The sequence below is a fragment of the Giraffa tippelskirchi genome, chromosome 12 (assembly GCF_054371585.1).
Source record: "Giraffa tippelskirchi isolate mGirTip1 chromosome 12, T2T-mGirTip1v1.2.pri, whole genome shotgun sequence".
NCBI lineage: Eukaryota > Metazoa > Chordata > Mammalia > Artiodactyla > Giraffidae > Giraffa > Giraffa tippelskirchi.
In genome coordinates, this window is record NC_137286.1 from 21,701,970 (window position 1) to 21,846,148 (window position 144,179).

The 144,179-nt window shown below is 42.7% G+C and overlaps 2 protein-coding genes, 2 long non-coding RNA genes and 2 pseudogenes across 4 annotated transcripts; 4 read left to right on the plus strand and 2 right to left on the minus strand.

The window, feature by feature from the left end:
• Window positions 1-5,469: 5,469 nt before the first annotated feature.
• Window positions 5,470-6,121, minus strand: LOC145529180 (PITH domain-containing protein 1 pseudogene; annotated as a pseudogene).
• A 13,327-nt stretch (window positions 6,122-19,448) lies between these two features.
• LOC145530498 (uncharacterized) lies at window positions 19,449-42,543 on the minus strand. Its single transcript, XR_014071841.1, has 7 exons — window positions 42,367-42,543; window positions 40,931-41,046; window positions 38,168-38,328; window positions 25,287-25,469; window positions 23,356-23,487; window positions 19,822-19,888; window positions 19,449-19,636 (listed from the first exon to the last, which is right to left on the minus strand). It is a non-coding gene; the product is annotated as an uncharacterized LOC145530498 (long non-coding RNA).
• Window positions 42,544-50,848: 8,305 nt separating this feature from the next.
• On the plus strand, window positions 50,849-54,060 carry NKX2-8 (NK2 homeobox 8). The gene is made up of 3 exons (XM_081549866.1): window positions 50,849-51,992; window positions 52,283-52,543; window positions 53,225-54,060. The coding sequence occupies exons 1-3, from the start codon at window positions 51,872-51,874 to the stop codon at window positions 53,779-53,781; spliced, it is 939 nt and encodes a 312-aa protein (XP_081405992.1). The 5' UTR covers window positions 50,849-51,871; the 3' UTR covers window positions 53,782-54,060.
• Window positions 54,061-65,592: 11,532 nt separating this feature from the next.
• On the plus strand, window positions 65,593-91,448 carry LOC145528824 (uncharacterized). Its single transcript, XR_014070723.1, has 3 exons — window positions 65,593-65,872; window positions 86,723-87,822; window positions 88,627-91,448. It is a non-coding gene; the product is annotated as an uncharacterized LOC145528824 (long non-coding RNA).
• A 3,581-nt stretch (window positions 91,449-95,029) lies between these two features.
• On the plus strand, window positions 95,030-95,804 carry LOC145528587 (phosphorylase b kinase regulatory subunit beta pseudogene; annotated as a pseudogene).
• A 17,418-nt stretch (window positions 95,805-113,222) lies between these two features.
• Window positions 113,223-116,996, plus strand: NKX2-1 (NK2 homeobox 1). Its single transcript, XM_081547770.1, has 3 exons — window positions 113,223-113,398; window positions 114,090-114,475; window positions 115,407-116,996. The coding sequence occupies exons 1-3, from the start codon at window positions 113,322-113,324 to the stop codon at window positions 116,135-116,137; spliced, it is 1,194 nt and encodes a 397-aa protein (XP_081403896.1). The 5' UTR covers window positions 113,223-113,321; the 3' UTR covers window positions 116,138-116,996.
• The last annotated feature ends 27,183 nt before the right edge of the window (window positions 116,997-144,179 follow it).

Below are 144,179 nucleotides of genomic sequence, written 5' to 3' on the forward strand. Positions count from 1 at the left end.
ATCCAAAGACTGTGATTATAAGTTATACCTATTGGTGTTATAAAAAACTGTCCCTGGGTTTTTAGCATTGACTAGCTTTTGTTAATTTTAGAGGGAGCCAAGCCAGGCTTTAAGAGCAGAAAGTCTGAAACAACGTACATAAGATTAAAGAATAGCAATGGAATAATAATGATGATAAGCCCCAGGATTTCTTTAGTACATATCATGTGCCAGGTTCAGTGCTGGTCTTTACGTGTGTGTGTGTATGCTGTGCCCAATTGTGTCCGACTCTTTGTGACCGATGGACTGTAGCCTGCCAGGATCCTCTGTCCGTGAGATTTTCCAGGCAAGAATATTGGAATGGGTTGCCATTTCCTCCTCCAGGGGATCTCCAACCCAGGGATTGAACCTGCATCTCCTGCTGCATTGGTAAGCGGAGCCCCCTGGGAAGCCCCTTTATATGTATAATTATTTTCATTTAATCCCACTCCAAACCCAGTGGCATGAATTCTGTTATTACCCCTCCATCCCTAGATGAGGAAATGGAGCTTCAGGGAAGTTTCTTGCCCAGAGTCACACAACTGGTATAAGGTAGAACCACAACTCAAACCCAGGGGGTTACAGGAGAATGTGGAGAAAATACACTGTGTGTATGTTTAAGGCTCACTCTCCTCAACAAATTACAGTATAACTCAGCTCTCCCCAGGATATGTATTTGGTTTATGTCCATGGTGCAGGTGTGTAACTACATCAGTGCTTGCTTTTGTAGGAAGATGGTTGATACAATTATGCGTACTTTCCAACTTATTCAAAAAGATGTACCAGAGTTATGTCCAGAGGCATATAACCATTACATCACTGCCTGTACCCCTGTGGGCCCTGAAATAACAAGGCTGGATTAAAACTTCCAAGGATCCTTGTTTTCTGGCATTCAAGCCCTGTGGATTTCCTTCCCCTTGTGTGTGAGATGGATCTGTTTCTAATACATAGGATACAGCACAATTGATGGGCCATCACTACTGAGATTGGATCACAAAGACCAGCTCTCTTGCTGGTTGGCTCTGAAGGAAGCCCGCTGCCATGCTGTGTAAGAGGCCCTAAGGAGGGACCCACTTGGCTAGCGAGTGCTGTTTCTGGCCAACAGCCAGGAAATTCAGCTTGGAAGTAGATCCTCTCCCAGTTAAGCTTTGAGAAGGCTCCAGCCCCAGCTTGACATCTTGACCGCAGCCTTGTGAGACCTGAAATCGGAGGCACCCAGCTAAGCTGCTCCCAGATTCCTGACAATTAGAAACTCAGATAGTAACTGTTTGTTGCTTTAGATCACTGAGTTTTGGAGTAGCTTGCTACATGGATAACCATGTATGCTTACTACAGGTGAAGGGAGGACAGTAAGCCTGCCTCTTGTGAGTAGCCTCTGAGAGAACTAATCGAGAACCTTGGTCCAAGGAATGGGGCACAGAATGTTTCCTTCAGGCCATTTCTTGTCACTGGAACACCAGCCCAGCTGGAGCCAGGACGTGGCTTCAGGAGCAGTCTGCTCTCTCTTTGGCTCCGCTTTCTTCCAGCCTGCTTATTATATCAGGACTGCTTGTACTGATTAGCCCAGGGGAAAGTGAAATTGAACTAAATTTGTAGCCCTTGAATAAAGAACCAGGTCTAAGGCAGAGGAACTCACTCGGCAAACAGAAGCTTAACAGGCCCTCATCCTGCCCTCGGGTGGCTCAGGGCCCCTCACACACAGGGGTGAATCATCCTTGGAGAAGGCCCACAGCCATGTGACCCTTCATGATGTGGAGGCAGTGCAAACCAACGGTCTGCCAACCAAAGGACAGCCCAAAGAATCAGATTCTTTATTCAGTCTCTCGAGGTAGCATCCAAGTGGGGAGTTCATTCTTTTCTTTTTAAAGGATTCAAATAATTTTATCTTATTCGAAATTCACAACTCCAAGACATTTAAAAAAATATTATTGGGTCCCATTTTATAGGCAACCTATGCTTATCGAGATGATTAGCCCAAGATTTCACAGGTTTTCTTTTTTTAATTTATTGAAGTAGAGTTGATTTACAATGTGTATTAGTTTCTGGCGATTCAGAAACTAATGCACATTTTATATATATATAAAATAGTTTGGAGGAACAAGATGGTGGAGGAGTAGGTGGACGTGGGGTACATCTCTCTCCACCGATACATTAGGAATACACCTTCAAACACAGAACTGCCTGCAAAACACCAGCTGAGAGCAGACAGGAGTCCCTGACCAGTGCAAAAGAATATGTAGGACCAGGGAAAACTCAGTAGGATGAAGAACTAGGGGGAAAAACAGGAGTGTTAGTAGAACTGGACCTGCCCTCGGCAGATGGGGGAACTGAAGCAGGGGTCTGATCCCCACATCAGGGCAATTGTCTGAGTCAGAGAGAAATCTTTAAGGCTGAGAGTGAAACAGCTGATCTGTGATGGCCTAAATGGAATGAGAATCGGACAGTCCTTGCCACAGCTGTACATACCCTAGACAGGGACACAGGTCTCCTGGAAGGTGCAGCAGCTGGAAGCTGGTGTTTAGGGATTGTGGAGCAATCTCAGGGCGAGGGCTGCTGTTGACTGTGGAGAGACGGATTGAGGGGACGTGAGGGAGGGGATCATGGTGGGAAATGCCGGTGGAGGAAAGCCAGGCAGCCAAGGACTGCTAAGTCACACGTAGTAGGTGGAACCATCACCATAGCCTCTCTCCCCCCACATACCAGCAGCTGAACAGTAGAGACACTGGCCCATCAAACGCTTGATGCACTGAACTACAGAGTAGAACCCCACCCAGAGTGCTCTTTTAAGTTACTGATGCACCGAACTACAGAGTAGGACCCCTCCCAGGGTGCCCCTTGAAGTGACTGACATGCCGATCTACAGTGTAGGACCCCAGCCAGGGGGGCCCGTCTATATGCCTGATGCACTGAACAACAGAGAAGGACCCCAGGCAAGGGAGCCCTCTAAGTGCCTGAACGGGTGGAGCTATGGAGAAAGACTGGCCAAAGAGGCCTTCTGATCGCCAGCTACAAGAGCCTCAAAAAAAGACTCTGATAGGGCCATAACTCCTGCGGTGGAGGCTGTCTGTGTCCCTGCACACTTTGTGCCGCCAGGGTCCCTGCAAGCCAAGCAGCAGTGCCACCTTCACGCTCAACTCTCACTGGGGCAGAGCTGCCACAGGCAAAAATAGTCTTGGATCTACGTGTGCAGGATCACTTCAGTCGTGTCTGACTCTTTGTGACCCTGTAGACTGTGGCATGCCAGGCTTCTCTGTCAGGGAGCGGGGTTCTCCAGGCAAGAATACAGGAGCGTATTGGCCAATACTGGTTGCTATACCCTTCTAGAGCACTATATTTCCTGCTGCCCTAGACGCCAACTCCCCTGAGTACCTGGTGCTGCCAGAACCCCTGCGACCCAAGCAGCTGCACCACCTCCACACCTGGCCCTCACAGGGGCAAACCCAAGTCCTCCAGGGCAGCCTCAGGAGCAAACCCCAGTGGACAAACCACATGCAGAGGTGGAAATAAAACCACAAGTGAAACCCAGGGGCAGTGTGGCTAAGGAAGAAGACCCACAACCTTCCCACCAGATACACAAGCTGCAGATTAAATCCACACGATCAACTAGGCAGACTCTGTGTCTATGGAATATATAAAAGGTCACTGAGAGCCCCCACAAAGAAAATGCACTAGTTCTGATAGCTGTGGACATTGGAGGCAAGAACACACACGAGCAGGACCAGATTAGAATCTGAGTTGCCCCCACAGCAGATCCAGAGATCAGCACAGTGTTGGAGGGCATCCTAGGGTGAGGTGGACTGTGACTCCCAGCAAGGGAAAGGACTCTGACAGCTGTGACTCAAGAAAAACATTTATTATTCTTATGGTTTGATTTGTTCTGTAGATTCTTTTGAATTTTTTTCTTTTCTTGTCCTTTTTTCCCCCTCTCTGTCATAGTTGTCAATTTTATTGGCACTATGAAATCTGATTAAGCTTTTGAGCTTTTGTTTTTTCTTCTCAGTCACATTTTTTATTGTTCTTATAAATCTCTGCCTCTCCATTGGGCTTTTGCAGTTCTTCAGAGTTTTCCTTTTTTTTTTTTTTTTTATTTTCTCTTGTTTTAATTTTTAATTTTTTTAAACCTATTATTATTTTTTATACATTTATTCCTTTGTTTTCTTTTCCTACTGTTCTTTTCCTCATCCATTTAGTCTTTAATGTATATAAATCTTCTTTATCTACCTCTGTTTGACTTTGCATATCTATTCTTTCTTTCTTTTCTTTCCTTTCCTCTCAACATATTTGTTAGTTTTATTTTCATAGCTTTATTCCCCAATTGGCACCTTGCTTTAGTTTTGTTTTCCAGTTTGTGCTTTAGTTAGTTTTGTTCTTAACTGGTAGATATAATTTTTGGTTTCCTTTGTTAGCCAGGTCAATCTGTTGTACTTTATTTTTGTTGGACTGTTTTTATTTTGCTTATGGGTGTATATGTATATGTGTATATTAAGTCACACTTTTTATTGTTGCTATAAACTTCTGCCTCTACGTTGGGCTTTTTCAGTTCTGTGGAGTTTTCCTTTTTTCTTTCTTCTTCCTTCTTTTTCTTTTCTCTTTTTTATAATTTTAATTTTTTTTTTAAGTCTGGCAAGGATTTATTAGGAAGCTTATTAGTCACAGTGAATAAAAAGCCATGAACAGAAGAACTGAGGTCTCCAAATTCTGCCATTGGGCTTACAACACTAGTTAGAAGCTGATAAACATTAAGGATGTCCCAAAGAGAAGCACATCCAAGTCCCAATCTTACCCCGACCAGGATACCCACAAACACAGAAACAATGGCCAAGCTCTCCTCAGACTGCTTACCTGGGCAATAGGGGAAAAAGACCCTCTCAAGCTATAAACCAACATCAGGAGATTCCTGCTCTTCAGGCTCTAACATGGGACACTGGTGCATGACAGACAACTCCAAGCTGGGCAACTCGACAAGAACGTTGAAAGATGACAAGGAGGAGGAGCAAGCGGGGACAAGTGTTTCTAGCTGGAGACCCTCCTGACGGTTAACACAAACACAATGCTGAGGCTTCAGAAAGTTTACTGCAGCCCAGGAATAGTTTCCATTTTAAAAAACAAGTCACACAATAATCCTGCCGCAAAGCAACAAGACACCGGGAATCCCATGGCCACATAAACCGGGAAGGCAGGCATTATCCACGGCTGCCAGATACCGACCAGCCCAAGACCCAATTTCTGTAGGGCCCCAGAGAACCACGATGGTCCCTTGGCACCGACACAACCCTTCTGGGGGGTGTGGTATCTTCCATAGGCCAGGTTTCTGCAGCAAGCCCCAAAGACAAAGCTTGAAAGAGGCTGTGGCAGTCAACTCTCTTTGGAGCCCCATCTCTCTTTGTCCTTCCCAGCAGGATGTCATACTTCATCACCAACACACACCTCTGTGGGAGTCTTGGCCAGCCCTTAGGAAATAAAGTGTGTCTATGGGGTAACCTGATGGTCTCTGTGGTCGGCTGGGTTGGCTGATGCTTCATAATTGCAGATGGTCACCTCATGTCGGTGAAGCTCAGTACATTCTCCTCTCAGGCCAATATAAAAGACCTTTGTGGTATCGGCTCCACAGTTTTTTGAAATATGAATTGAGAGAGGATAGACATTTGGAAAATGAGACATTTTTGTAGTACACTCTAATTCCCTTGTAAGATCTGGGTTCAGACTAAAGGTCTGATCTAGCTCCCTGTCTGTATCATCAAAGGGCATCTGTGGAATGTTCTTGTACAGTATCATCTCAGAGGGGGGTGAGTCATCATCTTCTCCCATTATAATGATGCTTTTGAGCTTGACATTGCCTGTAAATGGAATATTAAACAGAAGCTATTCATCTGCATCATTGTCAACAAACTTGGAGCCGTCTGCCTGCTCCTCCCACAGCTTGAGGATGAGGAGGCCGCTGCCCTTGCAGCTCTCATTGAGTCACTGCAGCCGCTCCAGGTCGATGCTCAGGTACAGGCCACAGGCTAGGCTGCGCTGCTCTGGCGGCTCCTCCCATTGTCAGCGCCTCCCGTTTGGCGACATGGCAGCACACAGCCCCGCCGTGGCTGTGGCCATGCGACATGGCGACGCCACCGCCCACGTGTCCACTTGGCCCTGCTGCAGCCACTGCCGTTCCTCACCACTCGCTTTTTGCTCTGGCCTAATTTTAATTTTTTAAGCCTATTATATTTTTTTCTACATTTATTCCTTTGTTTGCCTTTCCTACTATTCTTTTCCCCTTGCAGTTAATCTTTAATGTATATAAATCTTCTTCGTCTACCACTGTTTAACTTAGCATATCTATACTTTCTTTCTTTCCATTCCTTTCAACATATGTGTTAGTTTTGTTTTCATTGCTTTATTCTCCACTTGGCACCTTGCTTTAGTTTTGTTTCCCAGTTTGTGCTTTAGTTAGTTTTGTTCTTAACTGGTAAATATAATTTTTGATTTCCTTTGTTCGCCAGATCAATCTATTGTACTTTATTTTTGTTGAACTGTTTTCACTTTGCTCATGGGTGTATATGTGTATATTCCATTATTTTAATTATTATTTGCTTGATTTTGTAGCTGTCATTTGTCTGAGGTTCATCTTTGGTTTATTGTTTTGGGGTATGTTTTAATCTCACTTAATGCCGTAACAAACCACTTGTGAAATCTTCATTCCTGGAAAGAGGTCAAGCCCTGAGCCTTTGGAGTGGGAGCACTGACTCCAAGACCCTAGACTACCAGAGAACTAACCCTAGAGAGTATCAAATAGTGAGAACTCACACAAAGGAAACCACTTGAATACAAGGCCCGACATCACCCAACCACCAGTAGCACCCTGTGCAGGACGCCTCGTCTAAACAAAAAACAAAACAAAAATACAAACCCAATAACCAGCAGACAGGATTACCACCTCACTCAGCCTTGCCCATCAGAGGAAAAACGAACAAATAAACAAACAACAACAACAATAAAAACCTCAGCACAAATCTCACCCTATCCGAAGCTTAAACAAACCACTGGACCAACCTTAGGAGGACAGAAACCAAAAGGAAGAAAGAATTCAACCTTGAAGGCTGGGAAAAGGAGACCTCAAACACAATAAGTTTAAAAAGAATAGTGAAAATACAGAGAAATACTATACAAATGAAGGAACAAACCAGAAACACAGAAGTCAAAATAAATGAAGAGGAAATAGGCAAACTACCTGAAAAATAATTCAGAATAATGATAGTAAAGATGATCAAAAACCTTGAAAACAAAATGGAGAAGATGCAAGAATCAATTAACAGAGACCTAGAAGAATTAAAGAATAAATATGCAGAGGCAAACAACACAATTACTGAAATTAAAAATACTCTAGACAGAATCAATAGCAGAATATCTGAAGAAGAAGAATGAATCCGTGAGCTGGAAGATAAAATGGTGGAAATAACTTCTGAAGAGCAGAATAAAGTAAAAAGATGAAAAGAACTGAGGATAGTTTCAGAGACCTCTGGGACAATATCAAATGCACCAACATTCGAATTATAGGGGTCCCAAAGAAGAAGAGAAAAAGAAAGGGTATGAGAAAATTTTTGAAGAGATTATAGTTGAAAATATATTCATGAGTGAAAATATATTCCATGAGTTGAAAATATATTCCATGTTTTCCCCAACATGGAAAAGGAAATGGTCAATCAAGTCCAAGAGGCACAAAGAGTCCCATACAGGATAAACCCAGGGAGAAACACACCAAGACACATACTAATCAAACTAACAAAGACTAAACACAAAGAATATTAAAAGCAGCAAGGGAGAAGTAACAAGTAACATACAAGGGAAACCCCACATGCTTAACAACTGATCTTTCAGCAGAAACTCTGCAGGCCAGAAGGAAATGGCAGGATATATTTAAAGTACTGAAAGGGAAAAATCTACAACCAAGATTACTGTACCCAGCAAGGATCTCATTCACAAAAGCTTCTCAGACAAGCAAAAGTTAAGAGAATTCAGTACCACCAAACCAACTTTACAACAAATGTTAAAGGGACTTATATAGTCAAGAAGTACAAGAGAAGAAAAAAGATCTACAAAATCAACCCCAAATAATTAAGAAAATGGCAATAGGAACATATATATCAATAATTACTTTAAATGTAAATGGACTAAATGCTCCAAGGAAAAGACACAGACTGGCTGAATGGATACAAAAACAAGACCCATATGTATGCAGTCCACAAGAAACCTGCTTCAGACCTAAAGACACATATAGACTGAAAGTGAGAGGATGGAAAAATATAGTCCATGCAAATGGCAAGCAAAAGAAAGCTGGAGTAGCAACCATCTTATCAGACAAAATAGATCTTAAAATAAAGAAGACTATAAGAGATAAGGAAGGACACTATATAATGATCAAGGGATCAATTCAAGAGGAAGACATAACAATTGTAAATACCTATGCACCCAACATAGGAGCACCTCAATACGTAAGACAAACACTAACAGACATAAAAGGAGAAATTGACAGTAACGCAATAATAGTAGGAGACTTGAACATCCCACTCACACCAATGGACAGATCATCAAAACAGAAAACTAATAAGGAAACACAATTCTTAAATGATACATTAGATGAAATGGATCTCATTGATATCTTCAGGACATTCCATCCAAATGCAGAAGAATACACCTTCTTCTCAAGTGCACATGGAACATTCTCCAGGATAGACCACATCTTGGGTCAAAAATCAAGCCTCAGTAAATTTAAGAAAATTGAAATCATATCAAGCATCTTCTCCGACCACAACACTATAAGACTAGACATCAATTACAAGAAAAAAAACTGTAAGAAACACAAACACATGGAGATTAAACAACATGTTTATAAATAACTAACAAGTTACTGAAGAAATCAAAAGGGAAATCAAAAAATTTCTAGAAACAAATGACAGTGAAAGCACGACATCTCAATACCTATGGGATGCAGCAAAAGCCGTTCTAAGAGGGAAGTTTGTAGCAATACAATCCTGTCTCAAGAAACAAGAAAAACATCGAATAGACAACCTAACTTTCCACCTAAAACAACTGGAAAAAAGAAGAACAAAAAAACCTCAAAGTTAGTAGAAGGAAATAAATCATAAAGACCCAAGCAGAAATAAATGAAAAAGATATGAAAGAAACAATAGTAAAGATTAATAAAACTAAAAGCTGATTCTTTGAGAAGATAAACAAAATTGACAAACATTTAGCCAGACTCATCAAGAAAAAAAGAGAAGAATCAAATCAATAAAATTAGAAACGAAAAAGGAGAGGTTACAACAGACAATGCAGAAATACAAAGGATTATAAGAGACTATTATGAACAATTATAAGGCAATAAAATGGATAACCTGGAAGAAATGGACAGATTCTTAGAAAAGTTCAATCTTCCAAGACTGAACCAGGAAGAAATAGAAATTATGAACTACCCAATTACAAGCACTGAAATTGAAGCTGTGATCAAAAATCTCCCAAAAAACAAAAGCTCAGGACCAAATGGCTTCACAGGAGAATTCTGTCAAACATTTAGAGAAGAGCTAATGCCTATCCTTCTGAAACTCTTTCCAAAAATTGCAGAGGAAGGAACACTTCCAAACTCATTCTACGAGGCCACCATCAGCCTGATACCAAAGCCAGACAAAGACAACACAAAAAAAGAAAACTACAGACCAATATCACTGATGAACATAGATGCAAAAATCCTCAACAATATGTTAGCAAACAGAATTCAGCAACACATCAAAAAGCTCATACACCTTGATCAAGTTGGGTTTATTCCAGGGATGCAAGGATTCTTCAGTATACGGAAATCAATCAATGTGATACACCATATTAACAAATTGAAAGATAAAAGCCATATGATCATCTCAATAGATGCAGAAAAAGCCTTCAACGAGTTTCAGCACCCATTTATGATTAAAACTCTTCAAAAAATGGGTATGGAAGGAACCTACCTCAACATAGTAAAGGCCATATATGATAAGCCTACAGCAAACATTATTCTCAACGGTGAAAAACTGAAAGCATTCCCCCTAAGATCAGGAACAAGACAAAGGTGTTCACTTTCACCAATATTTTTCAACATAGTTCTGGAAGTCCTAGCTGCAGCAATCAGAGAAGAAAAAGAAATAAAAGGAATCCACATCGGAAAACAAGAAATAAAGCTCTCATTGTTTGCAGATGACATGATACTGTACATATAAAAGCCTAAAGACAGTATAGAAAATTACTAGAGCTATTCAGTGAATTTATCAAAGTTGCAGGATACAAAATCAATACACAGAAATCACTTGCATTTCTATATACTAACAGTGAAAATTCAGAATGAGAAGTTAAGAAATCAATCCCATTCACCAAAAAGAATTGCAACAAAAAGAATTAAATGCAACAAATGAATTTAACAAATTTAATGCAACAAAAAGAATTCAATATCTAGGAATAAACTTACCTAAGGAGACAAAAGAACTGTACAAAGAAAATTATAAGACACTGATGAAAGAAATCAAAGATGACATAAACAGATGGAGAGATATTCCATGTTCCTGGGTAGGAAGAATCAATATTGTGAAAATGACTGTACTACCAAATGCAATCTAAAATTCAATGCTACCCCTATCAAATCACCAATGGCATTTTTCACAGAACTAGAACAAAAAATTTCACAATTCATATGGAAACTCAAAAGACCCCGAATACCCAAAGCTGTCTTGAGAAAGAAGAATGGAGCTGGAGGAATCCACCTTCCTGACTTCAGATTATACTACAAAGCTACAGTCATCAAGACAGTATGGTACTGGCACAAAAACAGAAACATAGACCAATGGAACAAGATAGAAAGCCCAGAAATAAACCCATGCACCTATGGGTACCTTATTTTTGACAAAGGAGGCAAGAATATACAATGGGACAAAGACAGCCTCTTCAATAAAGGTACTGGGAAAACTGGACAGCTACATGTCCAGAATGAAATTAGAACACTTTCTAACACCATACACAAAGATAAACTCAAAATGAATTAAATACTGAAATGTAAGACCAGAAACTACAAAACTCTTAGAGGAAAACATAGGCAGAACACTCAATGACATAAATCAAAGCAAGATCCTCTATGACCCACCTCCTAGAGTAACAGAAATAAAAACAAAAGTAAACAAGTGGGACTTGATTAAACTTAAAAGCTTTTGCACAGCAAAGGAAACTATAAGCAAGGTGAAAAGACAACCCTTAGAATGGGAGAAAATAATAGCAAATGAAACAACTGACAAAGGATTAATTTCCAAAATACACAAGCAGCTCATGCAACTCAATACCAGAAAAACAAACAACCCAATCAGAAAGTGGGAAAAAGACCTAAACAGACATTTCTCCTAAGAATACATACAGATGGCTAACAAACACATGAAAAGATGCTCAACCTCACTCATTATTAGAGAAATGCAAATCAAAACTACAATGAGATATCACCTCACACCAGTCAGAATGGCCATCATCATAAAGTCTACAGACCATAAATGCTGGAGAGGGTGTGGAGAAAAGGGAACACTCTTACACTGTTGGTGGGAATGTAAATTGATACAGCCACTATGGAAGATGGTATGGAGATTCTTTAAAAACTAGGAATAAAACCACCACATGACCCAGCAATCCCACTCCTAGGAATATACTTTGAGAAAACCAAAGTGGAAAAAGACACATGTATCCCATTGTTCACTGCAACACTATTTACAACAGCTAGAACATGGAAGCAACCTAGGTGTCCATCGACAGATGACTGGATCAAGAAGTTATGGTACATATACACAGTGGAATATTACTCAGCCATAAAAAGGAACACATTTGAGTCAATCCTAATGAGGTGAATGAACCTAGAACCTATTATACAGAGTGAAGTAAGTCAGAAAGAGAAAGATAAATATCGTATTCTAATGCTGCTGCTGCTGCTGCTAAGTCGTGTCAGTTGTGTCCGACTCTGTGCGACCCCATAGATGGCAGCCCACCAGGCTCCGCCGTCCCTGGGATTCTCCAGGCAACAATACTGGAGTGGGTTGCCATTTCCTTCTCCAGTGCACGAAAGGGAAAAGTGAAAGCGAAGTCGCTCAGTCGTGTCCGACTCTTAGCGACGCCATGGACTGTAGCCTACCAGGCTCCTCCGTCCGTGGGATTTTCCAGGCAAGAGGACTGGAGTGGGGTGCCATTGCCTTCTCCGGTATTCTAATGCATATATATGGAATCTAGAAAAATGTTACTGAAGAATTTATTTACAGGGCAGCAATAGATAAACAGACATAGAGAGTAGACTTATGGACACGGGGAGAGGGGAGGAGAGGATGAGATGTATGGAAAGAGTAACATGGAAACTTACATTACCATATGTAAAATAGATATCCAATGGGAATTTGCTATACGGCTCAGGGAACTCAAACAGGGGCTCTGTATCAACCTAGGGGATGGGATGGGGAGGGAGATGGGAGGGAGGTTCAAAAGAGAAGGGATATACGTATACCTATGGCTTATTCATGTTGAGGTTTGACAGAAAACAACAAAATTCTGTAAAGCAATTATCTTTCAATAAAAAAATAATTTATTTTTTTAAAAGAAGGTAAACTTCCAAACTCATTCTATGAGGCCACCATCACCCTAATACCAAAACCAGACAAAGATGCCACAAAAAATGAAAACTACAGGCCAATATCACTGATGAACATAGACACAAAAATCCTTAACAAAATCCTAGCAAACAGAATGAAACAACAGATTAAAAAGATCATGCATCATGACAAAGTAGGCTTTATCCCAGGAATGCAAGGATTCTTCAATATCCACAAATCAATCAATGTAATACACCACATTAACAAATTGAAAAATAAAAGTCATATGATTATTTCAACAGATGCAGAGAAAGCCTTTGACAAAATTCAACATCCATTTATGATAAAAACCCTTCAAAAATCAGGAATAGAAGGAACATACCTCAACATAATAAAAGCTATATATGACAAACCCACAGCAAGCATTATCCATCCTAAATGGCAAAAAATTGAAAGCATTTCCCCTCAAATCAGGAACAAGACAAGGGTGCTCACTCTCACCACTACTATTCAACATAGTTTTAGAAGTTTTGGCCACAGCAATCAGAGCAGAAAAAGAAATAAAAGGAATCCAGATTGGAAAAGAAGTAAAACTCGCACTGTTTGCAGATGACATGATCCTCTACATAGAAAACCCTAAAGACTCCATCAGAAAATTCTAGAGCTAATCAATGAATATAGTAAAGTTGCAGGATATAAAATCAACACACAGAAATCCCTGGCATTCCTATACACTAACAATGAGAAAACAGAAAGAGAAATTAAGGAAACAATTCCATTCACCATTGAAATGAAAAGAATAAAATACTTAGGAATATATCTACCTAAAAAACAAAAGACCTATATATAGAAAACTATAAGGCACTGATGAAAGAAATCAAAGAGGACACAAATAGATGGAGAAATATACCGTGTTCATGGATTGGAAGAATCAATATAGTGAAAATGAGTATACTGCCCAAAGCAATCTATAGATTCAATGCAATCCCTATCAAGCTACCAACGGTATTTTTCAGAGAACTAGAACAAATAATTTCACAATTTGTATGGAAATACAAAAAAACCTCGAATAGCCAAAGCAATCTTGAGAAAGAAGAATGGAACTGGAGGAATCAACCTGCCTGACTTCAGGCTCTACTACAAAGCCACAGTCATCAAGACAGTATGGTACTGGCACAAAGACAGAAATATAGATCAATGGAACAAAATAGAAAGCCCAGAGATAAATCCACACACTAATGGACACCTTATCTTTGACAAAGAAGACAAGAATATACAATGGAGAAAAGACAGTCTCTTTAACAAGTGGTGCTGGGAAAACTTGTCAACCACTTGTAAAAGAATGAAACTTGAACAGTTTCTAACACCATACACAAAAATAAACTCAAAATGGATTAAAGATATAAACGTAAGACCAGAAACTATAAAACTCCTAGAGGAAAACATAGGCAAAACACTCTCTGACATAAACCACAGCAGGATCCTCTATGACCCACCTCCAATATTCTGATATTGGAAATAAAAGCAAAAAATAAACAAATGGGACCTAATTAAAATTAAAAGCTTCTTTGCAACAAAGGAAACTATAAGCAAGGTGAAAAGACAGCCTTCAGAATGGGAGAAAATAATAGCAAACGAAGCAACGGACAAAGAATTAATCTCAAAAATATACAAGCAACTCCTGCAGCTCAATTCCAGAAAAATAAACGACCCAATCAAAAAGTGAACCAAAGAACTAAACAGATGTTTCTCCGAAGAAGACATACAGATGGCTAACAAACATATGAAAAGATGCTCAACATCACTCATTATCAGAGAAATGCAAATCAAAACCGCAATGAGGTACCATTTCACGCCTGTTAAAATGGCTGCTATCCAAAAGTCTACAAGCAATAAATGCTAGAGATGGTTTGGAGAAAAGGGAACCCTATTACACTGTTGGTCGGAATGCAAACTAGTACAGCCACTATGGAGAACAGTGTGGAGATTCCTCAAAAAACTGGAAATAGAACTGCCATATGACCCAGCAATCCCACTGCTGGGCATACACACCGAGGAAACCAGTATTGAAAGAAACATGTGTACCCCAATGTTCATCGCAGCACTGTTTATAATAGCCAGGACATGGAATCAACCTAGATGCCCATCAGCAGATGAATGGATAAGGAAGCTGTGGTACATACACACAATGGAATATTACTCAGCCATTAAAAAGAATACATTCGAATCAGTTCTAATGAGGTGGATGAAACTGGAGCCTATTATGCAGAGTGAAGTAAGCCAGAAAGAAAAACACCAATACAGTATACTAACACATATATATGGAATTTAGCAAATCGGTAAAGATGACCCTGTATGCGAGACAGCAAAAGGGACACAGATGTGTAGAACTGTATTTTGGACTCTATGGGAGAGGGCGAGGGTGGGATGATATGGGAGAATGACATTGAACCATGTACATTATCATATGTGAAACGAATCGCCAGTCCAGGTTTGATGCATGATACAGGGTGCTCGGGGCTGGTGCACCGGGATGACCCAGAGGGATGGGGTGGGGAGGGAGGTGGGAGGGGGATTCTGGGAGGGGAACACATGTACACCCATGGTGGATTCATGTCAATGTATGGCAAAACCAATACAATATTGTAAAGTAAAAAAATATATAAATAAATTTTAAAAAATAATTTAAAAAATAGTTTGCATCTGCTCATCCCAAATTCCCAATCCATCTCTCTCTGTTGGCAACTACGGGTATATTCTCTATGCCTATGAGTCTGTTTCTGTTTTGTAGATAAGTTCATTTGTACCACATTTTAAATTCCACATATGTGATATCACATGGTATTTGTCTCTTTCTGTCTGACTTACTTCATTTAGTATGATAATCTCTAGGTCCATGTTGCTGCAAATGGCATCTGTTGATGGGCATTAAGGTTGTTTTCATGTTTTGACTATTGTAAATAGTCCTGCTATGAACATAGGACTGCATGTATCTTTTCAAATTATAATTTTCTTTATATGTATGTGTATATATATATATATATATATATATATATATATATATATATATATAAGTCCAGGAGTTGGACTGCTAGATCATATGTCAATTCAAGTTTTAGTTTTTTGAGGAACCTCCATACTGTTTTCCACAGTGGCTGCAGGAGTCCATTCTTAATGCACAGCAAAACATCTTCAGAATCACCTCTCTCAGTTTCAGCCACTCTCAAATTCCTCCTCACTACTGGCAGCTGCTCCTCCTCATTCCCTCTCAACTCCCAATTTAGGACTTTTTTTTTTGTTTTTACGTTTTTTAAAAACTTTAAAAAAAAAAACCAGAATATTTTCTTTTTTTTTTTTTTTTAATTAATTTATTTATTTACTTTTGGCTGCACTGGGTCTTCACTGCTGCTTCCAAGCTTTCTCTAGTTGTGGCCCGTGGGATCTACTCTCTAGTTGTGGGGTGCAGGCTTCTCATTGTGGTGGCTTCTCTTGTTACAGAGCACAGGCTCTAGAGTGCATGGGCTCAGTAGTTGCAGCTCCCAGGCTCCAGAGTACAGACTCAGTAGTTGTGGCACAGGGGCTCAGCTGCCTCATGGCATGTGAGATCTTCCAGGACCAGGGATTGAACCCGTGTCCCCTGCATTGGCCGTGGGTTCACCACTGGACCACCAAGGGAGGTCCTTAGGACTTTTTAAAACCAGCTTTTTACCATGCCCCTCCCCTTCATTCTTGTTTCTTTCTGATGGACATCTTCTTATCCACAATTCACATGCTGGCAGGTGGGTACGGCCACACGGCCTGTGGATTGTTCTGTTTGGCTCCTACAACAATCCAGATTTGGTTTAATTTGAGAAATGGTTAGATCTGACCACAAGGGGGCTCCCTTCTGGCCTGGCAGAGTGGAGTCCTGCATCTCACCTGCTTTTGCTTCACAGGCCCCAACTCTCTGCTGCTTCTCCTCCACAGGCCTTGCCCACTACACCCCTGCCCTGCTCTGCCAGCATTTCGCTCTGTGCCTCCTGCTCCAGCTTCACACCCAGCTCCCCATGCTGACTCCGAGATGGAAGAGAAAGGAATGTGCCCAGTGGACAAGCCAGGATTTTCTTTAGGGGGCAGAGTGCAGGAAGGGAAAGAGGCAGAGAATATACACAGGATAAAAAAGCTTGTCCCTGTTACATGTAAAATTGCAAACTCTGATAAATGCCATGAAGGAAAAGAACATAGATTCTTGCTCAGTTCCTGCCAACACCGAGACGATGATTGCAAAGCCTGTGTCCTTAACCCCTGAAGCGGCACGGCCTCTGTGGAAGGAGTCCTGTGGGCCTGGGCTGAAGGACACATGGGGTCTGCTGCACCCGTGTCAGCACTGCTCCAGTGACACGGGGAACCTGGCGAGGGCAGCCCCTCAGCATTCGCTCTGTGGAGTGTCGTGGCTCTGCTCTGTTTTAAGAAGGAAACCAGGAATGAGCTGATGGGTTTGCTCTGGCAGCAAGATGCAGAGCTCGCTTAGGAAAGGAAGACCAAGGTTTATTATGATTGGGTGAAGCCCTTAATTGCCACTTTGGATGAAACTTACTTTTAAAAATTCATATTCTGTAGCCAAAGGGCCTCTCCTCTTACAGAAGTACTGCGGCTAATTAATGGCTGGGCATCTTGTAAGAGGCGGCTATTTACTTTATTTTTAGTAAAAGCTTCTTGGAATTTTCCTGACTTCTGCCTCCTTCCAGTGCCCTTGGCTGCCAGAAGATGTTAACAGGCCTGAGTAGGGCTGAACTTTGCTCACGGCCAGTGAGCCTTTTCCAGGGATTCTTCTCTTTGGGGGAGGGAATGAGCATGGCTCTGGCTCCTCTCTGGCTGCCCTCACCTGGTGGCCCAGCTGCTGAGGCAAGAGCCAGAACCGAGTGGGAGGCCCCTGGTTCCCCTCCGGAGATGGTGGGCTTTTCCCTCCCCGGCTTAGATGCCAAGAAGGGTGTGGAGAAGTCCATCAGCCCAGTGACGAGGGGCTGAGAAGATAGGCAAGGCTCTGAGGTATACAGAGATCACTGGCTGTCGCGCCGCTGTCCATCCGGGTTCACTCCTTACCCGCCTCTTCCAGCTCAGGACCCGACAAGGCTCACCTGTGTGGACCAACCACAGCTCCGCTGCTCCCTGGCTTTCTGCCTTCCTTGGGGTTTGGCCGGTGTGGAACATCAGTGGGAGACGGACGTGGGTGTGTCATCCCCTGGCCCCGTGCCATGGGGCTACAGCTCTCGTCAGGAGAGCCTCTTCACACAGCTTGCTCCGTTCAGATTCCGGAAGCCAGGTTCACCTCTTCCCTTCAGAGCAGGGGTAGTAATGGAGCCCCACCATGGCTAGCCCTTTGCTGCCCACACCTTGGCAAAGAGTTTGCTTATTCAGCCCTCTATTTTCCTCCTTTGAGTGTGCCCTCTTTTTCCTGCAAGAACATGGACTGATAACCAGATCTTCCAGAATTTCCTTTCCTGGGGAGCAGGGAGAGAGTCAGCCAGGACTAGGGCCTAAACTGCTGTGTGCAGACAAGGCCTTGTGCAGGCCTGTGATTTTGCCTCCTTCCCCTTCAGCCTTTCTCTCGTGATGCAGAGGGAGCCCCTGGAGGACTTGGGCCTCGTGGGAAAAAGGCTGAAGGGAAAGGAGGGCAAAATCACAGGCCTGCGCAAGGCCTTTTCTTCTTCCATCCTCTTGGATGGCTCTCTGTCACTTGTCTAGCTTCTGGCAAACTCGGAGACAATAGCAAAAACATATGGATTCTCAAAGAACTGGCCTGTGTGTTTAATCCATGTTCAGATGTAGGTTTATTCCAGGCCTGAAGGGTTTGGGCTCACTGGAAGGTTTTGGATTTCAAGGCAGAAGGCTCTGGAGGGTAACATGAGTAGATGGAACCACACCTAGCAAGGGGAAGGCTTTTGCTCCGGCATTGCACACCCTTGCTTGCTTGAAGGGGTAGATTTTGGTGTCCTTTCCCTCTGATAAGTAGCCATTGCCATGTGAGGCTGTCACTCATGGGCCTTATGTCAGTTTCTTCCGAGATGTAAAACACTCTTTCCTATTTTTCTCTCACATACTATGCTGTGCTCAGTCGCTTAGTCATGTCCAACTCTTTGCGACCCCATGGACTGTATGTAGCCCACCAGGCTCCTCTGTCCGTGGGCATTTCTCCAGGCAAGAATACTGGGGTGGGTGCCACGCCCTCCCTCCTCCAGGGAATCTTCCCAACCCAGGTATTGAACCCAGGTCTCCTGCATTGTAGGCAGATTCTTTACTGTCTGAGCCACCATAATCCTTGGAAAGAAGCACAGGGACACATATATACATGACATTTTAAGAGCCTTTGAACCTTTCTGTGTGTAGTAAATCCTTGCCTTCTTAGTTCAATAAAGACAACTTTAAAGTAAGATGTTATAGGAATGAACTTTTTGGCCAACCCAATACTTCAAAGTATCATGTACAAAGGCCCTAAGGTGAGGCTAGAGGGTCAGGGGTAAAATAAATAGAAACAGATGTGTTTAAAATTACTGGTTTCCTCTTCCAGAAAATAGAAGAGGAATAAATATTTTCCAACCCATTTTATTAAGTCAGTATTACCCTGATCTCTGAACTAGACAAGAACATTACAAGAAAACTACTGAACCAAAACTCTCATAAACATACATGTAAAATCCTTAACAAAATACTGGTAAATCAAATTCAGTAATATATAAAAATAATAAATCAGGACTGTCAATGAAGGGAGATTTATCAAAGAAGTACAAGATTACTTCAACATCTGAAAATCAGTCGATGTAATTCACCATATCAGTAAGCTCAAAAAGAAAAATCATGTTATTATCTGAAGCAATGCAGGGGGGAAAAAGCATTTTTGATGAAGTCCAAAATCTATTCATAATGGAAACTTGCAATGGAGGGAAATATACAGGTGGCACAGTGGTAAAGAATCCACCTGCCAATGCAGGAGACGTCGGTTCAATCCCTGGGTCAAGAAGATTCCCCTGGAGAAGAAAATGGCAACCCACTTCACTGTTCTTGCTGGGATAATCCCATGGACAAGAGCAGCCTGGCGGGTTACAGTTCATGGGGTCGCAAAGGGTCAGACATGACTGATCAACTGATCACATCCAAACCTGAAATAGGGAATCAACAAAAGGACTTAGTGGTGAAATTCTGAATGTTTTACCTCCAAGGCTGGGAACGGAGTGGAATGTCTGCTCTCATCACTTCTAGTCAAGGTTGTCCTGGTGGTTCTAGCCAGCAGTAAGGGAAGAAAAATAAATAAGAGAGTCATATATCTTGGAAAGGAAAAAGGAAAACTATCTTTATTAGCAAATAACATAATTATCTACATAAAAAATCCCAAGAAATCATAACAATTACTGAACTGCTATGTGAATTTAGTGAGTTGAGACAACACAAAGTCAATATAAAAGGTGAATTATATTTCTCCGTATTATCAAGGAGCAATTGGAAATTGAAGCAAAAAAATACAATTTCTGATACCATGAAAATGAAATGCTCAAAGATAAATTTAACAAACTATTTATAATACCTGTACATTGCTGAGAAAAATCAGAGAAGATCTGTAGAAATAGATCTATACACTGTGCTTTTGGATTGGAATTCCCAATATTGTTTAAGATATCAGTTCTTCCTCAAATTGATCAACAGATTGAACAAGTCCCAGTGAAAATTCTAGGACGCTGCTCTCTTTTAGAAATTGAAAAGAGGATTCTAAAATTTATATGGAAATGCAAAAAACCTAGCATAGCCAAAATAATTTTGAAAAAGAGGAACAAAGATGTGGTGTTCATAATATCTGATTTTAAGACTTAATATAAAATTATGGTAATAAAGGCAGTATGGTATTGGTATAAAAAGGGACATGTATATCAATACAACATTAGAAATATTTGGTTGGCCAAAAGTTCATTCAGGATTTTCTGTAAGATATGATGGGAAAGCCAGAGTGAATTTTTTTGCCAACCGGTAGAGCCACACACGTATGCATGCCAAGTCACTCAGTCGTGTCCGACTCTCTGCAACCCCATGGACTGTAACCTGCCAGGCTCCTCTGTTCATGAGATTCTCCAGGCAAGAATGCTGGAGTGAGTTGCCATGCTCCCCTCCAGGGGATCTTCCCTACCCAGGGATCAAACCTGCGTCTCTTACATATCCTGCGTTGGCAGGTGGGTTCTTTACCACTGGCACCACCTGGGAAGCCCAGAGTATAGTCAACTGAATTTTGACAAAGGTACTAAGGTAATTGGGTGAAAAAAAAGGACTTTTTAGAAAATTGTGCTGGTCAGTTGGAAAAATTGGACATCCACATGTAAAAACCACAAATTTCAACCCTTACCTTGCAGCATGTATAAAAGTCAACTTGAAAAGCATCATCCCACAGAGTGGACGGACTGACACAGAGAAGAGAGTAGGGGCCTCAGGGCATTCCCAGTCCTGGATCTGTCACTTACTAATCTTAGCTTTGAGCAAATACTTTAAATCTCCTGAGTTTTGGTTTCCTTTGCTGTAAAATAGGGACATAATACCTGCCTTGAGAGGTGTCTGTAAATATTAAATGGGACCTATATTAACATGTCAAGAATCCAGCATGGAGAATTTCTCAACCAACAGTTGTTGTTATCATCATCATTATTAATTATTGTTGTTGTTCAGTCACTCAGTTGTGTCTGACTCTTTGTGACTCCACGGACTGCAACACACCAGGCTTCCCTGTCCTTCACCATCTCCCAGAGCTTGCTCAAACTCATATCCATTGAGTCAGTGATGCCATCCAACTATCTTGTTCTCTGTCTTCCCCTTCTCCTCCTGCCTTCAATCTTTCCCAGCATCAGGGTCTTTTCTAATGAGTCAGTTCTTCACATCAGGTGGCCAAAGTATTGAAGCTTCAGCTTTAGCATCAATCCTTCCAGTGAATATTCTGGGTTGATTTCCTTTAGGTTTGACTGGTTTGATCTCCTTGCTGTCCAAAGGACTCTCAAGAGTCTTCTCCAGCAACACAGTTCAAAAACATCAATTCTTCAGTGCTCAGCCTTCTTTATGGTCCAGATCTCACATCCATGCATGACTACTGGAAAAACCATAGCTTTGACTAGACAGACCTTTGTTGGCAAAGTAATGTCTTTGTTTTTTAATATGCTGTATAGATTTGTCATATCTTTTCTTCCAGGGAGCAAGCATCTTCTAATTTCATGGCAAAGTCATCATCCACAGTGATTTTGGAGCCCAAGAAAATAAAATCTTTCACTGTTTCCATTGTTTCCCCATCTATAAGTCATGAAGTGAAGGGACCAGATGCCATGATCTTAGTTTTTTGAATGCTGAGTTTTAAGCCAGCTCTTTCACTCTCCTCTTTCACTTTCATCAAGAAGCTCTTTAGTTCCTCTTTGCTTTCTGCCATAAGAGTGGTATCATCTGAATATCTGAGGTTATTGATATTTCTCCCAACAGTCTTGAATTCCAGCTTGTGATTCATCCAGGCTGTCATTTAGCATGATGTACTCTGCACGTAAATTAAATAGGGTGACAATATACAGCCTTGACACATTCCTTTCCCAGTTTTGAACCAGTCTGTTGTTCCATGTTCGGTTCTAACTGTTGCTTCTTGATCTTTACACAGGTTTCTCAGGAGGTAGGTAAGGTGATATGCTATTCCCATCTCTTGAAGAATTTTCCACAGTTTGTTGTGATCCACACAGTCAAAGGCTTTAGCGTAGTCAAGGAAGCAGAAGTAGATGTTTCTCTGGAATTCTCTTGCTTTTTCTGTGATCCAACGGACGTTGGCTATTTGATCTTTGTTTCCTCTGCCTTTTCTAAATCCAGCTTGTATGTCTGGATGTTCTCAGTTCATGTACTGTTGAAGCCTAGCTGGGAGAATTTTGAGCATGCTAGCATGAGAAATGAGCACAATTGTATGGTAGTTTGAACATTCTTTGGCATTGCCCTTCCTTGGGATTGGAATGAAAAGTGACCTATTCCAGTCCTGTGGCCACTGCTGTTTTCCAAATTTGCTGGCATATTGAGTGCAGCACTTTCACAGCATCGTTTTTTAGGATTTGAAATAACTCAGCTGGAATTCTATCACCTCTACTAGCTTTGTTTGTAGTGATACTTCCTAAGGCCCATTTGACTTCACACTCCAGAATGTCTGGCTCTAAGTGAGTGATCACACCATCATGATTATCTGAGTAATGAAGATCTTTTTGTATAGCTCTTCTGTGTATTCTTGCCACTTCTTCTTAATATCTTCTGCTCTGTTAGGTCCATACCATTTCTGTCCTTTATTATGCCTATCATTGCATGAAATGTTTCCTTAGTATCTCTAATTTTCTTGAAAAGATCTCTAAGCTTTCCCATCCTATTGTTTTCCTCTATTTCTTTGGGTTGATCACTGAGGAAGACTTTCTTATCTCTCCTTGCTATTCTTTGGAACTCTGCTTTCAGATGGGTATATCTTTCCTTTTCTCTTTTGCCTTTAGCTTCTCATCTTTTCTCAGCTATTTGTACGGCCTTATCAGACAACCATTTTGCCTTGTTGCATTTCTTTTTCTTGGGGATGGTCTTGATCACTGCCTCCTGTACAATGTCACAAACCTCTGTCCATAATTCTTTAGGCACTCTGTCTATCAGATCTAATGCCTTGAATCTATTTGTCACTTCCACTGTATAATCATAAGGGATTTGATTTAGGTCATACCTGAATGGCCTAGTAGTTTTCCTTACTTTCTTCAATTTAAGTTTGAATTTTGCAATAAGGAGTTCATGATCTGAGCCACAGTCTGCTCCTGGTCTTGTTTTTGCTGACTGTATAGAGCTTCTCCATCTTCGGCTGCAAAAAATATAATCAATCTGATTTTGGTATTGACCATCTGGTGATGTCCTTGTGTAGCCTAATTATTTAATTAGACTTGATTAGAAGTGCTCTAAAAACTCAGAATATGTGGTTAGGCAAGGAAGAGGTCAACCTGAAGTTATATGGCTATTTTACTTTATTTACTTTATTAACCAAGCAATGTTCTATGATGGCTTTAAGGTAAATTATATATAAACAAAAGGGTAAAAATAATCAAAGGAGCCTATGACAAGGAAGTGGACAGAAAATTGTAATATTAATACCAAGAAATGCATATTCTGAAGATCTTGATAGTTGCTATGGATGAGTCACACAATTTGGCTTTGATAATTCAATATAAAGAGGAAGATATGCTGAGTTTCAAGATTCATTCCTTCCACCAGCTATAAACAAGCTAGGTGGTGAGGAAAATGTGTATCCTAAGATCTTGGTATGTTGCTAGAGATGAGTCACTAACTTGGCTTTGAAATTTTTAATAATTCAATGTAAAAAGGAAGATATGCTTAGCTTCAAGGTTCAGACTTTCCACTAGCTACCAACAAGCTAGGTCATGAGGAGAAATACATATTTTCCTTACACCCCAGAGACCTCAAACAGAGAAAGCACAGTCATGGAGTGGATGGTTTCCCAACCACAACCCCCGTAACCTCAGAAGTGAGTTTCTTATAAAATCCCTCAGTGTTGGCCAAATCACAGATCTACACCTCTGTAAAAAGCATGAGACTCACATGGTTTGAAGTAATCCTAAGGTAAAAATTTTAAATATCTAAAGGAATGTTTGTGTGGCTTTTCAAGCCAGCCCTTCTAAATAGCTCTTGAAACTTTTGGTAAGTGTTGGTGAGCAGAGAGTTCAAAATTATAATTTCTGGCAAGAATTTCAAAGGTGAATATTTTGCTAATTAAAAGAAAAGACAGTCAAGGGCTAAGAGTAAAGATCCTTTGAAAATTAAAGAGTCTAACTGAAATCCACCTCTGCAGAACAGTGGGGTAAGGGACAAACTACGGACAGGGTAGAAAATACTCCCAAGAAGCAGTCCCAAGGCCTACTCTGGCACACGGGGGGACAGGCAATTGAGATCCAAAGTTCTAAGCTATAGTGTGAGGCTATAATGATTTTAGTCTGGAAAAATTTCAAAGCAGATGTTAGCAATCACCCACCATGGGCACTGAAAAAAAATCTCAGTAAAATACACATAGCATTTCTAATTTTAAGCAGTGTAGGTTCTGGTCAAACACTTCAAGATGAATTAGTTGCAAATCAGATTCTCTGATAGTAAGATGATTTGACCAGCGGTAGAGAATTGTTGGATATAAGCCACACGAAACACAGAGCACATCTGCCAAGGATAATGAATTTGGTTTGGAGAAGTTGATCTTTCTTTCTGGTAACATTTAGATAGCAGGGTTAAAATATTTTTTTTGAGACTACTTCTAGTACATGCTAGAAAAGTCTCTGGAAGGGAGCTGGACTGGGCCAGTCAAGAGGGGCTCAGCCCAAAAAGGCTACCTGGAGGGGTGAGGAGACCCCAACAGAGATGCACAGTGAAACTGGGAGCCGGAAGGAAAGTTGTTGGGCGACTTCACCTGGAGGAGGTATCACCCAAGTCAAGATTTCCAGTGATGATCCAGAATCAAGAAGCACCAGGCAAGAGAAGCAAATAGCCTTTGGAAACTCCATAGCCAGGCGGTACTAATGTCCTATTACCACTGTATCAGTTGTTGTGGATGCTCTTAGATCCCTCTTTAAGGACCAAGACGCTCATTCCCCAGCTCACCATTGAGTCCTTCTCCCGAAGTTGCTCTTGGCAGGTTTTGTCCTCTCCTTGAAGCAGCCTGAGCTCTCTTCCTTTATGAGCAATGCTGGACCCTCTGGTATACCTGAAGACCATCCCAGCTTCACAGCCCGCTGTGGGAATGGTTGAGACCTCTGTGCAACCACATTTCTGTTTACCTTCTCCCTTTACATATGGACACAAAATTTCGTGTAGAGTTTTTCTTTTTTTGATTGTTTGGAACTTATTATCTTAAAAATGGTACATTTGTTTACAAAAATTAAAAACACAACACCTTAGAGTCACAGTAACAGGAGAAACAAAATTACACAATTAAATAAAAACAACTCACAAAAAAACACAGCACAACTCACAACAGCACAGGCTAAAGCAAACACGAGGCTTCACGGGAGGAAGGCCGGGGCAGACAAGTGGGATGTTCCTGGCACAGCTTTGGCCTCTGTACCATGCCTGAGGACCCACTTGCTGCCTGCCCCCCGCCTTCTACCCCAAGCTTAACAGCCCAGGAAAAGTGGGATGAGAAACCCTTTAATTCACTGGTCAGGCCTTCAAGGCCATGCTGAGGACCCTTTCAGGAGAGGCTAAAGGAGTCCACTGTCCTACAGACAGACACCAAGAGTCAGCAGGAGGCTGTGGTGATGGACCCTGGGAGCCAGATACACACCTGAAAGCAAAGCGTTCCTTGGGAGTCCCTGAGCGAGAGCCCTGCGGCCCAGGTTTCTGGGGCTGGGAGTGTGCACAGCCCCCTTTCTAAGACCCTTGCAGCGCCTCCACCAGAGTGCCTGGCTGCTCTGCTTCCTTATGTAGAGTTTTGAAGGGGCCTTTGACGCCCTGAAGGTGAACTGAAGGTTAAGAACCTGTCTTACAAGGTAGAAAGATAACTAAGATCCCTGATACAATGACCCTAACTAATTCTATCAGCAAGTGGGAATTGCTGGTAGAGCAGAAGTTACAGAAATCTTGGGAGATGACCATGCTTTTTTATACATGTATGTATAATAGAGATAAAATTCACATAGCATAAAATTAGCCGTAAGCCATTTCAGAGTTTGCAGTTCTGTGGCATTTAGTATATTCATGATACTGTGAAACTATCTAGTTACAGGAAACTTTTATTACTTCAAAGTAAGTCCTGTATCCATTAAGCAGTCCCTCCCTAGTTCTTCTTCCTCAGGCCCTGGCAACCACTGGGCTGCTTACTGTCTTTGTAGATAGAGATATTCTGAATATTTCCTATAAATGGAATCATACAATATGTGATCTTTTGGTCACATATTTTGGTCTGGCTTCTTTCACATATCATGATGTTTTCAAGATTCGTATACATTGTATCATGTATCAGTACTTCATTCCTTTCTGTGTCTGAATACTGTTCCACTCTATGGATTTTCCACATTTGTTTATCCATTCATCAGCTGATGGACATTGGCATTGTTTATGGTTTTTGTGACTATTACACGAATAGAATTGTTGGACTACTTGGTTAACTCTCTGTTTAACTTGTTGGCAAACTGCTAAACTGTTTTCCACCACAGCTGCACCATTTTCAATTCCTATCACCAACGAGTGAGAGTTCCAATTCCTCCATATCTTTGCCAAGACTTGTTATTTTCTGCTTTTCACTCTGGCCAACCTGTGGGTATGAAGTGCTATTTAGCTGGGTTTTGATTTGAATTTTCTTAATGACTAATGATATCGAGCATCTTTTCACATGCTTGTGGGCTACCTGTATATTTGGAGAAAATGTCTAATCAAGTCATCTGCCCATTTTGAAATTGGATTGTTTGCCTTTTTGCTGTGGAGCAGTAGGAATTCTTTATATGCTCTGGATACCAGACCCTTATCAGATATATGGTTTGCAAATATTTTCTCTGATTCTGTGGGTTGTCTTTTCACTCTCTTGACAGTGTCCTTTAATGAGCAACATTTTGTCAAAGTCCAACTTATCTTTTTTTTTCACTTGTACTTTGGTGTCATATCTCCCTTTGTGGTTCAGCTGGTTACCAGCAATGTGGGAGACCTGGGTTTAATCCCTGGGTTGGGAAAATTCCCTGGAGAATGGAAAGGCTACCCACTCCAGTATTCTGTCCTGGAGGATTCCATGGACTGTACAGTCCATGGGGTCACGAAGAGTCGGACACGACTGAATGACTTTGACTTTCACTTGGTGTCATGTCTAATAAACATTGCTAAATCCAAGGTCATGAAGATTTACCATTACAGTTTCTTCTAAGATATGCAATGGCAGGGCTAGAAAAGTTGATGTCCCAAACAAAGCAAGTCTTGCAAAAAGTACTAAAGATAGCTAAAAGGGAAATTAATGTTGAGAGTAAGGAAATTAGTCTTAGAGCAAGAAAGAGTAAGGGTGATTGGCCAAATATTGGGTTGACCAAAATGTTCATTCAGGGTTTTCTGTAATATGTTACAAAAAATTCTGAGTAAACCTTTTGACCAACTAAATATATAGCTTGTTGTTGTCATATTTATGAAGATCAGTGAGAAATATGAACTCCTGATTGTTTCCATCTCCCTCATCAAGGAAAATGATGTTCAGACTGAAAAGACTGAATTTTCAGTAGCACAGGGGCGTGTATCGGCAGGAGAGCCTGGATATGCTGAAATAACAAACAATGCCAAAAAGACCACAGAGGTTCAATCCTCACTTAGGGGAAGTCCTTTACAGGTTCAATCAGTTTTCTAGGCAGCTGGCCTCCATGTGTTGGACTCTGGTGACTTTGACCTGTGCTTCTGCCCAGGAGATGAAGGGCACAGGGCTTCTCTGAAATGTCTCCACATGGGAGTGGTGACAGTCTCCACTTCCTCTCACATTGCCTTGGCGGTAGCAAGTCACAGGTTCCCTCGCTTTGAGGGGGTGGGAAGGGACAGTCCTCCTGAGCGTGGAAGGAGAGGAGCTTAGACATATCAGTGAGCACCAGCAATGCCCATCATAAGGTGTCTCTACCTCCTTTCTCAGTTCTGCTACAAACCTACATTTCCTGAAACTTGCAACAAGTTTTAGGTCATGTACAATTAAGATATAGTAAACAGAGGGTTCTCATTTGACCCTGAAACTCTTCTGGAGTTGCTGTGGTTTGATTATTCCTCCACTTGGTCCCCCCCCATCAGTGTCATGGTCTGTGTGGGTAGAACAAAAGGACCACGCCAGGGCAAAGGGGGCAGGTCTTGGGTGGGGGCAGGGAGGGACTCTGGGAGCTTAAAAACAGAACACATGGCCAGCAACAGAGAACAGGTTCTTTCTCACAGACTTGGTTATTTACTATTCTCCGTTCTCTGAGAATTTAAGAATGCTGTGCCTTGGCTAAACAATGGAAATCACTATGTTTCTAGGTTGTCCCAGTAACTGCTTTACGGGTAACTAAAAAAGTCAGATTTATGGGCAGTCCTTTAAGAGTTATAATAAATACTAATAATCTCTTAAGATTAACCACTGGGATATCCTTTATGGGTGTGAACAGTGAAGAACATTTTGCAGCTCTGCAAATCTCTCCCCAGTGCACCATCCACTTCTTGATACAGTAGTGCCCAAAAAGTTTTGTGGCGTCCCTACTGTGCCTGACTTCACACCCTGCAGAGGTCTGGACCCTGGAGTGGATTAGACTTTGAACAAGGCTGTAAATCAAGTGAGGAGGGATCCTGGGTCTCCTCTGCAACAGTAACCCTGAAAGGGCCATTGCATAACCTTTAGGAATCCTAGAACTGGCTTCATGGGTCTTTGAGTTTATAACAAGTCACTATCAACACTTGGATTTCCAGCATAAATTTTGAAATACGTCACTCCTGTTTTATCAAGAGTGGCAGTCCCACTCAGGGTAAAAAATATCAACTGAACTGGAACGTTCTTGCCTTTAATGGAGATTTTGCCAGCGTTAAGATACAACTGGTAAGAGGCATTCTCTCCACTTTTCTCTAAGCTGCAGCCCACCAACTAGCAGATTGTGTGCATCAAAGATTGGCTGTAGTTCTGAAAAGAATCAGAACTGAATTATAATTCCAAAACAAGACTGAAAATGGGGCTCCTCTGCTGACCTGGCTGGAGAACATCCACTTAGCGGCCCCGTGTTTCCTCGGCACTTTCATAGCAGCATTCTCGTGTTGTCAGCTCAGTAGCGGTCTTGCTGCACAGGTTTCTTGGAAATGACACAAGAAAAGAGCCTGGGATTCTTTTTATAAGCATTGACTGCAGAAATTAGAACTGATAATCCTCCCTGGTGCCACTGCACAACTTACTCAGAGGAAACACATCTATGGAATGGAGAGTCCTTTAGAAAGATTGGCCCTTCTAAATAAATTATGTGGGCTTAACTTCCAACAGCCAAAATCTATAAACAGGAAGAGTTGGGAAAGAATTCTGGAATAAATTGTTGAATTGAACTGAATCGTTTCAGAAGACTATGAAACAAGAATGGAAAGAATGAATAAATATATTGTCCCAAAAGACACAAAAAACTGCAGGGATCTGGCAGGCTCTAAATCTCAAGCAGGCTGGGCCTTCATTTGGTGGGACTTTTGCAGTAAATTCATGCAGATTTCAGGTAGAGCTCTAGAGGGCAGCAGAGATATGGTTTCCTTGATGAAAAAGGTCACTTTCAAAAATGCAAGGTACTAACATTTTTTGCATATGGTGCCAATTTTTGTTTTTGACTGATGTGTGTGTTCAGTCACATCCAACTCTTTGCGACCCCATGGACTGTAGCCCACCAGGCTCCTCTGTCCATGGAATTTTCCAGGCAAGAATACTGGAGTGGGTTGCCATTTCATACTCCAGGGGGTCTTCCCAGCCCAGGGATGGAATCCATATCTCTTGTGTCTCCTGCATTGGCAGACGGGTTCTTTATCACTGTGCCACCTGGGAATCCCCTTTTGACTGATGTCTGTGTTCAAATAGAGTCTAAACTATTATAGAAATATGGAAATTTAGGCCTTAGAAGGCTTGCAATATTGTCAGGTTAGTTCAGTCCTCTTATTTTATATAAGAGGACCTTGGCCCCCCAAGGGGTTAAGTGATTTTCCGCGGGTCATCTAATGATAGCAGCAGTTAGGACTGTCCACCCCCCCACCCACACCCCCCGCCAACACACACACACACACAAACTCACAAACATGTTCTCTCTTACATTTAATCAAGGTTCTAGAAAGTATTTTTCCATTCTGAGATCATTTGGAGGCTTGAGTTCAAACACACATTCATGTCCTATTAAAAAAGGACTGATGGACATTCCAAAGTCTGAAGCTGGTGCTTTTTAAGTGCTGTAATTAATTCATCTTAGATTTTTCCCAAGAGCCAGATCAATTCAAATTTCCCCTGCCCATACTTCCAGGCTTTGGACTCTAGGTGGCAACATAGGACCTTTGGTTTGCTTTCCAGGAGCAGCAGCAATCTAGATAAATTCTTCGAGGAAGAAACCTGATTATCGTGGCTCTTCTTGACCCCGGCAGACTAATGGCATTTTCTCTTGGCTGTGCTGATGATCAGGGCTCGGATGCTCTCTTCGTAGATGCTAAAATTATTTTCACTATGATCCTCTGAAGTGACTTATTTAACAGGTCAGACTCCATTATGTCATCTGTTTGGCAGGGTCATATCTAGTGATTAGAGCATTTTTATTGATTTTTAAACTTCATAACATTCAGGCGACTGCTGCCCCTCTTCACCAAACAGCCCCTGCCCCTTCCCCATTTTCCTCGGCCCAGTCATAGCTACCCCTCCTCTCACCCTGGTGCCTACCCAACAGTTTAACTCAGTGGAATCATCTTTAAATGGGCATAAGGGACTGTCTTGAAAGAACAAAGTTTCAGAGAATGGCCTGAGTTGGGAATAAAGGGAGTGGCACTTCATGTATTTGTTCTCTGGATCTATAACATCCCTAGAGTAGGTTTTCTTGAGAAATGGTCTCAGAACAACATGGGATGGTTGGGAAAATGCAGAATTGCTGGGCCACACTCCAGACCTGCTGTGTCACAGTCTCTGGGGATGGCTCCTGGAACCTGTCTGTTAGCTCCTAAATAGACTGTACAGTGGACCACAGCGGCAAAGAAGCTGCAGTTTGGGGGTGCGGAGTGGGGTGGGGGAGCTTTCTGAACAGCTGGTGGAGCCATTTCCATCTCTTTTGCTGCCTCTGGTTTATTGGCCTGGTACCAGATTTTTACTGCTGAAGAAGCCTTCAAGTTCAGGAATAAAGGTAGACCCCCATTTCCCAGTATCTGCTCATCCCTTCTTTTCCCCTAATTGTAACCTGACTCCATAACACCTAAGGACACATAACCAGAAAGGTGAAGTGGGATGGCAAGAACATGAACTTCGGAGCCACAGACAACCAGGATTGAATCTTGGCTCAATTGTCAGATGATTTCCCCTGCAAGGGCTTCAGTTTCATCAGTTAACGCAGTCACAACCATTTGGAAACAGCCAACTGTTAAGGTTTAAGGAATATTTTCTTCCAGTATTTTTTCTCATTTTCTTCCCTCACTTTAAGTTTTAAAAATATTTTAAATTTCATGATAAATAAATTATTATTACAGATACTCAAATGATACAGATGAGATTAAAGTCCCCTTTAACCTTCCCAACCCAAAAGCCTAGCTGAATAGGATTATGCTCTGCATCGTTTCAAAACATGCTTTCATGATGTGATGTCAGATTTTAGGAGTCTTTCCATGTTAGCTAATTTAGATCCGTTTAGTCCTTTTGAACTGCTGCAGGGCACAGTCTTCTCTCTAGTACTGGAGTGTCTTAAAAAATTGTACACATAACTTTGCATACTAATTTCTCCATTTCACATATGTGGTAAATATTTTTCTGTCTCATTATACATTCTTCAGAAAACATGATTTTAATTATTTCATAGTAAAGTGTTAGTCACTCAGTTGTTTCCAACTCTTTGTGATCCCATGAACTGTAACCTGTCAGGCTCCTCTGTCTATGGAGTTCTCCATGGCAAGAACACTGGAGTGGGTTGCCATTTCCTGCTCCAGGAGATCTTCCTGACCCAGGGACTGAACCTGGGTCTCCCACATTGCAGGCAGACTCTTTATTGTCTGAGCCACCAGGGAAGCTCTGTACATTTAATTTTGCATACTACTTTTTCCATTTCACATATGTGGTAAATATTTTTCCATCTTATTGTACATTCTTCAGAAAACATGATTTTAATCATTTCATAGCATTCCAGCATTAAACATACTAAAATTAATAATTATCCAATTATTGGATATTTGGGTTGTGTTCAGTTGTTTTTGGGTTTTTTTTGGCTGCACTGTGTCACATGTGGGATCTAGTTCTCCAAGCAGAGATAGAACCCATCCCCCCTGCATTGAAAGTGCGGTCTTAACTGCTGGACCCCCAGGGAAATCCCATTTTTAATTTTTGATCAATTGTTCCTTTTTAAAGATAATCTCAGTGGCTCCTTACACTCATCATTCCCACTGCTCCCATACTTAGTGATTGTTTTTTGGTCATAGCTGAATAGTTGAGGTCCTTAAAAAGGGGATGATGGGATCAAGGTCATTTTGTAGTTTCTGCACTCACCTTAGGAACAAATTGCTCTATGAGTGAGGATGGATGTTAAATTTTAACTTCTTAAATTTCTGTTGAAACTCCACTCTCCTCAGCCAAATAACTGAAGCAAAATGAAGGTATCTTTCCAGAACTGTTTACTTTGAGCAGGTGAGCATTTTCACAATTAGAAGGGAAGCTTGCAATCAGTTTCTTTAACGGAAAAGGCTTTCTTATAGAATTAATCCATGCATGGCTCAGAGGAAGCAAGACTCTCTGAAACTGACTAGATTAAAGGGGCTCCTTAAAATCAGAAATACTTGGCCCATTCATCTCTGCTGGGTGATTGACAGAGGTCTTCAAACCATCATCCTTCATGGGAGGTACTTGGCACAGGCTCCATATGATTTTAGAGCTTCTGGATTACAATCAATTAAATCCATAAATAGAAATGAACTGCCATCATTATCCCCCAAATAATACCCCAACATCTTCATCTGGCCCACTCCAGTGTCAGGCAGGAGTTATAGACAGGCTTGCTGCCCCGGAAGGGGCAGAGATACATGCAAATACTGAGAGTAATGATCATGAGAAGAAGATGCACCGGGTTTTAAGTGAAACTTGAACTTGAATATCTGTTTTGCCCTTTGAAAAATACAGGAGGAGCAGAAGACAGCCTCTACCCTTGAGGACATGTTAGTTAAATATTACTGTACTACAACATCAAAAGCACTAAACTAGAAGGCTTTATAGGCTCAACAAAATGCAACAGTGACTAATGGCTGCTGCTGCTAAGTCGCTTCAGTCGTGTCCGACTCTGTGCGACCCCATAGACGGCAGCCCACCAGTCTCCCCCGTCCCTGGGATTCTCCAGGCAAGAACACTGGAGTGGGTTGCCATTTCCTTCTCCAATGCATGAAAGTGAAAATTGAAAGTGAAGTCGCTCAGTCATGTCCAACTCCCTGCGATCCCATGGACCACAGCCCACCAGGCTTCCCCGTCCATGGGATTTTCCAGGCAAGAGTACTTGAGTGGGGTGCCATTGCCTTCTCCAGACTAATGGCATTGCAGATTAAAATAACATTAGAAGGAAATGAATAGCATTAGTGTTTGCAACATGCACAGCTCATGTGAATATTCCAAGTATTCAGTGTTTCTCATAGAATTTCAATGTTCTTTGACTCAGAAGAGCTTAGATAATTTGGGGCACAATTTAGGTTGTGGGATTTCCATTATTTAACATCTGCGGTCTTTAGGAGTATGATTAGAGCCTTGGTTCTCTAGGCTGACAGGAGACTGGCCCTCTCTTTTATGTTTCTCCGTCTCTGTCTCTTCCCCTACAGCCCTTGACAGACTCACCTGGTCCAAGGAAAAAGAAAACCGGGACTTCGGACGCTCAGGATTTATATAGCACCATTACTCTTGGCTTCTGTGATTCTCTAACACCCTCCATGGTGCTGGAAACAGGACTTGTCAGCTCCATTTTACTGAGAGAAAGTGAGGCAGGAAAGGGTAAATGGCTCACTGGCCACCCAGCAAGACCACAGCAAAGCCAGGATTAGGACACAGGCCTTTTGAATTCCACAGTAGTGCCCCTTTCTCTTTACCCTTCTTTTACATTTTGGGCCAAATGCTTGCTTTCTTTCTGGTTAAAAGCATCTCTTTCACTAGTTTTTAACCACAAGTCAAAAAACCTACCCTTTGGCCATCTCCTGGGTGGAACTTTGTTTTCAGTCATTCACTTCTAACTGCACGGGGTGGTAAGACACTGGGTCCCCCGGGGAATTTGTGCTGGGGACCTGAGGGTGAAAGGTCATCCCCTTCGGCAGCCCCTGTTCTTCCTTTGGCGAGTTGTCAGGCAGCCTCTCAACCATTGATCAATCAACCCCAACGGCAGACTGACTATTGCAGCTCTCACTGACTCTGTCAAAATGGGAATCTTCCTCCTCAACCCATCTGGCCTCTCCCGGCACCTCGGTGACTTTCCCACCATTCTTCCTCTTTCGGGTTTTCCTCCTTTTTCACTCCCTGGTCCTTACAGTTACACTGACTCAATCTCAGGAATTAGTCACCAGCTTTTTGCTGACCATGGATTCGCACTCAGCACCTCGTCTAGTGCAGTCACATCACCCCAATATGTGGATGTTTGTGCATATGAGATAAACAGTGGATCAATCAATGGAAAAAGGCCATAGGCTTTTTAGAGCTAGGAGGGGATATAGAAGTCATCTGATTTAACCAACATTTTTACAGATAAAGAAACTTAGAAAAAGGTTAAATGACTCTCCTAGGTTATGTAATTACTGACGCAAACACTATTAACCAGATCTTCTGATATCCAAATTTCTTTTTCCTCCCATGAAACCATCGTTCTTCTACTTATTATAGCTCCTTTTTAACGATATTTGTCTAATTCTAATCATTTTTTACATTTTAGAGATAATGGCCTATTTTTCATTTAATTAAGACATTAAGTATCATCTCTCACATAGTAAAAACATGCCATATCTCATACAGTATTTTAAAAAACATAATTTTACCCCCCAAACATTAAAGTAATACATGCTCAATGTGTAAAACTTGGGAAATAAAGAAAGGATACCTATGGAACAAATTTTTAAAAAGTACCTAATTTTACCAATTGGAGATAAATCATTACTAATGTGTTAGTATATTTCTTTCTAGTTTCATATACTTCTTACACTGTTGAAATCATGTTGTATGTAGAGTTTCATATTCTAAGATGTTTTGTTTGTTTACTTGTTTGACAGATCATAAGACTTTAATGTGTCATTACAAATTCTTTGTGTAGATGATATAAAAAGCTGCATGTAGTCTATTTTTGATGATAATACAGTGCTCTTAAACATGGGACATCTAGGTGGCATCCCAACTTTCTATATTTAAGGCAGTGTTGCAATATATTGGTATGCATACATGTTTCTATATATATTTCTGATCTTTCCTTGGAAAAAAATTTCTAAAAGTGGGTCAAAACCTATTGACATTTTTAAGGCCCGTGATATATTTTATCCAATTGCTTTTCAGGTATGTGATGCCAACTGACACACCTACAAACAGGCTTCATGGTACTTTTTAGGGTATTTTTCCAAAAACATATCTCATTTTATTAGCAATTCAGTCTTGACAGGTCCACAGTCTAAAGTAGTTGCTGCCAGACATCAGCTATAAATTAAAATTGCCAACCAGACTCCCAGCCCCATCTGTGACTGTGTTTCTTTTGATTGTTGGGTCAGCGGCATCCCTACCCTGCACTGCAAAGAGAAGTTGGCAGCTTTCTGACTACATACACGTTACTGTGTTAAATGTATCCGAAAGCCTACTGAGTGACAGATGGTAGGCCATGTGCGTGTGCTCGAGAGCAGAGGTGAAAGACAGGGTTTGTGGCCTCGGGTAGTTCTAGTTGTGCAGGGGGAGACAGTCATGGAAGCCAGCAGGGAGAACAGAGTTTTAGATACTGCTGCTATAAAGGATGTCTGCACCAGCTGTGTACAGCCCAGCCCAAGCGCACAGAACTCAGCCTCTGCAGGCACAGGCAACATTTAAGAAGATACAGCACTTAGACTGTACCTTCAAGGGCAAAGAGGTGCCAGATGGGAGACCTGGGGTGTCAACAGTCTGCCCAGTGGGAATGTCCTGAGGCAGACTACTCACGGTAGAATCACCTTCAGAGACTGGTGACCTTGGGACAGTTATTTAACTTCTTTATACCTCAGATTCCTCATCTGTAAAAATTCCACAATATAAACTACTTCATGGGGCTGTGAAGGACAACTGAAATAGCATAGGTAGAAAACTTCTTGGTGCATCGTCAGAGCCTCTGGAGATGGCATCCCATCACCACGGTCATAATTCTGGGGGAAGCACGGAGTCGCGATGAGGAGGACATGGTGGGAGATGTGGGGTTGGCAGAAGAAGGGTCAGTGCACAAAGGCCTTTCTAATGTTTTGAATAGGACAGTTTTTACCCCAACAGCTGTAATTCCCTTGTAGCTGTTTGGAGTTGACTATCTAGAAGCAGGACACTGAATGGATAATCTCCTTGGGTTCCTTCCAGCTCTGAGATGTGATTCCCACCCAAGACCAAATGAATTCAGTCTCAGGTCTGGGCACACCATCTCAAATAACACAACCCTCTCCACTTAGCTTACCAATAACCAAAGGAAGATACCTTTCCTGCCTTCTGGGGCTTTTAATGATTAACATCTACCCAGTGGGAACAATTATTTTAATAATATTGAACTATTTAGTTAGAGAATAAATTCCTGAGAGTGGAGAGTGTGTAAAAAAGATCCAGCCAATTTTTTTTCCCCCCTGAAAAAGATCTTAGGGACTTTCACCCACTTTGTGGCTTGGTTTCACTGGAGGGAAATGTGAAACAAGATAGACTAATTTTGTCCAGAGAACAGAGCCTCTCTGCTCACTTTCCCTCTTTTCTCTTGCAGCTTAAATTTAAGCAGCAGGGCGACAGCCACCGTCTGGCTGCTTGCCCCATTGGCAGCCCTGTCTCCCCAGTTGGGTTCATCTCGGATTACCTGGTTGGTCCATGAAGTCAGCCCAGGTACTGTTCCCTGCCCACTTCATTCCTGTCTGTCCCGCCAGTTCACGCTCCTTAGCTGTGCCAGCTTCTATGAGGGCAAATGTGTCTCCAGAGATAGTACACTGTTTTCTCCTTGGACAGACAGGCTGGGAGCTGGGAGAAAGGCAATAACCATGCCTCCCAGTTTGCACAGTTGTCCCAGCATAATTATCATAGTGCCTCTTTTCTTTCTCTCAGAAGTGTTGTGTTTGGATAATAAATTACGTGCAAATTCTATGGTCACATATATATCAGACATTCAGTCCCTCAAGGTCAGGGACTAGGTCATTTGTTATTATTAAATCTCACAGCCGAGGAGAGGCAGCTGATCGTCTTCTAAACTCTCCGTAGTTTAACCTTGGATGACTGTCCTACCCTCTTAAAGGCCCTGGGATCTGAACCTCGGTTTTTAAATGATCTGTACAATTGGACATAATATTACTTACTTTCTAGAACTGCAAACAGATAAAAGGAAACAGTGATTTTATGTTTTAGAAATTTTAAAACATTATGCAATGTCATTTTCTAGAACTTAACACAGCTTTTGTCACATAGTAAGCATTCCATAAATGCTTGTTAGTTGAATGAATAGAATGAATAAACTTGTAATAAATTAGCAACCCTCGGTGGGGAGAGGATCAATTCTACTTAAATTGTAATGCTATACTTAGCAATCAAAACTGATTTACAGCCCTACCCTGAAGCTGATCTATAGATACAATAGCAAAATAAATGTGTCCCGTAGGCTTACTGTGAGGACTCATTGTTCAGTTGCTAAGTCATGTCCAGTTCTTTGTGACCCCATGGACTGCAACATGCCAGGCTTCCCTGTCCTTCACTATCTCTTGGAGTTTGCTCAAACTTATGTCCATTGAGTCGGTGATGCCATACAACCATCTCATCCTCTGTTGACTAGAAAGGAAATAAATAATTAAAAAATATTAGGGATGGTGGTAAGCGAGACCAAAGCATAACTGAAGGTGACCGAAGGAGTCAGGTCCCTATAAACTGGCCCTCTCTGACACTTCAGGACTCACCAGTAACTAGAGAGGGGCATCTGCTGCTGCTGCTGCTAAGTCGCTTCAGTCGTGTCGGACTCGTAGCGACACCATGGAATGCAGCCTACCAGGCTCCTCCATCCATGAGATTTTCCAGGCAAGAGTACTGGAGTGGGTTGCCATTGCCTTCTCCGTACTATACCTGGCTTTCTGGTAAAGGTGATAACCTTTACACAGTACTGAGCCAGGCTGGTGATTCAAAGTGGATTTCTTGATTCTTGCTTAACTTAGGGGCAGTTAGGACCCAAAGGAAATTCACTGCTTATGCCAGTGTGGAAATTCCTCTGCCTGGGTGCACTTTTATGACCTGACTTTTTCTCCACTAATGTGAACTGATCTTTTTTTCTGATTGGAAATAATCTAACTAATTCTGATTATCTAATTCAAATTTTTGGTCTTGCTCACGGAAGTCTGTAACCTACTCCTGTGCATGTACTTGGACTTCAGGGCTTGTTTTCTCACATCTGAACCACTGTTGTGCCCTGATTTCTCTTGCTTTGATTTTCTCAGGGGGCCAATCAATAAAGGTCTTTTAAGAGGTGATCTGTTCCTTCCTCTCCTGATCCAGGCAGGTTTCCAAGTTCTTAACTCAGTCATTTGGGCAATGCATCCCCCTAAGAACCAGAAATCACTAACTAGTGTCATAGCAACATGGCAAAACCAGCCAAGCTGAAGCAGCACAGAAAACATTCCTGGACAGGTCTGGGAGCATGAGACAGCCAAGAGAGTGACAGCATGCAGCCAGGCACACTGTGATACCTCTAAAGATACATGGCAAAGGTACAGCATTAGAGACACAATCATTTGGATTTGTATCCTAGTTCTGTCAGTTAATGGCTGTTTGATTTTGGACCCCGCCATAGTATCAGTATTTATATCTGTAATACAGGAATGTCATGAAATATAATTCTGAGGATTATGAGGTCTGAATGAGCTACATTTTGTAAAATGTTTAACATTATGCTTGACATACTTCTTTTCTGGAAGCATGAAAAGAATTGCATACAGAAGGCAGTGATTGATCCCTCAACTCAAAGGAAGGCTGCAGAGAGAGATTTAATTCATCTGGGGAGACTTGTCCACACTTAGTGGTACAATAGTAGCAATAATGTCCTTGGAGAGAGTCTTAATATCAAGGAAAGACCATGAGCTTTTCCTTGTCAAAAATAGTGGAAGAATGCAATGAGAGTTCTCATCACATTGTTCTTTACATCATGGAAACTCTATAAATATTCCTTAAATATACTATATGATAATATGGTATATATCACATATGAATTCTCAGTTTTTCAAATAATATAATATTCTGTCTGTAATATCAAAACCATGCAACATAAAAATCACTCTTAAAAGAAGGATAATTCAAATAATATTTCAAGATCCTTTAGTTTTTACTGAAGAATGCTGGTATATTACTTTGCATATTAGCTTTCTTTGAGTGTAGTGAGGAAAGAATAAATTTCTGTTGTTATAAACCACTGAATTTGTGGTAACTGGTTATAGCAAGCCTAGATAGCTAATACATTAGGCAATACCTGAGTGGAAGTTTTGATGTCCACATTTTATTACTTGTTCTCATAAATATAGAAGTTATATTTTAAGGAGATATGAATTTTAGTCCACTTGGAAGCATACTCATTAAATAACTCTACACTTTAAAAAATAATGATATATTATTGAAAAATTATATGTGTATCAAATTTTAGTACATAAAATAATATGCTAAATACCTTTAAAGAATTTACCGTTAAACATCCATGTTCAGTGAAAACAGTTGTAGGCAATTCATCATCCCTACCTAGTAAATTTCCAGGAGTGAAAATAGCAGAGTAGTGTGACTTCTTCATTATTTCTGAGCCACTCACCTTCACTTTAAAACTCTTGCTCTTTTCTTGTTAAACTAGCTATTATCTGGACCTGCTAGAACTAACAAACTTAAGTACCATTTTGAACAAAATGCTTTTTTCTCCTATAATGTAAAAACTTAGCATAAAACTCAAAGCATGAGAAAGTTCAGGTTGCCTTTTATTTGCAGTCTTTATGGAGCAAATAATATTCATATTTTGAATTATGCAAATAAGCATTTACATGATAAATCGTAATTGCTCTCAGACAGCTGTTTATAATTGGGTAAATGAGACACACTTTTAAATTGTCTAAATACATACTTACCCATGTTTACATATTTATACACTAGAGTATAACTGTTCTGAATCAGCTGTTATCCTCTATTGTGTCTTATACAGACCAAGGGAAGAGAACTTTTCATACCAACAGTGAAATCCCCTTTATTGGTCTGAGATCAGAACCAGTTCTCTTAAATAAAGCGTGACCTCTCTCCACATACCCCTAGCCTGTGGCATTCCACAATACCTCAAGCAGGAAATTATTTTATATCACTTTGGTTGGGTGGGAAATTAATCCTGACTCAGATTCTTGTCCCATTAGATACACACCTGTGGCAAAGAAGAAAGCTGTTCCTTCTAATGAAATATTTCTAAACTTTAAAAGTCCAGTTGTCTTATAGTTAGCAATGTATTCTGGTGTCCATTTAAAAACTCAAGTATTTCTTCTGAAAATACAGAAGAACTAGAGATCACGATGCCTGTCCTGAAGAGGCTGACAGTCAAATTAGGGAGATGAAATGAGCACTTTGAGATATTCAGAAAGCAATTAAGAGGATACAGATGATGTTGACTGTAAGAGCTAAAGGAGTCTAGAAAAGAAAAGAAGGCAAGAGGACATACAACCTGGGATGGGGTGGCCTGAGTTTTGAGGACTCTGGAGCTAGCCCCCTCCTCCCTGCAGAATGGAGGAGGACTGTCCAGCCTCTGGAAGGCAGCCGGAGATGTGGGAGGCAGGACCTACACAGTCCCATGCACACCTTTCTTCCAGCACACTCACTCGAAGCCCCGCAGGGAAATCAGAGGTCCTGATGTGAGAGAGGCAACCTTGCTGAGAAGCACCTTTTTCTCCTCCATTTTTCTGGGTAGAAGAATTCTATGCACTGCCCCCTTTTAAAAAAATCTTAATGCATTTCCCCTTGCTTTCTTAAAGCAGTCAACATTTTCCCTGTCTCTGGTTCCTCTCCTGGCAAATGCATTTGTTTCTGATCCATCTGCTTCTGTTCTTACATGGTGTTTCATATGTGCTGAAGAGAGAGAATTTTTACTGCAAAATGCTTGGGCTGAATTGAGAGGACTCAAATGCTACTTCAGGGATTCACACACCCGGAAGAATGAAGCCTAGAGACTGGGGAAAATACACCTGAAGCAGCTATAGAAGCACCCAGAAATGAAAACATTAGGACTCTAAGGACAGAAGCCAAGCCTCTATCCTTCCATTAAGTACAATGAGAGCCTTTGCATCTCGAGCGGAGATCTGAGAGCCATAGCAGCAAGCAGACCTGAGCCTGAAAATCTGAAACTGGAGGGTCTGGGTAATGCTGTTGAGTTTAAGGAAATCTCTTCTATATGCGGCTTTTTCCTAACTCTGTTAGGAGAAGAAAAGCTACTTCAGGGACTAGTAATGCAGGATGCACTGAAGTAGAAAGAACCCTAGATGAAGAAAATCCGGGCTCCAAGCCAGACTCTGGGAGACACTGGGCAAGTCACCCTCTCTCTCTCTGTGCCTTAGTTTCTTCTTCTGTGAACTGGATAAAGTTCATGTCAGCTCTGTGACTGATGATCCTAAACGTATAGCCAAGCTCCCCGTTGGCTATATGAGGCTAAAATGCAGCCTCTCCACAGGAATCCTTCCTCCATACAATTCGTTATTATCACAGTAACAATGCCACCATTAACTGAGCACCTACTAACTGTGGTAAGCACTGTGCCAGGCGCTTCACACAAACTCTCACTCATCTCAACGCCTATAGAAATGGTTACTTCACTTTTACAGGTGAGGGAAGTGAAGCTCCGAGAAATTATAAAGCTTGACCTGAGTCACTCAGGTATTACTGGGAGAGCCAGACTTCAAACCCAGGTTTGGTCTGTCTCTCTGTTCCCCAAATCTCGTGCATGTTGGAAAGAAAAATCAGGTTGTGTCTTCTGCACTAGGCCTTATGCTTGACCATATCAGCCTCAGCACTAGCTCAGTGCCTGGTGCTTATGGCATAATTATTGTTGTTGTTCAGTCACCCAGTCATGTCTGACTCTTTGTGACCCCATGGACTGCATCGTGCCAGGCTCCTCTGTCCTTCACTATCACCTGGAGTTTGCTCAGATTCATGTTCATTGAGTTGGTGATCCTATTTAACCGTCTCATCCTCTGCCGCCCTCTTCTTTTGCCTTCAATCTTTCCCAGCATCAGCATCTTTTCCTATGAGTCAGCTCTTCGCATCCAGTGGCCAAAGTGTTGGAGCTTCAACTTTAGTATCAGTCCCTCCAGTGAATATTCAGGCTTGATTGCCTTTAGGATTGACTGGTTTGATCTCCATACAGTCCAAGGGACTCTCAAGAGTCTCCTCCAGCACCACAGTTTGAAAGCATCAATTCTTGGGCACTCAGCCCTCTTTATGGTCCAACTCACACATGCCCATGACTACTGGACAAACCATAGCTTTGACTATATGGACCTTTGTCGGCAAAGTGATGACTTTGGTTTTTAATATGCTTGCCATATTAAATGCTTGTCTAAGTTTGTCATAGCTTTCCTTCCAAGCAGCAAGCATCTTTTAATTTCATAGCTGCGGTCATGAAAAGAAAGAAAGCCCAAGAAAAGAAAAGCTGTCACTGCTTCTACTTTTTCTCCTATTTGCCATGAAATGATAGGACCGGATGCTGTGATCTTAGTTTTTTGAATGTTGAGACTTAAGCCAGCTTTTTCACTCTCCTCTTTCACCTTCACCAAGAGGCTCTTTAGTTCCTCTTTACCTTCTGCCATTAGAATGGTATCATCTGCACGTCTGAGGTTGTTGATATTTCTCCTGGCACTCTTGACTCCAGTTTGTGATTCATCCAGCCCAACATTTCACATGATGTACTCTGCATATAAGTTAAATAAGCAAGGTGACAATATGTAAGGAGTACCTTGTGGTATTCCTTTCCCAATTTTGAACCAGTCTGTTGTCCCATGTCAGTTCTAACTATTGCTTTTGACGTGCATACAGGTTTCTCAGAAGACAGGTAAGATAATCTGGTACTCTCATCCCTCTAAGAATTTTCCACAGCTTGTTGTGAACCACACAGTCAAAGGCCTTAGCGTAGTAAATGAAGCAGTAGATGTTTTTTCTGGAATTCCTTTGCTTTCTCTGTGATCCAGCAAATGTTGGCAATTTGATCTCTGGTTCCCTTGCCTTTTCGAAACCCAGCTTGTACTTCCGGAAGTCCTCAGTTCACGTACTGCTAAAGCCTGGCTTGAAGGATTTTGAGCGTAACTTTATTAGCATGAGAAATGAGCACAGTTGTCAGGTAGACTGAACATTCTTTGGCACAGCCCTTCTTTGGGATTGGAATGAAACCATGTATTTGTGGATGACAACTTTAGCAAAATCTCTTCCTCATGAGGGCCTTGCATGATAATAAGACTGACTGGGTGGGCAGCCTTTCGGTGGGCAGTGCAGAGGGTTATCAATTTGTGTAATTCAACTGACTCTAACTGGTGCTCAGTCACTCTCATTAACCTCTGGATCACCACCAGCATGGCTGCTGCCCACAGCTGCCAGAGCGTCCCCCTCCTGCCTCTGGGATATATTTGGAGGAAGAAAACAGGCTGTGGATACACGCAGGGCATGAAACGGGACTAAGACAATCCTGGCCACCCCGGCTGCCTCCTGAGCAGGACTCAGGATAGCTGGCCTGGCCCCTGGCTCCAGGTCTCTGTCTGTCTCCAGAAGTGACTCGGATCCCCGTGGGTGGTCGCTCCCATGGCCATTATGCACGTGCGGCTTTCTGCCTGTTGACATTAGGGGATGTGCCCCCACCTTCCCTTTGTTCCAGCCTCGATTTAAGACCCATTTGTTCTCACAGGCTTTTAACTAGTTTTCAATCTATGTTCATTGCTAGGGTGAGTTATCTTTTTCAAAAAATGCAACTTGCAAAGAGTGTCTGTACCCCCAATTAGCATTGTTAAGCAGTTTGGAAACAAATACAACTTAGACAAGATGAAATAACACTCTGCTAGTCACTGAGAAATGCTGCTAAAAACAAATCACAAAGGGTTCCTGGAAATTAGTCTCTGTTCCCTACAAGGACTTTTGAAATGCTGCAGGCCTCTGGTCCCTTAATTGGCATCTGAACAAAACCACCCTTTCTCCTCTATGTGCTGCACCAGAGGTGGTAAAACCCACTCCCTGCCACTGGCTGGCCCTTTACCCACCTCCAGCTGGTAAAAGCCAGGGCTGGATGGAAATGGGTGATCACCAAGCTGACAGAGGTACTCTCTTGTTCTCTTTCCTTTCTCTTTCCTCACTCACTTTCTCTTCCCTTCACCCAGTTGCGTCCACCTCCATTCATGGCAAACTCTCCATTCCCTTTTGAGACACTAGCAGTTTCCCCTCTGTGCTGCCTGCCCTTTGGGAATGTGCTTGCAACCAATCAGTTGTTGGGGGAATCAGGAAGCTACTAGGACTTGAATAATAGAAAATCTCTAGGATTTGGCTTCTCTAGGATTTGCATAATAGAAAATCTCAGTAGTGGAGAAATGAGTGTACATGATAAAAAGAGATATTCATGTACTTTACCTAACGGTTCTATAAAAGAAATGATTAAGATGGTAATTCCTGAAACCTGAGTGGCTTTATCTTTTATTATAGAAAGAACCAGAGGACTAAATTCACCAGAGATAACCTAGCAATTGTACTGTATAACCCCCTGCATTCTGGCCCCTGCGCTTTCACAAAGCTCATCACTTTTAATAGTCCTTTTAATAATATATAAGAAATAGAATGTCTGGCTTGTAGGCATACATATTATTATTTCCTTGATTTCCCCCTCTAAATTGGCTTTACAGGCCAACCCTTTTCCTTAAGGAAGAAAAGTTTTTTCTTTTTTTTGAAGTAGACAAAGCCAAAGAGCACGTAAAATCCAGTGTGTAGCCATTCGTTTCTTTCCTACACCACAAACCACCTAAACACACCCGTGCTCCATTACCAAAGGAAGGAGCTGGATTCTAATTACGTATCCAAATATACGTATGCGGGTCCCGATGCCACGGCCATCCAGGAGTATATATCAATCTAGTTTTTGTGAACTGCCTTGATGTGAGGAGCTGGTAAGGAAAACAAGCCGCAGAAACATGCTTTCAGCCACAGGCGGTCTTTACCGCTGGTTCATGTGACCATGGACTGAGGGAAACTGGACACAGATTTTATGGAAATTTTAAATGAGAACTTAACAGGCAGATGGAATGGAAAAAAAATGCTGTATAAGTTTTGTGAAGCACCCTTTTAAATTTCTTCAGGTTACTGTTGTAAAGCAAAATGTTATATTTTAAGGATAAGTCAACAACAGTTTAGTATAGATCTTGTTAAACAAACCAACAAAAAACTCATTCAGCAGGAGACATTTTTTTTCTTTCAGTTAATTAATGGTCATAAGCAACTAAAAATATAAACATATATTAAATTTCCTATCTTGGGGATACGCAAGCTGTCATTAAAAAAATCACCTAAAAAAGTGCAGCTTTACTTTACATAGTTATATTAAATACACAGCATACATATTTTAGTATTAGAATCCCTTAGATAAAGTCACTTCTTAGTTATTTCCTAACTTGAATAAGTCCAATTCATGAGTTTTAAGATTCAGAGCAAGATAAATTAGAACAATAAATTTCTCAAGAAATTCCAAGCACCCTTCCTCATATCCTGTTGTTGAAATAAAGCCAAACCTAAAATGCCCAGTGTTGAGCTTTGTCATTTATATATTTGTCTGATGGCTCCAGAGGTAGTTTCCATGGTAAGCTGCCTATGCACGAGAAGCAGGGTGAGTGGAATGTCTCCTTCCAATGAAGAACTTTTCACTGACAGTGATAAAGGCCAAGAACCTCCTTCACACAAATGATTGAAAAACAGAACACGAAGGACATTTTTATTTTGTTTTGTTTCCTTTGTGTGGTATCTGACTTCAGTGCAAATACCCATTTAATCAAGAATACAAAGACTGCCACCTTTGCTGGCTAAGGGAGTTCCAGAGACTGCAGTAAACATATATAGCTCTTTTCCTTTTTCTGTGAGGAAATTCCTGTGAGGTTGTCATTTCATGCTTCTGTTGTGTACTTTTGCCTCCTCTTAGAAGAGGGAAAAAGATTTTTCCAAAGGAACATTTCAGAGTAAGCTAAATCAAATCTGGAAAAACTTGAAATGCTTTAAAAGCTGACATTTATCTATTGTCATTTTAAACAATATATAATTGATATAAAACATTGTATTAGTGTTAGGTGTATAATGTAATGATTTGATATATTGCACAATGACTACTAGAATAAGTTTAGTTAACAACCATCACTACACTTAGTTACAGATTTGGTTTTCTTGAGATAAGAACTTTCAAGAGCTATTCTCTTAGCAACTCTCAAATATACACAACAGTACCGTTAACTATAGTCTTCATGTTACACATTACATCCTCAGGATTTATTTATCTCACAACTGAAAGCTATTGTCATTAATTTTTAGAAATATAAAGACTTTAGGGGAGACTATATAACAGAAGCCACTATTGACTGGAACTTTCTGGCTCGGGCATTTTTTGTTCTCTTTGAGCTGATGAGATCAAATTGAACCTATAGCTCTAAGCTAGCACAGGCTCTCTTTCTCTTTCACCTTTGAATCATTCTTTTCTAAGACCTTCTATTACAATAGACTCTCTTTCTCCTCTTTAGGTCCTCTTCATTCTCCTCCCTAATTTCTTCAATTCTAGGGATATCACAGTCTATCTGCCTTCAAGTCTCTCCTTAAGCTTTGCTTCTTCTAGGTAATCTGTCCTGTGATAACAAGGGTGAGGGCACATTGCAAACATTATCAAATGTGTAAAACATGAAGTGATATTGTATTACTATCGCTATCCTCATCACTGATAAGAAAATGGAATATTTGCTTCTGAGAGACTGTGGTCCTTGTTTTTAGCAAATATTAACAAATACTCTCCCAGAATAATAACTGGTTTAGAGTTTGAATTTCTGTCAAATAAGACAAATAGTATCTCATCTTAATAATGCAACCCTTTAAAAATCCCTAATATCAGACAAAGTAAAGGTATATTTAAAAAGACCTCATAATTGCTTGGGTAACTTAAGGAAAAATAATAACAACTGACTTGAATTGAAGTGCTGGTGGTTATATGCACGCCCTGTAGGCAGGCCTCTCTGTGATGTACCAGAGCAAGTATTATAAAATATGTTCCTGGGGTCAGTCTACTCTGTCAGTGTCTGGGTGTGACATTAAGTGTAACTAGGACCTAGACCTTTAAACACAATAAGAGTTTGGTATGATATAAATTACTTCTATATCAGTCAAACAAAGGATTATAAGTTGTTACTTTTTTAAAAAGAAAAGATTAGATAAAATTGAGCAGTTTGGCTCTGGACAAAGAAGATTTGGCACTCTCCACAAAATGTAGTATAATTTTTATTCTGACAATTTACACTCCATGGTATCACAGCTACTCTTATACCATGAAAATGCATGAGGAAGACCAGACATATTTAATAAACTAGTTCAAAAATAAAAAGTTATTTGCTGGCTGTTTAGGAAATGGAGACTATAATGAAATACATTTACTTTTTTAATTCATTGAACCATTTTACCCCCTACATTTTTTGCATGTATATAACTAAACAACTAGATAAACATATTTGGAGAGAAAAACTTTTCTAGTGATCAAGCACAACAACAAAAGAGTCCATGTAAAGTCAATATTTTAAGGAATTTAAGGTGGGATCTTTCAAATCTTGTCATTTGACATTAAACAATAAAATCTAAAGCCCATTTCAAAGATGTACTGAATTCCCAATCTGAAAGTAATTGCTGTTTCTTGTCCCATGTGTATATATCATCAGCACAACTAAGAAAGAATTGCAGCCAGGCCTGGACCACCGCCAAGCAATTGATTATTAGCCATTAAAAGGGAAATGTTTACTTATTCATGGCAAGTAGTTTTTAGAAGTAAAGGCAAAGAAGTCTGATTTTAAATGCTGCCTTTTCTTTCCATCCTAAGGCTGATGAAGATCATTCACTTCTTCTTGGAAATGTCAAAAGCCCATTTTTATTTTCCTTTTGCTATTTTAACCAGAATACTGATAAAAAGGGGAGAGCAGTTGCTATGAGGCAAAGAAAAATGTCCTGGCAGTTGAGGGCCCTCCATCTATCAAGGGGAATTTGCAATGTTGCCTCTTTTCAAGACTGTATAGATTTGCAGGATTTTGTGAAACACTTAACCAAAATGGAAGGATTTAAAAGCAGAATGCAAGATATAGATGCAATCTTTTTTTTTTTTAATCAAGATACTTTAGTTTTGTTTCAGAATTTTCTAGTCTTAAATTCTCAAGCACGCAGCAGTGATGACCATCTTGGCTAATACTTTTGAAAGGGTGATTAGTGCAGACTGCTTAAGTATACTCACTATAGCACAGATGCTTTAAAATTAAAAACTCTTACTGGGATTGAGATGTACTACATCCAATTACAGGGAAACAAATACTTATCTAATTAAATAATAATATTCACAAGCTATGTTGAGTTTCAAGATAAGTTCAAGTGTCCAGAGCACCAAAGAATATTTTAAAACTGGAGAAGAATAGCCAGTCATTTGTTTACCAGTGATTTCTAGGATATTTCTAGTATGTATAAAACCCAATATCATGACGACCTTTTTTCTAATGACCCAATATCAAAATTATTTTCTCCTCCCATGTCTTTGAGCTTATCTGATATGAAGAGGCAATTTAAAAAAGCACCTGCGTCTAATAATTTTGGCTGTCCCTCTTCTTTTCTGCATTTCTTCAGAAGGCACAGTTTAAGTGGAACTATCTCCTGGAGTTCTCTGGCTCTGGCTCTTGGAGATAATTTAGGTAAAGTCCCAGAGAAGAGCTGAAAGGAGGACTGGAGTAGTGCAGAATCCACAGTGAGGTAGGGAAGTTACAGTGCTTTCCAGAACCAGGAGGTACACAGTTTCCTTGGGGTATTCAAAACACAGACTGGGGCCCAGGAACTCTGTTCCCAGACCAGGGGAGGTGAGGCTAGAAGTAATATTTGGAGCTAATCCCAAAGCTAGGTCCTTCCTAGAGCACAATTGCTAGATGGGGGATGTATCTCCTCTTTGGGAGCCAAATACTAAGAGTAAAAGCAAATATTTGATGCTGAAGAGCTCTTAAGAACTGAAGAGTGTCATTTGCTTATTTCTACACGTCAGTGTGGGCTTAGGATGTTAAATAGATTAAAAGGCTAAGAGAGGTCAGTCACTCCAGGAAAGACGCTTCTTTTGCTTCTCTTGACTTGGTTCTCTTCGCAAAATTGTTATCTACCTACCCCTCCCCATTCTGTGGAGGCTCCTTGGGTAACTCAAAACATGTCACATCCTCTTCTAGAACATTCTGGAAAATGTGGGGCCAGGATCCTAGGGATGAGAGGTCTAGAAGGGTGGGAAGACCAAAGTCTGCTGGTTAATGCGATGAAGACGGTTTGAGAAAAATTCAAGAGATATGTAATCATAAAACTGGTAGGGTCCTTAGAAATTAATCTATTCTCTTCTGTTTCGGATGTAAAAAGAGCCTCAGGGTGGTGAGGTGATTGAAGCTCGCTAAGGACGGAGCTGGGATGGCTTCCACGTCAGAGGTTCTTCTACCTGACACAGCCTCCAAATTCAGACTCGAATTTGGCAGTCTGTCCTAATACTGGCCTAGGACAGTCTTTGTCGGTACCTTCCTTCCACCTCTCCCAGGAGAGGGGCTGACAGAGGTTGCTAGGCATCGGGAGCCAGCCAGAGAGAAGGCCACGCGGCCCTGGGTCAGTCACCTGCCCGACCTCTAGGGTGCGGAGCTTAGTTGCTGGGCACAGTGCCGCGCAGGGTTGCCGGCTTCTGCCGCTCTCTACCCTTGGCTCCCTCCTCCGCCCTAGCTCGAAGGGTACAGCCAAGTCATTTCAATTTAATCTTCTTTAAAAAGACATAACTAATAAATCTATTGCCGAGACCTCGGAGAGACGGCCAGCAGAGTGGATCGTTCTCCCAATCCCATTGAACCCCATTGAAAACCATGACAACACAGGACAAGCTCCGATTTATCCCGGCGCGCTAAAGCGCATTGTGAGCAGGCGTCAATCACGCATTATTTCGGACTGAAAAAATGCAAAATCTTGACTGGAACAAATGCTTCCAACAGGTCCGGGGCGTGGAGCTCCATTTCCCCTTTGTCCGCGGCCTAGCAGTTGGCCTGTATGGGGGTTGCCTCCGCCCGACCACCCAGCGCGCCGCACTGTCCCGGGCGCCTCGGGCACGCTTGACAGGGAAGCTGCTGGGGAGGGTGCGCCGGGCCGAGTTCAGATCAGGTGGAGACAGGATTTCAGGTGCGGCCACCTAAGTGCCGCCGGCTCGCAACGAAATTTAACAACCCACTACCCTATCCACTGGCTGCAGGAGAGGCTTCTGAGAGTGCGCTCGCTTGGCCCTTGCCTGAAGCGCGGCTACCGTGAAACCATGGGCCAAGAAAATGTGTCCGGCTCCTTGCACCTTCTACACGACCATTTCCTCGGGTAGGGAACGAGAAGATGTCGGGAAACCACGAGCAAGCCATCTTTTCAGCCCGGCGGGCGCACTCCTAACTCCTGCAATCGGTCCCTTATCAGACTAGGACCGGCAGCTTTGGTGGAGCGGAGAGCCCGAGCCACCCAAGGCCTGCTCTGGGGCAGAGGACGCACTTCCAGCCCCAGGCCTGACGTTGAGGCTGCGGAGCCCAGGCGGTGCCCAGACGCCAAAGAGGCAGCAACGCCCTCCTAGAGCGCCCTTGGAAACGCCACCGCCCGTGATGCCTAGAGTGGGCCTGGGCCAGACACCGGGCAGAGTGGGAAAACGAGCCTAATACCTCGTAGGAAAGCAGTTTGACCTGATCCCGCCTCCATTTTGCTGGCCTGGGGCAACCCGCGCAGAGCTGGGGCTCCGCTGATGCTCCCAGCCCTTCCCGAGCACCGCTGAAGTTGCGGACGCTTGGGGTGCAGGAGATTCCTAGCGGTCTTCGAAACCCTCTGCACAGATGCTGGCGGGGCCAGGCCTCTGAGCCCGCCTGCAACTTCTCGCCTCTGAATCCTTAGAGGAGCCCAGCCAAAAAGAGAAAGAGCGCGCCAGTGTTCAACGCCGCCTTGTAAACCACTTTCCGGATAATTGTGGGAAACGAACACTCCAGCAAACAATCTCGAGGAATAAAGCAAACATGGAATAAATTCCTGGGTGCTCATAAACCCACCCATGTCGCCCCCACCCTTCCCGGCGCTCCCGCGGGGCCAGGCTCGATGTCAGCCCTGGAGGAAGAGGAAGCCGGGACCGGCAGGCGGTGGCCAGCGCTCGCCACCCAAGATGTTATTCTTTGGTAACAATCCCCATTATCTGTCCCCACTTGGGGCTAATCAGACAGAATCACTAATGCGGAGGGCAGCTTCCTGCCGCCTCTGGGAGGTAACGGGGCGTCCGAGGGGCGGGGGACGGGGCGGGGCGGGGGGCGGAGGTGGCACCTTCCGGGCTCGCCGGGGCTTTGGTCCAGCACTCATTCAGGTACTTAACACCCGAGAGACCCGGACCTCGGCTTTCAAAGCGTCCCGGGTGGGAAGAGCTGTTTATATAAACTGGGATTCCACGGTAAACGCGCTAATATCTTGGCAGCCAGTGCATGGCGTGCGCCTCTCACGCCCACCCATAGGAGAGGCGTCCCAGGCCGCCCCTCGGTTCCAGGTCTGCCCGGCCCCGCCTCCTTCCCCTGCTCGGCCATGGCCACCTCTGGACGCCTCAGCTTCACCGTGCGCAGGCTCCTGGATTTACCGGAGCAGGATGCGCAGCACCTGCGGAGGAAGGAGCCGGAGCTACGCGCCCCTGCGCCCGGCCCCTGCGCCACCTGGCTGGAATCCGAGCGCGGCCACTACCCTTGTGAGTGAGCAGAGGACAGCGGCGGGGGTGGAGGCGGGGGAAGTGAGCGGGCTCAGAATCAAGTCCCCGGCTTGTGCGGGGATGGGAAGCGGAAACCCCAGCCCAAGGTCTGGATTTCCTCAGTGTTGGACCCACAGATTTTTTCCTCCTGGAATCCCTATGCCAGTTGGCACATCTTGAGAGCAGATCCTTGGGCCTGGCGCTAACGCCCGGGATTTGGCTTTCCGTTTCTAGAGGTCAGAATATTTAAATATTTAAGACGCCCCCCTTAAATGCCTGAAAAAGTGGCCACGTTCTTCTGGCCTCGGTTTGGGAATGAGCAGTATTGGCGAGCCTGGATTCAGGGCTTTGCAAACGTCGGCAAACCGTAGTGCAGTCGACCTCAAAGTGGCCCGTTTTGGTGAGGCAACTTGCAGTGAATTCGTCTGCGAGCGCAGCGACCAGGACGGATTGGTTTTAATAGACCCCCGGGGTGGGTTTCTTTGGAGGCGCAGTCCCAGGCTGTGGTCTAAAAGGTCGTCGGATTCAGAGAGGTGAGTGTCCGGATATGGGTCCAGGCAAGGAAACGGCCTCATCCCGAAAGCCGCGGGCGAGTGGGGGCGCCCTCCCGCTCGTGGGTCGGCGCCCGCGCTCCAGAGGCGGCCGGCGTCTAACAGGGCCGTGTCTCCTTTGCGTCCCTAGCCTCGGACGAGAGCAGCCCAGGGGCCAGCCCGAGGGACTCGTCGCAGCGGCCGTCCGCTCGGCCTGCGTCTCCGGGCTCGGACGCCGAGAAGAGGAAGAAGCGGCGGGTGCTGTTCTCCAAGGCGCAGACGCTGGAGTTGGAGCGGCGCTTCCGGCAGCAGCGCTACCTGTCGGCGCCCGAGCGCGAGCAGCTGGCGCGCCTGCTGCGCCTCACGCCCACACAGGTCAAAATCTGGTTCCAGAACCACCGCTACAAGCTGAAGCGCGCGCGCGCGCCGGGAGTCGCTGAGGCGCCCGACCTGGCAGCGGCTACCGAGGTGCGCGCCGCGCCCGGCCTGCTGCGCCGCGTCGTGGTGCCCGTGCTGGTGCGCGACGGGCAGCCATGCGGCGGCAGCGCCGAGGGGGGCACGGCCGCCGCCCGGGACAAGAGCGCGGCGCCGCCGGCCGCCGCCTGCCCTGTGCCAGGCTACGCCGCCTTCGGGCCTGGCTCGGCTTTCGGCCTCTTCCCCGCCTACCAGCACTTAGCGCCCCCCGCCCTGGTCTCCTGGAACTGGTGAGGCAGCCGAGGGGCGCGGGCACCTGGGGCTACGCCGGACTTGGAGTGAGCTCTGCGGCCTTAGCCGGGCTGGAGCCGGAGACCTGGAGCGCGTCCCGCCGCCCCACCTCCTTCGGCGCGGGGGTCCTCCGGGAACTTTCGCCAAGACACCCCGTCTCCTCTTCCCTCGACCGCCAGACCCAGAGCTAGATTTTATTGCTTGAACCTTATTTGTACATTTTAAAATAGCTATTTGTATGGGAAGCAACTTATTTTAAAAGAAATAGAATATTTTTTCCTCTTTGTGGTGCGAGAATAAAATGTGTAGGGTTGGGTCCCCTTTTTGCGTGTCTGCCAGGAACGGAGGTGGGAACAGTGCTTTCCCGATCCGGAGTTTGGGGCGCCGGGCCGCTCCTCACCCGCCAAGTAAAGGCCCGCCCCGAGCGGGTAGAAGGGCAGAGCACAGTCCCCACACGCCTTTAGGAAGAAACGGGGGAAGGGAGAGAAGAAAGGGGAGCAGAGGCACCTCTGGGGGGGCCTATTAGTGTGGGTGGTGGCTCCGCTCCCGAAGTGAGACCGAGGCCCCGGAGCCGCTGGAGCTTCTAACTCTGCAAGTCAACCGAGTCGGCCACGACAGGGCATAATGAGCTTCTCCTTAAGGGCTCGGGGAATGCCAGCGGGACCCGGGCTGAGCGCGCTGCTGGCGGTTCGTTTCGGGGACCCGAGGACCACGCGGGGAACCCCCAATTACGCCTGCGATCGCTTCACTGGGCAGCTGTGATTTTCCGTCTTTTCTTGGCGTGACACCTGGCCAGGGTGGGATGGGGAGCGGGTGGTGTGGTGGGGAATGACGCAGCTCAGGGCTGCCCGCTGAGGAAGGACAGCCCTGGAGAGCTCTGGGGGCCTGACACAGGGGTGGCACCCGTTGGTTCGTCCCGTTTCACCCACGGCCCCAGTGTACCGCCCGGGGCGGGATCTAGGGTTCTACCCGGTCGGTCGGGTTTGTAACTGTTCTTCGTTGGGCATCCCATGCAGTGCAGGGTTCATTCTGTCGGAGAAGTGAGGACCTTTCTCTCTGGCGCCCAGTGAAGGGAGATTCCAGCTTAAAGAGCAGTTTGGGGGCATCAGACCCAGGGGCGGGAGCAAGGGCTCGATGAGGCCTGTGAGAAGTAGGCATTGGCCCTTTTTGGGGTTTTAGCTTTCTTGTCCCAGGAGGAAAAGGAGGAGGAGGTAGCGGGAGGGTGGATAGCTCAGGTCCTGTTATCACCTGGGATTTTGGGGGTGGGGAGAGACAGGAGGGCAGAGGGGGAAGGGAGAGGGGTGTTTGGGTCTCAGCTGCTGGCCACCTTGCCTTCCATATGGATGCAGTTATCTTAGAAGAATCTCTATCCTTAAACCTCCTTTTGTCTTGGGGACTGAAAAGGGCATTGTCAGGCCTGAAAAGGACCTAGACAAAATCCGCACTGTTTCGATTCAGGACTCTGTTTAATCAGTCCCTGGTGACAATGTAGTGGGTGTTAGGGAGGACAATAGTATCTTTTTAAACCTTGTGGCCTTGGGGAAGACAAAGGGCTTGAATTTCATGGGCTTACAACTTCAATTAGAACAGTGTCAGTGTGCATGGGAGATTATCAAATTTGTATCATAAAACCTCTTTCTAATAAATGATTGCTGGGGTGGGAGCTGGATGTTGTAAGACATATATTGGAAACTGCCCTCGGGGCTTCCCAGTCAGCCCTAGCAGAGCAGATGGGAAGGAAGAGGAGGGAAGGATTTCTGAAGAAGGCCCCACTCAGAACTTGCCACTGCAGTCAGCTGGTTGGGAGCCTGGCTCTTCCATGCTCTTCTGAAAGGTTGTTTCTCCAATAATGCAAGTAAAGACTCGTAGCTCGTTTTCTGTTCTTGGTGGTGACGAAGACCTGAACGTTCGTGAAAGTGCAAAGTCACCACCTGTTTAGTTTCCTGCTGTTTCTTTCCTGGAGCTCCAGAAAAAGTAGGACTTGGGGTATGCAAAGCAGAGAGTTTATTAGCTATGAGGCCCATAGGACTAAAGGATCTGACTGTGGAAAGACTCTCTTCCCAGGAAGATCTTTGGGAGAGCGTCTTCAACCACATTCACCCGGAGGTCTCACCCATGTGAAGGACCCAGAGAGGTGGTCACAGCCATAGGAGGCCAGCCCGTGTCCTGTGGAGGAGAAGAGCAGACATTTCTTCCAGCTCTAGCATCAGGGTCTCTCACGTCTACAGTTATCCACTTCTTTTTGCTCCTTTTCCTTTAGGTCCCTTCCTTTGTAAAGGAAGAGCCATAGGGGAGAGTAATTAATGTACTCCCATCACCACCCACCCATTTTAGAAACTCAGGCTGTCATTTTTCTTCTGTTCACACCTGCAATCAGCTGGAACTGATGAATGTCAATTTCCTTTCTGACCTAAAAGATCGATTCTCCTAGGCTCTGACAAGAGAAACTAAACCCAAGCCCTCTCCCAGCAGCTGTGAGAACTGTTGGGATCTCTCTCCCCAGATGAAAATGTTTCATACCTGACACCCATCACCAACATTGCAAGGCAGAGTCACACTCAGCAAACTTTTATTGAAACTTGCTCTGTTCCAGGCACTTTCACAACTGATCTCACAGAAACCACTGCATATATAATACACCCATTTTGCAGATAAGAAACTGAGGCTCAATGTGTAGGAGTAAGCAGTCATAAACCTCACAGAATATTGCCATTGTCCTTAGCTTAGCCCTTACTTAAGCCACCCTGTAAACTGCCCTTAAAGTGGACAGTTGAAATCTTTATGTGATGACAACATATATGCTACCCAGCCACCATTAAATTGTCATATGGATGATCTGGAAGGATGGAAGAGCATGCCAAAAGTACCATACATGGCTTAAGGCCACTTAGAGAAATTGACCATGGCATATCACAGTAGCTGCTAACATTTATTGATGTTCCTGTGTATGAGGCAATATTCTAAGTTTTTAAGTCACATTAACTCACGTAGTCTTCATAACAACCCCGTAAGATGCTACTACCGTTCCTACCTTACAGATGGTAAGGAAACTGAAGGCCAGAGGTTATCAGTAACTTGTCCAGATCACACAGCTAGTAAGTGACAGAGAAGATCTGAACCCAAGCAGTCTAACGTTAGATCTCACGCCTTTACATGGTGGCAATTATTTCCCATTCTTTGTTTATGTTTTATTCCTCCCAGTCAACAGTCTTGGTTACCTTATAGACACTTCTGTTAGAGACATGTTTTTAGCATCTCTGTGTCTCTCGATCTCTAACCCCACCCCCACCCCTCCCTCCATCTCCCAAAGCTCGAGCTTTTGGACACAGCCTCTGTGTCTGCCCTGTGTCTGTGTGCGTTCTTGCCCAGCTGTCAGTGAAACACAGCTCTTGTCTGCAGGTCACAATATTTTCCTGTGGCTATCGTCCCACCATTCTTGTTCCAGAAAAACATCTGCTGCCGCTGCCTTGACACCGATTGTCCACTCAGCATTTGGTTGCTGCTGACTCTGATAAGCTCCTCTGAGCTTCCCCAGCCCCCAGGCCCAGACCCCTGGGGAACTTTATGACTTTGGCTTCCCTTGCCCTTTCCCCTGTCATCTTTTTCCTTCGGAGGTCTCCAGTGTTATCTTTATTATTAAATGTCATCTTCTTCACATTTACTCTCCTGCCATTGTAAACATTTTCACTTCATCTCACTTAAGTCCCTTTTGGGTGGAGATTGCAATTTTCACTTCAGTTTTCTCTCCCATTGTTCAGAGGATCTCACATCTTAACGTGTCTGTTATCTGACCAATTTAGCACTTTAGAATCTTAGATAACATGTTACTGATGGCTTAGTAGGAAGTTATTTGAGCTCAGGTTAACCTATACCTTCCTTTCTAACAATGATGTTTAGTTATTTATTATTCTCTTGCATTCACACAATTAATTGTTGCCTCTTCAACCCACACACACTTCACTACCTTTAAAACATTTCGACTTAGGAATAAAATGCCCAGGCAGGATAACTATGGCCACTGCATGATTAATTGTTTGTTAACCATGTTTATCTGTTCTGGGTATTTCAGTTAACCAGTCTAGGCAGGTTATCTGTAAAACGAATAACAGACAGTCAAGAGAGCTTTTGGAATGCTAAGAAAGTACTGTCCCTACCCCAGGGCACGATCATTCCTATAGACATGATTGCATTACTTGATATTCAAAATTTGCATGAGAAATTGTATCCCTCCAGGTCACTCATCATCTCTCCAAGACATGAGGTGGGAGTGGATTTGCTAAATGGTACCTTAATTACTTTCAGAAGTCCAATTCTGCACCTGTTAACACCCCTCTGATACCCTTGCCCAGACTAATAGCCAAAGGTATGTGGCGTTCCCTTTTCTCCTGTGTTCCCGCCCTTCATGTCACTCGGTCTATAAGCTCACCAAAAATGTGAACAGTATTCCCGTCAGTGCTGATCCAGAGAGCAGTGTTTTTTTGTAACCAGGAAAAATCAGGCTGTTAAACAGTCTCATGTCCTCCCCCAGTTTTTAAGCGTGGGTGGTTCTTCTTTTTCCCAACTATACCCTGAGTAGAGTTCTTGTTGTTTATCCAGAAAAATAACATCAGATCTTAGAAGCAGAAGATCATACCCTCTTTAATACCCTGCCCTGTGGACCGATAAAAATCTCTAGTTCTTTATCAAGGTCCTGTAGTTGCAAAAGCTGCCCTAGTTTCAGTCTAGTTGCTATGAGGAGGGTGTTATGGAAAGACCATCTGAGGGGACCTTGGTCATGCTTAATCTCCTCTTGCGTTCTGACTGGGTGGTCCTTTATGAGTCAACGGGTTTTCAGATGCATTCCCCCAGCTAAAAGCTTTGAATTGGACTGTCCCTTTTCTCTCCTTATAATACCATCTCCCCACTACCCACCCCTTCTCCTTTCCTATGGGCTGGATAGGATACTTGGCAGAGTTCACTAGGAAGAGGAGTGGAGGCTGTTTGCAAATTAAACCAGAGACAAAAGTGCCCAATAACCCATTAAAAGGGCCCTTCACTCTCTCACCTGAGATGTCTCTTATGACTTCCTTCTCCAGCTTTGCTGAAGGACAGTGTTTTAAACTGTGCTTCCTCCTAAAGAACTTACCAGTTTAGGTTTAAGTTACCTCTTGGGAGGCAAATTCTCAACCGGAGGCAACCCTGAGTTGTCATAACATATCAGGGTCTGACACAAGCTTCAGCAAAAAGTGAAATAACAAGAAAGCTTATTTTTTTAAACAACAAAATTGAAATTCAGAGCAAGAGACACATAGACCAGGAGAAGGCAAAAGAAACCTCATGAGCAAAGAAGTAACCACTTTTCTGAGAAACTGTTTTTCCTGCCTAATCATATGGATGCACTCAATCATCTGTCCAGCCAAATGTTCAGCAGAGTTCCTGATTCACTGTGGAGAACATTTCCTACTTAAGTTAAAACACAGAGTAGAATTTTCTTATTTTCCATATTTTTGGATAAAATATTATCTTAAGGTTAATCATTTTATCAGTTTGGGGGTGTGTGGGAGTGTAGGCAACTAACAGAATGAAAAGGAGCTTCCAGAATTTTGTCATCCAGAAAACAAGAATCTTCTCTTTCTTCACCTAACTTGTCACTAATTGAGAGAAAAGTGAACACATGCTCAGATTCTTCAGGTATGCCTAACGGCTGAGCAACCTTAAAACACTTAAAAGTTCTTTTAAGTTTGTAAATATGCATATAATACACATAAAAGTAGGTATGAAGCAGATTTTGGAAGTGTTGAGTTCTTTTAATGAGAAAGAAAACCTCTAATTTATAGTCTCACTTGTCAGACCCATAGAGGATGGATAGTTTGTTATTCTCATTCTAAAAATATTTTCTTGTAAGATAATATGGAAAATACTGAAATGTATAAATAATCTATGGTCTTAAGGATAGTTACTTTCATATGACATTTGGTTTCTCACTAATATAATAGTGATGTGATGAATAGGAGATCCAGGTGAGCTGTTGAAAGTGCAAGGGTACATTTCATTTGTATCACTGTAAATTACAAGCACAAAGAGAAATAATTGAGATCATATTGGTTTGGAAAGAACAATTCTCCTCTATCCTTTAATTTCTTTCTTTCTTCAGCCTCAAATTGTTCCCTCTACCTAGAGTCATGCAGTGGGAACCACAATCATTTCTGCCTTTAACAAGGTAAAAACAGACTGTGAAGTGGTTCAAAAGGACATGGACAGAGAAGCTGGCTGTTGGTTTCTTACTTGGTATGAGTTCAAACAGGGCAATATGGTTTCCAGGGGAGCTGCAGTTCACCAGCTTCTAGTAAATTATGCACTTCTGAAAACTCCATTACCCAAAGCCCATGTCTGTGAGGCCTTAGAAGGTAGAGGGGTTCGGAATTGATTTTAGAATTTTTAGTTGCCTCTAGTACCTCTGAAAAGGCATTTTTGCAGTTTGTTGAACTTTCTTCCATCTTTGCCACTGTATGATGCGTCAGCCAGCTAATTTTCAGACAACAGAGGGAGGCTGAGAAACGTTCAACTGGAGGTATCGGTGCGGAGATTCCCAGGACGGGGAGAACTCCAACTTCTTACCAACTAAGGACTCCGTGGGGACACAGGGGCCCACGTCTGCACAGGTGTGATAACAGCACATCATTGCATATAAGGAAGATGAAAGCAAAAATATGTATCAAAAAATCCAAATTAATTCTTTTTAAATTGACCCTTACCCCAGTGAGCATAGCTATTTATGGCTGCTGTAACAAGGTCCTTCTTTCCCATAACCTCATGACTCTTTTTGAAGACTTTCCTTCATCCTGTTTCTAGGAGGTCTTCACCAAGACCTGCTCGCTTCACGCATCCCTTTACACACTAAGGTTTGGAGACCTTTTATCATCTCCTAAGTCCACCGTGCTTCCTCACCTAGCCATCGTCCTCGTGCCTTAAAACTTTTTTGGGAATATTATTTTGCTCAGAAATGCCCTAGTCTACAATGCCCTACCTCTTTTTCTTTTTGCACATGGTTACAGTTGCAGAACTCCTTCCTTGTCTCTAAAGCTTTCCCTAACTGATTGGAATATGTCACCGAGGTCCGTCCTGTGTAAAGCTGCAACAAACTTAGAACTCCTTCATCCCAAGTACAGCAGGATAAAGTGGAAAGAACAGGAGTTGAGAATTGAGTGAGCCTTAATTTGGGAAGAGAGAACTGAATTGTCACATTCATTGTGTGAGAATACTTTTCACCTCAGTGCCTTAGACCATCATCTAGCGATAATACCACCTACCGCATTTGATTAATATGAGTATTGAATGTATGAATAACATCTACTAGTCAGCTGTGGATCAACATAGTCCCTACTCCATATTGTGGACATACATCCAATATAATGTTCAATTTGTTTAGCTTATCATAACAATCAGCTAGGACTAAGTTTTACAAAACACACAACCCCAACATCTCAGTGCCTTTGCTACAAAGGGTCATTTCTTATTTATATGACATGTCCCATCAGCCTACATCATTTCATTTTCATCCTGAGACCTCGGCAGAAGGAACAATCCCTTACATAGGATGTTTCAGAGGAGAAAGAGAACATGTCATTGGCTGTTAAAACTTCCAGTTGAAAATGATCTATATCATTTTTTGCATTTAATTGGCTAAAGCAAATTGAGCAAGCTTAATACCAGCTGGGCAGGCGGGAAGGTGGTTATTTTGAATAATAATACAGTCTGCTACATTTCCATTCTTAAATTTTTAATTTATGACCACATAGTATGCATGCTTACATTGTTAATTATTCCTTTAAATTTTCAGAAGAAGAAATGTCACGGTGTGCTATTTCACACTGTAAAGTACATTTTATACTATAGATAGTATAGACTTAAGAAGAATAGGAATTCTGTCTCTTTCCATTATTTGAATAGCACCTGTGCCACATGCTTTTGGTGACATTTAGGAGAATGGTCAACACTCAGGTGAACAGGCAGGTAAGAGAACAGATGGTTCTGTGAGCAACCATCATCAGGATACAGTTTTAACTGCTTGGTGTGAGGTTATTCCTACGGAGCCTCTTCTGCCATGACTCTTGATAAGTGATAAAAAAACCCCTGCAAGGATTAATTGCAATTGTTACTTATCATTCCAGGAAGTTCACTTAAATGGATATCAGAATAATGGAAGGACAAACAACAGTTATTTGAAATGTCAGAATATAAGTTTCTTAGTCCAACTTCCAGATAAAGCCATAGCAGAGCCTCACATATGACCTGACAGATAAACACACAATCACACAAAACTGTTTTTAACGTAGAACCACAATTTATTTAACCAATTTTCAATCAATATTTATATAATTGTATTATATACAGTAGAATTTTTACTGTTCTATAAAAGATTGAAATGAATGTTCCTACAGGCATTGTGCATCTGCCTCAATGTTTCTCAAGGATAAATTCCTAAAAGTGCATCATTGACTGAAGTGGTATGTACATCTTGAAGGCTTTTTATTTCAACCCATTAGTTTTCCCACCCTTCACTATCCCCTGGTACCCTCACTTCCCTACTTACCCAGCTTAAATTCCATGACCAGTCATTATAATCATTCCTTTGAACATGCTCTCAGCCTCCTCACATGAGGCAAAACTATATAACTCTTGTTAAATCCAGCTCTCCTTCTACTCTGCACCTGCATCCAGGCTGCAAAGTATGGCTGGGGAAAAATACAACCACATTGACTGATCTGACTTTAAATTTATGACCATTAACTTCAAATGAGCCCTTAATGTTGCCAGGCCGTCATGTTAGATGTCTCTAGACCCTTCAGTCTCCCATTATCCTCCTTGACTTTTTCATACCATTTTGTTTTCTCCTCAACTTCCTACTTCCTCCCTCATACTTACACTCAGGTTCCTACTTCACTGTGAAAATTGAACTAACAGAAGAGAGATCGTCCATAGATGTCTCCCATGACATCATTGCCTTAAAAGCTAGTGTTTCTTTCTGCTTTGTCTCCCCTGCTGTTACCATAAATGAGTGGCCCCTACTTTGATTTTCTCTAGGATATCACTCCAGCGATTTTGCTCTCTTGCTTCTACATTATCAACTTTTTTTCTTTCTCCTGCACCGTTCCTTTGAGCATACAAACATGCTGCTATCTCCCCCATCTTAAAAATGAAAATATTTTCTCTTGACCCTCCTTCCCTTGACAACTATCATCCCTGTAAGCAAAACTGTTAAAATACTTGCCTAAACTCACAGTCTTCAATTTCTCTTCTTCCCCTCTCTTGTTATAATCATCATTGAGTTAGAATTTGCATACAACAGCATTCATCAATTTGACGTCAAGTTTTGACAAATGTGAACAGTCATGTAACAACCACCACAATTAAGATAGAGAACGTTTCCATCACTCCAAAAGTATTCCCACCGCCTCTGTGTAGTCAATTCCCTGCCTCACCCTAAGACTCTGGGAACCAGTGATCAGCTTTCTGCAATGATTGTTTTGCTTTTCTGTAATTTTATTATATATAAATGTAATCTAAAGTATGTAGTCTTTTTGTAAGACTTCATTCACTTAGCATAATACTTTGTGATTCATCTATGTAGTCTTTTGTTTCTTTTAATTGCTGAGTATTATTCCACTATATTGATAATACTACACTATTTGTTTACCAATTTACCAGTTGATGGGCATATAAGTTGCTACCAATTTTTTTACTGTTATGAATAAAACTGCTATGAACTTTCATGAACAAGTCCTTTTTAAGGCTCTATTTCTTTAAATGTTTATATATATATATTTATTGTTGTGTTAATTTCTGTTGTACTACAAAGTGGTTCAGTTGTACATTTATATTATCTTTCATATTCTTTTCCATTCTGGTTTATCACAGGATATTGAATATAGTTCCCTGTGCTACACAGTAGGGCCTTATTGTTTCATTAAAAAGTCTTTGAGTTTATATATGTCTTCATTTTCTTTCTGTAAATACTTAGAAATTTAATTGTTGAATCATGTAAAAGTATATGTTGAACTGTAAAAGAAACTGCCAAACTATTGATATTTCCAAATGGGGTATAGCACTTTGCGTTCTCAGTAACAAGTAGACTGAGGGTTCTAATTCCTCTACGACAACACTGGATTTCTCAGCCTTTTTACACTTTAGTCATCCTAGTAAGTTGTAGAGGTATCTCATGATGCTTTGATTTGCATTCACTTAATGACTTGTGGGGGCTTCTCTCATAGCTCAGTTGGTAAAGAATCTCCCTGCAATGCAGAAGACCAGGGTTTGATCCCTGGGTCAGGAAGATCCCCTGGAAAAGGAAATGGCAACCCACTCCAGTACTCTTGCCTGGAGAGTCCCATGGACAGAGGAGCCTGGTGGGCTACAGTCCATGGGGTCACAAGAGTCGGATACGACTTAGCAACTAAACTTCCACCACCAATGACTTGTGGTGTTGAACATCTTTTCATGTGCTTATTTGACATCATAAGTATCTTATTTGGCCAAGTGCCTCTTCAAATCTTTTGCTCATTAGAAAAAAAAATCAGGTTGTTTGTCTTCTTGTTACTGTGTTATAAGAGTTCTTTACGTATTCTGAACAGAAGTCTCTATTTAATCAGACATGAGTTTTGTAAATATTTTCTCTCAGTGACTTGCACATTTATTTTTTAATGATATTTTTTGAAGAGTGAAAGTTTCAGATTTGATGAAGTCCAATCTGTTGATTTTTTTCTTTTTTGATTCAAGCTTATCTGCTGTAAGTAATCTTTATTAACCCAAGGTCATGAAGATATTTTTTCCTAGAAGATTTTCTTCTAGAAGCTTTGTACTTTTAGCTCTTAAGTCTGTGATTCACTTAAATTTAACTTTTGTTGAGAGGTAAGGGTCAAGGTTCATTTTTTTTTCCATCTAGATGTCCAGTTGTTTTGTTAGTATAAGAGTTTCCTTATATTCTGTTTTCCCAGCTCTTACCACAGATAAATGATGCCAGCACCACTATTAGAGACTATCCTTTCCTTTTGAATTACCTTGATACCTTTGTTAAATACCAGTTGATTTGTATCAGTGCCACACTCTTTTAACTTTTTTATTTGTATTTTTTTGAATTATGAAAGTATGATAATGCATTTATGAGAGATTTGGAAAATATAGAACAAGGTAGATACAGTTCCACTCTATATTACAATTATTTTTGAAGTAGATAAATTAAGATTTTTACTTAGAGTTTCAATATCAAACTCTCAAAGATTAACATTAAATTAATCTTTAACAATTAAAGAATAAAGATAAGAAATTAATATTAAAGATACTTTAAACAAAATTCCATGTATTTGGAAATTAAATGTCCACTTTTAAATGATGGGTGTATCTAAGAAGTCATAACAAGGAAAATTAGAAAATATTGGCAATGCAATAGAAGAAAAATGAGAAGAGAATTTACCAGAATTTATTGCATGTAGCTGAAGCTATTCAATGCAATTAAATACAATGTGGAGTCTTAAATAGTGTATGAAAAAAAATGGACATTAGCATAAAATTTTGTGAAATTTGAACATAAGCTGTACTTTAGTTAATAATACTGTATCACTTGTTCATCTTTTTTACAACATAGTATTTCTTTATATTCTCAGAATTGGATTAGAAATTTCAAGCCTTATTCAAAATTTTAAAAAAATCACTAAGATAATAAATTTTCTAGACTTTTAGCAGTAATAAAAATGAAAGTGTTAGCCACTCAGTCGTGTCTGACTCTTTGTGACCTCATAAACTATAACCTGCCAGGCTCCCCTGTCCATGGGATTCTCCAGGCAAGAATACTAGCATGGGTAGCCATTCCCTTCTCTAGGGGATCTTCCCAACCCAGGGATCAAACCCAGATCTCCTGCATTACAGGCAAATTCTTTACCATCTGAGCCACCAGGGAAGCCTATTAGCGGTAATGCTGCTGCTGCTGCTGCTGCTAAGTCGCTTCAGTCGTGTCCGACTCTGTGCGACCCCATAGACGGCAGCCACCGGGCTCCGACGTCCCTGGGATTCTCCAGGCAAGAATACTGGAGTGGGGTGCCATTGCCTTCTCCAATTAGCGGTAATACTAGATGCCAAAATGAATGGAACTATATCAAAGTTTTTAGTGAATATAAATTAGAAATCTAGGATTCTATTCATACTAAGTCAGACAAGTACCACTGCACCCTTTTGATTACTGTAGTTTTATAGTAAGTCTTGAAGTCAGGTAGTGTGAGCCCTAAAACTTTGCTTTTGTTTTCTCAAAATTGTTTTGGCTATTTAGGTAATTTGCATTTTCAAATATATTTTAGAATCAGCTTATCAATTTGTATATTTTTTAAAAAGCTTGCTAGAATTTTGGTTGAGATTACTTTGAACTTATAGATCACCTTTATGTTTAGAAGATATTTTCACTCGGTACAGAGTTTGGGGTGGAAGGTTTTTTCTTTCAGCACTTTAAAGAGGTTGTATCTTCTAGCCTGTGTGGTTTCTGATATTAAGTCTGCTGTCATTCTTTATCTTTATTCCTCTTTAGATAATGAATCTCTTTCCCTTGGCTGCTTTAAAGATTTTTCTCATTATCACTGGATTTCAACAATTTGATTGTGATGTGCCTTGAAGTGATTTAAGTTATGTTTATTCTATTTGGGTTTCTTGATCTTTTTGGGGTAAATAGGTTTATAATTTTCAATAAATTTGCATTTAAAAAAATGTTTTATTTCTTCAGTTATATTTTATGTCCCCTTCTCTTCCCTAAGTCTCCTCTCCTCCTGGGACTCCAATTACAGGCATATTATATACTTTGATTAGTCCCACAGCTCATTAAGATTGTGTTTCTCTTTTTTTTCAGTGTTTTTTTCTCTCTGTGCTTCATGTTGGTTTGTTTCCTTTTCAGTGTCTTCAAATTCATTTATCTTTTCTGCTATTTTATTTTTTAATTTCTAGAAGTTTTATTTGGGTCTTTATATCTTATTTCCTCATCAAGTTTATATTTTTCTTGAAATCCTCGAGTGTATTCATAAGATTTATAATACTTGTTTTAAGGTCCTTGTTTATGAAATCTATGATCTCTTTCATTTTTGTTTCCATCTCTGTAAAGTACTTTTTATTCTGGTTATGGGTCATATTTATTTGCTTCTTTAAAGTCCTGGTAATTTTTAAAAATTAATTTATTTTTAATTGGAGGATAATTGCTTTACAATATTGTGTTGGTTTCTGCCATACTTCAGCATGAATCAACCATAGTCACACATGTGTCCCTTCCCTCTTGAACCTCCCTCCCACCTCCCACCTCATCCCACCCCTCTATGTTGTCACAGAGCACTGGTTTGAGCTCCCTGCATCATACAGCAAATTTCCACTGGCTAGCTATTTACATATGGTAATGTATATGTTTCCATTGCTACTCTCTCAATTTGTCCCGCCCTCTCCTTCCCTCACAGTCCAGGTAATTAATTGGATACAGAATTGTGAATTTGCTTTACTTGCTACTGGATTTTGTTATGTACCTTTAAAGATTGTTGAGTTTTTTCCCTGACATCCAGTTAAAGTGCTTGCAGATCATTTTGATCCTTGTGAAGCTTGATTTTAAGCTTTGTTAGGTTGAGTTCAGAACAGCATTTTTAAGAAGGACTCAATTTAGTTCCATCACGGAGGCATGAGCCTTCTGAGAACTTTAACCAAGATATCATGGGATCTCTCCATTTTGGTTCAGGGCATGAACTCCTTCTAGCACTGTGTGATCTCTGGGAATTGTTCTGGCTACTCTTCCCAGCCTTGGGGAATTTTCTCTCATTTGCATGCAAATCAGTACTCTGCCAGAGACTCAAGAGGACTCCTCTAAGGCTCTTGAGAGCTTTTTCTCTGTGAAGCACTCTTCTTTTCAATCCTTTGCCTTACAAATTCTAGCCATCTTGGTATCCTCAGACTTTGATTTTATTCTCTTCAACTCAGTAGGAGTGTTAGACCCTTTGAGCTCCGCTGCCCTGCAGTGTGGCCTGAAACTGTCTCTAAACAGTAAGCTAGCAAATCCGAAAGCTCATCTCATTTGTCTTCCTTCTCTCATGACCACAGTCGTATACTGCCTACTGCCCAGCGTCTGAAAACTATTATTTCATCTATTTTACCAAGTTTACAGTTGCTTACAGTTGAAAGGTAATTCCTATTGCTGCTAATTCTTCATGGTCAGAAGAGAAATCCCCCAGTCTCCCATCAAATTAATCTAATAAGTTTTTGCTCCACCATTCTGCTGAAACTCCTTGCATCAAGCCCTCCAATGACTTCCCAGTTGCTAAATCCAACACTATTTGTATTTAAGATTCACAGAAGACTGTTAACTCTCCTCTACAACTTTGGAAACTACTGTAGAAGACATAAGTAGGGTGACATGTAAGAGCGTTAAGTAAAATTGTATAGCACTTTAGATCTAAAGCAAATTAGTCATAGATTCTTAAGTCTTTCTTAGCATGGGCTCACCTAGGTGAAATGCAACTTGTTTTAAAATGTACCTGGGATTTTTGTCTTACTCAAGTATGGTGAGGACAGGGTTTCGCAGATGACTCGGTGGTAAAGAACCCACCTGCCAAGCAGGAGACACAGGTTTGATCCCTGGGTTGTAAAGATCCCGTGAAGAAGGAAATGGCAACCCACTCTAGTATTCTTGCCTGGAGAATCCCATGTACGGAGGGGCCTGGTGGACTACAGTCCATGGGGTCAGAAAAGACTCAGACAGGACTTAGGGACTAACCAACAACATGGTGAGGACAACAGATCGGGAGACGATTGCTATTGAAAAGATAGTTTGTTAATTACTGTTTCCAAGAATGGGGGGCATGCCACACCACACAGGGCCACCTAGGGAAGCACCAAGGTCAGTCAGGAGGCAGAAGGAATGAGAAGAAAGCATGGGTGAAGGGCTTTATCGTGGTTTCTCCTGGGAAGAAATGAGCAAGGCCGGGTAGGCAGCTGGTTATAGGGCTGCTTTGTTTGAATAATTTCAGTAGGCTCTGGGTTACAGGGGTGGTCCCTAGCTGTGAGGTGAACAGAGCAGAAGGATATTGCCTCCTAGACTGTGAAAGTCAGATAGGGGGAGGTGGTTTGGAGTATGGACACTGGATTGGTTAGTTTGCATACGGAAGGCATGCTTGCAGGCTGGTTGCTTGCTGTCTCTAGGAGTTAGCTAACCCTGGGAGGGGCTATCCCTCCCCTGTCCACAAGGCCCCAGGATACCAAAGCATCATAAAAATACGAATCATAAAAGACATTTTTAACATGCAACAATAGCAAGCCAACCTACCTCACACAGATTTTCTTCATCAGGGATCGAGAAAGGGGAGATACAGTGATTCACGGAGACTCTGGTGTCGTCCCAGGTCCTGTGGCCCGGGGACCAGAGTCACTGCAGTGTCCCGACCACCGTCTTGTCTCATCTGGGTTCCTGCAGTCTCCTCCTTGCATCTCCTTTTACTTTTTTTTTTTCCTCCACACTGTATTCACAGTGATATCTATGTGATGCATGCGGAATATTGTTTGCTCATAGGCTTAAAACCCTGCAGTGGCTCCTACCACCTGTAGAATCACGCCCAAACTTCCAAACATGGGCTACAGTTATTATTTAGTCTCATTTCTTGCTGTGAGCTACTCCAGCCTCCTAATGCCCTACACTCACCAAATCCCCCCACTTCACCCAACCCTACATACTGTACAGGCAATTATACTTAATTTAGTCCAGTTCTGTAAAGACGTCAAGCTCTTCCCACTTAGTTCTTCTTGTTCTGTCATCAAAGGACCCTTCCAACCTTGATTCAAGCATATCCTCCTCAGAGAGGTTTTTCCTGTCTGTCCCCCAGTGTAGGTCAGCTTCAGGGACCCACTCCACTTAAACATGGCACTCTCTGCTTTCCCATTACAGCCCTAACCACACTTCTATAACTGCCTACTTCCTTCTTTACTTGGCATGAGGACAGGGACCATATAAATTTTATTTGCTTCTGTAGTGCCAGCACCTTGTATGATGCTTGGCATGTGACAGTCTTTTAGGAAATACGTGTAAAATGTATATGGATGAGTGAAGCAGCAGTGCCCTAGGCCAGGCCTGAGTCGGGCAGGGAGATCTAGGTATTCCCAGAGGGGTCTAAGCTGAGACATGGGTTTGAGAAATGCTTGAGGCTTCTAACACTTCTTCTGCTGGGATTACTGTTTGGGCCTGGGTTGGGAAGATCAGAAACCTTCATTTCTGACCCTAAGTTAGAACCAAATTGGTCTCCAGGGGAAGAGGAAGTACAGCATTTTCTTGGGAAATTTCTTCTAGGTTTACTCTGGGTCACTTAGTTCTTTATGCCTGAGCAAGTTCATCCATCCATCAGTAATAGTAAGCACTGTGATCTTAAGCTGGCTTAAAATGAGGACAGGGATGACTATCCTTGACAGAAGAAGATGAGTCATAAGAAACCCAATGTTGTTAAGAAACAGTAAAATTTTTTACACCTTATTTACCTCTGTGATTTGTCCTCTTTATTTTCAGCATTAGAGAGAGGTGGTGAACATTACGTCTCCATTTTTGTCAATTTATAACTTAAGCCATCCAGAGAAAGGTAATTAAGCTCATAAAAGATTTGAGAAAGAAATCCCCAAAGGCTAAAGAAAACTTCCTAAAGGAAAAGAAGTTATTCAAATGCCTACTAAGGAAAAGGATGAGGAGGAGGGAGGAAAGGTGTTGAGGAGTCCCTTTGAGGTCTGGACTAGAGGAACTAGCCTGCCATTGTAGCAGAATGAATTAAGTTAGGCAGCAGGGGTAGTGGGCAACAGAGCTTCTCTCTCTCTCTCTCTCCATACACATGCACACTAGCAGATCAATTTATACTGTGTTTAAAAGCAGCTCTTTTTCAAAGAGAAGAAGGTATGTTAGACTGCTTTCTAAGGCAACTTCAAGCCTTAAATAACAGATCCTGCCACCATTCTATAGTAGTTCCTTTCCTGAAAGAAGAGGACCCTGCACAGTTTGATTTCTTTTGCTTAGAGCCCTGTCAGCACTGTTTTTTGTTTGTTTGTTTTGGCCATGCTGCAGTTCTTAGTTTCCCCGCCAGAGATTGAACCCATGCCCTCAGCAGTGAAAGTGCAGAGTCCTAACTACTGGACCACCAGGGAATTCTGAGCACTGTTTTTCTCCACTTCAAGGAGTCATTTTCAGAAGTTATGAAAAAGGAGAGAAAATCACTGATAACATCAACACAATCATTAGAAAAGCAACCACGCTGGTATGCATGCTCTCTGTACTATATATTAGGAATAGAGCAGACGGTGAGAATGGGGCCGAGTGTAGTCACCAAGACCAGGAGTAGGATAGGGTTCTTCCTTGTTATTATGTATTGATATATTGAGCCAGAACTTTGGAAAGATGTATCCAACTGTAAAAATTTGTTATCAAATCCACCAGAGCTAGGACTAGTGGATTTCAAGATAAAGGCAGATTTAAATAAATGTAATTTAGACAAAGACCTGCTGAAAGAGGATTAGTAGAGGAGCTCAGATGAATTGTGCATTTTAGGTAATTGGGTTAGAAAACCAATGGGTAAAATCCTTTCAAACTTATGCTGTGATGCTATTATTTATTCGTGTGTTTGTGTGTGTGTACAGGGCACACTGTGTGTAAAGTTCCATCTACAGCTGTTTATAACTCTGAGAATTACCCCTCTCTGTGCTGTGGTTTCCACTCCACTAACACAGTAACTATAGAACAGTTTTACAGCCTGCCTTGACCTTTTTGTTGCTGATGTTGTTTAGGGTGGGAGTGGTGGGGGGCTGCAGGGGAAAGGGAGAGGAGTGTCCAGCTGGGAGCTCCCCCCAGAGGGAGGGAGCACACATCCTGCCTAGAAAGGGCGGGATTCTCTGAGCAGTCCATTTGCCATGTATGAAGCACCCCAGCCGTAGGAGGTCAGAATTCTACTATTTATGAATACTTTATCCCATTTTTCTTTTATTTACTCTGTGCCTCTAGTTTCGTTTCCTATTGCTATTTTATGTTTTTCTGGCCCACTCTCTAGGTCTTTAGAACATGGCTTTTTCTCTGGTTCTTGGTGTATACCACGATAATTTTCATATTCAGTTTTATTTCTAGGCTATGTTAGCAACATTGAGGTTTTGGATGAATGTACTGCCAAATGATAAAATGTATGGTTGTCACATATTTACTTATCTATCTGTAAATCCTTTCATTTACAATGAAAGCTGTGAATATTGTGCAAAATCAGAGAAGCATAAAAAGAAAAGTGTCAAATTACAGATAGCCAGTTGTATTTTTGCTGATGGTAAAATGGAGAATGCACTGATTTTGGTATAGGAAAACTGGATTCAAATAGACATTCTGCTGTTTCTTGACATCTGGCTCAGTAAAACTGAAGTCTGAGTTTAATGTGGCTGCACGTGGAAGGTCCTACTGAGAGAAGCCACCAATAAAAGCTAAGAGACTTTTGCACTGAGTAATCAGGAACTGGAGTATTAGGGTTTTTTAATGCCTACGCATTATCTCTCTGTTCCCACCTACCCCACATGATGGCATGTACTGAATCTTGAGAGAGGAGAGAAAGCACTATATTGAATCTAATATTGTTGTATTTAAACAGCCTTTAGAATAGGTGATACTTTCTGTGAAATAAAATATTTCTAGAGCTTAAATACAATTGGATGAAAAGAGTGAATCATTTTCATGAAAATCCTAGGAAAGCACTTCATTCCTTCAAACAAGCAAGGCTCTTAAACCTCTGAAATCCTCCTTGATGGCAAGTGCTTCAACCCCTAGAGGGCAGCATGCCCTCAAAGAAACTCACCTAGGGCCCAATTGGAAGCCACTGAAATGGCCAATCACCTTCTTGAACTGTCTCCTATCAATCTTTGGGGTCGCAAAGAGTCGGACACGACTGAGCGACTGAACTGAACTGAACCTTACGAAAGACCCTCTAAAATCTCATTAGAAACCCTACCAAGAACTTAGGAGAACTTATCGATTTCTGATAACTACCACAGAAATATGTTCCACTGACACCATCAAATAAAAAGCATTGCAAACCCTGGGAAATTAAGAAACCTGGTTGAATCCCCACCACCTTGGCTGAAGGAAGGCTGCTCAGGAGGAGGCACCTCCGTGTTCTAAGATGGGCTTGCTTCTTCGACAGCGACTTCCCATCAGAAGCTCCCCTCTGCAGCCTCTCTTCAGGGTGTCCCAGAGGGACACGGAGGGAGTAAGAGGTCTCTGCCCTTCTTCATCCCACCCCTCTACCCCCTTCGCTTCCCTTCATTCTTGGCGCGTTAAGAATTAGGGCATTTCGAACACTCGAGACACGCACGGTTCTTAGCCGCGATTCCTAGATTCTAGGATTAACTCGTGCATTTCCTTGCTAACACCGCCATCATTGCTTCACATCTAGTGGGAAGACGCGGGCCCCACCCACACCCACACCACAGCCCCCCAGTGGTACAACCAGGCCCGTGGCCCACGCCCTTCAGACTCTCACGGGCTCCGCCCTCGCTCATCCCGCTAGGCGCCTGCAGCTGGGGCTCCACGCGGCCTCCTCGGGCCTGCCTTCTTCAGAAGCCCAGGCTTGTAATCCAGGCTCAACCTCTAACCAGGGCCTCACGCTTCTAACGCGCAGAGAGGGGAATGACGCCAAGCACCTTCACCCACATCCTGGAGTGGCAGATGGGGGTTACCAGTCACTTTGATGCCAAAACCATATTGGATAACAGGTAATGCAATTTCTCCTATTCATAAAGACGCATCAGTGAGCTTTCTATACAGGTTCTGGTTTGACTTGGATTTGGGGTGACTCCGCTTTTTTTTCGCAAACAGCGTCTGGGTTTGAGTGGATAAAACACCTTCCCTCTGTGGATGGGATGTTGTCAAAACAGGACACTAGAGTTGGTTCTTTTTTAATGAAAAATAACCTTTCCAGTATTAAAAGGCAGTATCCATTAATTCAATTGAACATTATTTTCATAAGCAAATATGTTTGAAAAAATTAGCAAGTAAATGCATAAATTACCTACATTGAAAGCTGTTACTGGCAGATATGATAACACGTTTCTTGTTAACTAGTTTACATTGCTTTTGAAGTGAATTTCTGGCTGACGGTGTTTATGTCACAGATGGTATCCTCACCTGCTTCATTAAGGCCTGTTTAGAATACAGTTCTAATGTAGGTTTTATTCCATGTAAAGCCACCTAGAGATAATTTTAAACGATCATATCGACTAACAAACACGTAATCAAGAAGCTCTTAAAATTTTATTAAAATTCAGGTCTTTCACCATTAGCAAACCTGCTTCATTAACATATTAATAGATAATGTTCCTGCTCATAATTAGGGTGTATTTTCTTTGCATCATTGTAGTTGAAAGAATTCAGGTGGAGTTTGATAGAAAAGTTGCTTTTTTTCCCTTCATTTCCTGGGAACAAAGCACCTGGAGAAAACACTCCAGGTTAACACTCCTGACCACCATTCCTCTTTAATCACTGCTTCCTCCTGCCCACAATTTTCTCTCCTTAAACTTCATCTCATCCCTCATTTCCCCCATATTCAACCCTCTATGACTTATAGCCATGATAAGCAGTGAACTATATGCAGACAGGCAAGGGTTTCGCCCATGCACTGAGGATAAATGCTACCTATACGAGAAATCCCAGGTACAAACATATTAATATTTTCATCTCAAGTTTGAGAGAAGTGGCAACATTAAGCCTGAAAAGAAGCTCATGTTTTTCTTTAAAATAAAAAAAATTTCAGCTACTTGTTCAAAATGTAAGTGTATAGAACAAAGAATAGAGCCCATACCTACATTTCTATTAAAGAGCAATCTCTTTTATCTATTAAAAGAATGGCATCTTACAGAGAGGTATAATTCAGGGGGCCACCTAGGAAGGATTTTTTCTTTAATGACCACAATGTTAGATTAAGTCTGTTATTGAGATCCTTGGAATAAAGTGCATCATTATTTTGAAATATTGTATTCTCACCGACTAGCGATGTACTCATTGTGATACATTCACAATAAAGAATGGAATAAGCATTATCTCTTGAGATCACAATTATCTCAAGGTCACAATCTCATTTTAAATAAAAGGAAAAATGATATATATATACTAAAAATAGCGATTACCATCTCATATGGTCTAAACATTTAGCTGAGGCTATTTACCAAAACTGCTCTGAAGCCACACCATTCTGTGACTTTAAAACTCACCTGTGACATGAGGCAGAAGCTGCCCACATGGTCTGAGCATTTTGGGCCAGAGATTAGTTTTACTTGTAAGGAGTACACATGTTAGTCTTGCTGCACTTGGGTGTCTTAGGTCTTAAGAGAGCATGTAGTTGCCCCACTCTTTTTATCCAGGAGCATTTGCAAGCCCAGAGTTCAGCAACTCCTGTCTCTCAGCTGTTAGGGGCAAAGGTGAGTGACCTTTTTTTTTTTTAAACCACATCTGTTTCTTACAATTTGCTGGCCCTGATTTTCTCCATATGAGAAAAAAAAAATGAATCTATGAATTATTAAAGAGATAGAACATGCAGGCTGTCCGGGGAGAGTAAGTTGAATGTGATCCTGAAGAATGTTTTCATCGTCCACCCAGGATACTGGGATAAAGGGAAGATTCAGACACCATACTGAAGACTTATCTGGGGCGCTCAGGTGAGGCACTGCCTCTTTGTTCTTTTAACAATGAGATCCTAAACTTGTATTTCTACATTGATGAATTATACATACAGGAATTCATACTGCACCTGTTAGCTATCTGCACTGTCCCATATAGAAATCACTAGCCATGTGTAGATACTAAGCACTAAAAATGCAGTTAGTGCAGCTGAGGAACTGAGTTTTAAATTTTATTTTTATTCATTATTTATTCTTAACTAAATTTAGATAGCCACGTGTGGCTGGTGGCTATGGTATTGGACAGCACAGATTTAGTATAGTCCATGGAAGAGTTTGTTGCTGCTGTTGTTTATTCTCTCAATGGTGTCTGGCTCTTTGCAACCCAGGTAGCTGGCCAGGCTTCTCTGTCCATGAGAGTTAGATTCTGATAATGTCAGTGAGCTAGAGACCCCTGGTGGAAGGGACTGTTCTCTGCAGGACACAAAGCACATCTTAGTAAATGGGCGGCTTTTTTTTCCCCCACTAAGGTTTGGCTATTTCAGGATTCTACACATATTTTGATTAACATGAAAATTCTCTAGGTATTACAGGATAGAATAATGTAGAATTCAGTGGCTAATTATGATACTGGTTGATGATCACAGTCTCTGTTATTAGGTTAACAGGACACTGGTAGGATGGTGGATATGGTTTAAAATGCTACACTCTGGTTGTTTGGCATGAGTAATGAAATATCCTAGGGCCCTAGCCAGGCCAAGAAGCATTCTTCAGAAAGGATGATGGTCTCAAGTCTTATTATATAAATTAAGAGGTAATACAGCGTGGCTGAAGTCTGTGCTAAAGTCAGGACAATGGCTGTTTGATCACTGGACTAGAAGAGAAATGCTTATGCTCCCTCCACCCACTGGCTTTCACACAGCTAAATACAGCTGCCTCCTTGAAATTTCGGTAACCTGGTATCCTTATGTTAGACTTAACAGGAGAGATTCTGGCCTCTTTTACCTCTCTTAAATCATGCTCCCTAAGGTGGAGTTTCCTGATAAATTCGGTTCCTTTCTGATCCCACTGGCTTCTATACTGCTTGTTTTTCTCTAGCCATCAAAAGCTGTAACTACCCCAACCACAGTCCTTATCTGTTCACCCTGCAGAGAGTTGAGGGCTTCCTTTCCCTTCTCTGGCCATTCTTACCTCTTCCCACATTGCATCTTTGCTTGACGTCAGTCCTAACACTCCTGCTTTCTTGAGTGAAAACAGTACGAAAATGATGCATAGTTAGAATAGGCAAAGAACTCATTAGAAACTTAACCATGGAATCCAAGTTCAGATGATAAATGTGTCAGTTCGGTGCGAAAACAGTAGTTTATGGAACCAGCAAAAATCATTTCCCATGTAGAAGAAAATGAAGTTAGGTCTCTATCACATACCCTGAAGAAATTGTTTAAATTTGTCTAAGATGATTTTATTAATTCTCGATCACAATAAATCCCCAGTTTCAGTGTTTCACTTTTTAATGTATGCTTGCATGCATGCTGAGTCGCTTCAGTCCAACTCTTTGAGACACCATGGGCTGTAGCCCTCCAGACTCCTTGTACATGGGATTTCCCAGGGCATGAATACTGAAGTGGGTTGCCATTTCCTACTCCAGGGAATGCTCCCAACCCAGGGATCAAACCCGAGTCTCTTATGTCTCCTGCATCGATAGGCAGGTTCTTTACCACTAGCACCACCTGGGAAGCCCCTTTTAATGTATAGATTGTATCAAGAGAGGACTAGGAGAATCCTCTATATAAAGTTGCTAATTGAAACCTCCCTTTCCATTAAAAACTGTATTTTTATATCTTATAAAAAAGATACAGAAGATGGATACTAATATCTTCATTTTTAGATTAAGTGTTAAATTATCTTATTCTAAATAATGTAGATAATTAGAGACAAAAATGAGATTAGAGTCTCATATTTTAAAAATTCCAGTATTCAATTATGCAACACTTTGTTTTAATATTTCCTCCTGTTCTGTTTTTTTCACTGAAAGCCCTGTGTGTTCAGGGAAACCCTTGATCCTTGGCAACTGGATAGTTGGTCATCCTAAAAAAGATCTTCTCTTTTATAAGCTAAAAGCTAAGACAAACTGTAGTAGTAATAGGGAAAAAAGTGCAGTTATTGAGTCATAACACTGAAGAGACTTTTAATGTGAAGAAATATCATTTTGAGGAATTTCTAATACAGGTAGTAATTTCAACTACAGGTAGCACTATGTGAAATATTGAGTCTTGGTCCCTGTAGAGAAAACCAGTAAATATTGCCATCTTAACTGACAGGGATATGTGACGAGTGATGATATAAAACAAATGATAATTATAAATAATCAGGTTTCATGAATTTGTTGATTGTTTTTCCTGTCTCTGTACACATTAGCTGCCAGCTTGCTAGAAGCTGACTAGCTAGTTGAGTGATAGATTAGTCTATGCCAAATCTTTACCTTGAATTTTTGAAAAATTCTATTTTCTTTATTGTTTTTATCTACTTAATTTTTGATAGCCTATATGTAGTTATTATTCATGTAAGTAAAAAATTATGAGGTTTAATTCTTAAAAATATGAAAAATTCATATACATTATCATAGACTTTAAAACAAATTCCTTTTCCCTTTGAATCATCAAACTTGAAGCCAGCTCCATGTTGAAGCCCAGCTGTGGTGGGGTAGAAAAAGTTTTCATTTTGAAGTCAAGCAGATTTATTGGTTTTGTGATCTTGAGTTAATTACTTAGCCTTTTTGATTCTAGGTTCTTCCTTTATAAAATGTGTGTAATACCTACCCTCTGAAAGAATTGTGTGAAAATCAAATGACATTGTATATAAACCACTGGCAAGTGGAAGATTATCAGAAACTAATAATGGTACATGCTGTGATTAACAGTGGCAAACATTGAATGGTGTCTGAATCAGGCATCAATATTTGAATTGAGGCCAAATTTGTCACTGGCTAACCCTGACTATTCGGAGAAGGCAATGGCACCCCACTTCAGTACTCTCGCCTGGAAAATCCCATGGACAGAGGAGCCTGGTAGGCTACAGTCCATGGGGTCGCTAAGAGTCGGACACGACTGAGCAACTTCACTTTCACTTTTCCCTTTCATGCACTGGAGAAGGAAATGGCAACCCACTCCAGTATTCTTGCCCGGAGAATCCCAGGGACGGCGGAGCCTGGTGGGCTGCCGTCTATGGCGTCGCACAGAGTCGGACACGACTGAAGTGACTTAGCAGCAGCAGCAGCAACCCTGACTATGAAATACATACTTAACTCTGACTATCAGCTTCCATATCTGTAAAATGGGAATAATTTATCCCTGTGTACCTTTGTTAACTTTTTTATCTTTTAGTTATAAAAAGGAAAATGAAGTAAAATACACCCTCAAAGTAAACAAAGAACTCTCCACCCACGTGATGCTAGGTTCCAAGCAATATTATCCCTCCTGTAAGTTTGTGTCCACACATCAGCTCATATCCCACAAGATTTGCTTCCTACATCCATCATTTAGGCATCATGACCTCCAAGCTTGACCTTTATTTGGCTATTTTGTTCCCTCCCAATCAAGATATGGCTCCTAGCCACCAACCCAGTTCCTTGCCTCTTAAATGAGTTCCTGGCAGGACAGCTGTGTCATTTGCAGAGCCCAGTGCAAAAATGCTGGAAAAAAAGCAGGAAAGTACTAAATATGAAACATTACAAAACTAAATAGTTTTACCATCTGATCCAGCATTTTCGAGCTCCTTGGTATTTACCCAAAGGAGTTTAAAACTTATGTTCACACAAACACCTGCATGTTTTTATGATGTTTATAGCAGCTTTATTCATAATTGTCAAAACTCAAAAACAATCAAGATGTCCTTTGGTAGGTGAGTGGATAAATAAACTGTGGTACATCTGGACAATGGAATATTATTCAGCACTAAAAAGAAATGATCTATCAAGCCATGAAAAGATATGGAGAAAACTTAAAAGCATATTACAAAGTGGAAGAAACCAATCTGAAAAGGCTATCTACTATATGATTCCAACTATGTGACATTTTGGAAGAGGTGAAACTATGGAGACAGCAAAAAGGTTAGAGGTTGCCAGATATTGGGGAGGGGAGGTAAGGATGAATAGGCAGAGTACAGATGAATTTGGGGGCAATGGTACACTGCTGTGTATGATAGAATAATGGTAGATATATATCATAATAAATTTATTCAAACATATAGATTGTGTATGCACCAAGTATGAACCAATATAAACTATGGACTCTGGGTGACAATGATATGTCAGTGTAGGTTTATCAACTGTAATAAATGTACCCCTCATTTGGGGGATATTGATAATGGGGAAGGCTGAGCACTAAGTGTAGAGATAGAGTAAGTATGGGAAATCTTTAGATCTTCCCCTCAATTTTGCTGTGAATCTAAAACTGCTCTAAAAGATAAAGTCCAGTATTTTTTTAAAGGGATATAAGGTTGTCTCCTTGACAGATTTGCCCATCATTTTTCCTTGGGTAGATTGTAGCTGTGTCTTATGTTAGTTATTTGATTTATCACATTTCTTTCAAGAGTCCTTAGAAACTTTCAGCACTGATTTCACCTGTAAGGAGGACTTTGTTTCCCGAAGCTGTGTTTCATTGTCCAATGAAAGATTCTCTGTCCTCGACCTTTTCTAATTCCTCTATGGTATTTTTTTTCTCAACTAGTGCTAGTACCACACAACCCTGTTTACCTTTTAATGGTCAATTCTACTGTCTGAAACTATTTCTCTTTTTTATACAAGTCACTAGGGCTTGCTTGAAATGCACTAGTGTGCAGGTTTTATAAGTTATTCTTTTTAAAATGTATTTATTTTTAATTTGAGGATAATTGCTTTAAAATATTGTGTTGGTTCTGCCATACATCAACATGAATCAGCCATAGGTATACATATGTCCCCTCCCTCTTGAACCTCCCTTCTACCTCCCACCCCATCTCACCCCTCTAGGTTGCCACAGAGCCCTGGTTTGAGTTTCCTGAGTCATACAGCAAATTTCCACTGGCGACCTATTTTACATATGGTAGTATATATGTTTTCATGCTGCTCTTTCCATTTGTCCCACCCTCTCCTTCCTGCCCCCCTGCTCCGTGTCCCTAAATCTGTTCTCTATGTCTGCATCTCCATTGCTGGGCTGCACATAGGTTCATCAGTACCATCTTACTAGATTTCATATGTATGTGTTAAAATATGGTATTTGTTTTTCTCTTTCTGCCTTAAGTCACTCTGTATAATAGGCTCTAGGTTCATCTACCTCATTAGCATTGACTCAAATGTGTTCCTTTTTATGACTAATATTCCATTTTAATAAGTTATGCTTTTATAAGTAACTATACTTCATGTCTTATGACTCTCAACAGAGACTAAAATGAGAAGTTTCACCTGAAAATGAAATAAAATTACAAAATGTTCTATTTCAAAATTCAGTGATACATGATCCAGTATGGACAAAGCTCAAAAACATTATGCTAACTGAAAGAAGCTAGACACAAAAGATAACAAATCATATGACTCATTTTATATGAAATGTCCAGAACAGACAAATCTGTAGAGACAGAAAGTAGATTAATGATTGACTAGGGATGAGTGGAGGAGCAGGGTGTTACTGTTAATACTAATGGATAGGAGGTTTCTTTTTGAGCTGATGAAATGTTCTAAACTGCATTGCTGTGATGGCTGCACAACTCTGTAAGTATTCTAAAATTAAAATTATTGAATTATAATTTACAGTGGGAAATTTATGGTATGGAAATTATATCTCAATTAAGTTGTTTAAAAATAAAATCAATGGATATATGATCCATCTGTTGAACATATGCATCTAATTCTAGTTTTCTCTGTTTTTCACATCTCATTTTCTCATTTTCTATTGGGTTGGTCAAAAAGTTCACTTGAATTTTTTCCATAGGATCTTATGGAAAACATTGAACAAGCTTTTGGCCAATCCAATATTTTTGTTCCTTCTAGAGTAGCCTTCTAAAACTCATCCTGTTATTAGAACCAGGAACATCTCAAATTTTCTTTTAAAAGAAATGCATAAAAATACAGAAAAAATCAGAGCAGATAATTACTAAAGTATAAAACTTTGATTTTCTTTATGAAATCTTCACTCAGTTCAGTTCAGTGGCTCAGTCGTGTCCGCCTCTTTGCGACCCCATGAACCACAGCACGCGAGGCCCCTGTCCCTCACCAACTCCCGGAGTTTACCCAAACCCATGTCCATCGAGTCGATGATGCCATCCAACCATCTCATCCTCTGTTGTCCCCTTGTCCTCCTGCCCTCAATCTTTCCCAGCATCAGGGTCTTTTCAAATGAGTCAACTCTTCACATCAGGTGGCCAAAGTATTGGAGTTTCAGCTTCAACATCAGTCCTTCCAATGAACACCCAGGACTGATCTCCTTTAGGATGGACTGGTTGGATCTTCTTGCAGTCCAAGGGACTCTCAAGAGTCTTCTCCAACACCACAGTTCAAAAGCATCAATTCTTTGGCACTCAGCTTTCTTCACCGTCCAACTCTCACATCCATACATGACCACTGGAAAAGCCATAGCCTTGACTAGACGGACCTTTGTTGGCAAAGTAATGTCTCTGCTTTTAAATATGCTGTCTAGGTTGGTCATAACTTTCCTTCCAAGGAGTAAGCATTTTTTAATTTCATGGCTGCAGTCACCATCTGCAGTAATTTTGGAGCCCAGAAAAATAAAGTCTGGCACTGTTTCCACTGTTTGCCCATCTATCTGCCATGAGGTGATGGGACCAGATGCCATGATCTTAGTTTTCTGAATGTTGAGCTTTAAGCCAACTTTTTCACTCTCCTCTTTCACTTTTCATCAAGAGGCTCTTTAGTTCTTCTTCACTTTCTGCCATAAGGGTGGTGTCATCTGCACATCTGAGGTTATTGATATTTCTCCCTGCAATCTTGATTCCAGCTTGTGCTTCCTCCAGCCCAGCGTTTCTCATGATGTACTCTGCATATAAGTTAAATAAGCAGAGTGACAATATACAGCCTTGACGTACTCCTTTCCTATTTGGAACCAGTCTGTTGTTCCATGTCCAGTTCTAACTGTTGCTTCCTGACCTAAATCTTCCCTAGTTCACCTAAATTAGCAAATTTGCCTAATAAATTTTTAATATGCCTATATGTATGGTAGATTTATTTAAGTTCTTAGGAAAGTTCTACTTGTTTTGTGAAAACATATCCCGGCAAGGTTAGAGAAGGAGCTCTCTGAAAATAGGGCTGCTGCTATGGACTGAATATGGCCTCACCAAATTCATATGTTGAACCCTAATCCCTAAGGTATTCAGAGGTGGGGCCTTTGGGAGGTAAGTAGGTCATAAGGGTGGAGCCCTCATGAATAGGGTTAGTCCCCTTATGAGTAACCAGAGAACCTACTTCCTCTCTCCCTGCCATATGAGATTTTGCTAAGAAGATGGCCATCTGCAGACCAAGAAGCAGACCTCACCAGACACCAGGTCTGTCAGCACTTTGATGTTGGATGCTGCAGTCTCCAGAACTGAGGCTGAGAAGCAGTTATGTATGCCACCCAGTCTATGGTGTGCTGGTTATAGAACCCTGAACTAAGACAGCTGCTGAGTGGGAGTCCTAGGGTCAGCAGATCCAAGCTCCCCAGGGTTCACAGCCATTGAGACAAAGTTGCTGCCAATTCCAAATTTTGGCTACATAAACCGTCCCTAAATGTATATTATTTGTCTGGCTGCAGAAATTGAAAGAAAAGCAGTAGAGGAAGGCCAAATATAAAGAATAATGACAGCTGCCATTATTGGCCATCACTGTGCACTGGGCACTGTGCTGAGTGCTTTACACACATTCAGTTAATCCACACAATTCTATTTCTAAATTGGAAGTAGAGAAACTAAGGCTCAGAGAACCTAAATAACCTGCCCAAGGTTTCACAGCTGTAAAGTAGTCTCTATATACGTAGTGTTAAAAAGATATCAGACCTGGGACTTCCCTGATGGTCCAGTGGTGAAGAATCCACCTGCCAATGCACAGGACACAGATTCAATCCCTGGTTTGGGAACTAAGATCCCAGATGCCACAGGGCAACTAAGTCCATGCACCCAAGAGCCCGTGCTCCACAATAAGAGAGTAGCCCTTGTTTACCCCAACTAGAGAAAGTCTGCATGTAGCAACCAAGACCCAGCATGGTCAATAATTTAAATAAACAAATTAAAAAAAAGAAGATATCAGAAACCTCATTGAGTAAAGAATCCCAGAAAATTATTAATACTTACCCATTTTGGAATTCACTAGTTGTATACAATTGAAACTAGTATTATCATCAATGAGGTATTTATTTTCTTCATATTTGCCTGTGCTATTCCAAATTGCCAAGTCTCTTCCCCCAGAGTATAAAAATGCACATTAGAGCTTTAACCCATAACAAAGGGAAGTATGTCATATTACAATTTAGTTTAAACTAACCCCTGTAGTGCTGCGATTTGTCCATGTTGGATCAAAGATTCTTCCCAAGCAGTCCGATTTTATGAATTTTCCTGAGCTCTGTTAAATAGCATCCCATTAGCATCATCATGAATGAGGAGCGAGGGGTGGGCTCGGCACAAAAGCATGACCTCTTATTAGTTGCTATTCTGATACTTTATTTGTCAGCACTGATTCAATGGCAGGCAGAGAAGGCTCATAGGAGATTATGTAGAAAGACTGTGCTACACTTTTCAGCCTTTCTCAAGCCATCAGAGTAAAGAATTGACTGCTACTTACATCCATAATTATATGTGGCAGTTTGGCTCTGTAATTAAATTCAAAATAAATCACATGCAGCAATTTGTTAAATTTAAATAATGTTACAAAAAAATAAAAAGATGAGTGAATGAAATGAGCTTCTGAACTTAGGGATATGATTTGAGGAAAGACTGTCATTCACACTAGCAGGGTCTGTGGCTGCAAAAATAAACTCAGTGACATTTAACTATGCTGAATCTAGGATGTGATGAGGCCATTAAAATCTGTGCCATTGGACTGGGTTACAAAGGAGACAACTGCAGTAAACCCTCATGTACAGGAAATTCAAAATAAGTAATGTTCATAAATGGTTTCAGTTTATTTTCCAAATGATTAAGAATTATGCATAAGATTTATTAAAATCTAGTGAGATTTTTCACAGTCCTTTAGAAGAGGCTGAGGTACAAAAAAGAGATCTATCCAAATCAGTATCAGAACTAGGATAAATTAAAATAACTATGTCTAACAATAACAGTACTACATGCTTGCTGAACTTTTTTTTATTAGAAAGCACTCTCATATACATTTAATAGGTACATATATCCCAAGAGAGAGTCCAGAAAAAGACTTGATTTATAGTCCCTTTAAGCTGCTCACTGTCTGCTAGGGAAGACAGACAGGTTGGGACAGGGTAAATGGGTTGGCCTAGGGCTAGATTGGCCCAACAGAGGTGATGGATAGTAGAACAAAGGTTGATAAAGGGATTTTCCCTGGTGTCCTCATAGAAAGAACTTCAAGGCCTGGAACCTAGACATTAGGCATGGATGGTGTAGCTGAGTTATCATTCTTTGCGATAGAACATAGTGTGGTAGTGGCTAGTGGTATAAAGGTCCACACTTCTCTAGTTGGGTGGAATACCTGACTCTGGGCAGGCTGACAAGAGGTATTAAGCTTTAGTGTGCCTCCCAGAGATGTGAGGGAGACGATGGAAAACAACATCTATCTACTTGGATCTCTATCACATGCATAAACTTGATACGCTTATTGATTGCATTAGGAGTAAAGTAGTAGCAACTTTGAACCAAGTCTAAATTATTGTTCTTGCCCATCCTTGAACTTGAACCAAATTTTGTGGTCTGTCAAATGCAGTGTAGTCAGGCTTCCATGGCCAAAACCAGTCCTCCAATAATCTGAATTATGAGTTAGGCAGTCTATTCTAAGGTTTTACTTAGAATACAAGGAAATAATTCTCCAACTTTGTGAGGGAACAATCCACCAAAGATAGGCAGCTTCTGCAGTCAGACTTTTAAAAAATTAACACTTTTATCTAAGAAAAGTTGATAATATTTAATTTATATATTTTTTGTTACAAAAGGGCTGATTCTAATTTTCCTGAACTGAAAGCAGCCTGTTCTGTGGTAGATATATACTATATCATATCTGCCATATTCTCTCCCTTAGGCCAAGTAACTCAGTCCAGCGAACACCCATGAGAAGGAGTTATACAAGGGAAAGAATATCAGCAGGCAGAGATCACTGGAGACCACTTTACAGGCTGCCTACCACCATATGCAACCTCACTAATAATCAAAGAAACACACAGTAACAAAGTACCATTTCCATTGTTTTTAATTATTAAAGTTTTGAAATGATAACATCTAGCAGTTGCCAAGATGTGATAAAACATGCTTTGGTGGGAGCAAACATGAATTGATACCATGTTTTGGAAAGTAATCTATATATATGCATTAGGATCCACTGAAATATTAAAATCCTTTGAAGTTAGTAATTCTGCTCCCAAGACTCTACCCTTAGGGAAAAATTATAAAAAAACAGAAAACAAAATCTATAGGCCTGGATGTGATTATTGCAGCACTTTTCTAAAAAATTCAATTTTTTTTTAAAAAATTGAAGGGAATGGTAAAATAATATCCAGAAAAGAATGGCTAAAGAGACGTTTACTTACTTAACAGGATATTGTATAGTCATTGTTTTTAATATCATGAAATAACACTGTGAAATGCTTATGATTAATGTAAATTGAAAAGATAAAGATATAAATTTTTTTGTAAATTATACGTACTATCAAGTAAAATAATTTGTAAGAATAAAAGACTAAGAAATTTACTCTGAAATGCTATCAATAATTGAATTTGAGTAATGGACTTATAGATAATTTTTATTGTCTATTAACTAATTTTGACCTTTCTTTTATTGTAATTATTAAAATAAATAATATGTGGGAATTTATATATATATACACACACACACATATATATATACATATATGTATATATATAGCTGTGCTTATAGGAAACTAAACCCCTCAGAAAAATTGTGAACTTTGGCTGAATTATATTTTCTGTGAATTTCGGTATCAAACCTGTTTCACTCAATCACTTACCTTAAAAATATCACCATACATCTATACATACTTATATAGTGCTTTTATAATTTTCAAAGCATTTTACCACTGCTCTTTACTTTTATTGTCACTATATTCTTTTATTATTCTTCCCACTGCAGAGATTAAAAACTGAGGTTTGAACAGTTGCTGGTGAAGTCGCAGAGCAAACAGGACTCTCACATGCTGCTGATAGGAATCCAAGATGGTACAGACACTGGAAAACAACTTGGCAATTTCTTACAGAGTTAAACATAAACCTATCATATGACAAAGTGGCAGACTTTATTTTTTTTTTACTCCAAAATCACTGCAGATGGTGACTGCAGCCATGAAGTTAAAAGACGCTTACTGCTTGGAAGGAAAGTTATGACCAACCTAGACAGCATATTAAAAAGCAGAGACATTACTTTGCCAACAAAGGTCCATCTAGTCAAGGCTGTGGTTTTTCCAGTGGTCATGTATGGATGTGAGAGTTGGACTATAAAGAAAGCTGAGCACCGCAGAATTGATGCTTTTGAACTGTGGTGTTGTAGAAGACTCTTGAGAGTCCCTTGGACTGCAAGGAGATCCAGCCAGTCCATCCTAAAGGAGATCAGTCCTGGGTGTTCATTGGAAGGACTGATGTTGAAGCTGAAACTCCAATACTTTGGCCACCTGATGTGAAGAGTTGACTCATTTGAAAAGACCCTGATGCTGGGAAAGATTGAGGGCAGGAGGACAAGGGGACAACAGAGGATGAGATGGTTGGATGGCATCACTGACTCAATGGACATGAGTTTGGGTGGACTCCGGGAGTTGGTGATGGACAAGGCCTGGAGTGCTGCGGTCCATGGGGTCGCAAAGAGTCGGAAACGACTGAGCGACTGAACTGAACTGATCATATGACCCAGCTTGCAATCTCATGCCTAGAGACCTACCTAAGAGAAGTGAACACCAGTGTTGATAAACAAAAAATCTATTTGCATGCATTTAGTAGCCTTAATCCTAATTACAAAAACAAAAGCCCCCAAACTGAAAACAACTCACATGCTCTTCATCTAGTGAATGAATAAACAAATTACCGTACATCTATATAAACGGATTACTTCTCAACAATAAAAAGGAACTGCTGATACATGCAGCAAAATTGATGAATTTCAGACACCCTGTGCTAAATAATGAAGCCACATTCAAGAGGCTACGTATTATGTGATCTCATTTATATGGAGTTCTGGAAAAGGTAAAGTTATAGGGACAGAAGACAGATCCTTGGTTGCCAGGGGCTTAGGAGTGAGAAGGGTTGACTGGAAAAGAGCAGCATGGGGGAATTTTTGAGATGATGAAACTGTACTGCATCTTGGTTCTAGCGGTGGTTACAAGACTGTATGTAAGTTTGGCAAAAATTATAGACCTGTGTGCTAAAAAGAGTGGGTTTTACTCTACGTGCCAAAATGAAGTGACTTGCCCAAGGTCCTTAGACTAGTCTCCATTGTTTCCAATATTGAGTAGTTCTATCTCTACCTCTTTCTACCTTAGACTCTAAAGATATTTCAGGCACCAACAAACCAGTTCAGTTCAGTTTGGATACATTTTGTTGAATCATGGTTCCCACAAGAATGACCCTGAACAGCGATGGTTTAGTGGGTTTAGAGTGCCTGGAGGAATTGATTTGGAGGTCGTTTAAATGGTGTCTTCTCCCTCTTAAGGGTCTCTGACGGAAAACAATAGGCCCCAGCTGCTGCTGCATTAGAGTTTCTCCTCTAAGGAAGAAAAGGAAAACTAACATTTTAATGAATTCTAACTATGGTACCCGAAGAAATATGAGAATAAGAAATTTTACATGTATTATCTCATTTTATCATCACAACAGTTTTCCAAACCAAGATATTATTATTCCCATTTTATACACAAGAAAACTGAGGCTCAAAGTGATTAAGTAATCCACTGAGAATGAACTCAGAACCCTCTGTTCTTAACTGGATCCCAACTTATTTGAACACAGTTGACTCATAGACTTATTATTACCTTTTCTTTCCCATTACAGAGTCACAAGAATTTTCTATACCCTGAATACGAAGCTACGTCTATTTTGAAGGAGGAAGTAAGTGTCTTTTTCTAATTTGCGCGAAAGTGCCATATGGGGTTGCAAGAGTCAGACATGACTAAAGTGCCCATGCCACCACCACTAGATGGGCAAATAGTGGGTCTGGAGTATTTTGTTGGTGCTGACTGCCCTCACACGTAAGTGATCATGGTGCCTCTCTCTATAAAGCACTCTCATCTCCTGAAGCCTACTTTCCTTCTGGCTTCATGGATGAGAATTTTAGCTGGTATATCTGGGAGACAGAGAAATTCTCTGTGGTCTGGGGAGGCAGAATGAGTAAGCCAGGAGGGAAGAAGCAAAGGATAAAAAACTTAAGGAAATGATAAGGGTAAGGGCAATGAAATAAAACAACGAACCACCAGGAAACTCTCATTGTTTGTCTTATGTATTCATTGTGTTAAAATTTCAGAGTTTGCTTCCCATGGAAAAGCTAGGTTTCTGGTTAATCAATTTGGTAAATTAACATCCAGGCCAGAGTCATCCTCTTTAACCTATTTTATCCCCATTTTTATTCCTGGAGAAAAGTAGGAGTCAAATTGATGATAAACTTTGTGACTGAAAGTTTTTGTCTGCCATGTGAAGATCTGAGTTGCTTTTAGCTACAGTCTTCCAGGCAACTCTACTGAGGTTCCATCGGTCTCTATTATTGACCTGCCCCTGATGGAGTAGAACTGGACCTGAATGAAATAAGAGCAATGTTTAAGTTGAAGTTCTATCCCAGAGCCTAGAGGAAAGAATGTCCGTTGCAGTATTAGTGTGTGCGTGTTTGTGTTCAATAGCTCAGTTGTGTCTGACTCTTTGTGACCCCACGGATTATAGCCCGCCAGGCTCCTCTGTGGAATTTTACAGGCAAGAATACTGGAGTGGGTTGCCATGCCCTTCTCCAGGGGAGTTTCTTAACCCAGGGATCTAACCCATGTTCTTATGTCTCCTGCATTGGCAGGCAGATTCTTTACCACTGTGCCACCTGGGAAGCCTATAGTCATTAATGTTGTTCACCAAATATTTCCACACCTCTTGAAATATGTTAGGAATGCCCATCCTCCCCTTTCTGGTTTGGTTTGGTCTGGTCACGTGTCTAGTCCTGGCTTATGAATTGTGAGCTGAAATGAACTGTGGCACTTCTTGGCCCAGTATTGAATTGTCATGGAGATGGGCAGTATCAGAGAGAGACAAGCCTGCTTACAGCCTGGATCCCTGAGTGACGACCTTTAGCAGAGCCCCCTGCTGATCGTGAGGGGCAAGCTGTTTTAAGCCACTGAGATATGGGGCTTGCTTGTTAACCACTGCATAATCTATTTTGAGTGATATAATTCTCTTATGGTTTTGTATAATATTTTCAGTTTTTGATGCTTTTGCAAGTTAAGAATTAATAATTGATGACCTATATTTCTGGTTAAACAAGGATTGTTCTCACAGAGTTATACACCACTATGATACAAAATTTCATAAAACAAAAATATGGCACTGTGTTTGACACTGTCTAAAAATAAACTGTCAAGAATTAACTTGATAAAATACTATTAATGTAGGAAGACAATGAAATTAACTGTTTATACATCAGATTAATTAAGAAACCATCAGATTAATTAAGCTTTTATATGTCTCTAATACAATGTTCCTTTAAGAAAAAATTATGTTCCTTAAAAAATAAAAAATATTCCTTTAAGAAAAAGAAATTTGGAGTTACAAATAAACCTTTTATATTGACTAAAACAAGTTTTCTTAACTTTATTAATCTTGATATTAACTATCACTTTATCACTTATAATCTGGTGTGTTGGAGGCATTTTAAAAACGAAAACAGGTAAATTAAAATTTTTATTTATTTTAATTGGAGGATAATTACTTTACAATGTTGTGGTGGGTTTTGCCATACATCAGCATGAATCGGCCATAGGTGTACATGTGTCCCCTTCATCCCGAACCCTCTTCCCACCTTCTCCTCACCCTGTCCCTCCAGGTTGCCACAGAGCACTGGCTCTGGATGCCCTGCTTCATGCATCAAACTCGCCCTGATTGTCTGTTTTACATATGTTAATGTATATATTTCAATGCTATTCTCTCAGATTTTCCCACCCTCTCCTTCCCCTACTGAGTCCAAAAGTCTGTTCTTTATGTCTGTGTTTCCTTTGCTGCCCTGCACATAGGATTGTCAGCACCATCTTTCTAGATTCCACGCACGTGCGTTAACATACGGTATTTGTCTTGCTCTTTCTGACTGACTTCACTCAGTATAATAGGCTCTAGGTTCATCCACCTCATTAGAACTGACTCAAATGTGTTCTTTTTTATACCTGAGTAATATTCCATTGTGTATATGTGCCACAACTTCCTTAATCCATTCATCTACTGGTGGACATCTAGGTTGCCTCCATATCCTAGCTATTGTAAATAGTGCTGCAATGAACATTGGGATACACGTGTCTTTTTCAATTCTGGTTTCTTTAGGGTCGTGGGATTGCTGAGTTGTATGGTAGTTTTATTCCTAATGTTTTAAGGAATCTCCCCACTGTTCTCCATAGTGGTTGTATCAGTTTGCATTCCCACCAACAGTGTAAGAGGGTTCCCTTTTCTCCACAATAAATGCTGTAGAAAGCACTTATTGTTCATAGACACTTTGATGATGGCCATTCTGACCAGTGTGAGATGATACCTCATTGTGGTTTTGATTTGCATTTCTGTGGTAATGAGTGATGTTGAGCATCTTTCCATGTGTTTATTAGCCATCACAGATAGAATCTTAAATGTACAAAAGAAAAGCAAAATATTAAAATAATTAGAGCTGTGAGATTCTGTTGCCATCTTTTAAAAATAAAGAGTAGATTTTTAGGAAAAATATATTCACAGTGAGACTTCTTTTTAATTTTCTTTAACTTTAAATCTTGCCAGCATGTACAGTACTACTTTGAAGCTGTTAATCATCCTTAAGGAATACATTTTTATTTTTTATCTTATATGCCCTTAAGTAAACAGGGGCACGTATGTTTCTCTTAGACAGCAAGAATATCCTGATATTCTAAGTAAAAGACCTCACAGAGAAAGTCCTTAAACTTTAACTCATCTCCTCAGAGCTGCATGGATCCTGCTTTTCACAGCCTTGCTGTATTTCATTCATTCTAATATACTTCTTAAAATTTTTATTTTAACATTTACCATTTTCCACTAAATTGTGGAACTGTCATTCTGATATTTAATATTTTATATCTTGGGTTAACATAATATTTATTTCCTTAAAGGCAACTTACTTCTTCTATCTAAATACTTCTAGAATTTTTATGTTTTATATTTAGCAAATATTTTTAGTGTCTTCTTCTATTATTATTTATTCTTGGTTGCACTGAGTCTTTATTGCTGTTCATGGGCTTTGTCTAGTTGTGATAAGGAGGGCTACTCTTTGCTGACTATGCAGGCTTCTTACTGTGGTGGCTTCTCTTGTTGCGGAGCACAGGCCTAGAGCATGCAGGCTTCAGTAGTTGTGGCACAAAGGCTCATTAGTTGTGGCTCACGGGTCCTAAAGCTCATGGGCTCAATAGTTGTGGTGCATGGACTTTGTTGCCCCATGGCATGTGGAATCTTCCCGGACCAGGGATCGAAACCATGTCCCTTGCATTGGCAGGCAGGTTCTTATCCACTGCGCCACCAAGAAGTCCAATATTTAGCAAATATTTTATATTTAGCAAAACACTCCAAAATATAGTAGCTTAAAGATGCAGTGAATTATTATTTGTCATGATCCATGGGGCAGGTAGACAGTTTCTTTGCTGGTTTCTTGTGGCACTGTTGCACAACTGCAATCAACTGGATGGTCAGCTGGACTGAAAGATGCGCAATGACCTTATTTGGGTGTCTGGCAGTTGGTCCTGGCTGTCAGCTGTGGAGTCTCAGTTTTCCTCCATGTGGCCTCTCATTCCCTTATTAGATTAGACTGAATTCTTTTCATAGCTGGGTTTCCTCTTAAGGCCTAGGCTCCAGAACTCACAAAGCATCACTTCCATCATGTTCTGTTGGTCATTATAAGACACACCCAGATTGAAGGGGGGGGAGAATTGTTGAGACAACTGAAGCAATATGAATATGGTCTGGATATTAGGTGTACTAAGGTAGTATTAATCTTATTAGATGTGATGATGAAATTGTGGTCACCTTTTTTAAACAAAGGAGAAAAAAGGACTATCAGATATACTCACTCAAGTAAGAGACTTCCCATTAAAATTAATGCAAAGCAGAAGACAATGGAACAACATCTTTTAAATGCTGAAAGGAAAGAAATTGTCTCGTTAAATTCTATACATTAAATATGTACAGTTTTTTTGTAATGATAATTATAGTGCAATAAAGTAGTTTAGAAAGAGATTATCAACCTGTAATTCCATATAAAAAATAGTCTTCAAAAAAGAAAGCAAAATAAAACATTTTTAGACCAATTAAAAAAAATGAGAGATTCCATTGCCTGCAGACTTGCAGTCCAAGGAATGTTAAAACAAGTTCTTCACGCTGAAGGAAAATAATACCAGATGGAAAATAGGATCTACACAAGAGTAGAGACTGCTATAAATGGTAATGATAAGAGTATATATAAAAGATAATTTCCTTGGTTTAAAATGTTATTTTTAAATAATAGACTATTTATTTATAATGTATAGAAGTAAAATGTATGACAGTAGCAGAAATAGCATAAAGAAACATTGAATTATATTATTGTAAGTTCTTTACATTATGTATGACATATTATATTTGAAAGTAAACTATGGTAAGTTAAACATGCATTATAAATGATATTATTTATAAGTTATGAACTTTAGGGAAACCATTTATAAACCATTTATAAAGAATTAAAGTAGATGAAACAATGCGATTTTAAAATGAAATACTTAAAAATACTCAACTACCAAAAGAAGGCTGAAAAAAGGGGGCAAAAAGAACATAGAATAGAGAGAACAAATATTAGATTAATAGCAGTCTTGTAAAATTAAACCAAGTATGTTAAAAACTTACTTCAAATAGATATGGTCTAAACATCCCTAGTGGCTCAGTTGGTAAAGAATCTGGAGACTTGGGTTTAATCCCTGGGTCAGGAATATGCCCTGGAGAAGGAAATGGCAACCCACTCCAGTATTCTTGCCTGAAAAATCTCATGGACAGAGGAATCTGGCAGGCTATAGTCATGAAGTTGCAAGAGTCAGACATGACTTAGAGACTAAACAACAAGACAACATCCCCATAAGAAGACAGAAGTCATCAGTCCAGATGAAAAAGCAAGATCTAACTGCATGCTACCTCCAAGAAAAAGATTTATATAAAGTCACAAATAGATCAAAAGTAAAAAAAATAAAAATGGGGCTATGCATCTTGTCATGGCAAAGTAGTTTCTATGTAACCAATCTTCCACAGATAACTATAAATTCCAGACAAAATATAAAAACAACTACCTAAGCATCCCAGAGAGTAACAAAAGCAGGCAGAATCTGGAAGGGAGTCAGCATTTGGAAGAAGAGAACATCATTGGAGGAGTTTCAGACTTTTATGGATTTTTTTCTTAAAGAGGGGCCACAGTGGAAAATAAAGCTCAGAAACCCACAGAGCCCCTACAAGGAATCATTCACAGTGGATGAAATCCAACATTACTATGTAGAAAAAAGAAAGTGAGACTCATACACAAAAGATAAGCAGTGGATACCAACCCTAGGATGACCCAAATGTTGAAATTAGCATACAAGGATTTTAAAGCAACTTTTATAACTATGCTCAAGGATGTATGCTTATAATATATGAATATGCCTATAATAAATGAACAAGTAGAAACTTCAAATAAGAGCCAGACAGCAAGGCAGCAGCTTGAGCACATGGTAAGGTTGTGAAGCTTATGGACAAAGTGAGCTGGAAAGCCCTAGAGCAGAGGGAGTCCAGGCCAAGTGTTAGGTTTAGCTCGTGATGCTTATTATTAGAATCAATAATTTGTAATTGCAGGTTCGCCTGATGCAGTCCTGTCCTCTTCATCCAATTTCTTAAGATTCCTCTCTGCTTATGAACCTCTCAAAAGCATTAATATTCTAAGATCTAATTATTAAACCTTATGGGATAAATTGAGTCATTATTACAGAAATGTCAAGTTAACGTTGCTGCTGTTTCAAGGTCCAACAGTGGTCTCTTTTCCACTAAAAGGTGTGATGATAACTAGAATACCAAGACTGTACTTCTAAGGCTTGTGCCTTTAACTCTTATGTATAGTCACACTGATTGTGACAAGAGAAGGATCTATGAGCTTGGCTATAAAATGTCTGAGATTATTTTCTGCTGCTATAGGCACCAGAATGATAATGTTCAATAGTTGACCAACCCAATGCCTAGTGAAGTTAAGCAACTTCTATTGGATATTCTGCAGCCTCAGCAGCATGGAAGATGCTCACTAAATAGGTATCAAATTGATTTCGTCTTTGAATAGAACTTACCCTGGGTTCTCTGACCAAGCACTGCATACCCTGCAAAAAACACTGAATGGTATCATCACACCTAAGCATTTACCATAGCAACCAATCTGTCAGATATGATCATGTATGAGAGGGACTTCTTTCTCCTTCCTGAAGACATGTTGGAAAAGAGCAGCTAGCCAAAGAACAGAGGGATCATCATGGAGTTATTATTGGCTATACTCATTGTGTTGGACAGAAATCTTCAGCCTGATTTCCAAGACAAAAGGTAAATCTAGACAAACTAATAAAAGAAGCACTTTGCTGATTTCAAAACTATGAGATTCAACTAAAGGATATCAGAAAAAAAGATGATATGGTTTCCTTTTACAGCACTCTCCCTAATCCCCTGGAACAATGAGGAACATATTATTAGCTATTTAACAAATGAAAAATCTCTCGGTCATGTCCAACTCTTTGCAACCTCATTGACTGTAGCCTGCCAGGCTCCTCTGTCCATGGGATTTCCCAGGCAAGAATACCAGAGTGAGTTGCCATTTCCTTCTCCAGGGGATCTTCCCAATCCAGGGATCGAACCCAGGTCTCCTGCATTGCAGGCAGATTCATTACCATCTGAATCAGACTTCCCAGGTTCTGCTGGAGGGAGAAGTCAAGCCCAGCAATAATGACCTGTGTTTGGTTAGCTAGAGAGACAGGTAGAAGAAACTCTGTTGAGACAGTTTGTCAAGAAGTATGTTATTTTGTTGAAACTTAATCAAGGCATCCATGAATTAATGGGCTGATTATGCTGGTGAGGTGTTTGCCACTCTGTTGTCGGAGTGGTTGGACCTCTTGAATGCTATAACCAATCTAATGGTAAGAAACAACATTATTCAAGAGTAAACATTTTGATAGTCATGCCAGAAGCAATAATAATCTTCACTGAATGACAGAAAAACTTTTAAAATGAAAAGTTCGCTTCTGCTTGTTTCATGATCTAATAGAGCATGAAAACGAATCTTTGTGTTATTTGCTCACTTGTCTCACAGGTCACTGAGGCTCTGCTTTTTTTAAAAAAAAAAAAAAGAGATCTTTTTTTCTCTGCTTTTCAGATTGTATAATTTCTATTGATCTGTTTTCAGGTTCTTTGTCCCTTTCTTCTTCTGTCTCCAATCTTCTCTTCAGCTCATCCAGTGACTATTTTTCTCATTGCATATATTGTAGCTCTTTAGTTTCAGGATTTTCATTTGAGTTATAAAATAGCTTTCATTTCCCTAAAATTCCCTGTTTTGTTTAGTTATTATTAAAATATTTTAACTTGTCTTTGAATATATACATATGTATTATTATATATATTTACCTTTTTAAATGTACTTTTCTGCAAATTCCAACATCTTGGTCGTATAGAATTCTATCAACTTCTTTCTCTTTGGACCTTGGAAACTATCTCCTATGTCTTCACATGTCTAGCAGTTTTCTGTTACAATCTGGCTATTATGAATAATACATCTTAGAGTCTTGGGTTTCTGGATTCCTTTGTATTTACCAACTGAGCTACATATGCAGAGTACATCATGAGAAATGCCCAGTCTGGATGAAGCACAAGCTGGAATCAAGATTGCTGGGAGAAATATCAATAACCTCAAATATGCAGATGACACCACACTTATGGCAGAAAGTGAAGAGGAACTGAAGAGCCTCTTGATGAAAGTGAAAGAGGAGAGTGAAAGAGCTGGCTTAAAACTCAACATTCAAAAAACTAAGACCATGGCGTCTCGTCCCATCACTTCATGGCAAATAGATGGGGAAACAATGGAAACAGTGACAGACTATTTCTGGGGGCTCCAAAATCACTGCAGATGGTGACTACAGCCATAAAATTAAAAGACGCTTGCTCCTTGGAAGAAAAGCTGTGACCAACCTAGACAGCATATTAAAAGCAGAGACATTTCTTGCTAACAAAGGTCCGTCTAGGCAAAGCTATGGTTTTTCCAGTGGTCATGTATGGATGTGAGAGTTGGACTGTAAAGAAAGCTGAGTGCTGAAGAATTGATGCTTTTAAACTGTGGTGTTGGAGAAGACTCTTGAGAGTCCCTTGGACTGCAAGGAGATCCAACCAGTCTATCCTAAGGGAAATCAGTCCTGAATATTCATTGGAAAGACTCATGCTGAAGTTCCAATACTTTGGCCACTTGATGTGAAGAACTGACCCATTGGAAAAGACCCTGATGCTGGGAGAGATTGAAGGCGGGAGGAGAAGGGGACAACAGAGGATGAGATGGTTGGATGGCATCACTGACTCGATGGACATGAGTTTGAGTAAGCTCTGGGAGTTGGTGAAGGACAGGGAAGCCTGGAGTGCTGCAGTCCATGGGGTCACAAAGAGTTGAACACAACTGAGCGTCTGAACGCTACCTTGGTGCGTGCATGTGTGTTATGTCATGTCAGTTGTGTCCGACTCTTTGTGACCCCATGGACTGTAGCCTGCCAGGCTCCTCTGTCCATGGGATTTCCTAGGCGAGAATTCTGGAGTGGGTTGCCATTTCCTTCTCCAAGGGATCTTCTCAACCTAGAAATCAAACCCACATCTCTTATGTCTCCTGGATTGACAGGCATGTTCTTTACCAGTAGCGCCACCTGGGAAGGCCAATCTTTTAGTCCGGTGACATTGCCTTTTTTTCCAAGGCAAGCTTTCCTTTGATAGAAAGCCAGAGGTATCCACTGAATCTATTTAACTTGCTGAGAACCAACCTTCAAACTCTCCTGCTTTTACATTCTTTCCAGGTACTGTTTTCTGCTCAGCTCCTAGGAATCTCTCCCATGCGTCAACATTTTGAGAATTGGGTTGTGATTTGAATAGCATTTAAATGCAAATTATGGTCTTTCCTCTCCATACCCCAAATCCTCTGCAAGGTTCCTCTGTCCTGGAATTTCTGTAATGTAATTTTCCAGCCATGAAATTAAAAGACGCTTACTCCTTGGAAGGAAGGTTATGGCCAACCTAGATAGCATGTTTAAAAGCAGAGACATTACTTTGCCAACAAAAGTCCGTCTAGTCAAGGCTATGGTTTTTCCAGTGGTCATGTATGGATGTGAGAGTTGGACGGTGAAGAAAGCTGAGCGCCGCAGAATTGATGCTTTTGAACTGTGGTGTTGGAGAAGACTCTTGAGAGTCCCTTGGACTGCAAGGAGATCCAATCAATCCATCCTAAAAGAGATCAATCCTGGGTGTTCACTGGAAGGTCTGATGTTGAAGCTGAAACTCCAATACTTTGGCCACCTCATGGGAAGGGTTGACTCATTGGAAAAGACCCTAATTCTGGGTAGGATTGGGGGCGGGAGGAGAAGGGGACGACAGAGGATGAGATGGTTGGATGGCATCACCGACTCGATGAACATGGGTTTGGGTAGACTCCGGGAGTTGGTGATGGACAGAGAGGCCTGGCGTGTTGCAGTTCATGGGGTCGCAGAGAGTCGGACACGACTGAGCGACTGAACTGAACTGAACTGAATTTTCCAGATGTTTTTGCAGCCTCTAACTTCATCCTTTAATACCTCAATCTGAAAACACTGGGCTTTTCAGCCCTGTGTGTGATCTGAGTACTGCTCAGTAAAAGACTGGTAAACTTGATTTTCATGCAGTGAGTGGTTCCATTAAGGACTGGAACCCCCTTCAGTTTCTGCCTGCTTTTGATCACTTTCCAGTGCCTTCAAATATAATTACATGTGTGTATCTGTGTGTGTGCGCGCGCGCACATTGTCAACAGTTTATTATTGTTTTCTGAGACTTAGTCTGATGTAAGCTACTTTCCATTACCAGAATCAGAACTCCTATTCAAGAATATACACTTAAACAAGCTTTTAAGATGATTATTTTATACTCTAACATTTGGGAGCTGCTGTCTTAGATAAACTTCTGTGTTTAACTTTATCCTTTAAAAAGTCATCTTCACTGCCAAAAAGAATTTAAACTCCTTAGGTACATTAGTCACACTCCTTTTAATGGTGAAAGTAAAGTCCTACACACATAAGTGCACTTCCCCACAATGTGTTCCTTGTTACTGCTGCTAAGTCGCTTCAGTCGTGTCCGACTCTGTACGACCCCATAGACGGCAGTCCACCAGGCTCCGCCGTTCCTGGCCGTTCCTGGGATTCTCCAGGCAAGAACACTGGAGTGGGTTGCCATTTCCTTCTCCAGTGCACGAAAGGGAAAAGTGAAAGTGAAGTCGCTCAGTCGTGTCCGACTCCTAGCAACCCCATGGACTGTAGCCTACCAGGCTCCTCCATCCATGGGATTTTCCAGGCAAGAGTACTGGAGTGGGGTGCCATTGCCTTCTCCTTGTTACTACATTTTCCCAAAGGGACTGGAACCTGTTTGTTAAAAATCAGAGAGCATGGTAGGAGAATGGGAAGGATACAGTGTGGTCCTTGGCTGTTAGGTTTTAAATGTGATAATGCCTATGGGGCACGCACGAAGTCATTTCAGTCGTGTCTGATTCTTTGCGACCCTATGGACTGTAGCATGCCAGGCTCCTCTGTCCATGGGATTCTGTAGGCAAGAATACTAGAGTGGGTTGCCATAACTTCCTCCAGGGGATCTTCCTGGCCCAGGGATTGATCCCATGTAATGCCTATGATCAAGGTCCAATAATATCAAAATTGCTCTAGAAAATCTTATAAAATGGTGATAAAAATATATGTATGTAACTTGATACAATAATTTTTACTCACATTAAAGTTTGAGAACTACTGAGCTAGACAAAAAGGGTAACCCGAAAAAATGCTCTAAGCAATGAGTGGACATTCAAATTATCCTGCTATCAGAATAACTACAAAATTAGGAGAGATAAATGGAGGGGCAGGTAGAGAATTCTTAAAACTCCCTGTTTGTCTAGGCTATGACTTCTCTTGTGTTTTAGTCTGTGAAATGAAGTGAAATGAAAGTTGCTCACCGTGTCCAATTATTTGCGACCCCTCGGAATTCTCCAGGCAAGAATACTGGAGTGGGTTGCCTTTCCCTTCTCCAGGGGATCTTCTGAACCCAGGGATCAAACCCAGGTCTCCCACATTGCAGGTGGATTCTTTACCAGCTGAGCCACAAGGGAGACCCAAGAATACTGGAATGGGTAGCCTTTCCCTTCTCCAGGGGATCTTCCCAACCCAGAAATCAAACTGGGGTCTCCTGCATTGCAGGTGTATTCTTTACCAACTGAACTATCAGGGAAGCCCTTTAGGCTGTGACGTGCTGGCAATCAAAACTTAGCTCTGCTACTTACTAGCTATATAATCTTCAGCAATTCACTTAACCTTTCTGAACCTTGGTTTCCTCATCTATAAAAATTGGGAACCATTCTCTTGGAATATGAATGCCAAATTTCCCGGAACACTTCTTAGGATATTTCAGAAGAGAGGGTCCAGGACTTTCAATTTATCTAAAAGTATTCTGCAAGCTTTGTTCTCAAAAGACCTAGGCAGATTCATTTCTGAGTGGTTTAGACTCAACCTATATTGTCCCCAAACTTTTTAAAAATAATTTTATTTAGTTATTTCTTTTTGGCTGTGCTGGGTCTTCGTTGCTACACACGGGTTTTCTCTAGTTGCAGCAAGCAGGGGCTGCTTTCCAATTGTGCTTGGGCTTCTCGTTGCAGTGGCGCCACTTGTTTTAGAGCAGAGGCTCTAGGGCATGAGAACTTCAGTAGCTGCAGTACGTGGGTTCAGGAGTTGTGTCCTGGGCTCTAGAGCACAGGCTCAATAGCTGTGGCACACGGGCTTAGTGGCTCCACTACATGTGGGATCTTCCCAGATCAGGGATCAAACCTGTGTCTCCTGCATTGGCAGGTGGACTCCTCACCACTGAACCACCAGGGAAGCCCCAATACTTTGTTTTTAAAGGGAGCAACTTAAACACATGGTAACTTTTTGAAAACTTAGAGTCTCCTGCTCACTTTCCCAAAACAATGCAACTTGATGGATAATTTATCAGAGACTTGGGCAACAGAAGAATAACCATGATCATGACAATTACATCCTGGAAAAGGCTTAAAAGAATGATATAGACTGTCTAGCTCTGATATATACCACCTGCTATTCTGGAAACAATCAGAGGCAGGTCTATAATTTCCATATAGGATACAGTGAGAGGTGACAATCCTGTGTACCTTCAGGCAAATAGGAGGCAGGCCATGGAACTATACTTACACAAAGTAATAAAAATAAACTTGCCATATGAAAAGCTGGAAGGAGTTTTTAGAGATTGTTGAGAAATAGGTGAGGCCCTGCCAAGGCTTCTCACTATGTGCTGTCCTTGGAAACAATGGAAGCCAGAAAATTGTGGAGCAACATCTTTAAAATACTGAAAGAAAAAAATACTGCACACCTATAATTCTACACCCAATGAAAATATCTTCAGAAATGGAGATTAAAATAAAGACATTTTCAGATATGCAGAAGCTGAAAGAATTTATCACCATCAGATCTGCACATAAAATATAATTTAAATTATTCATGCAGAAGGAAAATAATACCAGGTGGAAGTATGGATCTACTGAAGAGTAGCCGAAATAGTAACTATGTGTGAAATAGGAAAGTCTTTTTCCCTTAGTATTTAAATCTCATTAAAAGATAATGGACTGTGTAAAACAAAGGCAATACACATTTACTATGGAGAATATGATATACTTAGAAGTAAAACATATGATGACAATAGCGTAAAGGCTAGAAAGCGAAGGGCCAGAAGTATGCATTTGTGAGATTCTTATACTGCACATAAAGTGGTATATCATTTGAAAATAAACTGCAGTTAGTTAAATCTTAAATCAGCTACTAAAATAACACACAAAAAATTATAGCTAAGAAAGCCAAAAGAAGGAGATAAAATGGAGTCATAGAGAATACTCATTTAATCCAAAAGAAGACCAAAAGAAGGAAAGGGGAACAAAGAAGCAGTCTCAAATAAAATACAAACAGTAAGATGGTCAATTTAACCCCAACAATAGCGATAATCACATTAAATGCAATTGCCCTAAATACTGCAATTAAAGGCAAAAATTGTGGAGTTGGACTAAAAGGAAGACTCAACTATAAGCTGCTTACAAGAAACCACATAACTATAAAGGCTAAAAGTAAAAGAAGGAAAATAGATATATGATGCTAATACTAATCAAACTAAAGCCATAGTAATGTCAGAAAAAGAAGAGATCAGAACATGGAATAATACCAGAGATTTAAAACGCTCATTTCATAAGGGTAAAATGTTGAATTCAAGAGGACATAACAATCCAAAATCTAAAATTTTATGAACCTAATAACACAGCTTCAAAATACATGAAGCAAGAGCTGGTAGACCTATAAGGAGAAACCCCCCCAATTTTATAGTTGAAGATTTCAATACTGTTCTCTTAATAATCCATAGAACAAGTAGCTGGAATAACAGTAAGAACACAGAAGATTAAAATAATACTATGAAGCAAATTGACCTAATTGACTTTTATAGAACACTTGACTCACCTTTAACAGAGTAAACATTCTTTTCAAATGTACTCATAGATTTACTAAGAGAAACCATATTCTGAGCCATTAAATGTCTCAATAAAAACAAGTTGAGTCACACAAAGGAAGTACACTACTTTGATCACAGTCAAATCAAGAGTACACAGAATCACAGCAGATTACAGGAGAAATCAGCAAGAGCAAGATCGCTGGGAAATCCTCAAACGTTTGGACATTAAAGAACATTAATCTGTGTAACCCAAGAGTCAAAGAAGGGTTCAAAACAGAAATTAGAAAATATTTTAACTGATTTGAATAATGAAAGAAGAAACACAGCCTATCAAAATGTATAGGATACAGCTAAAGCAGTGCTTATAAGGGAAATTTGTACTAATAAATGCCTAGTTAGAAAAGAAGCTCTCTATAGTGGGCCGAAGTGTGGCTTCCAAAAAGATAACGTTCACGTCCTAGTCCCAAGAACTTGTGCACATTACCTTATTTGGAAAAAGAATCTTTGCAGATATAGTTAAGGATCTTGGGATGAGGATATCATTATTTGGGTAGGTTCTGAATGCCGTTATAAGCATCTTTACAATAGAGAGGCAAACAGAAGCACATTCAGAGACAAAGATTGAAGTAATGTATTCAGAAGCCAAGGAATGCCAGCAGTCATCAGGAGCTTGAGAGGCAAGGAACGGAATCTCCCCTAGAGACCCTAGAAAGAATGCAAACCTGCTAACCCCTTGATTTCAGACTTCTGGCCTGCAGAACTGTGAGAGTAAAAATTTTTGTTCTTCTTAGCCTCCAAGTTTGTGGTAATTTTTTTTACAGCAACAAGAGGAAACTAATATAGTCTCAAATTAGTGACCTCATTTTCCATGTGAAGAAACTGGAAGCACACTGTTAGCAGAACAAAAGAAATAATAAAAGATGAGAACAAATCATTGAAATGGGAAACAAAATCAATATAAGGAAATCAATGAACCCAAGAGGGGAGTCTTTGAGGAGATCAGTAAAATCGATAAGACTCCTCAAAAAAGAGAGACGGAGGGAGGATACAAGTTACCAATAACAATAAAAGAGGAGATGACATAACTATAGACCCTACAGATATTAAAAGGATAATAAGGAAGCAGCTCATATGAATAATTGTACTTAAGCAACTTATATGAAATGGACACATTCACTGAAAGACACAAACTACGAAACAAAGATCATTCAGGAAGAAATAGGTAATTTGAATATCTGTTTTCATAATACACACCTATAATCTTTCCACAAAGGAAGTTTCAGGCCAGATGACTTCACTGGTGATGTCTACCAAACACTCAAGCGTTTGAGGATGACATACAAGTTCTTCACAAATTCTTCCGGAAAACTGAAGATGAAGGGAGTATTTGTCACCTTGTTCTGTGTAGCCAGCCTCTGAAACTAAAACTAGACAAAATCACTACAAGGAAACTATAGATTAACGTGCTCATGAACATAGATACAAAAGTTCTTAAGTAACATTTAACAGGTTAAATACAACAACTTATAAAATGGGTAACAAATGATGACCAAGTAGAATTTATCGCAGAAAGGCAAGATTGGTTTAACATTCAAAGATCAACTAATGTAATGCAACAGATTAACAGACCAAAAGTGAAAAGTCAAATGGTCTTATCTCAAGAGATGCAGTAAAAGCACTGGACAAAATCCAGCATCCATTCCTGACATAAACTCTCCAGCAAACAGGAACAGAGAAGAGCTCCTTTAAACTGTTACATGGCATCTATATACAACCTATGGCTAATATCATGCTCAGTGACAAAAGATGTCATTTTGACATCTCACCCAGCTATTCCACTCCTGTGTATTTACCTAAGACAAATGAAAACATCATGTGTAACATAAATGTTTTTAATATCTTTTTTGTAATAGCCCCAAATTGGAAATAACCCAAATGTCCATCCATAGGTGAACAGATAAAGTACATTTGGTATAGTGATATGATTGAGTATCACTCAGCAATGATGACAACAACAATAGCAATAATAATAAACCAACCTATAAATGCATATAGCAATATTGATGAATCTCAAAATAATTATACTAAGCGAAAAAAGCCAGATAAAAGAGACTACATCCTGTTTGGTTCCATTTATATACAATTCTAGAGAATGATAACTAACCTATAGGGACAGAAGGCCACTAGGCTGCTTGCCTAGTCATCAATATGAAAATAGGGAGAAATAAAAGACAAGGCTTACTCTAAGAGGCATGAGAAACTTTGGGGGTGTTATACATGTTTATTATCTTGTCATCATGGTTCCATAGGTGTATACATACATCTAAACATCTAACTTTACACTGAATACATGTGCAGTTTATTGTATGTTATACCCCATAAAACTATATAAAATGAATAAGACTGTGAAAAATTTAGAGAGAGTAGAATGTGAAGGGGCAGGTAGTAGGCAGGAAGAAATTAGTCTGGAGAGATAGGCTGGCCTCTGTCCTGTGGACAGGTTTATGGAGTAGACTGGGGTGCAGTGCTGTGCTAAGTCACTTCAGTCGTGTCCAACTCTTTGTGACCCTACAGACTATAGTCCACCAGACTCTTCTGTCCATGGGATTCTCCAAACAAGAATACTGGAGTGAGCTGCTGTGCCCTCCTCCAGGGGATCTTCCCGACCCAGGGATCAAACGCACATCTCATGTCTTCTGCATTGGCAGGTGGGTTCATTACCACTAACACCACCTGGGAAGCCCATGAGTAGACCAGAGAGAGACTGATGGTGGAGACAAGGGCTAAGTGATTTGGCAGTAGATGATGAACCCTGTTGATGAAGGCAGTGAAGGGAGAGAAGAACTGGTAATGAAGAAGTGGGGCTGGATCTGAGAGACACTTCAGATATGGAATTGATATAGCTTTATGACCAATTGGATAAGGGAGAGGAAAAGGTACATAGTCGGATATCTGGCTGAGAAGCTGCTTTAAACTGAATTTTGTTCCCCTAAATTCACATGTTGAAGCACTGATCTTTGATGTGACTACATCTGCTGCTGCTGCTGCTGCTAAGTTGCTTCAGTCGTGTCCAACTCTGTGCGACCCCAGGCTGAGCCCCTGAGCCCACCAGGCTCCCCCGTCCCTGGGATTCTCCAGGCAAGAACACTGGAGTGGGTTGCCATTGCCTTCTCCAATGCATGAAAGTGAAGAGTGAAAGTGAAGTCGCGAGCCCATGGACTGCAGCCTACCAGGCTCCTCCGTCTGTGGGATTTTCCAGGCAAGAGTACTGGAGTGAGGTGTGACTACATCTGGAGATAGCGTATTTAGGAGGTAATTAAATATGTTAACTAAGGTGGTACAGGTGGGGCCTGACCCCATAGGACTGTAGCCTTCTGAGATGAGGAATAGATAGAAATCTCTCTCCATCATGTGAGGACATGGTGAGAAGGAACTGGATGCAAGCCAGGAAGAGTTTTCCCCTGAAATTGAACCCTGCAGGACCTTGATCTTGAACTTTCTAGCTTCCAGAATTTTGAGGAAATTAATTTCTGTTGTTGAAGCCAGTCTACGGTATTTATTATGGCAGCCCAAGAAGACTAACACAAGCTTTGGGGGGGGGGAGGTTGTGAACTTGGGGGGTTGCAGATTTGTTCAGACTGCTCACCTAAATCAAGGACACAGAAGGTGAAGCAAGTTGGTACAGTGTTATGAGTTCAGCCTGGGATATGTATTCACATGAGGACATAAACCATTGGAGATATAGGCCTGAAGCTCTGGAGAGAGATTGGCTAGAGGTACATATTCAGGACGGGTTTCTCAGGTGGAACTGGTGGTAAAGAATCCACCTGTCAATGCAGGAGACATAAGAGACATGGGCTTGATCCCTGGGTGGGGAAGATCCTCTGGAGGAGGGAACAGCAACCCACTCCAGTATTCTTGCCTGGAGAATCCCATAGACAGAGCCTGGTGGGCTACAGCCCGTAGGATCACGAAGAGTTGAACACGACTGAAGCAACTTAGCACATAGCACACACATATTTAGGAACCATCAGCAATCGGTTGGAGTTGAAACCATGGAGATGGGTATATAGTAGGAGCGGAAAAGCCAACAAGGGAAAAGAAATGGCCAGAGACAGAGGAGGATAACAATGACTGGTGACTCTAAAGCCAATGAGATAATTTTGAAAAGAGTTAACAGTAACAAATGCTGCAGCACACGGGACATATTTCTGGGGACATGTTAAGTGTCTGGCATGACCCTTTTAAAATCAAGGCCCCTACAGTCTAGCTGAAAAAGAGAATACAAATGCATATGAAACAATTAGGAAATCATTCAACTAGGGTAAATTGTCTTAGTGTAACAGAGAAGTGCAATAAAGTTTTGTCCATTTATTCTACAAACACGTTGAGCTCCTACTGTGTATCTGACTTTAACTGTTGGATGAGGCAATTGGGCTTTTTATTAATAAAAAGAAGGGCATGACTGAGTTACAGAGGTGTGAATAATGATACTCTGGATAAATGGAAAAAATGAAAGCAGAGTAATTTAGGTACATAGGGAGGGATGGAGAGGATCCAGTCTTGACAGGAGTCCAAGGAGAGGAGAATAATAGGGGAGAAAGCCTGGCTGGCTGAGTCTGTGTCAGAGATTAGAAGGCTGGGGAGGGGGAGCGCCCACCCTAGTATAGCTTGTCTCAGAAGGATTCTTGCTCCAGGATTTTTTAGGCACTAAGCACCTGGGCCTAAGCACCTGTTGCAGGACACTAAGCTGCCAACAGCCAGTAGGTCCACTGCATTCTACAGGTTTCAGACCTGCAGAAACTTCAAGCTTCTTCACTGGCCACCAAATGTGTGTCCAACTGCTGTCATGCATGGAGGGGGAGTTTTCATAACGAGATTCCCAGGCAAAACTTAATAAGAAGAGGGCTTTTTGTATCAAAGCACCTTCCATGGTCCTTTCAAATAGTGGGTGCATTGAGGCTGCTGGGTGATCCCAAGAGTCGTTTTTAACCTATATTGCAACGGCTTTGGAAACCAGACACGTGGTCAGATAGATAATACAGTGAATAGTTAGGTAGACAAATTCGTAGGGAACGAACCACTATCAGTCTCTGGATATGACCAGTCAGTCTTGTTGGGCGGAACTATCCACCGTAACAAAGCACCCACAGTAACAAAGCGTCCCCAGGACAGCCCTGAGGATACAGTTCTCGCGATGGACGGAAGAGGGCGCTGCGGATCGTCTTGGTCTGCTACCGTCAGAGACAGACCTAGAGTCCTGGGGCGCGGAAGGGAAGCCCGCTTGGTCGGGTCCTGGAAAAACCTCGGACTGCAGACGTCTCCCCGAGAGCGCCTGGGGTTGGTGCTTCGGCTCCCCGAAACTGCCTGAGCCAAGTGTTGGGGGCGGGGAAATGGTGGGAGGTTGGAGAGGAGAAAGGACCAGAGGAAGGAACCCTGGCGCTGAGGGTGACTCCGCGGGAAACGCGAACGCTCAAAGCCCATGGGAGCACACCGCTGGGGCTGCGGTTTGTTTGGGAGACAGAAGGTGGGAAAAGCTGCGGGTTTCGGCCAGCTAAAGCTGACTGCGGCTGCGTACGGGGCCTGGGGGCGAATCAGCGGTGCCGTCATGAGGATCCTTCCCGAATCTTTCTGGTCTCAGGTCTCAGCAGCAACTGCAAAAGTTTCCTTCGAGCTGCCCGCGCCCCAGAGCGAGTCCGCGAGTGTCCCTCTCCCTACTAAGGGAAGCTTAGTAGGGGGCTTCCCGTGTCGGTCCAGAGTGTGGTGGGATCACCAACATCCTCTCTCTCTGCCTGTTCAGAGGCCTTTAAAAAGTAACGAAGAAATGGGAAGAAACGGAAGCTGCTTCGATGTGGACCTCAGGCTCACACCTGAGTCCACTCCTGCGCGCCCTGCATCGGCTTTGCGGAGTCTCCGAGCAGCTGCAGGCCGGCGCCCCCCACATCCCACCCACAGCATCTCGGTTTTCCTCCTTTCAAAGGGTTCTGCTAGCGCTGGGTCCCCCCCCCTCTGCTTTGTAAACCAGACCCCCAAATTCTCTCCTTATCCCAGACTCCTTCCCGCCAGGGGGCACCCCCGGAGTTAGTGGAGAGGTTGGGGCTCTGACATAAGTTGAATCTAGGCTTGAACTGTGTGACAGGAACATAAGACGGTTTCAAGACCACTGGTGTCGATTTCAGGAGAGCCAGACCTGAAAGGAGAGGTTTCTCTGACACCAAAGACCTGAGGGTGGGAGTCTCCTCTTCTCCTGGCAGGTGCTGGCCTTCACAGGCGCAAACTCACCTCTCACTCCCACCCCAGAAGGCCGAGGGAAGGGCTGCCCAGGAACCGTGCTGGGACGTCCTAGGGTCATCCACCTCCTCTCTCCTGCCCTCACGACCTGCCCACAGGCCACGGTTGAAGAGAGCCTTCCCAAAAGGAAGGCCACCCTCAAAGACCCTAGATAGTCAAGGCGAGATGGAGAGCAATAAAAAAAATCTCCAGGTGTCTTCCTCGCCCTGCGTCTGCGAAATCCTCCTGCGGAAAGCCGCCAGATTGCCGCGCCCTGGGGCTTTGCGCAGATTCTCCAGAGGTTCTCGATTGTGGTGCCTGGGGAAAGGGGGCAGAGGTGCCCTGTGAGATCCTTCAGGGAGAGGAAGACGCCCCCCGCCCCAGGGGGCTCCCGATCTTCTCTCGGTTCCACGCACCTCCGAGTTGGAGACCAGCGACCCCCAGCGCTCGGCTGCGTTCCTACTTTCTGCTCCCTGGGCGGGGTTGCCTCGACGGCACCCAGGAACCCAGCTCAGCCTGGCTCGGGAGTCTGCGCCTGGTAAGGAAGACTCACCCGCCTCGGGTCTGGGCGCGGGAGCAGAGGAGGGGTCGAGAGCTTCATGCTAAGAGACTGTTTCTAGAAACCCAAGACTCAGGACGAGAAGTAATAACCCCTTCCGTGTGCTAGCGAGTTTTGCAGTTTACAGACTCATGTGCACGCCGAGCACAACCTGAGAGCTACATCAGACAGGTTATGACCATTTCTGCAGCTCAGGAACCAGGTGCTAAAATGCTTTATTTCCTTAATTCAACATTTTTTGAGGCACTGGGGGATTGGAGGATAAATAAAGCAAGGACTTGCCCTTGAGGAGGGTGGGGGGGGAGCTGAAAACAACACCCTCGCTTATTTTGGCCCTGAGGGTAATGGCTCTAGACGTCCACAAGAGCCATACCACAGGGCTGGAAAGTGGCAAAATGGGCTGGAACCAGGACTTCTGAGTTTATATTCCAGAGCCTTGCCCACGCCCCTGAGCGCTTCGAGATAGGGAAATGGTGAAGACACGCACACAAACCTTCCTTACAACCCTCTCTATCGCGGTGGAAGCCGGAAGTAACATTTGTCACAAAGTTACTACATACTATTTGAGGGATTTGTTAATTTGTAAGCTCGTGTAGGTAGGAACCGCATCTAGCTGATTTAAGGCTAAATTTTCCAATGTAGAACGGAGCCTGGGTCAGATCCCACACTCAATAAATTTATTTGTTGAATGAATCACAAATTGCAGTGACTTGGGGGAAAATAACCCGGAATAAGCCCGACCAGGAAAGAGTCGCTCCCTGCCCTCGGGGAAGCGGGAAGGAACATGAAGTGGGAGGGGAGAAGATAGGCTTTCCTATTTCATCATCCCCATCCTGGTGAGAGAGAGAGCTGGTGTGAGCCTTTTGTATGAGCCCTCTGTCCTAAGTTCTCAAAGAGGTGGTGAAAGAGGGAAAGAAGGGCGTTTTTCTTCGGCCAGGCTGGTGGTGAGCAAAGACTGATGGCAATTTCGCGAGTCCCCAGCCTGGGCCTGCACCCACAGGGCTCCTAGATCCCGGTCTGAGCCGCAGGCAGCAACGCAGAGCGTGATCGAGATTGAGGAGGATACGGGCGGCCGCCCCAGGGAAAACTCCTTGAGAGGCCTGAGATCCGCTTTGCTCTGAGCCTGCCCCACCGCCCCACGTTGGCTGAAAGAAAAGGGAAGATGCGCGGGCCCTACCGAGTGAACTCGGGTTCCCAAGTATCCCCTAAAGAAACTGCTGGCGTAACTGCGGTCCGCCCTGTTTAAGATGAGTCGGGGGAGTGGGGAGGGCGGCTAATAGAGAACCCTCTGGTCAGAAAGAGGCGTTGGGGCCAGGTGAGGGACTCTCAAGGTTTTCACTTGGACCAGCCCGGAGATACGGATATCCGCCTTTTCCCCACAAGACGGCTTATTCTTGGCAGCGAAGCGCGTCTGGGGAAAGGTGGCGGAGCTGTTTGTATGTGTGTATGTGTGTAGGGGCAGAAGCGGCAGGTGCCTCGAGATGCTGCGATGGTCCAGGCCAAGTCAAGACGAGAACTGGTGCTTGGGCGCGCGCAGCACAATCTCGGCTGCGGCGGGGAGGGGGCGGGGAACAGGAACCCTTACCCTCCACTCCCTCCCTCGAGCTCCCGCTCCCGCTCAGTGCCCGAACCCTGCGCCTGCCAGCTACCTAAGTGGCTCCGAGTCCTGGTCCCCACAGTAAGCTTGGGGTGGGGGCGGGGAGCTGTCAGCCACGTGCCTGCTTCGGAGCTGAAAGCTGCGGGGGGACGAAGGCAGAGGAGGCATGGCTCAAGGACTGCGGAAGATTCACCCAGCTAGTACTTTCATGTGCCCGGTCTTACTTGGATCTTACAAAAACCTGGTGAAGAATGGCCTCCATTTCTAAATGGCATTGAAACCAGGAGAGACTACAACGCTCTACACCCAGTGTTTCTTACATTTAGTAATAATATAAAAAAAAAAATGGAGAGGGAGGAGAGAAGACTCCAGACTCGGAGACCCATCCCACCTTGGCATAAAGACCCTAGTTGAGGCGCAGGCCCAGGGCTGGGGGCTGGCCTGCACACAAGACCTATATTCAGTTTTGTCTGCTCTCCTTTGCGTTGTCCTCTGTCCTTTCACCTGGACCCAGCGTCATCCTCTTCCCTCCTTGCTCCCTGGACTTAGGCATCACACTGACCAAGATGCCTTCAATGGGGGTCTGGGTCCTGCTTGAGAGCGCCCCCCCCCCCAGAGAAGTCTCTTGGAGGGAAGGGCAATGAGCCGACCTGGCACCCGTCTTTCGAAACACAACTGACGAGTGCTGTCTCGACCCTCAAACTCCTGCTTGCCTGCCCAAAAGCGGCCAAGGGAGCTGGGAAACACGGCCCTGTGCCGTAGGCAGGAGATGGGGTGCCCTGAGGGTTCTCTCCCCTCTTAAGGAATATAGGTGGCGAGGACATGTTAGCATGTAAGTTGGCTTTGTATTGCGGGAGTGCAGTTCTCAAGGGGCCGATTGAAATCTTGAAATAAAAAGCCAATAAACAAGTTTCCTTAGTACAATTGCTATTAATGGAAAAGGCATCTAACCTGCTGAATTAAATCGTTCAAAAGTGCCTTTTCATCATCAGGAGCTCCTCTACAAGGAAGGGAAAGAAAATGTGAAAACAAAAACCCAAATCGAGAAGCCTCCTTAACCGGCCCCCGCAGTGTCTTGGCGGCCCCTGCCCGACCAGGGAGCGCTCCGCCCTCCCAGCCCCTAGCGCGGAGAAGGAGGCTGAAACTGCCAAGGAGAAAAGAAAACAGAATAAAAACAAAACGTTTAAAATCCAAGAGGAAAAGTCGGAGCGGGTCTCAGGATCTGCGCGGCGGAGGGCTCGGCTCCGTGGTCCACTCTGCTGGAGGCCGGGGCCTGGCCGGCCCGCCCGCTCGGGAAACGCAGCCTACAGCTCCTCCTCTCCAGGCGCCCAAGGACCCTCAAGGCGCGGGGCTCACACTTGAAGCCTGGGAACGCGCAGACAGGAAACCCACTTCCTCCTAAGCAGTTTCTTGCAAGCCGGCTGAGAGGCGCCCAATTGAAACAGAATGATCCTCATCTACTAATATCCAGCGTGGCCACAAAGCGACTGGCCATTTACGCCGCCACTTTAAACAAAGATATTTGGTTATTCCCGGGAAGCAAGTGCACTTTTGCATGGCTGAGCTACGGGTGGAGGCAAGCCTCAGCCCAGCCTCCCGCCCGCGGGGCTGCTCACGCCCGGGGATTCGCCCCCTCCCGGCCGGCTCGTCCAGCCGGGGTTCAGGCTCAGTCCCACCCGGCCACAGGCGAGCTCACTCTCATGCCGCTCCCTGCCCGAGGCCTCCCCGAGGCATCTGAGGGGGAAAAACAGTGACCCCGGGCTGGGGTGCTGGGCTGTGATGTCCTCGGAAAGTCAGCTCCCGTCCCAGACCTCCCCGTGTCTGGGCGATAGGCGAGGGTCGGGGACAGCAGGTTTGTTCGAGGTGGAGCAACTTCAGCGATGTCCCTTCGCAGGAATTCCCGCAGCTTCTCAGCTCGGGCGGCCAGTGGTGGGTCCTTGCCTTAGCTGGGGGTGGGGGTGGGGAAGCGTAGCCGTGTGGGGGTTGGGGGGCGGGGTGGGCAAGAGGCCGAAGGCCCTGGGCCTCTGAGAAGACCCTGAGCTGGCGGGGAGGGGGGGGCGCGGGGATCTGGGACAGCCTCTCGACAGCAGCCGATCCCCCCTTGCTCAGCGCCCCCTCCGCCCGCTGGGATTCTCTCTCGGATAGGGGGGAAAGGGGGCGGGGAGCAGAGGTGTCCTTCTGACGGCGGCAGAAGAGGCAGACAGACTGACAGACAAGCAGACCAACAGTGCGGCCCCAGGGTGCGGCCCCTGACTCCCAAGCTGCTTTGGTGGCGACTGGGGCTCGGCGCCGCGAAGCCAGATGTGGTCCGGAGGCAGTGGGAAGGCGCGGGGCTGGGAGGCCGCGGCGGGAGGGAGGAGCGGCCCCGGCAGGCTCAGGTGAAACCCCCACCCCGTCCTCGGCCCACTCCCTGTCCCCGCCCCGGGAGCCCCGACCGAATGGGAAAGTGGTTCACTTTGTAACTCCGCAAGTTGGTTGCAAAGCAGCATTCACCTTCCTTCTTCCCCAGCAGCCCTCCTCCTCCTCGGCTACTCCCCATCCCACCTCTTGCCCTCCCCTCTCTCGGTTTCCTCCTCCTCTTCCTCCCCCCCATCTGTACCCCCCCTCCCGCGCGCCAGCGTACCCCACAAAAATGAGGGTAGGGGGTCCGGGGGAGAAATGCTTTGGGTCGCGTCTCTGCCTCTCTCTCTCTCTGTCTCTCTCACTCCCTCTTTGAGACCTAAAAATCCTGACAAGTGAAACTTAAAGGTGTTTACCTTGTCATCAGCATGTAAGCTAATTATCTCGGGCAAGATGTAGGCTTCTATTGTCTTGTTGCTTTAGCGCTTACGCCCCGCCTCTGGTGGCTGCCTAAAACCTGGCGCCGGGCTAAAACAAACGCGAGGCAGCCCCCGAGCCTCCACTCAAGCCAATTAAGGCGGACTCGGTCCACTCGGTTACGTGTACATCCAACAAGATCGGCGTTAAGGTAACACCAGAATATTTGGCAAAGGGAGGAAAAAAAAAAAAGCAGCGAGGCTTCGCCTTCCCCCTCTCCCTTTTTTTTCCTCCTCTTCCTTCCTCCTCCAGCCGCCGCCGAATCATGTCGATGAGTCCAAAGCACACGACTCCGTTCTCAGTGTCTGACATCTTGAGTCCCCTGGAGGAAAGCTACAAGAAAGTGGGCATGGAGGGCGGCGGCCTCGGGGCTCCGCTGGCGGCTTACAGGCAGGGCCAGGCGGCACCGCCGGCCGCGGCCATGCAGCAGCACGCCGTGGGGCACCACGGCGCAGTCACAGCCGCCTACCACATGACGGCGGCGGGGGTGCCCCAGCTCTCGCACTCCGCCGTGGGGGGCTACTGCAACGGCAACCTGGGCAACATGAGCGAGCTGCCGCCGTACCAGGACACCATGCGGAACAGCGCCTCGGGCCCCGGATGGTACGGCGCCAACCCAGACCCGCGCTTCCCCGCCAGTAAGTGAGGCCGCCCCACCGCGGGGCCGCGGGTTGAGCTCAGGAGGTGCGGGGAAGACCCGCCGGGAAGGCGCGGCGCCTGCCGGCTGCGCGCTGGGCATCAGGGGTGGGCGGCGGGGCAGTGGCGCCAAGGAGTGGGGTGTAGGAGCTGGGGAGTCTGCCCTGGTTGAGCTGAGGGGTCCAAGAAGAGGGACTCGGTAGCCCTGGGGTCCTGAGGGCAGGAGCTGGTATTTGGCGTTTGCCAGATGCGGCCAAGTGGCCGCTCCGCTCCGGCGCGGGAGAGCGCGGAGGCAGGCGTCCCCCCAGCTAAGAGAACCGGGATGAGCAGAGCTCGGAGAGGCGCGGCCTGGCCGGGAGGGAGGGTGCCCTGCTGGGACGCGCTCAGGCCCCGGCCCTGGCCCACTCTCCAGGCTAGGCAGGTGGGAGGGCGCGCGGCTCCAGACGGGATTCTAAATGGGCCGAGCCAGTGCCCTCACCGGGCTGACAGGAGACAGCTGCCAAGGCACAAAGAGTCTGGGATCTCAAGCTTTCGAAAGTGAACACCTCCCTCTCTCAAGCTCACAAAGCTGGGGGTCTACCGTTAGACCCCGGCTCCTGACCTGAGCTCAGTTTGCTGCCGGCTAACCCCACGAATCCGGAGGGCTGGGCAGGAAAGGAACAGGGAAGGCTTTCTCCACTCTGCTTTTTTGGGTAAAGCACTGAGACTGAGGGAGGTAGCCGAGGTTGAGGCCGGGAGCTCTCCAGTAAACCCCCTCGACGGCGCGGCCTCGAGGCAGGCGCCGGCGATTGCGGCGGCTGGGCCTCTCAGGGTGGAGGCGACCTAGGTGAGAAGGGCGCCGTCGGGGCGGGCCGGGCTGGCCAAGGGCACAGACGGCAGAGGTGGTCTGGCCCGGCCCGGCCCCTGCCGACGCTGTGCGTTTGTCGCTTACAGTCTCCCGCTTCATGGGCCCGGCGAGCGGCATGAACATGAGCGGCATGGGCGGCCTGGGCTCTCTGGGGGACGTGAGCAAGAATATGGCCCCGCTGCCAAGCGCACCGCGCCGGAAGCGCCGGGTGCTCTTCTCCCAGGCGCAGGTGTATGAGCTGGAGCGACGCTTCAAGCAACAGAAGTACCTGTCCGCGCCGGAGCGCGAGCACCTGGCCAGCATGATCCACCTGACACCCACGCAGGTCAAGATCTGGTTCCAGAACCACCGCTACAAGATGAAGCGCCAAGCCAAGGACAAGGCGGCACAGCAGCAACTGCAGCAGGACAGCGGCGGCGGCGGGGGCGCGGGGTGCCAGCAGCAGCAAGCTCAGCAGCAGTCCCCGCGCCGCGTGGCCGTGCCGGTCCTGGTGAAAGACGGCAAACCCTGCCAGGCGGGCGCCCCCGCGCCGGGAGCCGCCAGCCTTCAAGGCCACGCTCAGCAACAGGCGCAGCAGCAGGCGCAGGCCGCTCAGGCGGCTGCGGCAGCTATCTCAGTGGGCAGCGGTGGCCCCGGCCTGGGTGCCCACCCGGGCCACCAGCCGGGAAGCGCGGGCCAGTCTCCGGACCTGGCGCACCATGCCGCCAGCCCCGCGGCGCTGCAGGGCCAGGTCTCGAGCCTGCCCCACCTGAACTCCTCGGGCTCGGACTACGGCACCATGTCATGCTCCACCTTGCTATACGGTCGGACCTGGTGAGAGGACGCCGGGCCGGGCCTAGCCCAGCGCTCTGCCTCATCGCTTCCCCCTCCTGCCAGGTCACACACCACCAACCGCCCGCTACACCCTGCGCTTCGACTTTTCTTAAGAACCTGTCCCGTTGAGACCAAGGGAAAAAACACAAAGACCAAACTGCTGGACATCTTTTCTTTTCTTTTTTCTAAAATGTGCAGGATTTTTTTTTTAAAAAAAAGAAAACAACCAAGCGAATCCAATTCTTCTAAGGAGTCTTTAAACAGAGAAAGACATAACAAGAACCGCTTTGGGGGTGTCTTTGGGGTGATTCAAATGGGTTTCCCACGTTCAGGCGGGATGTAGTTTGGAGAGGGCTCTACACTGACATGGCTCTGGACGCTTAAGATCGAAATCTTCACTCTGGGTACACCGTGCCAGCAAAGTGGACTCGCTTGTAAATACCAGGATTTCTTTGAAGGGGCGACAGGGGGCTGGGGAAAGGAAAAGACAGAACCCACTTGCCACAGACACAAAGGAAATGCCCCCTTCTGCCCCCTCTGGCCACCCAGGCTCAGCTGAGACCGGCCCTGGTTAAAATCGTTTTATGTTTGATGTGAACTTGTAGTTGTAAAACGCTGTCAAAAGTTGGACTAAACACTTAGTTTTTAGTAATCTGTACATTTTGTTGTAAAAAGCAAAAACAAAAAACCAGTCCCCATCCCCGTTCCCGGCCCATCATATTTTTTATGGGCCAAGACAAATATGTGTATATTATTTGGCAGTTTGGTATTTGCAGCGTCAGTCTTTTTCTGTTGTAACTTATGTAGATATCTGGCTTAAATATAGTTCCTAAGAGGCTTCTAATAAATTATACAAATTAAAAGGATTCTTTTTCTGATTAAAAACCCCATCTTTTGTTTGGTTTTGATTTGGCTTTAAATGGCATTTTTTGGTAGTAGGGGGAGTGGCTCAGCACTGGCCTGACAGGATTCGAATTGTGTGGGGGCTCAAAGGATCTTGAACCAGCAAAGGAGGCTGAGACCAGAGACTTTGCCCCACGGGAAGAGAGAGTTTTGTTCTACCTCTGAATTAAGTAGAACCAAACCTTGAGCAGTCCTGGGACTCAGCAATAGAGAGTAGAAAAGCTAAACTACTTCCACCAGGAGGAAAAAGAAAGACACTAAAGGACTAGTTTTCAAAGCCAGACTTCTGTGTCTTAAAACCGCAGAAGTATCGACTGTGGTCTTATACAGCTGAGCCAACGTTTTGAAACAGTCAGCCTTGGACATTCCATTTTTAAAGAACCCTGAATAAACAATTATTTTTATAGACGGATCTTCCCTGTAGATTTTAACATTAATTCTTTATTTCTAATCCTCGGGAGAGCTTCCTTGGGACTAGGATGTGGTGGAAGATTTTTTTTTGAGAAAGTGGGGAAGTCATGGGTTTCGTTTCTGCTCTAAAACAGTTATTTCCCCGCACAGGCTGCGCAGCGGCTTCTCCTGGCTTCCTGGGCCCTGAAAGGTGTCTGACTGGGCTGCTGGCCTTGGGAACACCCCTGGCGGGGCTTTCAGCTCTTTGTTCCAAGATTTTCATCTCTGGGCTCCTGGCTTCCTAAATCTTTGTAGTAAGGAATCTTTCTCCTGTCCCCAACTCTCCACCTCTCCCCCATCGAATCTCCCCTCAACATCCACCCCTGGGAGAAAAAAAAAATCTTTGACCTCTCTTCCTACCTCTAATTTCTCAGTCTGTTTGGTACCCTGATATAGCTGTTGGGGAACTCTTGGTTGCTCTGGGGAGGGGAGGAAGAAAGAGAGATGTAGACAGAAGTCGTAGTCCCTAGGTAATCTGTTGCTCCTTCTGTGTCATCTCTGATGAACCTACAGGAAAAGTGGCCGAGTGCACCGTGGACAGGGGCCCTCCCAGCACTTTTCTCCAGGCCTGAAAGTGAGTGGGGAGGATTGATTCGTATGTGGCATGTACTCATTTATCATCTAGAATTTCAACTTTCTTTTTTCCTGTCTCGCCTGCCTCTACCTTTTCTACCTCTTCTTTTCAGCTCATTCTGACTCCATCTCTGTCTTACTGGATCGCCACCCTCAAGCCCCAGGAACTTGTAAGGAAAATGGGGCATGGGGTGGGGCGCTTGCTGGCACCAGTGGTCCTCTCTGTTGACTTTCTAGGGACTCTTTTCTAGTGGTGCCCTAACTGGGGACGAGGGCGGCTTCCCCTCTCCTGTCTGGCTGCTGAGATACTGTTTTCAATATCTAGAAGAGACTCAGAGATTTCAAGAGGGTGACTGACTGGATCTAGAGGGTGTGCTGGTTGGGAGAATTCTCAGCAGGCCTCACATTTTGGAAAACAAAGGAAAATCTGGAAAAGTTGAACACTTGTGTTGGAATGGGCAGCAGTGGCCCCCCCCGGGCAGTTTGTGAAGGTGGTTAAATCACTCAGCTCAGGCCCGGCAGGGAAGGGGAGATGTTACAGCTAAAGTCTGAATTCTGTGGGGTGGGAGCTTATGCTCGACCTGCCCCCACGCACAGCACACGAGTGTGGAAGGGGTGGGGCAGCCGAGGGGGGCTGCCCCACCCCACCCCAACTCACTGCGGAGCGGGCCACTGAGAGTCACAATTCTAGTCAGCTGTGGCACTCTCAGTCTGATCACCCTTGCCCTGGATGGAGTTACTACCAAATATGTTCTTTCCCCTCCCCACCCCCTGCCGTCTAGAGCTGACTTAATTTGGAAGTCTTTTTACTGGTCCTGCGAAAAAGGCGAAGGGAGCCATGTCTGCAGACGGGACCGAGAGGAACAGGGCCTTGGCCGCTTCTCTCTGTTGGTCACGCGGGGGTCCACTCACTCCGTTCCTGGCCGCGAGACTGCTGTAGCTGCAGGAAACGGCCCTGGCAGGCAATCTGAAGCTTCTCGATAGGGAAATGGGTGAGCGCTGGGCGCAGTAAAACACGAAAGACTGGAGATACACATTACTCTCACACCCCGTCAGCCTCTGCAATCTTTTATCCTCTTCAGTCATGGACCTCCCCTAAGTCTCCAGCATCTCTGGCCTGGGGAGCTTCTGGTCTCCGCTAAGAACTCAGCTTTCTGGGGATGTCCCTAATGGGGAAACTCCTCCATGCGTGGGGGCCCGCGCAGTTTGCCCCCAGATCCAGGAGAAGCTGAGCTGCCACCTAAGCACCCCATCCATCCCGAGGTCCTGAAAGCTGCTGCGGGAAATGGGGGAGATTTTGCAGACGGCATCCCACCCCCCCTTCCTCCTGTTCCCCACCCCCAACCCTGCCATGTAAACAGGAGGACTTTCTCGAGAGTCTTGGAGAGCGGCTCTAGTGGCTTCAGGGCCTGAAACCCCGGGCTTGGCTTGTTTGATGTTTAGCATCCCAAAGCGACTCCTCCACCCCCACCCCAGCCTGGGAGCCCTGAGATGTGGGTCGGAGAGGCAGGAAAGCAACCCGCCTGGCCGGGCTTGGGGGCGGCGTGAAGATTGGGACAGAGATGCTCTGAGCAGGAAAGAAGGGGGAGCCCGGCCTGCCGCCACCCTCCAACAGGGCCACAAGCGGGTACAGCTGGAGTCCTCCAGGCCCAGAAGGCGGGAGGGGGTTAGGGAATGCGTCAGCAGCCCGGACACAGGCTCTGGGACCGGGGCCGGCTCGGTGGGAAGTAACTCGAGGGCCCAGGAGTGAAATCAGAGCCAGGCCGGAGCCGACTCCGCGAGAAACGTTCCCTAACTCCTGGAGGCGGGGGAGTCCCCGCGTGCTCCAGTTCCAAGGGCCTCGCTGGAGGCAACCCTTCTTCCCACTGCTTAAGGTCTTGCCCTTTCTAAGGGCAAGACTGGCTCAAGAGCCTTCCAAGGGATTTGAATCGTCCCGGGGTGGGGACAGGCCTAGGGCTCGGCACTGAGGTGTCTGATTTTGAGACGCCAGGGAAGAAGTCTCAGGCGTTAGAGGCCGCACATTCTCAGAGCACGCTTGCGGGCACCTGGGCGCGGATGAGTGGCCTTCTCCAGTTGCGAGTGCACAAAAGGTAGCGCCGAGTCTCTTCTCAGGCGACCCGAGCTAAGAGGAAAGGAGAGCGGGGTTCTCTGACTTCCAACTCATTAGGGACCAGGTAAGGTCAATGCTTTCTCTATTATGGCTTTATCTTAAAAGCGGGTCAATTTAAGATTGGGGGTGGTGGTGGAAATCCAGGATCTATGTGAACCATGCTGATAAAGACTGACCCCTTTCCTGAACTAAAAGCAAGCCAGGCAGACGTTCATTTTCTATAAACAAGAGAGTTGTGAGAAGCTGCCTTGAATTCTGATCTGATGCCACCTGTCTCTCTAGACATCGCTCTCGCCTCCCCTCAGTGATTGGTGTGTGTGTTGGGGGGTGGCAGGGGGAGCCAAGTGATAGAGGATATTATTTGCCGAGAACTAGAAAGCCTGTTGAGAAATGTGAATCTGAGATGATGTGGCTCTTGGGCATGGTCTGCCAGCTGGTTTGTTTCAAATGCTGCTGTCTTTCAGAATGGATGGAAAGTGACAGCCTCGAGTATTGCGAGGGGTGAGACTGAATGTGTTCCTTGATCAGTTCCCTATTAGAAAACACTGGATACCACCTCCCTCTGGCCATCCCTGCCTTCTGACTGATGTGCCTGTGGTTGTGCAAATGTATTCTTGTGACTTCGGGCCACCCTCTGTGGGCCCCAATTTGGGGCTTCCGCCTCAACTCTTCCACAGGTAGCTTCAGGAAAGTGTCCTATTCACCAATCACCCTCTGTGGCAAGCCTGTCCATCCAAGTGGCTGAAGGGACTGGGTGTGGATGGGAGTAGAAGACAGAATGTGTTTACTGAAGGGGAGGGCCAGGGTCTGAATGTCATCTCCCCCCAAGTAGTTGTGTTTCTAAACTTTCCTCAATGATTCTCAAAGAAACAGAGGAGGAGCCAGGCTCAGCAACTTGACAGCACAGCTTCTGCCTCCCCTGAAACCACAGCTGGAGTGGCTGGATGCATTTCTTTCTGACAGTGACCTAATGCCTTACTCCGAGGGCATCTAGGCACAGCCCCAGGTTTCTCATTTGATAATGTTTGCCATTCGGCCTCTGCTTCCTACACGTGTATCATCTTTGTTATCAGTTCAGTTGTAACAAAGTTTTGGAAAGGGTGAGATTTAAATGGACTTTCTTGTTTTATTTCTCTTTTAGTTATTTGCAGGATACTGTTAGTGTTCTGCTTGAAATGGAAACAAACATTTAAAAAAATCACAGGCAGTGATAGATTTTGTTAAAGAGGGTTCTTTTATCCAATACAATATTCACATCTGACTGTCCACTTATATGTAAGCTGCATAAGACAACCTGTCTGAAAAACAAGACACCTGTCTATGTATGTATTATAGATATATATGTACATGTGTATGTATCTTATATATCTATTTTATAAGATCTTCAAAAAGAAAAAATTAACATAGGATTCTCTTAGCAGGGCATCTTATAGAACCCATTAGATGTAAGAAAGTTGAATGCATTTACTATCTCAAGGAAGAGGTCACATGAAACTGAGTTTTCCTTAAGAAAATCAAGTAAACAAAAACCTTTGTTAGTTTTTTCCCACTTTAAATTGGAATATTAATTTATTTTCATGTCACAGACTAATTATTTTGGGGGAAAATATTAAAATTTATCCTTAAAAAAAGTTAACTTGTTGCCTGAGACACACAGCTGTAGGTGAGGCTTCTTGAAGCAATCTACAACAAAAATTGTTGTCATGTGCTTCACCTACGTTATCCACTAGTAGAAATCGTTAGTGTGAACACTGTTGCCAGCTAACAAAAACAGATAGAAGCGTTGCTGCCCCTAGTTTGCTGCCCCTAGCAGTTCCCCCTCTTCTGGCCTTCACAGAGCACTGGAAATAAGAGGGCAGGTCTGAGCCTGACAACAAAAAGACAAACTTTCCTCCTCTTTTCCCCCGTTTGTACATCCTGTACATTTCTGGTAGTCCAGTCTTTGATTGCTACATGGAATTGTCAGTAACACCTGGCTGTCGGTGAAGTGTTAAACTTTGCATTTCTAGGGTTTGGGGTGATTGTTGATGATGTCATTTCTACAAAAGATGTCAGGACCTGAAAAGTGTCCTTGGATACCCTTTTCTGGGTGCTACATCCTGGAGCCATTCTGTAGAAGAGTCACCCAGAACGGCCCAGCCTCTACCTTACCTAGCACCAGTGTCGTTGTGTGAAGCTGTCCGAAGCTCTAGGAAAACAAGAGTGTATCTGGTCTGTGTGCTACCGATTTATCTGATCTGGGCACACACAATGCTAGGTGTGTGCCCGCGAGCACAGATGTAAAACTGGGAATTACCGTAATGATATGAAAAGGACTAGGAGCTGGTTCCGGTAAGTTGATTCCTCTACCCTAGGAGACCGAGGCAATGGTTTAACAAATCTGGCTATGCCTGTGTATAGAGAGAACTTCCAACTTAGGGTCCCCTGAGGTGCCCCCAAAGCACCAGGTTTCTATACAGACTTTTTTTTTCAGGCAGGTTTTTCAGAGGAGACTCTGAAGCCTAGAGAGTTAAACCTCTCTCCCCTCTGGGCCACTCTGGTGCCTTTAGGTCTGCCAGGCACTGTTTTCTGGGTGGAGTCTAAAGGAGGGTGGGTGGTTCTGGGCAGTGACTGGCTTCTTCCTTCCCCTGAGAGTGTGCTTCTGAAAGAATTGCAACTCTTGCACCACAGGTGTGCACAGAGCATATATCCATGCCTCTGGCCAGGACAAATAGAAACTGTAGCCAGTTCCTTACTACTCACCAGGCTGCAATAGTCACTGAAATGTTGATTACTGCTCCCTGGTGGGACCGTTGAGGCTGAGGCCAGGGTGTAGTAAATTTTGGAAGAGATGGAGTGTATCATACCTACAACTCAAACAGTGGGTAAAACTTGATGTCTGTCTGCAAATCAAACAGGAGAACCTTTGCAAATATTTAACAAAAGCCAACTCACCCACAGCCATCATCTAGCACAGGATTGGGAAGGGGTGTAAAGAGAAAATCATTGATGTTGATGGTCCCATACAAGGACCATCATGCATCCCTAACAGTTGACATTAACCTTCCTGTATGAACTGTTTTCTATCAACTACAATGTCATGCCAACCTAAAATTAGTTGTTGAAAATTCTCAACATGGCTGAATACTTAGATTCTGTTGGTTGGGTGTCTGTGGAAGCTGGTGATCTGTGTGTTTGTGGTTTTGTTCACTGGTAAGACAAGAGAGGAAGGAGAGGAACCTGGAGGGGAGGGGAGAGGAACAACTGTGCCCGGTGGAAGTGTGTGAGGTTCTGTTGGTGTTTGTGACAGCTGAGTCTCCCTGGTTAGAGCTGGTCTTTAGATGGAAGCATTGGGACGGGGTGGATGAATATGTGGTGTGTCTTGGTGTATCTGGTGTTTAGGGGATGATGCTTTTAGTAAGCAGGGCCAGGGAGCAGAACAGGAGATAGTGTGTGTACCATGTCTTTGCGTTGGGCCAGTGACACAAGGGCAACATAATTATCCAGCTTAAACACGCTCAAATGGCAAAAAGTTGCAAAATAGATCGACCTCCCTGAGAAGAGAGGGAGCCGGTTACAGAGGTCTGCAGCCATCATCCTTTTTTCAATACATTTTAAACAAGAGGATCTAGTGAGTGATTCCGATTCAATACACATAATCAGTTTGCAAGTCTTATTTCCATTTGAAAACAGGGCCATTTGCAATCATAAGAGCTGGACACGCTGAAAGATTCAGAGCGCTTTCTGAGCGGATGATGGGTGACAGAATCTGCAGGCAAGCACTAAATATTTTCTTCTAGCCTCAGACCTTATGCATCAGCTTTAGTCCCGATGTATTTTAATCGAATATTCCTGTTGAATATATTGCTTAGAATATCGAGATTCCATGATGGGGGCGGGGTGGGGAGCCGGCAGAAAAGGTGGGAAAAACCATGTTAGTGCTTTTCCTAGGTGCTGATTAACAATCATTTAGTGAAGAGTATACGAGTAAAAGATTTGATGAAAAATCCAAACTTGTTTTTAAAGGAAGGGCTGCCTGAAGAGGTTGTCTGGGGCTAAGATTCGCGGGTTGGAGCCACGAAGTCCTTCCCGAGAGCGGCGGGAGCGGTGAGCTGACACCAAAACCCAGGGGCAGGCTCGGCGGCCTCCCAGCCTCACCGCCGGAGACCCGAGCCCCCCCATCCCGACCCCGCGGTTTCGTATTGGTTGTCAGCGACCTCAGCTAGAAGGGTAGGCACTTAAAATCTCAAGCTGTTTTATGGTCTCTCGTTGTAGAAAGTTTTGGTTTCCAGGATCAATGGAAGCAGCAGTCCGCAAACCGCACCCCCCCGCCCCGCCCCTTTCCGCCGGCGGCCTCAGCTCTCCCCATCCCCTAGCTCTCCCCTCCAACCCCGGTTGCAAAGCAGCACTCCGCCCACTGCGGCCTCCCCCACCCCCAACGCCCAGCCCAAAGCCCCAATTTCTCCTCCCACCCAGCCTCGCCCCCACCCCCAAGCCTGTGTGACTCTCCACCCGGTTCCTAGCTGGAGACAGGAGCGCCGCCTGTCCACCTGGCCCCCAACCCCTTCTGGAAAGCTCCCCAAGAAGTCTGGTGTGCGGCTGAGAAGAAATTTTCTGTTTATTTTGACCCCAGATTATATAGTGAACGTATTAGCTTCACTGGGTTACGACGATGATCCAAACCCTAACTGAAGGGATTTTTAAAACGATTTTACCGTACAACCTTTTTCTGAACAAGTGAAATCAAACAAAGCCAACGAACTGCTGCGTTTTCCCTGATGAGTGTTTCTAAGGAAAAGAGATTCCGTCGTCTCTGCCCAGATATCAACATCTAACGAACTTTCTATTAGGCTGAAACTTGTTCTAATAATAGCATGTGTTTAATGTCGATTCCATTTTTATGTTGCAAGGAGATAATTTATTAACCTCCTCAAGATAGTGCCTCTTAGGCAGGCTTTGTGTTTTTAGATGTCCTTGCAAAGCATTTTCGCCTCTAGGAAGATCTCAGGAGAACCCATAGATGGAGTGGGGATGTGTGTGGTGGAGATTCTGTACAGCTCCTGCTGGCTTGATCAATTTTTTGCAAAACTCATCCTAAAAGCCTGGGTGTTCTCTTTGTGCTGTGCTGTGCTTAGTTGCTCAGCTTAGTCGTGTCTGACTCTTTGCGACCCCACGGACTGTAGCCCACCAGGCTCCTCTGTCCATGGGGATTCTCCAGGCAAGATACTGGAGTGGGTTGCCATGCCCTCCTCCAGGGTAGATGTTCTCTTTAACAGATGTCAAATTATAGAGACCACACAGATCTAAAGAAATCCCACATACACACACCAGCTGTAAACTCTGTAGGTTCCTCCCCACCCCGCCATCTCTCTAGGGCTCATTCTGTGGATAAGCAAGAGTAGTCTTCAGGCACAGGTTCACCCTGAGCCAAGGGGTGGGGGGAAGGACAGGCCTCCTACAACAGGGTGCCTCCACACTCCCTATTCTGCAAACCAGGAGGATGGAACTCATACAGCTGATAGGAGGGGAGGGTGGGGATGGACTAGTTGGACTCAATCTGCTAGGTGTAGGGGAATAGCTCCCTGGAGGAGGGCATGGCAACCCACTCTGGTATTCTTGCCTGGAGAATCCCATGGACAGAGGAGCCTGGTGGGTTACAGTCCATGGCGTCACAAAGAGTCGGACACGCCTGAGTGACTGAGCACAGCATAGTGGAGTAGCTCATCCACCTGAGGGCCTTGGCTGGGTGGTCAGAAGGGAAGCACAGGAATGGCCCTCCAAAGAATCAGAAAGCCAGACCAGACTCCTTGCTGGAAGTTTCAGCCACTCGACAGCCCCATAGAGATATGCTGACTACAGACCATTTCTAGGAGCACTGGTCTATGAGTGATAATTCCTTCCTGGCCTCCTGGGCCTCCCTGGGGACCAAGCATACAACGTTAAGAACTGTTGGCCCATCTTCAGCAGCAATCCTAGGGGAAGAAACTTCAGCCTGCCTTACTCAGAAAGTTCTGTCTCTGACTCGCAAGGCTGATGTGGTAGACCCTCCTTAGGACCCAAAGATCACCTGCGGAAACATCATATTCTTGTATTTATAGCCCAAAGTGACTTCAGTATCTACTTTTCCCTTGTTTCCTCATCCTCCTCGTTTTGTTTTTTCATTTCAGTGCCTACATTTTCCTTGCTTACTTGCCCAATTCCAGCTTCATAGATGCAATATTACTTCATAGGCAATCCGGTATCATTTTCCTAATGTCAGTACTAAAAGGAAAAGCAGATAAAGTGGATGCACTAAGTCATAAAGAATGAAAGCCAGCAAGACCCATATGGAAGGCCAGTTGGGGGGTAAGGAGACCAGAGAACCGCCAAGGTCAGCCTATCAGAGGACTAGCGAGAAAAATGAGGAAAGCAAAGAGAAGCAGCAAGCGCCAAGAAATCCAATTAATGTCAGTAGATGGGAAGGAAGGAATACAGCCCCCACCTAAGGCATACGTACGCCTGGACTGGGCAGGCATTGAATAGGCTGACGAGGGAACAGGTTTGTGTATGGTGTTCCGTCTTTGAGCTGAGGGGCGAATCAGCAACCCCTTCCTTCCCTCCAGGCATAACTCTTACGAATGGGGACTTTGTGCCAGAGCCAATTAAAGGGCTACGGAGCTAGGGACTGGAGTTCGCCTCCCAAATTTCAGCCTGGCCAGCTCTGGGCTGTAAACCCCGGGGAGGGGGGTCCTCCCCGGAGCAAATTCCGAGAGATCTGATGGATGGTGGGGGGAGGTTGCGGGGAAGGATGGTGGCAGAGGGCGGAACCACCTGGTGAGGAAATAGTGGCTTCTGGAAACTTCCGTGGAAACATATAAAAATCTTTTCCTTGGCACAAGTGCCCCAGCCCTCCTCCCTGCAGGTGGAGAAGGGACTTCCGAAAAATTGATGCTTGCCGACCCTGACTGTTGGACAGCGCCCTCTCTCGTCGCTGTCCTTTCGGCGCAGCCTCGAAGGATAGGCCACGTGGAGGGAGTCCCAGCCGCCTGGGAGGACCGCAGGGCGATTCCTCTGGGACTCCGATCCCAGGCCGCCCTGCAACCCTTGCCTTCGGGTCCCGGGCCGCTTCCCCTGGTAGAAGGCGGGTCCGCAGGGCACAGCCGGTTCCCCGTGACCCCGGCGGACGCGCTGCGGGCAGAACCACGTCTGTGCAGGAAAGCGCTCCCCAGGCTCTACCTGGGCGCGCCCGGCTGTACGGGGCGCTCATAGCCGAGAAGGGGCCAGGGCTGAAAGGGTCCCTGGGGTCTCTGCCCCACGGGGAAGAAAAGGGAATCCCCTCAACCCTCAGTGACCGACCCAGCATCCCCTCCTCCCCTCGCCCAGCCGGCTTGCGGGCTTCTCCCAGGGCCCTGGATTCCCCGGGGCCCTCCCTTTTTTAAGGGTCTCGCGCACAGTGTGATACATTTGAGCTGAAATATATTAACTCTTTTAATACCTCAGCATGATGACACTGTTCGTGAGGACCTCATGTGTTCGGTGACCGCAGAAGGGCACATTTGAGATGCTTTCCGGCCTGTGAGGCACCAGGACCCCCGCCCCTCCCCTCCCCCAGCCCTCGAGAGGGACCAAGGAGAGGGACCCAGGCCGAGCCGAGCGCGGCCGCCTAGTCTTCCCGCGGTCGGCGGCCACAGCTCGGCCCCAGCGGCCGGAGGCGTGGCGCATCCCGGGCCCCGGCCTCACGGCAGCTCCGCCGTTGGGGTTTTTCTGCGAATGAAGAGGCATCGCATGCGAGCAAAAGCCGGCCAGCCAGCTCCAGACTCCCAGGTCCTCCTTTCTGGACCGGCGCGCTCTCCTTCTCTCCTCCGTTAATATTCTTCGACAATTTCGGAGGCAAAGAAGTCCAACTTTGGGTGGGGGCAGGGATTTGTTTCGTCTCCTAAAATTCAGGAACGGAGTCTTCAGAAGTCTTAATGCGTGTGTGTTTATTATTATTATTTTTTTCTAGCATTCAAATGAATGCGAAGCCACGGATCGAATCCCGTCACTCATTTGGGGTTAGCTTCTACCGATATTTCACACGGAAAACAAAACTGGGTCCCTCTTATTTGTACTTGTCCTTAACCTTTGCAGCAACTGCTGTAGATGCGGCTCTGTCCATTCTCTAATAGATTTTACCAGGGGCTGGTGACAGAGAACTGATTTCTTTTCTATTAGGGTTTAGCACATCTTTGTTGAAGCCCTGTAGAATGACCAGGGATTAGATTTGCATCTCTTAGACGCCCTGTGTGGTCTTTGTGCGAAGCTTGTAACTGTTAAAAATGACTTGTTAGGAAGCGTGTGGGCTCTCATCGCTCTCCTTTTGACAGAATGATTGTGAAATTCAGATTGGCCCTGTAGGATTTAGCCCGCAGATTCCACCTGAACCCTAAGCAATTAGACCCTAATCTCACTGCAATCATATTTGAGTTAGGATTTGTTGCACTTTGTTTACTTCAATTAAAAGCAGTGGAATAATTTTTTTGTTGATGTTGTTCTTCAGCTTTTAAAGTGAAATCTCCAGGCGAAGAACCTCAGGACTTCTTAGGATCGGTTTTGGTGGTGATGGGGATTTCTTTTCGGCAAGGTTACCTCCTAGTCCTCCCCCCGCCCCTCCCCCCATGTAAATAACTTCTTTCTTCCCCTGTGGCCACGCTAATACCCGGAGCTTCTTCTCAGGGCTGAATTCAGGTCGCCTGGGAAGAACCGCGTGGAGATGACTCCCTGATTCCAGGGGCGCCCAAACTCTTGGGGCGTCCCCAAGTCCCCGACTGGGCTCCTCCGTTCGGCTGGAGTGCGGGGCTTTCCCACCCGCGCCGGTTGGCCTGCTGGTCCCCGCGCGAGCTCCGGGCAGCAGGCGCCGGTCGGGTCCGGCGTCCGGCTTCCCGAGGTGGAGCAGATGCGTCTAAAGGCGCCTGGCGGGACTGCCAGGCAGCGCGGTTACTACAACCGCTGCGTGCTCCAGAGCTGCTCCTTCACCCCCCCCCCCCCGGGATCCACTGGGACCCCTCAGCGCCTGGACGTGGGAGAGGGACGGTGGTCTCTCCCGCGCCCCGGCTTCCTCCGCCCTCGTGCCGGCCCGGGCAGCGTGGGGCCACGCTGCCTGACTCCGGCCAGCGTCCAGGCCCGGAGCACCCCGGGTGGCCTCCAGCCTCTCTCCGGCGGGCTCGGTCCAGAACGCGGGGTTCCCAGCATCCCCTGTCGGGCCGGCAGGATCTCAGCGATTCTCAGGGCATTTCACCCCGCTGCGGTTCCCCAGGGTCGCCTGCGGTTTCTATCAGATCAGGTCACCTTAGTAGTAGTTCTTGATCTGTGGTGAGTTTATCGCCTTCATTTATTTCTCCGATATGACTTTGTCACTCAGATCATCTCATCTGGGAGACATATACGAGTGACTTCGGTTTATCGGGATTTTTCTGTTTTGATTCATGACCACATATTTGCTCCCAGTGAGTCTGATTCAGTTCCCTAATTGACTGCTTCACCTTTCTCATGCAGGCTGGAGCCGGCCAACATAGGATGTAAACAAGAAGAATTTTCTGGTACCTAGACCTCAATGCCATATATCTGCAAAGGGAGCAAGGAGATACCACTTTTGAAACTTCCCAATAAACTTTTTAATGGCAAGTGCTGTCATTGTCACTTGCTGCAGACAAAAAAAAATTTTTTTTATGTTCTTTGTATTTGATTCTAGTAATGAAGGAAAGCCAGCCTACAGCCTAGCTCTGCCTTTGTAAATAAAACATTTTAAATGAGGAAAAATACTTTGCTGAGAGTACTACATAAATGTGAGCAGTGATATCTAGTTTAAACAAGTAGTTTTCTCTTCTGGTATTTTCTGAGGTGGAGTCTATTTTAAACAGTCTCATCTCTTTGGATAATTCTTATAGCTAATTATTCTTAACTTTATTAGGAATTCTTAAGGGTTCAAAGGAATAAAGGAGAGTCTGTCTTGCCTTTGGATGGGGGGAGGTGGGAATGTGGTCTTGGGGTGGGGAGGGAGGGGGAGCCAGACTGTGATAATCTCTTTGAGATCTACCAGAAGTCTTGATCTATTGATTGAGGATCCCTGCTTTAAATGAGTCCTGTGTGCAGTTTAGTGCAGTTTTTCATTTGTGAATAGGGACTGTATCAAAATCCTAGTGTGACCATGACAATTGGGTAATCACACACTAGGCATCTTTGCTAATGGAGAGATTCTGTAAATATGTTTCTAGTGAATACACAGCTAACAGTCACAGTGGAAGGGTCAGGTGCCACAAATCATAGATTATTCTGCCAAGGGTTGCCAGCCATCTGAGGTTTGGAAGGACATTAACTGCCTTTGCATTCTCAGAATACTCTCCTCAGTTTGTGATTTCACTTACTTGACCCTACTTCTGTTATTAAAAAGCTGGCAGGCTCAATCAAGGGCAAGCAGGTTGGCTACCTACCCTTCTGGCAGCTCTCCAATATTCCCATTTAGCTGCCAGGAGACAAGGAGAGGAGTGAATCAGTCATGTAATCCCTTAGTAGCTAGAAGGAACCAGGAAAACTTCAGTGGCAGCAGGCAGGTCCATTTCTAAATTCTTCTAAATTATTATATATATATAATAAATTCCTCTGGGAAAATTCACTTGTAGGAAGGTCAGGGAGGGGAATATTAAGAAGTGACTTAGGTACAGGAACCCTCAAGCAGTTTCCTTGGAAAGTAAGTTGTAAATACTTTCTTTGATAGCTTCAGTTTTGAAAATTGCCACAAACAGAAATAGGATTTTTGTTACTAACAGGGAGCAACAATCAGGAAAAGTGTCCCTTATCAGATAGTAGAGGGGAAAAGAAATCAAGAGCTTTTAATGAAATTTGGAAGATTATCACTTCCTGTCCATAGAACAAACCTCTGGCTTTTCACATTTGTTTTTACCAGAGAAATTGTTGCTAATTTGATAAGATCTAAGTACTCAACTTTCAGGGCAAAGTGAATTGAAATATATAAAAATATTTTTTTTCTTTCTTAAATTGAAACAAGCAGGTATTTGGCATATAGGAAAATTGCAAAAGCAAAATACATCTCTTTCCTTCTTTCCTTGATGATGTAAAATCGAGGAGTATATAGTGTGAAAGAGTCACAAGAGTGAAACAAACTTTCTAGGTTCCCTTTGTCGGCAGGATAGGCCCTTTTCTCATACTTTTACATTGGAAATGACTCTGGGATCTGTAACTATCATGATTGACAATAAAGCCATCACTTTCACTGGTGAGTACCATGACTGATCTAGTGGGTCTCCTGGAGAAGGGAATGGCAACTCACTCTAGTATTCTTGCCTAAAGAATTCCATGGACAGAGGAGCCTGGTGGGCTACAGTCAATGGGGTCACACAGAGCTGGACACGACTGACTGACTTAACGAACACCATGACAAGTACACTGACTTCATCGATGAAGTCTTCTCCAGGAGATTTGCTTATGTGAGAGGACTTGTAGCACTTATTGAACAGGAATGAAAAGTACAATTCACTGAACTATGAATATTCAAGATGGCTGGAAAAGTGTATTTTGGAAGAATATTCTGTTTCCAATATGCCAGGAAATCTTTAGCTATGAGATATTAAGAAAAACTAATTTTTTTTCAAAATTAGACTGTCATTATATTAGTGTATTCTTAAAGAATAGAGATAGACATTACTCATCTACATTACCAAAGGGGAAAAATATTTTAAAACCAGATGACAGATTGATGCCTTATAATTTAAACAATACTGAATGGTGAATAATCTTCCAAGTTCATTTAAACAGGGATAGGGAGAGAATCTCTATAAAAGTGAATAAAAAAGATCTTATTGTACAGATATGCCTAATCCCCCATTTTATTAGCTTATAATGCAAATCATTACTTGCTCTTGCTACCAAGAGCCATTTTAATGTAATGGATTCATTTCAGAAACCCTCAAGGAAACCAAAGCCTATGTCCTTTTATGGGTTTATGAGGAACTTTCAACTGGTCCCACCCAAGTTGGAGACATAGATATATTTTTTCTTGCTTTTTAAGTTAAAAGTTGGAATTTATGCCAATGAATATTTTCCATATTGACTAACACTTCTTGCCAGAGAAGTTTTTCTTCCAAGAGAACAGATAGCAAGTGGACAAAAGGAAATTTTAAGCTTATGTGATGTGATAACAGTCACAATTCACATTTTTAAATTTAGAGCTGTAAAGCGAACGTAAAGTTGTTTTGTTGTGTCCGACTCTTTGTGACCCCATGGACGATAACCTAACAGGTTTATACATCCATTGTATTCTCCAGGCAAGAATACTGGATCGGGTTGCCATTTCCTTCTCCAGGGTATTTTGCAGACCCAGAGATTGAACCTGGGTCTCCCGCATTGCGGGCAGACTCTTTACCAGCTGAGCCACCAGGGAAGTCAAAACAAACATATTCTTTTTTTTCCCTTTTGTATATCTGCTGTTAGTCAACACCTGTGTAGTGACTGGCACATAATAGTTATTCAATAAGTTTGCTGAATGAATAATCTTATGAAACTATTTCCCTGATTGTAATTTTTTTCTGATATATGAAAATGTAAAAATAAAGGAGTGTTATTAACATTTTTCTTTCCTTTTTAAAAATGTGAACAAAAAATTGTTAAAATTCTATGTGGGTTTGACTCAGAATGACAAAAAAGTGTCCCCATTTTATACCAGTTAGCAAGAGAGAAATCTCTGACTCACATTTCTCTGCCTATTCAAAGGAAAACTGTTTTAGGTAATGCTGTAATGTTTAGAACAAACAACCCCCCCCCCAAAGCTTAGATGTAACACAAGATGAACCCTAAAAATTAATGACTTGGAAAATCCATAGAGTTAATCTCTTTTTTACATTCCAGATTTAAACTTTCTATGGCACACCGGCCATTCAAAACTTTTAAAATCCTAAAGAGTGGTCATCGTCTGAAGTGGTGAGGAGACCAGAAGGTCACAAATCCTATCATTCGTTAAAGAGTGGGGGTGGGAGCTGGCCAGTGTGGTCTCACCTACCAGAAAAGAATTCAAGAACTCACTTTGGTTGTTAACATTAATGCTACAGAGGGCTGCTCTAAGGAAGGTGGTTGAAGACCAAGAGGAATCTGTTATGTGGGCACGATGGCTACTGTTAACTGTGTTCCCAACTTCTAGTCCTTAGCACGCCTTACGTTTGAGTAGGGACTGTAGCTCTGGGGCAAAAATGGAACCCTGGAGTGAAGTCAGTGGGGGCAATAATCAAAACATTGGAAGTAGGTTCAGAGTTGAGATGCCCTGTGCCTCTTATTGGCCCAAACAGCTTCTACTGGAGTCGCTCTTCATTGATTTGGAGTCTGTTCAAGATGTTATACATGTTGAGAGAAGACTATACTGGCAAATTCTTCTCTATTTTGAATATGAAGCCTTTTATCAGTGAGTGTGAGGGTGTTATTTCAAGTGCAAAATATGTGTTTATGTACCAAGGACGTCCCCCACTTCAGCTGAGCAGGCTCAGAGAGGACATTAGTATCTGGGCAGCATTTTCTCAGCAAGATGAGGAAGACTGAAAGGAGTTAAACAGTAATAGAACCCTGAATAAGTGGACTCTCAGATCTAAATTCCATTTGCTTCAGACTAAAAAATCCTCTTTTAAAGCACTCACTTGGCATGAAGATACTGATATCACTTCCAGTTTATATCCAAATGAGCATTTTCAGTTTTAGGGGGTGATAGATAATCCTTCAGCTTGTGTTTCTAATAAGAAAAGGAGCCATAAAAGGAACTGTAGTTTACCAACTCTTCTATGCCATATCTCGAATACTGGTGATCCACTGTTTACCCAAGAATTCTCCTCTTGATTCACAGTTAGATAGGAGTTGATATTTTGTCACCACCTTCATGCCAAAAGCAGCTTTCTATGGTGAGAGGGTGATTATAAAATTGTGCTTTAAACAAACAGTGGATAGAAACCAAAAACAGAGGTTGACACAAATATCCTGTTGTCAGTGTACATCCAGCTTAGACCTTATATAGAAGAACTAAGTGATTTGTGACAAGAAAAAAATACGGTGGTTTATTTATTGATTTTTTTCATTCAGCCAGTGAATATTCACTGAGGGCCTACACCAGGCAAAGTGCTAGGCATGGAGAAAAAGCTATGTCTCCGACCTCAAAAACAATGTGTTTGGGCTAACAGTCGTGTATTTAGACAGAGTTCAATGCGATGAGTGGAGTAAAGTGAGGTCTGTGCAAAAATGCAGTGGAATCCCATGGGAAGAGGCATCTATGTTCAGCAGGAGGAGAAAAAGTAAGACTTGAGTTCACTCTTGAAGAAAGAGCAGGGTTTATCAGGCATCCCAGGTGGAGGATACAGCATGTGCAAAGGCTTGGGGGCAATGAAGAGCGTGTTGTGTTTAGGGAGTCATACCTCGTTTGTATTCCTGAAGCAGAAGGTGTAAGGAGAGTGGCAGGAGTAAAACTGAAGGGATGGTTCTGGCTAAACATTTTGAAGACCCTTGAGTGCTAGACTAAGTAATGTAGGTTTATCTTGTAGCACATGGAAAGCCATAGAAAAAATTCAAACGTAATGAGTTGTGCATTTTAGAAAGACCATCTTGTCAGTAGACTGGACAATGGATTGGAAGTGGGGACAAATTAGTGACAATGAGACCATATGATAATTGTTTTTACCTGCCTTCTTGGTGTAAGAGTGCTAACGAGAACTACCTTTCATTAAATAGACAGAAATCCTCAAACCCTGGAAAGAATAAAGGCATAAAGATAGCTTCCAAAGAGGCACTTTTTAAAGCAAAATAACTGTTGACACTGGATAAAGATGGTTGGTTAATTTTGTATGCACTGCATATTCCTTATAGGGTCAAGGATGCATTGCTCATTGTTTTACTTAGTTGTGTGATTGACATCCACCTGAGCTGCCGTTTCTGTTACTGTGCTGAAAGGCTCTATGGTATTATAGACATTGTGCTGCCAACTGTGTCTCCAGTTGTGTTTCCTAGTCTCTGTAAGACCTTGGGGGAGTCACTTTTCTCTCTTTGAGTCTCAGTTTTCTCAGTCATAAAGTGAGGGGCACAGTGTAAGGTATTTGTAATGCTACTGTATTTATATTGTTCTATGACTTGTGACTTTGTTCACATTTATTGACCTCTGCTGCTGTTTATTTCTTACTTCATCTGAATGATCTTTCACAATTTTAAAAGGGACAGAAACATTTGGAAGATAATCCCGGCTGTGTTATTTAGGGCAAAATTCTGTTTTTATTGTACTGCGTTTAACACAGTTTTGCTCCTGGAGATAGCAGGATATTGCTAGCCATTTTGAAACTATGGACTTTCTGTTCAAATGAGTCACATCTTATCTTTATGTGAACAAAAAGATGACTAATCACTTTCAATGTCAACTAGGTTAAATTAATAATTTAGCTTGATTTTTAGGTTGTGGATTTTCCTTTCCAAAATGATTCTCAAGTCAGATAACTGTATATTCTCAGAAAACTAACATATGGATAAACCTGTGGCCCTTAAAAATTATAGAAAATGCACCGCTTCTAGTAATACTTTCCTTATTTTAAATTCTCCATTTCCTTGGAAGCTTCCAGTTATTTAATGCTCTTTTTTTACCCCCACTTAAGGGCCTGTTTACATTAGTAATAGATCTTCCAGGGCTCTGGGAGTTCATAGGGTTTGTACCTACCAAACAGCTCAGCAATGTTGCTGTGCTCCAGAGACATGCAGGGGGCCCAGGACAAATCAAAATGTTTTTAAATGTATGACATGTGTGAAGTTGATGAAAATTCATGACACTCTCTGTCAGGGCTGCTTGAGCTTAAATCATCAGAGAAAGGTGAGTGTAAAGAATTTTGTTTAATACTTTTAGTTCTGGAATCCTTCCCATTTCTTGCTCATGCTCCCATGTTTTAGTTCTGTTCTATTTAGTAGACTGATTACAAAAATAAAAAAATTAAAAATTAGCAGTATACTCTAAATTGCTTTTCAGAATTTCCTGCTTAAACCATCACTCAGATGTATAACTTTTAAAGAGGAATTGAAATGTGGTTTGAGAATGTAATCACATACTATAGAACATGCAAAATACATGTGAAAGACCACACGAGTGGTGTTAATTTAACTGATTATACTTTCTGCTTTAGAAATATTTTCAAATTTATCTTTTAAAATTGAAAAGAAAATATTGCAAGAAAATTTTAAGAGATTTCAAAAAAAAAAAGCCAAAATGCTTTGGATATTGAGATCAGCTGTTTTTAAGTAAAAATCCATTCAAAGCAAAATAAAAGGCATTGTGTAGTGTGTGCCGGCTAAAACTGAGAACACAAGAGCACTGCAGTTAATTAGAACCAATCAACAGAATGCTTTGCAACATTTCTCACATCAGTGCACCATCTGATCTTCATAATACAAATTTCCCACAACCTTGATGCAAAAAGGACTAGAAATAAATATTTGAGTTATTAAAATATATGATGTATTTCAGTTGTTCTTTTCAATGGTTGTTTTTTATTGCTATGAAAATAAGATTTGAAAATTCCCAAATGTTGATCTGTAAGTGTTTTAGGAGGATAATCTTAGTTACTTATTTTTTTTTTAGTGGGGGGGGTTTGATTTTATATGTGTTTGAACATGAGGAAAAATATTGATTTTGAAAATAACATTTAAAACATGAATTTGAGTTTTTATATGATTTATGTATGATTACTGTACATACAGACCAGGAATGTCCTGGACTGTTAAGTCATTATTTTATGAATGATTAATTACAAATAATGAAGTACTACATTATAGCTAATTTTATATTAACAGAATGCTGAACTAAGTTAACTGTATTAACATTTATATCATACTATGTCTTAAAAGAATATGCAGTACTTAACACTGTTATATTCCTACAGTTTATTCAATGCTTGATTCTACTCAGAAGTTTTACTTTTCTTTCATTTATTATACATCAGGAATTGTTCTGCTAGGCCACGAATATTGCTTTTGCCATATTTTCATGAACTTCATGGTTTGTTCATTACAAACAACATGTATTTTGCTTTTCTTTTCCCTGTGGGTCCTATGCTTGATTTTATTTTATAATTTTATTTTTTGGGTGTGTGTCCAGTTCTTTGTTGTCTTTTTACACTAAAGGAGAGCTCCCTTGGGGCCACTGAGGTGCTTCAAAACATTGGTAAGATGGCTTGTTAAAAATGTTTAACTGGAGTCAGAAATATATACGTCTTGACAACAGTTTATAAGTTTTTCTCTCTTATAAAAGGTAATTTGTAAATGTCTAGCAGGTGCCCCTTTTAGAGGAAAAAATAGCTCTGAAACTGGTGCTATTAATAAAAGAATTGTCTTCCAAAGGAGCGGATGATCCCTTCTCCTCTGTTTATAAAGCGCAACTCTCTGACAGCAGTGATTTACTCCTCAGACTGCAGTCATCTCTTGCAGAAAGGAGACATGCTTTAGAAGAATACAGTCCGAGTTTGACTGTTTTTGGTTTTTGTTTGTTTTGTTTCAGTCTCTATAGTTTCTCCTATCACATCACGCAAGCTTTTTTTTCTGTCTGTTCCTCCAAAAAAGCTTTTCGCTGAATATTTTCTTTCTTGAGCATTCATTATCTATTTCTGTAGAAAGAAAAAAATAGTTTCAAAGAATTATCTTCTCTTTAAAACTAAATGTTTTTCTTTGTACTCTTCTTGGTACAGATTTGATCGACCAAGGGTGTCTCTTAGCTGAGTTCTCTCCAGGAAATTTACTCTTTCTACTGCTTTACAGAGACATAGCTTTGATGAGAAATACTTTAGAATGCTCATCTTACAAGTACAGGAAGAGACTATGTTAGGATGTAAATATTTTTTCTGACTCTAGAGCCTATTAGATGCATAGTAATAGTTGTGTTTACATTTAAAAAATCTGATCTATTTGCTTGTCAGCATTGGAGCATTCACTGCAAATGTTCACTGCTCCATGAAAAGCAGTTTCAATAAATAACAGCCTGAAATGGGCTCCATTGCAGTTAATTTGATTTATAGGAATTAGAATAATAATGCTCTAAAACACATATTAAAATAACTTTGCTTATCTCTAACATTGTTATTTCTTAAAGCAAACAGTTTAGATAGAAACATCATTTGATAAAAATAATTGGTTCACGTAAAATGGGACTCACATTCTGCTGCCAGACTCAGCAGCTACCCTTCAGCGGTACTTCATTAGATGTGATTCTCATTCATCTTGAAGTCTTAAGAAAAGAGCCACCTTCTTGATTTTTAAAAATTATTTTCTAAAAAGTAAACAAATGCAGGGAAGATGGAATAAAATTTCTAACAGAATTTATTTGCTGTTATTCAATTCCTTAAACATTTTCCCAGGGAACAGGAATGTCATATGTTTAGTTTCAGGACAAAGGCACCTTTTTAAATGACGAGCTTTAAGAACGTCTATAAAGAAGTTTGTTTAATAGAAAGTAGGCTAACTATACTTTTGGTTATAAAAATTATCTACATTACAAAATTAGAAAATAATATCTAATGAACTTTAGAACTAATGTAAGGTTAATCTTTAATAAAGAGCATCCTTAAAAAAAAAAACAGTTACAAGCAACTTCTAGAATTCATTTTGGGTAACATGTGCAGGGACACATTGTTTTATTGTTTTTCTTTGGTTTTCTGTGGTAAAGCTGATTAAAGTTGGGAGTTAAGAAAATCTATATAACTTGAGAATGTTTTCAGGTAGTGGTTTTATGCAGGGCTAGTGTTATGCAGTTAAAAACCAAAACCTTCGAGTCATATAACATTAATTAACTCATTTATCAATTGTGGATTATTATTACTGCTATTATTATTTTGCCTGAGAAATGACCAAACTATATACAAGCCAGGAATTAAAACAATTCAGGTTCTTGGCAATGGTTTAAAGTTTCTTTAATAGATTAGGAATTAATTAAAAGCCCCTTGCATGGGATTCATTAATATTCATATTTATATTTTGAGAGGCAAATGAATTTAAAAATTTAAGATCATTAAATGATTTTAGCTACATGTTGTGTTACGGCAAAAATTATGTATTGTAAGCTTTTTCATTTAAGAGAGTGTTGACATTTATGTTGCTTTTTAATAGAAAGTTGCTAAATGTAAAAACATTTGTTATTATAGCTTATTTGTTAATGAAAGCAACTTCATAGATGTTAATGAATCTTCATTTTCTTGGCTACTTTCTAACATTTTAAATTTATTTTAGAATACAGATATTTATTTTTGAAGGGATAAGTAAATATATTTAGAATTCGCATTCACTTCAGTGAAAGAGTTTAAAATCTCCAACAGGATAGTGAACTTTTTACTAGGATTCAGTTTGACTGTCTTGTATATGATTTGACAGAAGTAGCTAGTGAAATCTAACCAAAACCAGAAATCAACTGAGAGAATAGTCAAAAAGGAAAAAGGAAGACTTGGAGGAAATGATATTTTCCCATCAGTGGATAGGCATGCATACATTAAAGGCATAAAAGCCAGCAGGCGGAGAAACAAAAGCTGTATACTGAGGATTCTGAAAGTCTGAATTAACCAAATGGAAAAAAAAAATGAAATCATTCTGCTTAAACTTGTTCACTAATAAAAGGAGAATCGCTTTTGTTAAATATGCTTGGTGTGATTATCAAGCAAAATTTTTTTCTCCCAGACATCTATGAATAAAACATGTGTTTGAGCACTAGGTAAACAAACAATAAATGGATGAGTTCAGTTGCAACATAATAACATTTTATTTAGAAAACATATATAATGATATTTGTATTGGCAATCCAAATTTAATGACTTCTTTCAGTAAAATTAAAGTGCCTCACAAATAGCATCTTATACGTAAGAACTGCTTATTCTTTGCCCATCTTTTTTCCATTTTTCCAAAGAAACAGATTTTGAAGGTCTCTGCTGAACCCTGTATAGACCAGATGAAGTGTGATTTCTCAGGAAAAAATGTTCTTTTGAATCATCTTAATTTTAGGTTACAGATGCAGTAAAAATAAATTTTAGAATACATTTCTAGGGCTGAGAGAGAAAATGTTCTCAAGTCTAGTGTGGCTTGGGCTGCTTTGAACAAGGCTCTGTGTGTAGCTGAACCACAGTCTTTGGCTTATTAGCCGTTTCATTAACACAACATCTTCTGTAAACTATGAATGAGAAGAAACCATTTACAATAAGGAAAGCAAACAACAGAATGAATTTCCTCTGTTGGTGTTTTATAAGACTGTTAAACAGAAAATGGAGGGAAGAACTCTCTTTAGACGATATCACTTAATTAAGTAAAGCATCCTAATCAGAGTCCCCTCCAATTGTAATGACTGTAGGGAGTCAAGTACATTTCTGTCTGTATTAGAGTATCTAACTGCAATGATTTATTGATATTTATTTTAGAAGTACAACACAAAAGCAATAAAACTGGAGAAGCAGGGAGAAGGGAGCTATTGCTTACTGCAGGTACAATCAGAGCACTTCAGCAGAATTCCTGATTTTCTTGTGGGAGGTTTTCCTTTCTAAAATAAGAGCACATTTTTAGATGAGAATGTTCTTTTCCCGCGTTTGACTTCTATTCCAAATATTCACTGTGACGTTTCTTTGTCCACTGGGTGAATCATTGATTCACTTTCTTCTCTGCAAGAATCACCGCAAATGAGTGGATGAGCACCTGCTGTTTTCTGCAGTGACATTCCTGGATTGCATTCTACACTGATTTTAGACTTAAAATACAGCTTCTCTGTATGAGAGAGATTTGAGGCAGTAGAGTCAATACACTGGATAGTCAGACAGACATTGGCTGCCCTCCAAGCTGCACACAGCATAAACCTGTTTATCTGCTGCTCAAAAACACATGAATAATCAGGCAAGCAACTGGATAAGTGATTCACACTAGGGAATCTAACCAATATTCTGATGAGAGGGTCCTATGATGCTAAGACATTGGGGCAAATAGACTTGTATTGTAGAAACTGCACATAATAAACTTGATTAGTGGTTCAAAGGAAAAAACGTTGTACATCAAAACAGGTGTATACAGAATATACAGGTATCCCTACTCTGTGGATTTTGGTTGGATATTTAAGTGCAAGTTATCTGGATAAATGAGTTCAAAAATATACTTTCAGCCATATGTTTCTAATAATTTGAGCAATATGCCTTTGGACAACTTAATATTAGTTATCAAGATAATGTATTTCTAGATTCCTTAATCTAAATATTGGAGGCCAGGGCCTTAAAACCCCCAAAATACAATAACATATATTTAAAATTAAATTACCAAACATGCTTAGAACCTACTTTGTGGAAGTAAACATTTCTCAAATAGTTACATTCATTTTTATAATTGAAGATTATTCCTTGATTGGGCTAGGAAGGCCCCATGGACAGAGGAGCCTGGCAGGCTACAGTCTCTGGGGTTGCAAAGAGTCAGACATGACTGAGTAACTGAGGACACATACACAATTGCTTGGTAATAAGTGAATTAGGCAAACAAAGGTACAATTATTAATATATTTACTGTTTTATTTTTTCTCTTAATTTCTATTATTCCTTCCTGAGTGCTGATTTCAACCTCTCTTGTTTTTGTTTTGTTTTTTTTTATTGCAAAGGCTATTATTGTGCTTTAGCATTCAGTTGTAAAATGAAAGTTCTCAAAAGTTTTGGTGCTGGTGGTTTAGTCACTAAGTTGTGTCTGACCCTTGTGATCCCATGGACTGTAACCTGCCAGGCTCCTCTGTTCATGGGATTCTCCAGGCAAGAATACTAGAGTGGATTGCCATTTCCTTCTCCAAGGGATTTTCCCGACCCAGGAATCAAAGCTGGGTTTCCTGCATTGCAGGCAGATCCTTTATTGACTGAGCTAGGAGGGAAGATTTGGAGCTAGTTTTGGGGCTAACCTCAAAGGTATGCTTTGGTTCTAAAGATCTATTTAGATTGTTTATGAATTTCAGGCTTGCATTACTTCCATAAACTAGACCTGGTTATAATCACAGCAAAATGATTGTCTGTTTGCTTGGTTTGTCTGTCTTATTTAGCTTCTAATATAGACCTACCATGTTAGTACCAAGAGAAGTAGGTACATTTGCAAAATTAAATACTATTCCAGAGAAAAGAAGAATCATATAAAGCATTTAAATTAATGTTGTATACCCTACAACTTCCTTTTTCTGTATTGCAGAAAGAAAGATTAATTGATAAAACTTTTGACACTGGAAAACTTGGTTAGGTTAGTAACCAAAGACATCACCATCTTAGCAACAGAAAATCTTGGAAAAGGTAGGTTACCTGGAAATTGATATTTCAAATGAAATGTTGCTACTTTCAAGCTTATTGATTAAAGCCTTGCCCCAAGGGAACCTATATTTGGGTCTATTACCAGTTGTACTGTCAATTTTTTTTCTTGCTTTGACATTTTCTCTTTTTCTTGCTTCATCTCAGGTTTTCTTACTTCAGGAGCAGACACAGAAACTGATTGAATGGCTCCACTGATCAGGATTTGAAAAACCAAATCTCAGAACCTACTGTTTGGTGTATGTCTGCCTTGAGCAGTCTCTTCTTTAGCAACAGGACACTTGCATAATACGGGAGCATCTTTTCTTCTTCACTTCTCCCTGATTTTGTAAAATGTGATCCTTTTTTTTCCATAACTTTTAAAGTTAACTTCATGGGAAATCTCGTTGCAAACACAATGTAAAAGCTAAAATGCATCCCTTGAAAGATGTGTGGGTAAGTATCAGTTTTAAGTTTGGGGGTGGTTGAGTGATATTAAAATTACTGCTAATCTCATAAACAATCTGAAAGCTCAACACCTGGATTTTTGAAACCCTAGAAAATTTCACTAACCTCTCCGTGTGACTTGGATTTTGAGTGTACGTCCATAAAGTTGTAGTTGTGTCTGTGAGCCTCGACTGAGATCAACCGTAGCTTTTCCCTCAGCCACACAGAACTCTTTTGGAGGATTTTTAAAGTGGTCATTATTCACTATGACCAAAATTTCAAAAATGATTGCTAAATCCCATAAAATCTATATACCATAGCAACCTAAGAAATAATAGATTGGTTGTGAGTGAACTTTTTACTTATAAAAACAAAACAAACAGGATATAAAGTTTTAGAATGTTCCTTCTTTCCCCCTGCCTCCCTCAATCCCATTCCCTGGTGTGCTCAGCTGCGTCCGACTCTTTGCAACCCCATGGAATGTAGCCCACCAGGCTCCTCTGCTCATGGGATTTTCCAGGCAAGAATACTGGAGTGAGTTGCCATTTCTTAATCCAGTGGGTCTTCCTGACCCAGGGATTGGACCCGTATCTCTTACGTCTCCTGCATTAGCAGGTGGATTCTTTACCACTAGTGCCACCTGGGAAGCCCCATTCTCTGGTAATAACTGTTAATAATAGTTATATATATATACACACACATATATAAGTATTTTTTGGCTGTGCTGCATGGCTTGCAGGATCTTAGTTCCTTGATGAGGGATTGGACTCAGCCCTCGTAGTGAAAGCACTGAGTCCTAACCACTGGACCTCCAAAAAACTCCCTCTTATATCTTTTAACAGACACTTTAAAACAATACTTTTATTTCTTTATTTATGGCTGTGCTGGGTCTTTGTTGCCGCTTGGGCTTTTTTCTGTTATGGAGAGCAGGGAAATACTCCAGCTATGGTGCATGGGCTTCTCGTTGCTGTGGCTTCTCTTGTTGCAGAATTCAGGCTCCAGGGCAAGTGGGGTTCAGCAGTTGCACCACGTGAGCTCCGTAGCTGTGGCTGCCTGGCTGGAGAGCACAGGCTCAACTGTTGTGGCTCACGGGCTTAGTTGCTCTGTGGCATGTGGGTATCTCAGTTCCCTGACCAGGGATCGAACCAGTGTCTCCTGCATTGGCAGGCGGACTCTTTACTACCGAGCCACCAGGGAGGCCTCTAACAGACATTTTTTTATTCACAAGCAAGTGTATCTTCTTTTAAATCTCAAGTAACATCATACAATATATTTACTCTTCTGAACTT

Bases quoted from the DNA above. Each gene is read 5' to 3' on its own strand.
- NKX2-8 (XM_081549866.1), top strand. From the start codon at position 51,872: ATGTCGCCCCCACCCTTCCCGGCGCTCCCGCGGGGCCAGGCTCGATGT. The intron at 51,993-52,282 runs GTAACAATCCCC...ATATCTTGGCAG, and splicing joins ACCCAAGATGTTATTCTTTG to CCAGTGCATGGCGTGCGCCT. The intron at 52,544-53,224 runs GTGAGTGAGCAG...TTGCGTCCCTAG, and splicing joins CGAGCGCGGCCACTACCCTT to CCTCGGACGAGAGCAGCCCA.
- NKX2-1 (XM_081547770.1), top strand. From the start codon at position 113,322: ATGTGGTCCGGAGGCAGTGGGAAGGCGCGGGGCTGGGAGGCCGCGGCG. The intron at 113,399-114,089 runs GTGAAACCCCCA...TTCCTCCTCCAG, and splicing joins AGCGGCCCCGGCAGGCTCAG to CCGCCGCCGAATCATGTCGA. The intron at 114,476-115,406 runs GTAAGTGAGGCC...TGTCGCTTACAG, and splicing joins AGACCCGCGCTTCCCCGCCA to TCTCCCGCTTCATGGGCCCG.